Below are 107,838 nucleotides of genomic sequence, written 5' to 3'. Positions count from 1 at the left end.
TCTCTTATTTTAAATCAATGATCTGCAACCTGTCTTTTATCAGAAATTGATCACCAGGAGGCGCGAAATTCATTGTAACGAGCGTCTCCCTAATAGACGCCGCATTAGTCATTGAATCGTATGTCAACGGCGCCGCCATATTGGAAAGGTAAATGCTGCCTCAAAAGGCATAGAAGGACCAAAGGAGCTACGCTATTTATGTAGAAAATCCCAATTAACGTTTATTTTTCAACCAATGTTCGGTCTTTAGAAAATACTTGTGGCATAAGATAGTAAAAACGTACACTTGTCAAACATTTAAATAGTGATGTTACCTGTGAACGTTAAATGCATGTTAAGGACGCTATTGCCCTTACCAATATGGCGGCGCGGTTGACACACCGCCGCAACTGGTTCAAATAGCACAATGCGACGCTTATGCTCCCGAAGCTAATGACGACATAACTCTGAGACGATCGGGCGCTTAAACTGAACAGGACATGACTTTGTAAAGCTCGTTCTGAAATTATTTCCACTTTGATGAACTCCCTCGGCACCAAAATGTCCCTTCTTAAAGCCATCAGATATAACGTATGTTGCTTGTTTAGGAGATATTTGTGTTGATGTGAGATGGTTCACGCCTTGCGTGTTATGACAAGAGTTTGTGTAACGTTACCCAAACAGTGTACCGTGCGTGAAGTCACGGTTACGCGATCATTGTATCATCAAAATCCAGCCAATATGTTGTTGTAACACTTGCGACTGCTGTCATGTTCACATGTGTCTTCAGACGTACGTGTTGGGAAGGAATAGCATTGCGCGGTCCTCATCATCCAGTCACACGGCTGGAGAGACGCGCATTTCACAGATATTAAAAGAGAAGTTTCCGCAGGCTTCCTCGGTCAAGGTTGTGGATATATCCGGTGAGTTTGAGAAAAGAATTAAACTTAAAGCTGTGGCTCGTACTGTAGGTGTGCAGTTCTGTATTTGTTTTGTTTCAGGGGGCTGTGGTGCAATGTATGAAGTACACATCGAGTCTGATGAATTTAGAGGCAAGAGAACTGTGCAGCAGCACCAGATAGTAAACCAGGTGGGTCAAGGAGTAATAACGTGTCCCTTATACACCATTTCGGGCATTAATATATAATTATTCTAACCTTAAAATAATTAGAGATGGTTGAGTGTCATTGCATTATATAATAAAATATTACACCAAGTGACTTTTGTTTTCAAGACCAATAATAATGCATAGTGTCCAAGCTATAGTTTAATCACATAGACAAAATGTATCGTCACATACTATTTCATGTCATCAAAACAGTACTTGCTATAACATAATAATCTTTTAAATTGTTGTTCAACAGGCTCTCAAAGATGAGATTAAAGCCATGCACGGTCTACGCATATTCACTGATGTTCCTAGAAAGTAGAGTCTGCATGACATCATCACTTTATGTTTGTCTTTGCTGTCGTTTTCTTGATGATACATTTTTATTATAGTGCTGACTGGCAGGAGTATACACTTGATGTTTTTTTTGTAAATTAAATGACTTTAAAAAGTTTTGATTAAAGAATGAAAAATGTGGCACACTAATGCTGTAATGCGCACAATGATATTGGTTTTGTCTGTAAATAAAAGTGTGTGAGAAGAAAAAAATGTGGATAGTCTTAACCTCCTTATTTATATATATATATATATATATATATTTATTTATTTATATAAACGTCTTTGTGTTATGTCTGAATAGTGTTTCAATAGCTAGTTAAAGTTCATAAAGGTCAAAATCTAATAGTTCTCTACAACCATAATCTCGGGAAACGAGAACCAGTTTCTGTTTTCACCACCAGGTGTCATCATTGGGGTAACTCACAAACGTGCTACAGGTACCCACTAGTTGCATTTTTGGCATCTTTCCTGCTTAATGCAGGTGGGTTTTTTCTTATTTAATGTCCCATACTAAATTTTGACTTTTCTCATGTGTTCTAGTACCAGTTTTACGGTACTGTAACTGACGCTTGCTTTATGGGTCATGTAAGTTGTGTGATTTATTTCAATGAATTAGCTTGTTTGTTTCAACGAACCCTTTAAACCCTGATTATTTTTTCGTGTGCGTTGTTTTTTAAAGTCTCAAGTATTTGCAGAAAAACGAAAATACCATATCATGTTATGTTATCCCTAGATGCGTATGTCGCTTTCCTCAGCGATCAAATAGGTTCGAAAGAATCGTTTAAAAGAACCGATTCGTTTGTGGATCATCAGACATCACTGTAGGATGGACCTCTGAACAGACCGCAGTTAACAGGGGGTCTTTAGCAGATCTTTGGGCTCATGACATCGGCAACAGACATGGCACAAGATGGAACGGAGGTCGTGGAAGAAACTGAACAAATGATAGACAAAATGGAGCCGGAGAATCCCATTTCGGCCGTGGATTCGAAAGAAATGCGGGCTGTGGTTCTGACGGGCTTTGGTGGTCTAAACAAACTCAAAGTCACCAAGAAACCCATGCCAGAGCCTCAGGAAGGAGAAGTCAAAATTCGCGTGAAAACATGGTAAATATATTCGTGTTAAATTGTGTCATAGCATTGATGCGTGATGAATGATGAGATAGAGCAGCAACACGTTGCAGCAGGAGGATGCGAGATTAACAGGTGTCCTCACCTAATGTACACATTATTGGTTTTAAAAGACTGTATTACAGATAAATAGTGGATGCAAGGCCTGTCAAGCGTAATGTAAACAATAGGAAAAATATTTAGAAATATTGTCTGTGCGCACATGCGCAGGTTTCTCTGCGGATATCATGTATTGCAGAGATTTAAAAGCCGCAAAAGCTTGATTTTTACTCTGTGATGCTTGAAGTATTGTATTAAATATGATGTGAAGAATTTAAATGGAAAAGCAGTGAGCTTTAATCTTGTTGCTTTTTGATGAGATTCACTGTTTTTCGATTTATTTATTGAATAAATTATAAATAATAAATATTTTTAAAGATACATAATTTCGCCTAATAATAAGGATTACATTCAGTAATCTCAGTTAATGGTCTTTTATGTTAGGCTATATACTATCGTTTATGATAAATTATATACTATTGCTCATAATGTCAAATATAGCCTACTATTTTAGTAGAATATAGACACTAACAGACACCAGGATTAAAAAAAATATTGTTCATTTGAACTTCATGTTCATATTTTTTAATATATATTTTTTAATATAATCGGTATAAAAGACAGAGAGGTTTTTCACTATATGTAATGTACATAGACTGCTTGACATTTACTAAGATCTGGATGCTGGTTTTTAATTTAACAGCGGCCTGAACTTTCTTGATCTAATGGTGCGTCAAGGAAATATTGATAATCCTCCTAAAACCCCCCTTGTGCCGGGATTTGAGTGTTCTGGGATTGTGGAAGCAATGGGGGAAAACACCAAAGGGTTTGAGGTATGTTTATGAAGGTTTTTGATGCTATTTTGCAGATAGAAATAGAAGTTAATACAAAACTGTTCATCTACATTCACATCTACATTGTTGCATGCTTTAGGTAAAAAATGGCATTTTAACATTTTATTATTTGCAAGAAAAGATAAGATAAGAGGTTAGTAATTCATGTTAATGAATTGGGAAATTGGGAAAAATCCTAGTAGGATTTACAGTACAATACTATTCTGATACATCATCAGCGGTGTAATCCAGGACCATGTTTAGGATCCAATGGCACAGTGTGACACCAAATCGAATACACTGTGATAACTGGTAAAATACTGTTAACACAACCACATGTAAATTGATAAGTTCAGCGTATAAGGAAATTGTTTTATCTCGTTGCAGATAGGTGACAGAGTTATGGCCTTTGTGAACTACAATGCCTGGGCTGAGGTTGTGTGCACGCCATTGGATTTCGTGTATAAGATCCCAGACGACATGACGTTCCCAGAGGCTGCTGCTTTCTCCATGAACTTTGTGGCTGCGTACATGATGTTGTTTGAAGTGGCCAATCTCAGGGAGGGAATGTCTGTGTTAGTTCACTCAGCAGGAGGTGGGGTGGTAAGTCTGTGTTGCTTTCAGGGTCTTTAATACGTCTTATTAAAGTTTGTGTTTTTCATCGCAAAGTACTGAAAAAAGCTTAATCATAGGTATTTTGCACAGGCATTCGTCTGAATTTAATTTCAGGTTGTCAACAATTTGCTAATCAATCGTGTATTTTTACTCTTAGGGTCAGGCTGTGGCTCAGCTGTGTTCCACCCTCCCCAACGTCACTGTGTTTGGAACCGCCTCTCCCTTCAAACATGAAGCCATAAAGCACTCTGTGACGCATCTCTTTGACAGAAACATTGACTATGTTCCAGAAGTTAAAAAGTAAGGATCGAAAAGCATGCATGCTGGATTTGACATCAACTAGATGTAGGACCAGAAAAGACAGATGTGTCTGTGAGCAGGACTGCTCATGAGCATCTGTACTCATTAGAACGATGGAAATCAAAGAGTGAGTCATACCGGGAGGCCAGAGCAGGTCTGAGAAAGCAGACGTCACTAGATGCTTCCTCTAAAACCGTTTGGCTGTGGTCCCCATAGCAACACCCCGCAGATGGATAGAGAGTAGAGAGAGGGACCGGCTCTATTTGAGAGTTGATCAGCCAAAGACATAAACAAGTGAAGCAGCATGCCAGCTCAGAACAGTTACTCAAAGCGAATTAGAATTGGTACAAAGTGGTACTGAGAGTTTGTAACAATGTCTTACTTTATTTATTACTTTTTCATGTAACGTGAATTTAACATTTTGTTAATAGAAATTCATGTGGAGTATTGGAGAAGAGATTAAAATTCTTTATACTATGGTTCCACATTCCTCTCAGGATCAGCGGCAGAGCTAAATTAAATTGGTCTCAAGTTTGTCACTCAATAGACAGAATCCATGCATCACAAGAAGCTTGTAGGCAGTCCATGAGCATTGGCGTTCATGACATTCCTATCATTCCCTCTAGTTGTACTTGACAAGGCCAGTTTTAAATAGTAAAGCTATTGAATAAGTTTATAAACAGAAGTTGCCAGAACATTGGGTAAAAATTGTGATGACAACTTTTCTTTTCTCTTGTAGGATATCTCCAGAAGGAGTAGATATTGTATTAGACTGTTTGTGTGGAGAGAATACTGGAAAAGGTCTGGCTTTGCTCAAGCCAATGGGAACCTACATCCTGTATGGTTGGTAGTACGCTGATTATTTTATTATAATCAAAGTTATTAACTCTAAAATATCACCAAATCACATTAAGTGCCCCCAAAATTAAGATTCTTTCATCATTTACTCACCCTCATGTTATTCCAAACATGTAGGACTTCTTCAGAACACAAAATAAGATTGTTGATATAAGATGTTGGTAACCAAACAACATTGGCCTCTAATGATTACCATTGTATGGACACAAAGTCACCTGTGAAACATTTCTCTCACAATATCGTGAGTCATAATATACTTTAAGACAGAATCACATACAGGTTTGAATGGCAATCTGAACAAGAGCTTTTTATTACTCTTCTTAGAAAAGAAATAAACACATTATTAATGAAGCATATCAATTATTAAGCTTATTAACTTGTGCTCTACTCATAACAAATTTGTGTGTGTTTGGACATACCTCCAGGTTCATCAAACATGGTGACAGGAGAGACCAGAAGTTTCTTCAGCTTTGCCAAATCTGTAAGTGCTGTTGCATATCTTTTCTGTTCATAATTTACAAAGTTTCATAGTATAAATGTTTTTCCTTCAATGTGTTTGTTGTTGTTGTGTGGTTTGGGGCTCTGTTTTCTATAAAAACAATAACAAAGCAATATCTTTTTGCTCTTTGTGTCTCAGTGGTGGCAGGTCGAGAAGGTGAACCCTATCAAACTCTACGAGGAGAATAAGGTCATGGCTGGATTCTCTTTCCTGAACCTTCTATTCAAGCAGGGCGGATGGAGGCAGGTTAAGACAGCTGTAGAGAAACTTCTGTCCCTCTATGAACAGAAGAAGATTAAACCTATTGTAGATTCCTTATGGGCTCTTGAGGAGGTAAGAGGCAATGGCTTTGTATAGGTTTTCTTCTATATGATAATACTTGAAAATGTTTTCTTGGAAATATATAAAGATGCGTTAAAAAATGAGGAAAGCGAATACACAAAAAAGTTGTATAATAGAATTGATGCCTGTGTTAGGCACAATTTAAAAGTTTGGGGTCACTAAAATATTTCTTCAATCTTAACAATGTTATCATAATTGAATGTTCACAAAGATTTTTGTAGTTAATTAAAATAATTATTAAATAAATTTAAATTATTCAAATAAATAATTCAAATATAATTGTGCCAACATTCACTGTAAAACATTCCCTGTTAAATTACAGTAAACAACCGGCAGCTAGATTTGCCAGCACATAGTGTAATTTTACAACACACCGTAATCTGCAGCAACAGTTTATTACAGTAAAAGAGTAAACAAATGACAGTACTGTGCTGTAGAAAATATAATTTGCACAATATAATACTGTTGTTTGATATTATACTGCGATTTTAGTGTTCAAGTTTATTACTATAAAATGTTTATTTCTGTTAACTTTACTATGAACCTATGAACTAGATTGTGATCCTTACACTTTATCACTGCTAGAAACTGAGGATTTAAAAAAACACAGATAAAATCTGCTTGCAATAAATGGCTCGAACAAGATATGACTGGAAAAACATTACGATTTTATTAATGGTAATAACAGACCAAAAGGATTCATTAAATGACAGTTCACAGTATTTCAGCTTCATCGCTTTTATGTGCACAAGCTTCCATGTCTTCTCGGACACCTTTACCAGGCTGGCAAATTTGTTCCCCTCTCAGTGTTCACACTAGAGGGGTAGTTAATTAATCGCACTAAAAATAAGACAAAACCCATTGTACTCTATACCTTATCAGCATTATATTAATGTTGACAGCATTACATTTCTATTCTATGCCTATTCGTTTCACGTTGAGGCTGAAAACTGTGCATTCAGACAAACCACATTTAAAAGATGCATTAGGCAAAAAACTGTATGACATGCAAATGTGTTGTTGCAATGTGCTGATTTTCAAACTGCTTTTCAAACAGGCAAACAGCTGAAGAATTGGACAAAAGTAAAATACTGACAATCTTTAAGCTGCTCTTGAAAAAAATCTATAATGAGGCTGTCACAACACCACCTAAGTTTAGTGCAATAATTCCTAAACCAAATGATTAAATAGAGTCACATTCTTTGTTGACATTTTATAATAAATGAATGGATCACACATCTGTGACAGAGGACTCTGTCACCGGGTAGGAGGGCACTTATACTCCCACCTCTATTCAATTCTTTACATGTCTTTTCACACATTTACAGTTTTAGACGCTCTCTCAGGTGCACACAGGGATTTGAGCTATCGCTCTGGTTGTCATACATGCACACACAGCCGATGTTTTACATTTCTCCCAGACAAGCAACATATTCAATAAACACACGCAAGTACTAGATAAGTTTTAGGTACGCATCTTGATTTACTTAAATGATTACAAGTTTAGTTTTGTCATTGTGTTGTCAGCTATTTGTCATCTTTTCTGCCTGTTTGTGTTGCCGGTTGTTTTGTTGTGTCTTGTCTTCCGGGTCCAGCACTCTGTGGCTACAGCAAGCGGCTGGGCTAAACACAGGCGGAGTTTCGCAGGTCCTTAAATAGAGGTCCATTTGTGGGGTCGCTGGACTGTTTTGAGGCTAAATGTGTCTTGGGAAAGAAAGAGAAAAAGTACTTTATTGTTAGTATGTGAAACGCATAAAAAATAACGCAATTAAATATATTTGTTGTATGTGTTTAACGATATAACTTCTATTATATTAAAAATGTACTCATCTATACATACATGTTTGTAGCTGGTACAGATGTAAAAATCCCTGTTGGTTATCTGGTTTTTTTCAAGTGTGTGGAGCCTTTGCTTTATAAGGACGGTTCTCATTTTAAATGTGAAGGAGTTGTGTGCAACAGTGGAGCGAGAATTTTGTTGCAATACATTACCTTTTTATACTTGGAAAGGAAGGATTTGTCTTGGCCACGGTACTGTGTATATGGACTGAATATTGTTTTTTTTCCTGTTGCTTTTTGTAAATATTTTGGGTTCTTTTTAGGGACTCTTGGATACTGTAAATAGAAGTATTCCTTTGCAATAACGTGCTATGGTGGCTGCGCCATCATACATACAACAAGGCGTTGGAGATGTACATGGCCATGAAACGAGAGGGCTAACATCTATGAAGACCTGAAAAAGGCCCTGCTGGAGAGTTCAACATCTCCTATCATTTGGGTACTCTGGTATAGGAATTGTCTACAAAAGAATGGAAAATACCTTAAAACATTGTTCAGTTACAGGTAGACGATGAAACTTTTAAGCCCTTGTCTGCTTAAGTAAGTGGTGAAGAGGGAAAGGTTCTGTCACTTTGAGCGGAAGTCTATATTGTTTAAAATGCAGTCCTCTATGTTGTGTCTGATGGTGTTAAACGTCTTGTTGTACCTAAACTTTGTAGGTCTCTCATCTTACATCTTGCACATACTATACCCGGGGCAGGTCACCAAGCACACCAGAAAAATATCAACGAATCCGTTATCGGTTGTACTGGCCCCCTATGTTTTTTGATGTACTCACTTAGTGTTCCACATGCTCTGTCTGTCAAAAAATTGTGCTGTCTGCAGATCGGCCAGAGCTCCTCTGTATCCTCTACCGGTGATCTTCACTCCATTCAGAAGAATTATCATGGATGTAGTTGGAACGCTGGAATGGTGTAGTTCTGGGAATCAGTACATCTTGGTCTTCTGTGACTATGCCACCTGATATCCAGATGCTTTCCAGTTGAGCACAGTCACCACAGCCAAAGTAATCAGTTCTCTGATTCACCTCTTCTCCAGGGTTGGCATTGCTGTTGAAATCATTACAGCCAAGGCACTAATTTCACCTCTCACCACATGAAATTGCCCTATCGTCAGCTTGGTTTCAGCCACATTCAGACCACCCCATACCATCCACAGATGGACTTGTAGAACAGTTTAGCCAGACCCTTAAAAACATGTTGAGGAAATAAGTCAATGACACAAGGACTGGGACAAGTGGCTGCTGTTTCTACTCTTCACCTACCGTGAGGTGCCAGAAGCATCCATAGGTTACTCCCCCTTTGACCTGGTGTACAGTTGGTCTGTCCAGGGTCTGCTTGATCTCCTGAAAAGGAGCTGGGAATCGTCTGAATCCACCACTGAGAAAAAACTTAACATTTTTCAGTATGTGCTGCAGATGAGGGACGGACTTAAGGTATACCGGGAGCAGGCTGGTGAGAATCTTCAGAAAGCCCAGAAGCTGTGGTACGACCATGCGCCAGACATTGAGAATATCAGCCTGGACAGAGGGTGCTCCTGCTCTTATGAAGTGCAAACAAGCTACTGGCAAAAGTGGCACTTACATTGCTTTGTCCTATAAATTTTAGATAGGTATTTGCAATCCCCTGGGATCGAACCCACAACCTTGCGTTGTTAACACAATTCTCTTACCACTGAGCTTCAGGAAAGCAAAGTGGTATATCTCCACTTTGGACCTCTGTGAAGGCTACAGGCAGCTGCCACTGGAGGAGAAGTCCTAAGAATACACAGCATTCAGCGGCTGATGGACCATGAGCTCAGAGACTGCGAGGACTGTTGTGCTGCCTATCTGGATGATGTGGTCTTTTACAGCGACACCTGGGATAATCATCTAAGTCACCTGCACTGAGTCCTGAGGAAGACCACTGATGCTGGCTTAACATTGAATGTAGCAAAAAGCGACTGGGCAAAGCAAGAGACCCGTTACTTGGGTTTCCTGTTAGGAAACAGTAAAGTGTGCCCCCAATTGGATAAAGTTGAAGCGCCACGAAACTGCCCTAGACCATGTACTAAGAAGAAGGTTTATTTGCTCCTGGGGTTGGTAGGGTGGTACCTTATCCCACAATTCGCGAACATGGCAGAAGCTCTAAATAACCTAACCTCAAAGGTGGTGAAGAATCCTGTGCCCTGGATGGAAGACTGTGAACGGGCCTTCATACAGTTGGAAAAACATCTGTTTACATCTCCTGTGTTACAGTGCCCAGACTTCACTCAAAGGTTCCATTTACAATCTACAACAAAACACCAAGAAAAGAACAAAAATAACAGTATAGGTAATAGTATAGGCTCAAGAAAATTGACCTTCAGTTTAGATTTGAATAGCCTTACAGAGGACAAGGATCTCAAGTAGGGCGGCAGAGCATTCCATATTCTGGGCCCAACCACAGCAAAAGCCTGGTTGCCTCTAGATTTCAGGCGGGTCCTTGGCTGAGCCAGTGAGTAGTTGTCAGAAGACCTCAGACACCTGCCCGAGGTTTTCCAGTGCATTAGTACAGCCAGGTAAGAGGGAGCAAGACCATTAAGAGACTTAAAAATAAACAACAGTATCTTAAAATCAACTCTCAGACGAATCGGCAACCAGTTCATAGCCTTTAAAATAGGGTAATAGGATGAAATTTACGGCCTCCTGTTAAAAATCTGTCAGCTGCATTTTTCACCATTTGAAGCCTAGATAAAGAGGTCTGAGAGATACCAGCATATGAAGAATTACAGTAGTCCATCCCAGATTAAACAAAAGCAGGTGTGACTCTCCAAGTCTTTGGAGGACAGAAACGGTTTAACTCTTGCTAGCAGTTTCAGATGAAAGAAAATGGATTTATCTACTTTATTGGTATGTTTATCAAACTTTAATGCCGAATCCAGAGTAACTCTAAGACTTTTCACAGTAGGTTTAATAGATGAAAAAAGGTCACCCAGATTGCTAGCGCTTTTGACTTTACCCACCATGGGTCCAAACAACATGGCTACAGTTTTACTAGCATTAAGATGGAGGAAATTGTAGGCCATCCAAGACTGGCATGCAAAGAGTCCAAGCCCTTCTTATCCTTGTGCTTAAACAGTAGATACATTTGGTGTCATCCGCATAGAAATGGAAGGAAAATCCATGACTTAAAAAAATTGAAACCCAGGGGGAAAAGACGGAACATTGAGGCACCCCACAAGAAAGGGAGGCTGTAGAGGAAACAGCACTACCTATGCCAACTGAAAAGGTCCTGTCCGTCAAAAAAGATTTGAACCACTTGAGGGAATTACCACCAATGCCCACATAGTGCTCAAGACGAGACCATAAAATGGCATGATCAACTGTGTCAAATGCTGCACTTAGTTCCAGGAGCAGTAAAATAAGCAGTTGTGTGCTACATTAGAGCGAGTAATGTTGTTGCAATATATAACCTTTTTGTCTTGGAGAGAAAGGATATGTTTTATCTAACGTATCCGTTCTCATTTATTCATTTGCCATCTAATCGATCATGGAGTCAGCTTACAACCTGCTTCATCACAACATCAGACAATCGATTAGATTAGATTAGAAGAGAAAGGTTTGCAGTTTACTGTAAAAAGCTAATATACTGTATCTATGTTATTAGAGACGTAATTCGATAAATTGTACTAATAACAATGATTTTGATCAGTTTGCAGTTTTCTTGGTAATCAGACGAGTAGGAAGTCCTGTATGCAGCACGTGAATGAATTGTCTACTTTGAGTTGACATGGTCCCAGTCGGAGCAAATCCGTATACTTAAACCTTCTAATTAGTCCTTCTAACGTAATAAAATGAAATATCTTTAATGTTGAAACAATTGATGCTTCTTCGTGACTTTCCACAGAGTATTCCATTGAAAGTATCTAGAAAGGTACGTGTTCCTATATGTAATCATCTGCTGTGTGTGGGCTGTCAGTCTCTTTTCTTTGATTACAGCTGGTTATGTCGTTCTGTTCTTCCTACACTGCCAGAGACCCCCACCTCCATAAAAACACATCAGAGCGACACAGTCTGTGAGCAGCAATCAGCAGCGTTTTACACCGTTCACTTTCCATAGTCACAGTCTCATAACTGAGAGTTCACGTTAGCACATGAGAGTTCGTTGCATTGTTTAGGAAGTAACGGATGAATTTCTGTTTGATTAAACTGAGTAAAAAGTGGGAACCAAGCTTACGGTACAGTAGCTGCTGTAGGTGGTGGTTTCTATTTTTATTTATTTATTTTTTTAGCAAAATTTGCTTAAATTTTGTACAGTAAATGTGCTCTGTAAATATGTCTGACCGACTGGCTGTTTGATTGACTGCATTTTAAAAAGCTTTCATTATACAGTACAGATGGTATGATTACTATATGTTTTTGTCAAAGCTGGCTTTTTTCCATTTAATACTGTGATTCACTCCACCGCTTTCACACGTTTTTGATGTTTTCTTGCAGCTGTTTCTTGTGTTTATATCGCTGTTTATATAATCACTGATTGGTCGTGTCAGCTGTAAACGTTTTTGGGTTTATAATAAAAAATAATGTGGGTTATTTGGCTTTGGAGATTAGTTTGATGGCCTCCAGCATAAGTGCATATTGTTCACTGTTGCTAGTGTATGTATTAGCGCTGTTAACATGTAAAAGTGCCTGAGAAAGAGCATGGTTGTTTTGTTAAAGATGATCATAGGTTTTACTTTTTTTTTTAGAAATGTATTCTTTGATCTATTCTGTTTCACAACAAAAGTCTTTATTTTGGCTTTTTGATACTCTTTGTAAACGATTTTATTGAAGTCTCTGTTGGTGTGCATACAGTTTGGTGTCACTATGGCAGGTTTAATTCATTTGTTCTAAATTGTTTCATGTTCAAAAGAGTTTTTAAATACATGACCCTAATTGTGTGTTTTTGTAAACGCTAATTGAAAATAATTGCCAGCTTGTTATGCGACACACACCTGTAGTTCTGTTTGCCAGCTACAGAGCGCTGATCAAACACATGCGATAGAAGGATAGTATCGTTCTCCCTACTTGTCCTTACACGTGAGCAACCACATTGTGCTGCCTTTTGAGGCATCTAGTTTGATTTTGAAAAGGGGTTTTTTCTTTTATAGTTGAGCAGACCTGATTGAATTCTCAGCTGTGTTTTATTTAGGAGGAACATATGAGAAATGGATACGAATCGAACTTGAAAACTGGGTCATTCCAAAACTTAATGAACACTTTTTATTTATGTTGTATCTATATTATTTATATTACCATCTATTTATATTAGTCTCATGTAGCCAGACCTTTGGACTGAAGTCTGGAATCTCCATAGCAGCTTTCATTGGCCATATAATGTACTGCACAAGAGACCATCAGACTGACATGTAAAGTCACCAATCAAAGTTTGAAATTATAAGTCCCTACTAAATTGTTAATTAAATCTGTTAGATTACAGCTTCAAACTCTGATGTGTTTCCAATTTTGTGTGCCTTACGTATCAGACGTTCAGCCAGTGATTTGCGGGTGTGTTGTTTGAGACTGAGACTCATTTCATGTAGATTTGAGTTTATTGAATTAAAAACAAAAAAATCACTATATGATTTAAAGTAGCAATGAGGAGATTTTAGTGGCATCTAGTGATGAGGTTGTGAATTGCAACCAACCGCTCATTCCACCGCTCACCCCTCCCTTTCAAACTACTATGTCGGCTCTCACAGGACGAAAACGTTGCTGCGTTTTTCCTTCTTTGCAGAAGGAAATATCTCTACGAAACACGTTCTGTAGAACAGTTTGACCGTTTAGGGCTACTGTAGAAACAACAAGGCGAATTACATGTAAGGTGACCTGTGGTGTATGTAGATTAGAGATGCGCGGATCAGCTCAAATGTCACCTTATTCAGCTGCTTCAAACAAAACATCCACCCGCCACCCACACGCAGCTATAATTTTCTCTTATCTAGATATCTGCATCCAACCTTTACCCAATTATCACATAATTCAATATAATTCTTCGTTTTAAGCGTGATCAGTTTTTAATAGTAGCTAAATAATAAGTTTAACTAAGGCTGCTTTTAAATCAACTCTTTTATTTTTATAAAACAAAGTTTACCAGTTTTAAGTAGCACAGGAACATTTTAAGTAATCGCCAAAAATACATTGTAGGGTAAATATAACCGATTTTTCTTTTTACCCAAAATCATTAGGATAGTAAGTAAGCATCATGTTCCATGAAGATATTTGATATCTACCGTAATTGTATAAAAACATTCTTTTTGTGATTGGATGGCCTGCTACAGTGCCTCAGATTGACAACTTCAAAGGCGATTTTCTCAATGTTTTGCTTTTTTTGTCCCACCAGATAGTGTCTTATCCTTACAAACCAAATATCAATTGAAAGCTTATTTCTTCAGCTTTCAGATGATGTGAATTTTTTTTAAAAATTTACACTTATGACTGATTTTGTCATCCAGGGTCACATTTCTGCTTTAAGAATCCCTGTCCCATCCTCGCGACGCACTGAAAGTCTGCAAATTATTCTGCCTGATGGAATTGCATTTAAAACACGTTGATATTTTAGAGAATTTAGTTATTGTTTGCATAACTTACTCATCTTATCCACCCGCAATTAATCATAATGTACTTTTTTATTATCGCACCTGCCCGACCCGCGGACTATCCGTCACGACTGCAGATATGACCACAATCCGCTAACGAAGATAGAAGTAGCTCATTCTAAGATAATAAAAACATAACGCTTCATTATGTTAGGTCTTTATACACCTCTGAAGATTTAGTCATATATACTTAATTGCATTTCTGTCAATAGTTCCTCCAAAAAATAACACAGTGGACCAAAATATCACATTTTATGTCAGGATGGTGTAATGCAGTTTGATTCTTTATCGACTGTCAGGTGATTACAACCCACCCTTTGTTCTTAAAAACGTGTGTGTGGTCCCAACCACCTGACTGAGCTCACACTTCCCACAGAAAACAGTCACATTGTTAACAGGAGAAGAGGATTTAAAACGATTCAAAGAAAATGGCTGTAAGGGGTGGTCAAAATAAAAAAGGAGAGGAGAGGAAGATATAGAGGGATTTAAAGTATGAGCCAGGAATGTTTTTGTAATAAAAACAGGGGCGCCAAATGAGCGACCCGAGGACAGGCATCGGTAACATCTGCGCAGGGAGCTGCCGCGGGGAACAGAATCTCATTATTTGTTTACGGTTAAAGCTGCTGTCTCCCTGCTTTTCCTTTGCCATGATATGAAGATGACTTTCTTCATGTGAAATTGAGCAATTCCGAGCTCTCAGCAGGCTCATATTCATTTTGTTTTTAGTTTAGTATGAATGATGATAGCCTGCAGGGTGCTTTGCGGTGTATGTAATGCACATTCGGTTATCGCTTCTCTTATGATAAAGATTTCTATATGCGTATCTCACAAAACCTTTTAAAACATAATTATATTTGACCAAAAGTGACAATCAACCATGTTATTGAACTAATTGCATCATTCTTTTTTGACAACATTCATTTTTTGGGATCCTCTTTGATGGTAAAGAGCTCCATTCAATTTTCATGTGATCCGTCTAGTCTCACGTCATTGACCGCAACAAACCTCATTGGCCGCTCTCTGCTGCACCTGACAAAGGAACCACTGACATTTCTATCTCAATCACATGTGTGTGCATTGCGCTGTTGTCATGGTAACCAGGGGTCTGCACTGCTGCTGTTGTTGTTTGGTGACCTGTGAGAATTGTGACTTGGCAGATGCTTTGCTTCAGATACAAAGGCATGAAGATCAGCACTGACCTGAGACCTGTGGATAGTAGGCTCTGGCCAAATTGTCCCTCATATCGCATGGCTGAGTGCGATGTATTAAAAACACAGTGTCAAAGCCAATAATGCAAAATTAAGAAACTATTGTTTTCCAAAACAATCATGCAAGCATTCTTAAAACAAGATGGTTGTTTAAGCAAGAACTTTATTAACACTTTCTCTGCAATCAAGCCATAAATGCTTTTTTTTCTCAATTGAACATTATCTTGTTTTAATGATGTCAAAATTGGAAAACAAGAAAAAAACAGAGGAAGATTGTGATTCGTTTGAACATCCCTGCATGAGAAAAAAATGATGTACTCCTAAAGCACTTTTCACATTGCAATTGATAGAGCGACATGATTGTAAGTAATACTTATTCTATGAAGTATTCAAATGTAAAAGAGCCGATGTTTTGTGTTTCTTTAATTAAGTAATAAAAGAGAATGTAAAAGGAATACATATTTGTCCAAAAACAATAGCATTTTCATATTTAAAGGAACAAGCTGTGCCTAGTAGAACGATAACCTTAACAATCAGAACACAAAAAATAACTAAAATGACACGTATGCATATACAGTTGTGTTCAAAATTATTCAACCCCCAATGCTGTAAATGGTTTTAGGGAATTTAGTGTACATTTGTAATTGTATTCAGAATGAAATCCTACAAGGACTTCTTAAAGAACCATATGCAACTAAAATGACATCAATTTGTTTTGTAATACAGTAGTAAATGTTTCTTTTGTGAATTCTTCATTGACATAATTATTCAACCCCTTAAAGACTACCACTCTGAAGAACAGAGGTTCAATGAAGTGTTTTCAATCAGGTATTGAAAACACCTGTGGATATCAGGGAGCAGCAATAAAGCCTAATATGCACCAATTAGGCAGCTTTAAAATGACTGTGATACTCAGCTCCTTCTAGACATTTACTGGTGTGGTTACAAACATGGTGACGTCAAGAGAATGGTCCAGGAAGACAAGAGAACAGGTGATTACTCTTCACAGGAAGGGCAATGGCTGTAAGAAGATTGCAAAGATGTTAAACATACCAAGAGACACCATAGGAAGCATCATTCGCAAATTCAAGGCAAAGGGCACTGTTGAAACGCTACCTGGTCGTGGCAGAAAGAAGATGCTGACTTCAACTGCTGTGCGCTACCTGAAGCGTAGAGTGGAGAAAAGTCCCCGTGTGACTGCTGAGGAACTGAGAAAAGATTTGTCAGATGTGGGTACTGAAGTTTCTGCTCAGACAATATGGCGCACCCTTTGTAATGAAGGCCTCCATGCCAGAACTCCCAGGCGCACCCCCTTGCTGTCCCCAAAGAATAAGAAGAGTCGACTGCAGTATGCCAAAAGTCATGTGGACAAACCACAGAAGTTTTGGGATAGTGTTCTGTGGACTGATGAAACAAAATTAGAACTGTTTGGGCCCATGGATCAACGCTATATTTGGAGGAGGAAGAACAAGGCCTAATAAGAAAAGAACACCTTGCCTACTGTGAAGAATGGCGGGGGGTCAATCATGCTGTTTTGTTTCTGCAGGTACTGGAAAGCTTCAGCGTGTGCAAGGTACCATGAATTCTCTTCAGTACCAGGAGATATTGGATGACAATGTGATGCAGTCCGTCACAAACCTGAGGCTTGGAAGACGTTGGACCTTTCAACAGGACAATGATCCCAAGCATACCTCCAAGTCCACTAGAGCATGGTTGAAGATTAAAGGCTGGAACATTTTGAAGTGGCCATCGCAGTCACCAGACTTAAATCCGATTGAGAACCTCTGGTGGGACTTAAAGAAAGCAGTTGCAGTGCGCAAGTCTAAGAATGTGACTGAACTGGAGGCTTTTGCCCATGATGAATGGGGGAAGATACCCGTAGATCGCTGCAAGACACTTGTGTCAAGCTATGCTTCACGTTTAAAAGCTGTTATAACTGTAAAAGGATGTTGTACTAAGTACTAAGATTGAATGTCACTTGGGGGTTGAATAAAACTGATAATGATGTGAGCTCAGAAAAGACATTTGTGGTTATTTTATTATAAATGTTATGTTATATTTGTCTGACCTACACGTGCCTCTTTGATTTAATTGTAATGGATGACTGAATGATCATAATCAATGTCAAACCGACCAAAAAAATCAATTTCAGTGGGGGTTGAATAATTTTGAACACAACTGTAAATAAATAAGACGCCCAGACAGTTACATAATGTATGAATAAATAGATTCCCTTACTTTAAAATGATTCACATTTAAAGGCAGAGTAGATCATTTGGAAAATGCTAACGTTTGCCTGCTAGCATCGCAATCATACGATCCCTCCCTCCCGCAAATCACCATCCAAAGCCACGCCTCCTCCAAAACATACGAGCGCGTACATAGACCAGAAGCTGTTGGATCGGTTCCAGTGAAGTCATGTCACATTCACCGGTGAGAAAACATAACAGTACAAAGTGAGTTACATACATTACTACGATACCAAACATTGGGAACCTTCTCCCTCTCCGCCGTTGTCCCGCTGCCTGCACATCGCACAAGAGTGCGCTGATGATTTTTTGATCCTGTGCCTTTCACAGAAGATATATAATTATAAAAATACCAATGTTTCGCTTTAATTATTAATTGCTATCAGGATGTTAAGAGACTTCCAACAAGCATGACAAAAAACATTTCTGGACATGATTGCCCACTCAGCATTTAAGCATTAAATTATATGTCACTCTCATTATATACAATATAATATAAACTCTTTAGTGACAACAGACGACTGTAATTTGCTTTCAACTGACTAGTTTGCTGTTACATTACATTTTTGGCTGATCTATCCCTTTCACGATGTTGACTGTAGTAGATTGTTTATTTGTTGTTTCCTTACTTTCATGCTTAGTTAGGAAATGATTGATGCGACTGTTGTCTTCCTACTGGAGACTCTAAAGTTGTCACTATGCAGTTTGTAATTTAGTATTACACCCATCGCTGATATGTTTTTTCTTTACATTATTCAATCTATTTTCTCCCACACATACTGAGGTGTGTATGCCTGTTTTGAAGAGCTTTACCTTTCATTATGGCTTATGTTGTCTAGGAAGTGTAGTGTAAAGAATGAAGTGAGTTTGTGTGGATGAAGGACAGAGAATCTTTAGAGCTGAATTTTGAATATACTGTAGGTTTTTTATATTTGAAGATTTGTATATAACAACTTAAATTTATGTTGTGCTTTAAATCTTAATATTTAAAGGAGAAATACTACATGATTTAACGGTTGTTATTTTCCACAATATTTTGCCGTTAGATCTAATAATTATCCATATCAAGCCTCAAAACTAAAAAGCAAAGAGCTCAATTTCAAATGTTAAATTAAAGAACATTTTGTCAAAGAAATTTTTGTTGATCGATATGTTTTATTATAGCAAAGTGTCATTTTGAATAAAGGAGAAAATATTTAGCCTGTTCACCATTAGTAGCCCATCTCCTCTGAAAATACATAGGTACAATCTGGTGTATTTGATTCAGCCTCTGAATCAAAGATACAGTTTGAGTATTTATGTCCCTCAGTCGCTGCCTCGGCTCAAAACTTCCTTTTGTTAGCATGGGACAAAGACCTCACGGGACCTCACATCATTCTGCCCTTCATAAATGGATTAACAGCAGATCTCCAAGTCTCACGAGTCCGTACACACTTTCATTTGTTTCTAATCGCAGACTTCCAGAAAGCCCTTCAGATTCTTCTGTGCAGATCTCATGAGGACAGGCTGTACTGAGCAGTTGAAAGAAACGTTTGATTCTTTATAAAAAGATGTTTGCGGAGAACACTTTGATTCTCATTATTTGATAAACATGTAAAGCTCTCTGCTCTTATTTTCTCTTTATATGCTCTCCTTACGTTTGATCTTTGAGCGTCATAAGGGCTCTTATCACATATATGCAGATGATACCCAGTTTTTTTTGCCATTGGACTCTGGCAGTGATTCTGTTCCTTCATTGCTAGCCTGCTTAAAGGATATTAAAGACTGGATGGATGTAAATTTTCTCCAGCTGAATGAGAAAAAGTCAGAGGTGATCCTCTTAGGCTCAAAAGCACTGATCGATACTGTAATTACACTACTCTCCTGGGGCCCCTTCAGACAAATAACCACCCATATGTGACCCTGGACAACAAAACCAGTCTTATGAGTCAATTTTTCGAAACTGAGATTTTTACAACATCTGAAAGCTGAATAAATAAGATTTCTATTGATGTATGGGTTGTCAGGATCGGACAATATCTGGCCGACATACAACCGTTTAAAACTCTGGAATCTGAGAGTTCAAAAAAATCAAAATATTGAGAAAATTGCCTTTGAAGTTGTTAATCAGAGGCGCTGTAGCAGGCTGACCACTCATAAAAATTACGTTTTTATATATTTCGGGTAGGAAATTCACAAAATATCTTCATAGAACATGATCTTTACTTAATATCCTAATGATTTTTGGAATAAAAGAAAAATCGATAATTTTGACCCGTGCAATGTATTTCTGGCTTTTTCTTAAAATGTTCCCGTGCTACTTAAGGTTTTGTGGGTTATCTTTGTTTGCCTCTTGAAGTTTGATAAACAAGTAAACTAAACTGCGAAAGTTAAAATCGTTCTTTTCTTTCTGTGATTTGGAGACAGTTATTCATGCATTTATCACATCTCTTGATTACCGCAATGGCTTGTATGCTGGAATTAGTCAGTCATCACTCTCATGACTACAATTGGTACAAAACGGTGCAGCTCGATTTTTGACTGGGACAAAAAAGCAGGACCATATTTAGCCTATTCAGAGCCTCCCTCCACTGGTACCCAGTGAAGCAAAGAATTGATTTTAAGGTCTTAACAATTGTTTTTAAATCTTTACACGGACATCTCTTAGATCTTCAGACAAGCTATTGTTGAATGTCCCGAATTCTCGTTTGAGATCTATGCTTTAAACTCTGGAATACACCAATAACGTTCATAGCCTCTCCTACATTAACTACTATTATAACCTTTATTAAGACATTATTTTGTTCTCATGTTTATTTATTAGTAGGTTTTGATTTGGATTTTTTACTATACTAGGGGTTGTAGTTTGTGTTTTAGCATTTCTTTTTATGAAATATCTTGAAATGTATGTTGGATACTTGTTCTTACTTTAACTACTCATTTGACATGATTTGTTTTTATTAAGTATTTTGTAACTATTGCTATGTGAAGTTAACTTGACCTTGACCTATTTACTTTGATAAACCTAAATATTCGTGTAACAATTTGGCCTAATAACACTTCAATTTTTCAAGGCAAGGACTAAAAAAGTGAAGATTGAGTTACAGTATAAAAATAATTTGATGAAAATCTCGACCTCTGGATCTCTCTCTCTTCCCTCAATGCACACATTTTTGTCCTGAAACCGTTTCGTATCCCTTCAGGCAATCACATTAAGACTGTACCAACATCTACTAACATTGTAAACAGAAAGCGCACAACAACTGTTTTGTTTATGGCGTTTGAATGAGTGTGAGTAAATGATGACAATTTTTTTTTATTTCTTTATAGAATAATGTAGACTATTACAATCAAAACAATTAAAGCAGAACAACCAACCTGAGAAAGTCAGAGCCAGTTTGTGTTTATAAAATGAAAGGTACACTATCAAAATGAGAGATAAATTGTGCTCCAAATTTGTAACAGCACCAGACGCCACCTGGCACAGAATAGCCGGGCAGTTATCATCATAATATAGTATAATTTTAATTATAATGACAATGTCTGTATGCATTACAGTTCCAAGAATGCGTCTTTATTTAGGTTTTCCTTTGAATTAATTAATTTATCTACCTAAACTTTACTTTGGTTTAAAATGCTCAGACTGATCATATTATCAACTCTGCATTCTTAGTTTTAATTGTGTCTTTGCATCATTGTAACCAAAATTCCTTATTTTATTTGGTCAACCCTAACGTTTGCTGTATTTTTTATTAGATAAAAAAATCAAATCTTTCCTTGCTTTAGTTTTTTTGTGAGGCTTTGAGATGATATGTCTGCTGTATTCTGTGCCTCTGAAGGAGACCATTTCTTCACTGATGCTTTATATTGTCTCCATTCCTACATGACCACTGCTGTGGACTTATTCAAACACAATCAGGCCCTCCATACTTGCAATAGCTTTGAAATGAAACTGAATTTAAGGGATGTACTTGAGAAATGAACAGTGTTGTTTTCTGGGGATGAATGATGTTCTGAGGACATGCTGCTTGGTGAAAGAACAAGGAAGTTTAACTGATGTCTGTACCTAAAGCTATCACTCATACAATATGATGGAGAGAGCAGCAGATTTATATTAGAAACTAAACCCCAGTGTCCTTGCCATTAAATCAGTTTGTACTTTTTAAATAAAAATGTGGGTTGTGCACGATATGAGTGGTTGCCATGTCAGCACATATGGGACTGCTAAAGGTGTTTCGAGTGTTTTTTTTAGTATATTTCCTTGGCAGTGATGCTTACTGGTTCCTCCTTCAGTCTGAAAGTCTGGATTGTGTTTTCTGTACAGTTTATATTATGAGACTAACAGAATTATAGCACTTTTCTATGTAATAATCTGGCAAGATTTTTTATATCATTTATATTTTTAACCTCCGGACTGATGTATTTAAAGGATTGATAAAAACTTATTTACTGTGTCATGCTTTATGAATCCTATCCAGTTTGTTTTAACACTGTTAACAGTGGGCATGTTCCTATTCTCATGGTTTTACTAACAGCTGTTGTGTCATTTACTGATTCACACTGCTAAGGCAAGGCAAGGCAAGGCAATTTTATTTATATAGCACATTTCATACACAGTGGCAATTCAAAGTGCTTTACATAGAAGAAATTAAAATAATAAAAAGAAATAAGAGTAATTAAAACAGTTTATAAAAGTAAAATACAGTACAGTACAGACAGTCGGACGAACATTGGCAACAGTGCTCATTCATTAAATGCATAGCTAAACAGATGCGTTTTGAGTCTGGATTTGAAAGTGACTATTGTAGGAGCACATCTGATCTCCTCTGGAAGCTGGTTCCAGCTGCGGCTGGCATAATAGCTAAAAGCAGATTCGCCATGCTTTGAGTGAACCCTTGGTATTTCTAGCTGATATGATCCTAGTGATCTGAGTGATCTGTTGGGTTTATATTCATTGAGCATATCTGCAATGTATTGAGGTCCTAGGCCATTGAATGATTTATATACCAGTAATAATACTTTAAAATCAATCCTAAATTTAACTGGGAGCCAGTGTAAAGACCTGAGGACTGGTGTGATATGTTCATATTTTCTAGTTCTGCTCAGAATCCTGGCGGCAGCGTTCTGTATGAGCTGCAACTGTCTAATGGTCTTTTTGGGAAGGCCAGTGAGGAGTCCGTTACAGTAATCCACCCTGCTGGTGATGAAAGCATGAACAAGTTTCTCTAAGTCTTGTCTGGAAACAAAGCATCTAATTCTTGCAATATTTTTCAGATGGTAGTATGCTGATTTGGTTATTGCTTTGACATGACTACTGAAACTAAGGTCTGACTCTAGTGTCACACCAAGATTCCTGACTTGATTTTTAATTGTTTGACCCCTAGAGTGAAGGTATGCGTTCACCTTGAGAACTTCATCTTTGTTTCCAAATGCAATTGCTTCAGTTTTGTCTTTGTTTAATTGAAGAAAGTTTTGACACATCCAATTGTTGACTTCATCGATGCATTGGCACAGGGAGTCAATGGGGCTGTAATCGTTAGGCGATAGAGCTAAGTAGATCTGTGTGTCGTCTGCATAGCTGTGGTAAGCAATTTTGTTCTTTCTCATTATTTTGCTCATTGGGAGCATATACAGGTTGAACAGGATTGGCGCAAGAATTGAGCCTTGAGGGACTCCGCATGTCATGGATGTCCACTCAGACTTATGATCTCCTATACTCACATAATAACCTCTCCCATCTAAGTATGACCTGAACCATTTTAGGACTATCCCAGAAAGCCCCACCCAGTTTTCCAGCCTGTCAAGAAGTATGTTATGATCGACAGTGTCAAATGCAGCACTGAGGTCGAGTAGTATCAGCACTGATAATTTGCCTGAATCAGTATTTAAGCGAATATCGTTTATTATCTTTATGAGCGCTGTCTCTGTGCTGTGATGTGGTCGGAAACCAGATTGAAAATTGTCAAAGTATCCATTCGCGCATAAGAATTTATTCAGCTGATTGAAGACAACTTTTTCAATGATCTTGCCTATGAAAGGAAGATTTGAGATCGGTCTATAGCTGCTTAATATGGTCTTATCCAGATTGTTCTTTTTCAGGAGGGGCTTTACAACTGCAGTTTTCAGGGAGTTTGGAAAACTCCCAGAGAGAAGTGAGGCATTTACCACTTCTAGAAGATCTGCTTCTAAGCTGTTTAACACACTTTTGAAAAATGATGTGGGAAGGGTGTCAAGAGAACAGGTTGATGTTTTAAGGTGTTGTACGGTTTCTTCCAAAATTGTGCCATCAATTTCTTTGAAGTCAGACATAGTAACAACTTTCTCAGGTGGTTTGATTATCTGTCTAACCCCAGGGCAACTCAAGGATGTGCTGATCACCTTTCTGATATTATTGATTTTCTCACAGAAGAAAGAGGCAAACTCACTGCACTTGTTGTCTGAGAGCATTTCACTGGGAATCTGGTTTGGCGGGTTTGTCAGTCTCTCTACAGTAGCAAAAAGAGTGCGTGTGTTGTTTAAATTACTGTTTATAATATTTGAGAAGAAAGTCTGTCTAGCTTTGCCTAGTTCCATATTAAAAGCATGTAGGCTGTCTTTGTAGATGTTATAATGGACTACAAGTTTTGTCTTCCGCCATATGCGTTCTGCTTTTCTGCATTGTCTTTTCATATTTTGCACTGCTGTTGAGTTTCTCCAAGGTGCTTTTTGTCTGCCACTCTTCTTCCTGACTTTCACAGGAGCAATATCATCAATTACAGTTTTAACTTTTGAGTTAAAGGAATCAAGGAGAAAATCAACAGAGTCTGCAGATATGCTTGGTGTTAAGGATATAGCCTTCATAAATAGTACACTAGTGTTCTCATTTAAGCATCTCTTCTTGACAGACACAGACCTAGCTTCAGTGGCAGGAGAGATCAATATATCAAAGAAAATACAGAAATGATCAGACAGTGCTAAATCCTTGATAACAATCGATGAAATGTTTAGACCCTTACTGATAAGTAAATCTAGGGTGTGCCCACGATTGTGTGTGGGTGCATGTACATGCTGAGTAAGATCAAAAGTTTTTAAAACAGTATTGATTTCTTTTGCCATATTGGTTTCTGCATTATCTATGTGGATGTTAAAATCTCCAGCAATGGCAAAACAGTTAAACTCTGAGGTAATTGTCGATAACAGTTCTGTAAAGTCCTCAGCAAAGGCTGGAGAGTATTTTGGAGGCCTGTAAATAATGATAAGTAAAATGCGTGGAGCACCTTTTAACACAATACCCAGATATTCGAAAGACAAATAATTCCCAAATGATTTTTGCTTACATTGATAGATATCTTTAAAAAGAGCAGCTAGACCCCCACCTCTCTTAGCAGCTCTGCAAACACTCATAAAAGTAAAGTTAGGGGGGGCTGCTTCATTTAGGATTGTTGCACTGCAGCTGTCTTCTAGCCAGGTTTCATTCAGAAGCATAAAATCCAGATTGTTTGTGGTTATTAAGTCGTTGACTAGAAGTGATTTATTTTTAAGTGAGCGGATGTTAAGGAGTGCTAACTTAACAGTCTTACTTATCCCCACAGCAATATTAGTTCGACGTGTAATAGGCACCAGATTAGTTAGGTTTGCAGTACGGCTATTGAAGGCCTTAGACTTTCTAACCATTACTTCAAAAGACGTGGTCATGTACATCCCACACATAACCTGTAGAAACTCATAACACTGTCATATTGCACCATACGGTCCTGTTTACTTTTTCAGTTGTGTATGTAATGTGTAATGTGTAATGTGTACATATAACAGTAGTTTCATTGTCATGACAATAATGCAAATATAAAAATAGGACTAACATGCATTCATTCATTCAATTTATATAATATATTTTATCTTTGAATGTGTCAAGGTTTAGACAAACCACTGATTTCCACCTACTTTACAAACCACTAATTTCTACAGCTGCACTTTTCTTGGAAAAAGTGCCCATTTCCCTGAAATGTGGCTATAATTATTTATATTTATTTATATTTATATTATTTTTTTTATTAAAATAAAAGCAATCCTTTTTTTACTCCAAAAATGACAATGTACAGCATCTCAGTAAATCATCCAGCAGCAACATCAGTTCTTTTTGAACAGTATTATTATTCTCTCCGTGCGGCCCCCTTCAGTCCGTTATTGGTACTGCATCAACTCAAGACAAGGGTGTATGGAGCTGGCAAATCAATTGTGAGCGCAAGACCTGTATTTTGCTTAATGAGGTGAATGTTTTTCAATGCATGGGATGTGTTGATTCATGCTGTGTTAATTTGCAGGTGAAGGAGGCCATGCAGAGAATCCATGACAGAGGAAACATAGGGAAGCTCATTTTGGACGTGGAAAAGTCTCCCACGCCTTTGGTGAGTGAGTCACACCAAAACCTTTGCATTGAGACCTGTATTCTGTAAAACACTTCTACAACCAAAAATATTACATTGTGTGTGAAACAATGTTTATATCAACTATTGGTTTACGTATTGTACTCTAATTATTTGTGTTTCGTAATATCTTGTGTATTGATGACAACGCCCAAAAACTGACAGAGAGGAAATCTATATGAAGCACAAAAGCATGTTTGATTACTACTCCTTCCACCTATAGTAGGGACAAAATTACAGTAATTCAAGAATCAGATCAAATCATCACATCGGTTTCCATGGAGACGCATCCTAATGATGCTGTTCTCCAAGGAAACAATCTATGGAAATAATGGCCTTCGACAGCATTCCTTCATAAAATCTACATTAAATGTCTTCATTTGTTGAACTGCATATATTGAATATACATGACAGCATTGCATCGCTCAATGGTGTGGAGTTTTTATGCCTGGGGTCAGGCTTTCTGTTTGAAGACATTCATTATCTTCGCAATTAAATATATTAAATAGATTTGTCACTTACTTACGTGTGGATTCCATATTTTTTTTTCAGATGGCCAATGACAGCACAGAGACCAGTGAGGCAGGTGAGGAGGATGAAGAACATGAGGGAGATACAGATAACAAGGAGAGAATACCCTTCATTCAGTGAAGCTGATGTCCCAACCAGAGACTATCATGAACCCTGTGCTGTTGTAAAATGTGTGTTGCGTGATGTCTCTCTTTTTTGTCTGTATTTCAAATAGGTTGAAAACACTTACTGTGGTCCGTGTTTATTGTTCGACTGAAGTGCTATTCTTAGTGCAGTGTTAAAACGTTCCAGTGTTTTAGACCATAATGTTATTGTTAAATAGACTTTTTCTGGATGTTTTTGTGGCATCTCGGATGCTTATTCCGGCCTGTCAGTCAGTGAAGAGAAAAGCAACAGAATTAAAACTCACCAAGTGCCAAATGCAAGAGAAAATTGGCAAGCTCGTAAGTGGCCAGTAACTTTGTGATAATGCGAGAGCTGTTCGGCCGGTTTTGTTAATGTGCTGTTGTTAATGACGTGAGTATATTAAATCGAAACCAAGTTTATTCTTCAAGAATCAATGAGATACAAAATTAGTCTTTGTTTTTGTGTAAAATATGTTTACATTTATCCATTTCTTCATCAGAAAGTGTATCGCCTCCACACCCATAACCTTAGCACTATGCTTTACCTGGTACAGTACAGAGACACTGTGTAGTTTTTTATGAAAACAATGCAAAATAGGATTCATGACCGCTACATTTTCTTAGTCAATAGGCTCACAATTATCAAGTGTAGTTTTTATTAAACCCTGGTTGTAATTCTGGGTAAATATGGGTGTGAAATAACGTATGACCGTAAATGAGAGCATTAGTGCTAGCATTGTGTTTTTTGACTGAAAGATGAAAAGAAACTGGGAAAAGCTTTTTGTTGTAATTTGAGTGAATGCGCAGAGGAGGATTTTTCCCCCTGTTCTCTCTATTTTTGCGTCATGCTTCGTGTACCTCAAGTCATGACTCACAATACTTAAGCCTTTAAGATATTTAAATGACTCATAATCAGCTTGATGTCAAAGGCCCTCAAAATGTCTTATCTTAAAGGTCCAGTGTGGAATTGTGGTGAGGTTGCCAATTGCAACCAACTGCTCACTCCACTCCTCCACAGGTTTACAATGACATGAAAGTTAGTAAATATTGAACGATTGTTTTAGAGTCCTTCTTGAAGCACTTTGAAGTCAAGCACATCCTTATCCAACAACAACAACAATGCCTTTTGTTGCAACAGTGCCTTTGTTGCATACAGTATTTGCAGTGAAGGGGAGAAGATTTGTCAATATTTGTTTTACTTTATTAACATCAGACAATAATTTCAAGAGTAGCCATAATGATTTCAAATCCCTGTTTCAGGTCGAAATATACTCTAAAAAACAGCTCAAAATTAGCTGTTTTTGTGTGGTTCTGCATACATGTGGTAATATACTTTTCTGTTGGGTATTGTGGTGCTTGCACTGTTTTCTCAACAAATGTGTGACGTATTATCTACTCCAAACTCTGAGATAGATGCATTATATTACATTTTTTGTTGCTTTGGAAGAAATATATGGCGATTTGATGTTAAGCATAATGAAATTCATCTACACCCAAGAGGGATGAAAAAAAATGATTAAAATGGACCCCTACACATAAAAGTCTTGTTTTATTTGTTTGTGTACTCTCGCGCAATTATATGAAAATCACTATTATGTGAAGGCATATTTTCACGTTTCCTTGTTTGGTCTGGCATACAGTGTTTGACTTGCCTTTTAAGCACTTATGTCATCTCAGATCAAGAGACACTGAAGTGCATTGTTGCCATGTAGTTGTATTTAGTGGATGATCTATAGTGTTTTGTGGTAGATTACAAAACATGGAATTACAATAAAATGTTCTGCAAAGCATTTTTTTCGATTTGTGTGTGTTTTTTATGTGGTCTTTATCTTATTAAAATGCTAAAAAAACGAATAGTGAGTTAGAAATGGCACTGAGCATTGTTTTGCTCTTTTCAATTCACGTAAGGCACTCAGTGGCCTTTCCTAGGTTTTTTATTTAGCATATTGAAATATGACAGTGATAAAATTGACCTTCGTTCTAAATTAATAGTTAAAAATTACGGAGAATTTTTTAATTTTTTTATTGGACACTGGTTTTATTACCAATGTAGTTTTTGCTTTTCAGTAGGTAGCCGTTTAATGTTTTGAGTGCATGTGTGTTCTAAGGACAGTAAAGGATATTTCCCTTCTGATGTTGCTTTTCTGCAGTCGTCTCTCACAGCATCACACTCTAAAATTAGCTGAGAACACTGAGCTCTGACCTGGTCTTCCTATCTCAAAACAAGAGTATTGGCAAATTTACAGATATTATATATTTTTATATTATAACCTGCTTTTGAGTTTGTTATTGCTTCAGAACCAACTAAATACTTACTATTTTAAACTATATACTTAACCACTGTATATTTATGAAGTACAGAACATGAAACTGTCCTTCTGTTTATAGCAGGAAGTCTGTTTAATTCATGAGCACACGGAACAGTGTGACACTGAATTTTCTTGTTGGGTTGTGCAGGTCCTTCCCGGTAAATATTTACAAATGGACGAAAACAGAGGCAGGGTTGTTGTGACTTTTAGTTGAACACTGATGTTCAGCCAATAGAGCAAGAGCGCGGAAGGGAAGGGAAAGACCCAAAAGCTGTGTATTATCCATATTTCTCCCAGTGATATAATCAGTCCACCGCTTTTGAGGATTGTCAGCTGTGGCCATGGCCCAATCTTGGCTTCTCATTTTGGTGATGTCTTTCACCCTTCTCCAGTTTGGACGTAGTAGTGCCTCCCGCACCAAGAAAGCTGTTTCAGGACAGAGAGGTACTGTACTAGACTTTTTATGTCAGAGCTAGAATGTGTATGTTTGTCTCTGAAATGTCCTTTATTAACTTTATAAACAGCTAAGCCACCAGCACTATACTGTAAAATAACAGTTTATCTCTGTAAAAATACATGTCCACCCCCTTTTCTTGTAAATTTGCTATCTTTTTCTGTAATTTTAAGATGTTTTACAAATACGTGATTTGTTTACATTATGTGGAAAACTGCAAAAAACATTTCTTTAAAAATAAACTCTTAAAAATAAAGGTGCTTAAAAGGTTCTTCACATTGATGCCATAGAAGAACCATTTTTGATTCCTCAAAGAACCATATCTTTCTTACTTTTGTATAATCTGAGGAGCCTTTTTTCGCCACAAAGAACCTTTTGTGAAACAGAACGGTTCTTCAAATGTTAAAGGTTTTTATGGAACCAAAAGGTTCTTATGGCATCAAAGAACCTTTTTGAAGCACCTTCTTTTTTAAGGTGTAAATGTTTTTTATAGTGTTTATGCTTGATGCAAACCATTTATGCAACATTTACAAAATCATGTAATGAAAGATTTGCATCATGCTATGCGTTTTAATTTGATCTTCTCGGATGTTCAACTGTTACAGAAGATGATGACATCAGAACACAGATTGACAAACTTTGGCAGGAAATCAACTCCTTAAAAGAGATGCAGGCACTTCAAACGGGTAGATGAAAATATTATTGTATATGAATAAAAAGCTATACATTATTATTTTAGACATCTTCATTAAATGAGAAAATACTTCACGGATCACTGTTTTATGTGCACATGTTTTTGGAGACTCCACATTACATGTAGATATTAAAATAACTGGGCAGAAGTTGATTTAGGACATGCACATTTTTATAACACAAGATAACCAAAATTTGTTACCTCTCATATACTTTTTTACATTATGATTTTTGCTGTTAAATATCCTTAAAATGGTAAGCTACACAAGTGTACAGGAAATGACATTTGACTTAAAACAGTTAAGACGTTTCATCTTGTAATTGTAACAAAAGGAGATTCACAAGACCATAGGCAGCCCTTATGATGTTCTTAAAACTTTCTATAAAAGAAAACAACTATACGGAGTAAACTAATTATTGTTTGTACCTTTTCAGTTTGCCTGCGTGGGATCAAAGCCCACAGGAAGTGTTACCTGCTTTCTGAGCAGACCAAGCATTACCATGAGGCTAATGAGGACTGCATCGCACAGGGAGGAACCCTGGCCATTCCCCGAAACATCAACGAAAATGATGAACTGAGAGACTACGCCAAACGCAGTTCACCTGGGTCCAAAGATTTCTGGATAGGCATAACAGACATAGTTAAGGAAGGCCAGTATGTAGACATTAACAGCCAACCTATCACTTTCTTCCACTGGGATCGCTCTAAGAAAGAACCCACTGGGGGAAAGAGAGAGAGCTGTGTTGCACTCTCCTTGGCAGCCCATGGAAAATGGCACGATGAGGTTTGTCGCAGCCAAAAGAAATATATCTGTGAATACCTGATTCCATGATGAGCATGACATATGCCGTTAAGATGGTGCTTTAGGATGTCACTGAAGCCAGTCATTAAAATTTAAACAGTAGGAATATGTGTCTTCTTTATTCACTGGAATGACAAAAGAAACTATTTGTAATTGATCTTATGATGTTAAACATGTTTACAGAATGGAAATAACAAGGTATGCTTTTAATTATATAAATAATCGTTGGTGAATTCAGGTAATGTGGGACATTTTTTTAATATTGGTATTAGATCAACACATTAGACTTTTCTGAAATCCCTATGATGTTTTCTAACCACAGCAGGGGCCGGTTGTTCACAAGTAATCTGATTGGATCAAATCTTAAAAATGAGTTGTTCAAAAGAAAAAAATGGATTGAGAATTTGATTAGATCACAAAATCCAATCTAAGTTTTGATCTGGATCAAGTTGTCAGTTTGCACTCTAAAAAATGCTGGGTTATTTGTTTAACCCAACAGCTGGGTTGAGCCTGTTGGGTCATTTTGTTGGGTTATTTTCTTAGTGTTGGGTCATTTTTTGAATAACCCAAACGCTGGGTTAGCAGTCGGGTCCAATTGAGTAACAGTTGAGAGAGTAAACCCCTCCCACTCCTCGACGCATCAGACAAACTCTACCTTCGCGGGCATTTTGATTCACCTCATCTCGAAAAGTTGTTATTCGGAGAAGAAAAGGTATGTTTTACGAGTTTTTAATGTATAAAACTATTACTGTACAAAAAAAATGCAAAAGTATACAAAATTCGGCTGTTCGCATTAGGTTTGAAAGTAACGTTACAATCTAGCTTCGTTAGCTTTGTATAGCTAGTCTGTAACGTTATGCCCACGTTGTTCTTACAGCTTTTTAATCATTTAAACTTCATTTTTGGTGAACATTTCCCTTTGAAATTTCTGACTCGTATGAGTCATTTAGTTCAGTAACGCATCTTGATATTAGTTTAAGGTCGACACGAGAGAGCGTCGTGTAAAAAGCAAACATCCAGCAATTTTTTTATTTTAAATACCGCTAATGTTCGGTGAGGGAACTTAGTTTAAATAGTCTTTTAGACGAGAATGTAGTTGTTAAGATCACAAATACGTGATTTATATATAAACATAACGCCTCTTTGAGATTGTGTTAAGATGCTGTCGGAGGTGTGAGCTTCAGGCTGTCAGCGGTCGTGGCTCCGTGGAGAGCAGCTCTATCTCGGCCATTGCCTCGGGAGTAGCCGCTCTTATAACGTTAGTGGTTAACAATGCGATATAATTAATTTTGGGTATATGAGACGAACAATTGTTGCTCTTTTTAGACTTCTACTTATTCCCGAGTGTGTCGAATTAGTTAAGAGTTGTGTTAACGTTTATAATATTATTTTTTAAAGGTGAACTGTGTAAGTAACAGAGACCACTATTGGCGTAGTTTGAAATTGCAACCTAAAGCTCCGCCACCATCCTCTCCCTTCTATTAGAGTAGCTACGGTTGCCGTCACAGGACAAAAGGGTTCAATAAATGATAGCGGCCACTATCGGTGGTGTTGATAATTGCAATCGACATCTCACAGGCGAACAACACACTGAAGTTACGGACACAGGACAGAGATGTCGTCGTCTGAGACAGCAGAGAGTAACCTTTGCAAATCAAGTGACGAGGTTTATTTACAAAGAAAAACAAATTAATTAAATTGACTTAATTCATTATTTACTCTAATCGTTATAGTGAAAATTATTGTTACTTGGATAACATTGTATCAGTGATGTATTCGCTTATTTTGCATAGCATTTTTTGGCACGGTAACTTGGTTCGTAACATACAGCCTATTTAAACCGCTTGCTAATGCTAAAGTAAGGCATCACCCCAATTGATCAATTGTATCTTCTCAAATCTTCGTTGACACTGTATTACTGATAAACTATGCAACGTGGAAGTTTGGATTTTATCCTATCAATTATTAAATTACACATTTGTATGCACAGAAGCTAAGCAGTATTATAATATAGTTTACACCCGATGTATGCAAATTATGATTGTAAAAATGATTTCTAACTTGATTTGCACACGGCCATGCAAAAAGGAATTATAGTACAATAACAAAGTGCTAAAAACAAGAAAAACTCACTTGATGCTCATGCTCATCTATTAGCTAAAGCTATCAAACAAACACTTCACTTATATAGCGGAAATTAGACAAACTTACCGGTCCAGCAGAAAGCTTGCAACTTCGGCGTCGCTTAGCAAACCCTTTTCCTGCTTCAGTGCCCTCCATTTGGGAAAAGCCATTCCGATGTTTATTCGGGTTTTCTGCCGTTTTCTGTCTCGACTTCGCCTTGCTGCGTCGTATTTTCTCTTTTTTGAACGAACAGATTGACGCTCTAACGGCTCTTGTGCGGAGTATGTGTGGTCCGCCATTAGCGCACATTTTGCTTCTTACTGCAACAAAGAACCGTTTATATTTCTACAAAAAAACACGACAAGTAAATGCTGTTATTGTTCTTCCTCTTCTTCTGCTAATCCTTCTATGTAGTCGCTTTGAAGCTGCCCCAAAAAACAGCCGAAGAAGAAGAACATATTCTCGCGCATCCTTCGTTTTACGAAACGCGCTCAGTTTGTCCGTGTAGTGCTACTATAGAAACATGGCTGTGCACATTAATAAATTACATGTAAGGGTGTGCCCGCGGTGTATAAACATAAAATGGCTCATTGTAAGGTAATATAAACATTTCGTTTCATTTTGTAAGGTATTTCTTCACCACTCACAACATAGTTTTGTGTTATATATTACATTTAGGTGAATAAATCCTTCAAAATCCTACACATTGTACCTTTAACCCAGCCAGTTGGGTTAAATCTTTGACCCAACATGCTGGGTTGTTTTATTTAAATCAACTTTTGCTTAAAAATTACATTGCTGGTTTAAAACAAACCAGAAATGTTTCAAAATAATAATAACAAAATCACAGAGAAATACTCGAGGCATCAGTAAGAATCAAAAGTTTTATTAAGGATCAGAATGCAAGACAAAAGGAATTCATAAAAACATGCAATATGTTATGCTCAATGAACAATAAAATGGCATATAAAACACTTTGATGAAATGTATGTTTATACATATTTAAGGAAAATTTACTTCAATAAATTACATTAGTTTAGATTTTAACATATACATTTAACAAGGTTATTAAAGTGGCACAAGTAAAATGCTTTAGGGCAATTCCAGCGTTATGGATGCGACATAAAAACACTATAAAAAGTATTTTACTAAACCCTTGTTGATAGAACCGCATTTATATGATAAAATATCAGTCTATGCACAAGTTTTCTATAAAAAAAGAAATAAACAAGCGTTATGGATGTGAAAAAGGGACACCGTAACTTTCCTCTGCATATAAACTCACAAAACATTTTAAAGAGCGTTAGTTCTTTCGGTTTCAGCACTGCTTAACCTGACATATCCATGGAGCAGTCTTACTAAAGAGGATTCTTTTCCTGGGAGTTGTAGACAACAGTGTGGCGTGCACTTTTGGAAGTGGATGTTCAGCAGGAGGGTTTCTTTATCAATTTGTTCATCTATAAAGAGAAAAAGAGACAAGGGAAGAATGTAAGGAAACTGGCCTACCCAGAGCACAATGGATTATAACAAACATATAAAGAAGTACATTAACATTTTACCTAAATAATGTTTACCTTTAAGCCTGTTATGAAAATATCCAAGTTCCAGTTGACTTTCTCTTGAATAGAATGATCCATTAATATTAGCTGTTATTCTGCACGCTGTCAGTGGGGGGAAAAAAGAAGAGTGGGATATAGTACAGAAAGTGAAATACAGTCTTAAAGGTACAATGTGTAGGATTTTGAAGGATTTATTCACCTAAATGTAATATATAATACAAAACTATGTTGTGAGTGGTGAAGAAATACCTTACAAAATGAAACGAAATGTTTATATTACCTTACAATGAGCCATTTTATGTTTATACACCGCGGGCACACCCTTACATGTAATTTATTAATGTGCACAGCCATGTTTCTATAGTAGCACTACACGGACAAACTGAGCGCGTTTCGTAAAACGAAGGATGCGCGAGAATATGTTCTTCTTCTTCGGCTGTTTTTTGGGGCAGCTTCAAAGCGACTACATAGAAGGATTAGCAGAAGAAGAGGAAGAACAATAACAGCATTTACTTGTCGTGTTTTTTTGTAGAAATATAAACGGTTCTTTGTTGCAGTAAGAAGCAAAATGTGCGCTAATGGCGGACCACACATACTCCGCACAAGAGCCGTTAGAGCGTCAATCTGTTCGTTCAAAAAAGAGAAAATACGACGCAGCAAGGCGAAGTACAGAAAACGGCAGAAAACCCGAATAAACATCGGAATGGCTTTTCCCAAATGGAGGGCACTGAAGCAGGAAAAGGGTTTGCTAAGCGACGCCGAAGTTGCAAGCTTTCTGCTGGACCGGTAAGTTTGTCTAATTTCCGCTATATAAGTGAAGTGTTTGTTTGATAGCTTTAGCTAATAGATGAGCATGAGCATCAAGTGAGTTTTTCTTGTTTTTAGCACTTTGTTATTGTACTATAATTCCTTTTTGCATGGCCGTGTGCAAATCAAGTTAGAAATCATTTTTACAATCATAATTTGCATACATCGGGTGTAAACTATATTATAATACTGCTTAGCTTCTGTGCATACAAATGTGTAATTTAATAATTGATAGGATAAAATCCAAACTTCCACGTTGCATAGTTTATCAGTAATACAGTGTCAACGAAGATTTGAGAAGATACAATTGATCAATTGGGGTGATGCCTTACTTTAGCATTAGCAAGCGGTTTAAATAGGCTGTATGTTACGAACCAAGTTACCGTGCCAAAAAATGCTATGCAAAATAAGCGAATACATCACTGATACAATGTTATACAAGTAACAATAATTTTCACTATAACGATTAGAGTAAATAATGAATTAAGTCAATTGAATTAATTTGTTTTTCTTTGTAAATAAACCTCGTCACTTGATTTGCAAAGGTTACTCTCTGCTGTCTCAGACGACGACATCTCTGTCCTGTGTCCGTAACTTCAGTGTGTTGTTCGCCTGTGAGATGTCGATTGCAATTATCAACACCACCGATAGTGGCCGCTATCATTTATTGAACCCTTTTGTCCTGTGACGGCAACCGTAGCTACTCTAATAGAAGGGAGAGGATGGTGGCGGAGCTTTAGGTTGCAATTTCAAACTACGCCAATAGTGGTCTCTGTTACTTACACAGTTCACCTTTAAAATAACCCAACGCTGGGTTTGTCCATATTTGACCCAACGTTGGGTTACCAAAATAACCCAAATTGGGTTGTTTTAACCCAGCCTTTTTTTAGAGTGTGTATGTTCGCTTATAGAGCTTTTCTGCTGCATGCCCGACGCTATCATTTCTTACACGTGTTTTACTGAATACATTGTAATCGAAGGGTTCGGTACCCTGGTGCCCACCTGAGTTCGCGTGACAGCTTTAAATTAGCAGCTTTTCATGTAAACCGTTCTCCGTTCCGAACTAAACGGCAACCTAAGGGGGGCCTCACCAAAAGAGCACCCCAGGGGCCCCTGACTACCTTAATCCGCCCCTGGTCGCATTGGTCATGAGTATTTGTATATTGTGTTTAATCTGTCCAATATAAATATATATATATATATATATATATATATATAACAGTTCAAGAAAGTAACTTTAAGGGTTAAGTGACAAAGTGAGAAGCTATGTGTAATAACATTTTTTAACAAGGCAATCCCTAAGAAAATGTGGTTTTAGACGTAAAGAAAACATTCATTCAGCAGCTAAACACAATAGGAAACCTATACATATACACAATTATTAAACAATGCCCTCTACTGGTTAATGGGTGTAAACTGTAAATTAAAATGAAGCGACGTTTCAGATTATAAATCAAAATTAAAAAGTTAAAGCCAGTATATAGAGTTTAAGAGTACTTACTGAATTGTTAAATAACACTGTTAAAAGTGCTACACAATGAAATATAGCTGAACATTGTTTGGCTTTGTATAAACAGAGTGTAAAAATATAATTATTATATAATTATTAGAATGATTGACGTGATGATATCTAGTGGCCATCCGTTTATTAAAATAAAAACTCAAAAAGACATTATTTCGAGACAATTGAAGAAAGTGAGGATTTATTAAACAATTTCACATAACCCCCAAGTGACGCATTTTAGAAAGAGGATAAATGAGTATACTGTAGCTTCTAAACAGAACAGGAACATCCCTGGAAATAGTTTATTAATACTTTAGTTCACAGAGTTTGGTTAATGTAAACAGGATTAGAAATGTGTACTATTCTTTCACTTTTGTCCGTCAATAATTGCATTTTATATCTGCTGATTAGGTTTATTAAATCAGCTTAAGACACATATTTTCCAATTTGTAGCACAATGAAACAAAGATTTTCTTCTATCCTGATGAATCATTAAAGAAACAATTGTACAGTTAGAATTGTGGTAAAATAATCAATGTTGTTTTGGCAGAAAAATTGTGATTGTTTAACAAGCTTCATCACTTTCTTCTTGATTTTTATCCAGTATATGAGAATAATGGAATGCCCGTCACTCCTAAACCAGTAACCTGTGGTGAGAATAAAGGATATTATATGTCTCAGTCATGATGTCACCCCACAATGTCACCTTGTCAGTTATGTTACCTTAAATATTCAGTCATGATGTCCCTCCACGATGACGTAACCGCCTGGCTTTCGCACCACAGATCCTACATGTTTGATGTTTCTCTGTGAAAGTAAAAAGATACAATGCCATTTTCACAGGAGTTTTTATGTCATAAAACACTGACAAACTTTCTGATGCCTCAGGGCAGGTGGGTAACGACTAAGGTTCCATTGAGCAAGGCACCTTACCTCTTCTTGCTCCCCAGGTGCTGCAGTGATCGCTGCCCACTGCTCTGTGTGTATGTGTGTTCACAACTTGCTGTGCATGTGATCACTACTCACTGGATGGATTAAATGCAGAGATCACATTTCGGGCATGGGTCATCATATCTTAAAAAAAAGGTCACTTTTTCTCTCTCTTGAATTACAGTCCTTCATGTGCATTACGCTCTCAGGCGTCCTGTCAGTTGGTAATACCTAGAATTTCAAAATCAAGTGCAGGTGGTAGATCCTTTTCCTACCTAGCACCTAAACTTTGGAACGGTCTTCCCTGCACTGTCCTGGAGGCAGACACATTCTGTCAGTTAGGCGCATCTTTTTAATCTTCCATACACAACACTTCCATGATATAAATCCTTTGAGGGTTTAGACATTAGTTAGATCAACCGGAACCTGGAACGCTTCAAACAACAACTGGTCTACTTGTTACATCAAAGAGTTCAGAACAGAACTCTCTCTCAGATGTCATGCCTCATTGTTCCAAGGTTACCACATCGGGCAGTTCATGGCCGGACCTGGGGAGAATGGGAAGCCGGGACCTGAAAAGAGCTGAGATGATAGAGCTGGATAAAGAAAGACGCGGCGACTTGACACGTCTTCACTACAAAATGACAAATGCTTTTAGATTATTAATCCATCCATCCATTTTCTACCGCTTATCCGAACTACCTCGGGTCACGGGGAGCCTGCGCCTATCTCAGGAGTCATCGGGCATCAAGGCAGGATACACCCTGGATGGAGTGCCAACCCATCGCAGGGCACACACACTCACTCATTCACTCACGCACTCACACCCTACGGACAATTTTTCCAGAGATACCAATCAACCTACCATGCATGTCTTTGGACCAGGGGAGGAAACCGGAGTACCCGGAGGAAACCCCCGAGGCACGGGGAGAACATGCAAACTCCACACACACAAGTCGGAGGCGGGAATCGAACCCCCAACCCTGGAGGTGTGAGGCGAACGTGCTAACCACTAAACCACCGTGCCCCCCCTAGATTATTAATGATAATCTTAAATCTTTAATTTACCTTATTACAAATTGTATTTATTTTTATTTAGCCTTGTTGTGTTTTGCAGAGGCTGCTGCTTTTGCCAGAGGGGAACTGGAATCCCCTGGTTGGGCATGGGTTCTCCTGAGTTTTGCCACCGTTGTATACTGCTTTTGCACTATTTGCCTGGCAGGGTGGGCTGCTCTAGAATTTTTTAAGTTTTACTTAATTAATATTGCAAATAAGAATGTATAGTCTGTTTAATATTTGACATGTGTTTCTCTCTCCTTTATCTTAAATGTGTGCATTTCACTGCACATGTGTGTACGCGTGTGTCTGTGTGTGCATGCTTGTCTGTGTGTGCGCGTCCGTGTGTGCATTTGTATGTGTGTGTCTATGTCACAGTGTGATAGTACTAGTGCATATTGTTTGTGTGGAGTATTTTGTATGTGGGTGTGTCTGTCTTCTGTGTGTTCACCTTTTCTTGTTTTTACATGTATAACTAAATGTTTTTTTTGCTTATAGTCAATGTTTCTCATGTACAACTGCTACGTAACAAGAAAATGGTAAAAAGCGCTATAAAAAACTTGACCATGTCACTGACCTTGGGTGCAGGTCATGCAATACTCAGGGGAGCTTCTTGATTGACAAGTGCCCGCCCCTTTCTGTGGAATCACCACATAAAGTCTTCAAAAAGAACATAAAGAATGGCCATCTCATCTGCCGTAGTTCAACTCATGCGTCATCACAACCGGGTGTTCTCAGGGGAACGTGTCCAGGCGCTCAAGGGGGGCGTGTCCCGGCGTGTTCAAGTGGAAGAGTGACGTCAATGCGTAAAATATATATATAGGCCTAAATAAAAATAAGAGATGGAAAAAGTACTAAACAAAAATTATGACAGAAAGTATAAACATGTTATTGCTTTAAACTTTAAACAAATAAAACTAAAATGGAAACGAAATTGAAACTTTCTACATGTTTATCTACTTGGATGATCATTTGATCAATAAAAGTATTTTATCACAAACTACCAGATAAAGACCAGAGGAGAGTAGCCTTATTAAAAATACAATCACCCATTATCCAAAAAGTTATAACTTGACTGTGATATGATCAGATTGTACTAAAATATGTTCCATGCTCAGTCAGTGTTGTCGGAAGTGACGCAGATTGATGTGAAGTCTCGCGAAAGTGCGAAGCGGCCATTTTTCCTCCATTGATTGCTGTTTGTGCTTACAGTCCAAGCATACAGAAAGTAACACAGATTAAACTGGATTACAAGTTATTAAACCCCCAAATTTGGCTTTGAAATCGACTGGTTTTGCCTAACACCCTCAGAATGGTCCCTCAAAGCGAATCGCAGTGCTCCTGTTGACAGCGGATCGCGGCTGTAGGATCAGATGGAAATGGTGCCCAGCGAAGAAAAGCAGCTTGTGCCCAAAGAGGTGAGATTTAGACTGTTGATCCTCCAACAAGTTGAAGCTCGACAATCACTGCTTATAAAGCACCTCTGTAAAACTTAACTGACGTTTAAATGTCGGCAACGAGAGGCTGGGAAAGTGCGCGTCATGACTGAGCTTAGCCGCTAGCAGCGGAATGCTAGCAGTAGCTCGGCTAACTATCAGTCAACAAGTCCTTTACACAAATCTGATATGTGAATAAGTATCTGAATTATGGTTGTTTATATAAGGGTGAAAGCAGAAAGCCTGTTGTCATTTTGCAGTATGACTGTTGACAGTTTTTTAAAGCTTGTAAACTGTCACGCAGGAGGTGCTGAAGTGTGCTCCGTAGTTTGTGTTAGCACAGATCACAGGCTGATTCAGATGTAATCCACATCGGATCGTTCATGTTCTCGGATGTGATTCGATTTAGCCTTAATGAATCAGATTTTTCTGCATTGTTTAAATAGTGCACGTGATTCGGCACAGATGCGAGTCGAGTGATATTTTAATACTTTAGTGACGTAAACATACCGTGATATTATGGATTTGATATCATGTAAAATAAAGAGCTGTAGGAATTAATTGAACGGTAGGGATCCCATTTTAAATAATATGAAAAGGGTTGTGGTGTCCTTTAAAATAATATATATATTAAAGTTACTAATGTGGTACCATGGCATCAGGTTGTAATACTAACCCTTGTTCAAGATTCAGAGTAAACAGAATTCAGATTTAAAACAACAAAATCGTTCTTGATAAATCCTGATAATGATTTGCAGAACCTCACCAAGAGCAAAGATAAGAGTGTGTGGTTGTCCTTGTTTTGGCCTGATTTTTATATATCCTTGAATAAGTTTTAAATATAATGACTACACATTGATCATCAAAGCAGTTTAATATTTTTGATAGTTAACGCCATACAAGTTAAATGTTATCAGGATTGTATTTTGATCCGTTTTTATACTCTGAAAGACCCTGAATAAGAATACGGTTCAAAGTTAAAGCGTCACTACGTAGGATTGGCCTCTTTGTCAGCATCTCAGTTTGTAATTGCTACTGCAGATGATGTTCGGAGGTTTTTTCTGAGTGAGTTGTGATTCGGCACTGCTCAACTCCGTGGATGAGTCTGATGTTTTTAGTCGTGGCCTGTGAGGATCTTCACTGCACATCAGTAGTGCATAATAAACGCAGATGACATAACACTAATAAAATAAAAACATAAATAGACCCAAATAGCGCAAATGGAGGATATGTTGCGCTGGGTCATTTCCATACCTGCTGTTTTGGCCAGTAGTCTCCAGTTTTGTTATCTCTCATGGAAACTCCCGTAATGCGAACAGGACAGAAAATGCACACGTCTTAAATGCTGACAAGTACGGTCATAAATCATTGTACATCATACAACTATATATAGAATACTATAGGAATTGCCTTGCCATCATATCCGGGATATAAGTCTGTAAATTTGAGTAAAATCACAGGCTTCATTTACCCATGCTAATTCGCGCCACATGAAGCACAGATGGAGGTAATTTCTAAATCACACGAGGTCCCCTGATAATACTTATCCGCTGCGAATATGGCTTAAATTACATTTATCATAATGAACATAACGAGAGAAAGAACAACCGATGGAACTGTACCCATCTGTATTAACACAACAAGGGAGCTACGGTTTTTGAGTAAACTATTGAAATATTGAAATGTCTTACCTGTTCAGAAGAAATAGAGTCATGCGTGCGTCCGTTTTAATCCTTTCAGATCAGAGAGAATTCACGCCATGTTTGAAATTCTTTGCCAATATTAATTCTTGTTTTCGCACAAGTCCAATCACATTTACTTTTTCTTTGTAAACTGTAATCAGTTTGTACTTTCTTATTTTCTGATGAATCTGATTATTTTCTGATTATTTTCTGAAAACTGATGAATCCCCAGATGTCAACTCTTCTTGCTGTATAAAAGTAAAAGTACCAAACGACGTCATAAATAATACTAAAAGTTGTATAAAATACTACCCGACAGTTGTGAGTAGTAGTACACGCTACAAATCGCCTGTCGCTCACAGCATCAACGCACTGGCTAGCACACGGATTCTCTTCGTTCTGTGTACGAATGTGACGAAATAACACATAGATGAAAGGCACCAAATAAGGAGCTCTGGGAAAGACGACCCGACCGGGCAAATTACAAACCATTATTTTAAGCTTTCCTTGGTGAACGCCGCAAGGGGAAGTGACACAGTTTTAATCACCGTTCTTTCATGTATTTGCTCAATAATTGGTTTCATAATTGGCAAATTTTCACTCAAAATAATTTACGGACTGCAACTTTAAACCAACCTATCCAACAGGGATCATGGAACACTTTGACCTGCAACTATGATTCTTTATCAATATATTTTGGATATATTTATAGTTTTAGGGAAGGATTAATCCACCCCAACACATATTAACAAAAATCTTTTTTGAGTGTAGTCTGAAATGAATGCGTTTTATCCTATTTGATCTTATAAATGGACTGCAGGATCAAAATGGCCTTTGATGGCTCATGTCAGTTACCTCATGAATCAGTCTCTTTTAAAGTGCGATTATCATCATCATGTTAGGACATCTTATATAAATGTGCATCATTGACGTGGAAATCATTGATTTCTCAGCACATAAAGTTTATAGCCCTTTGCTTTCTCTGGTGCCATCAGATTACATCTGAAGTGAACAGGGCATTTGTTTTGCAGATAGTGCTTATGGCATCGTTGCTGTGCCAATGGTCAAAGATGTTGACTGTTATCGCACAGGTTCATGGGATCACAGTCCTATAACTACGGTACCCTTGAGCAGAACACAACCAGCCACATATAACTGCAAGAACACTATATCTGCAGTTTGAGTACTGTAAATCACATTACATCAGTTTGTGGCTGCTGAACTAATGATGGGCTTACTATGCTGAGTTCACTTTGTTTTATTCAGCTTTGGATAGGCTGTCAGTAACCAGAATGTATCAATGTTGCGATAGCAACATTATACATCTTCTACTTAAGAATCTCAGTTAGGGCTGCAACAACTAATCGCATCAAATTCAAGACTCTGCTCTTGGCCTACAAGACCACCACTGGTTCGGCACCGCCTTATCTCACTCGCTTATGCAGACGTATGTACCCGCCAGATCCAAAGATAAACTTTGTTTATTCATAGTTTTAGATTATCGGTTTGAATGACACTTTTTAATGAAGTGTTTTGTTGAAGGGCTACAGAGTACAGTAGATTCTTTCAGCAGCCCGTCATAGGCCTAATATAGGCTATTCAAGAAGGGAGATGGATTCCACCAAGAGTTTTCATTTTGTGCATCCCTAGAATGGGCCAGAAGAGCATCTACCGCTTTCCAGTGCTTGATAAAAAAAGAATTAGTTAGCATTCTGGGGAACAGGAAGTAGCAGTGTAAAGGCTGCTAAATTGTAGTGTTGTGCTTTCCATTGGTTAAAATCAGCTAATGTGGATCTTCTATTATGATGCGTGGTTGTGGGGTCTGCTGGCTGTTTCAAAGGACCACCTGCTAACTGTAATTGAGTAGTATGACAGAAGGCTTGATGTTTGAGTCATACCCAGTAGGGTGAGGGGTATTTCACATTTGCATTAGGTAGGGATGCACCAATACCATTTTTTAAATTTACTCTTCGATACCGATACCTATAACTGATGCCTGTATAATGTACAATTATGTTTATATACCAGTATCTTACTGGTACATTTTTTTTCTTTTGTTTTTAGGTCTACTTAAATTTAAGTACTATTTTTAAATGAAGTTGAATTTTTTTATGATTACAATTTTACTGGCACATTTACTTCAGTTTGCTAAAGTAAACAATATTCTCTGTGGTCGAATAATAAAAAAAATCAAGGGGGGTGGTGTGGTAAAATGTTAGTGTATTATATCTTGTTCAAGTCAGCCGGACCTTTATTTTGACCAGATGCCACGAAGAGTTTTTGTTTAAGTTAACCGGACTTTTATTCTGACAGATTACCGCAAATGGTGTTTGTTTATGTGTTCATGTCCTTTTGCAGTGAAACGCTGACTCAAGCTTCACAAGCACAATTCATTTAGGTTTAATACAAGTAACCGCACCACTCTTTCTTTTTACACTCTTTTAGCTGTTAGAGCTGTTAGGAAATAATATATTTGCCAGATTTCTTGCCATTCCGTGTTGTACAGCAAATTCTGTTTTAATGCCTGGATTTCTTGATTCCGTCCGCGTTTTCCGCATTGCGGAAATCATAGGGTTCTATGTATGTCAAGTGAGGTATCGGTCATTGGTATCGGTGTGTCATTATGAGTACGAGTACACAAGCTTGGTATCGGGCCGACACAAACTAATTCGCGTATTTGTGATATTATCAAGTAATGTTAGTACTTTCATGACGTCACAAATTTATTAGCATATCTGTGACGTCATCATGTCGCGTTAGTGTTAGCACTATTTTTGACAAGAAAAGGTTGACAAAAGCAATTTTTTGGTTAAAAAAAAGGCTCGCAGCGTTTGGTTACAATGGCAGCTGAACGCCATGACTTCGCTCACGAAGGAAGCCCAGAGAAACATAGGCAGCGTAACGGAAGCCTATTTGAATTATATAGAGAGACCGTCTTTGCAATAACTAACCACATATTTAAAAACTACAATACTAATTTCTCGATAGAAATGCAATCAGTTGTTGAAAGTGAAAATTAAACTTACATTTGTACAAAACTATCCTCCAACGGGCGTTCAAGTCTGAACATTGCTGTATTTTACAATGGTATGCCATCAAAAGTCACTTTAACCACTGCTAAATTTCTGATTTATAAACGCAACATCTTCGGACAAAATCACAATACATTACATCTACATTAATGAGCGACTATATGCTGTTTGCTCTTTCTCGACAATGTGTTGATGTATTACAAATGCTTCTTTGATTTTAAGTCAAAGTCAGGAACGAGAGAAGCCGCGTAAGCGCTGTTTATCCACTAGTTGTTCGATCACATATACTGTCATTAGTACGTATGGATTGAAAGAATGTGACGCAAAATATACTTGGGCGTCCATAAATAAATATACCTGGGCAGGCCACCCAAGTAAATACATTGTAGGGGAAACGCTGCCATCATAAAGTTTATTCAAAGGATTGCAGACTTTAGCCCTGGGAGGCGCAGATAGATGGTTTGTTTGGGTAATGTTGCTGTCACAGCTTTGTACTACACTACTTTCTAGAAGAAAAGCAAGCCTGGTGACTTTCCTTTTTGACTTGAGTCTTAAAAATAGTTCTATACGAACAATACTTTGAATTCCCCTGAATAGAACTTTGCTTTGGGCCTTTGATTCAGTGCCTCTGATTGTGTTCAAAGGGACTGGAAATGCTAAGCAGGATCTAACTTCCCTGCGGTTCTCTCTCCTCTCCCCCCGTCAGCTGGCGTCCGTGTGCCAGGTGGGAATCTCAGTTCTGTGTGCCTTTTGATGTCACTCGGTTCCATCAACCAGCTCTTCGTTTTTCATGCCCCACAGGACCAGCAGTACATGAGGAAAATTAAGAGGCAGGACTCTATCCAATCTGGCAACCTAAGCATACCGATGTGTTGATCAGTCTGATCGTTTTACTTCTGTTGTCTTATAATACATAAGTGGATTTTGGTGCAGGCCTGATCTAGCAAAGTCACATTTTGTATAGATGTATACATAAATATGTATTTAAAAATGTGCATTAGGATAATGCTACATAGGGACTTATTGGGAATATTTTGAACAAGTGTATGATGATTACAAGGATTAGAAAATATTTGATGTAGTCCTACAATGAAAAATACTTGTTGCTCTAGTAGAGTTCAATGCGAGCACCTGACAATATTATCCCTGGTAAAAATATCCTCTAATCTCATATTAACCCTTCTCGTGTGGACAGCCGTGTCTTAGACTTTTACACTGTTATCTCTGAAGCTTTTTTTTAAAAGATCTACAGCGTTCCCATGTGTATTAACCTGAGATATCAGACCTCAGAACTGGTGTTGATGGTCACCGTTGACTTGGTTTTCAACTGTGTTTTGTTGTTTTCTCATCAGGGTATTTTTTGGAGTTGCAGGAAGAGTATTTTTGATGAGATGCAGAGGAGGTTCACACAGGTAGCTGTGTGTCTATTGCACGTGTGTATTTGCAGCATGCTGCTTTGTTTGACACTAACAACCCAATGAGATTGTGTGAGATCATTGAGATCTCATCAACCAGTGAGATGACAAGAATTGGGACATGGGTATTTGAATCCATGATGTGAAAAAGAAAGTCTTGAAAAGATTCCTTTCCTTAAACGTGGTTAAGGTTGACATTTTACTTTGATAATGTGACACTTTTATTCATTAAAAGTCTTTACAAAGGTCTTCTGAAGTGAATCGATGCGTTTGATTAAGAGAAATATCCATATTGACAAAGCTATTAGCTATAATGTCTAACATCCGCTGCAGGCAAACGAGAGGCTTTTTTTTTCAGCAACTGAAGGCGTTTTGTAAGTTCCTTTGACGAACACAGCATTTTCCGTTTTCAGCCAATAGAAACACTCCCTTTCTGGGCGAGAGCATCCGTCAACATAATTTAGCGGAAAACCAAGCCTCTCGTTCGCCTGCAACTATAGCCGGTTCCATAGCTGGAAACCTGCACCTGAAGTTAACTTCCGGTCTGTGTTTAGTTATCAGTCTGGCTATTGGCTAGATTTTTGAAACAGTAAAAAAAAAAAGAGTAATCTCATTTTGGAGCCAAACTCTTCAAATAATGTTTGTGTTTTGGGCGGGTATAGCAGTCCGGATTTATGTCTGTTTAGCTAAGACACATTTATGTGGCAAAGTGCCTTCTTATTAATACTGCCTGGTGGAAAACAAATGAAACACTCTTCCAGAGGCGTTATCTCTGCATTCCCGGGACATCGGTGCCATCTGAAAGGGTGTTTTCTGCGGCGGTTCTAACTGTCCACAGGCTCCAAACCGTTCCCACAACATGTAAACATGTTAGTTACTTTGCCGGTTCTTCTGTGTTTTCGTTTTGTAATAATTTGTTATTATTTACTATGTTTATTTTATGCTTTGGAACTTGTTCACTAAAATTCACAATTATTCTTTAAACTGAATCTCTGTAGTTGTAGTTAGCCTCCTTGCTGTGAAGGGCCTTAACTTGTGTGTTGCATTTCTGTCATCATGCATGGAACTTTTCAACCTTACACACTTAAGCAGTGCTCAAATCGACAGTCTGATTCAGATCTTGTCAATAGAGCTAACTGTGAGTGTGTGTGCATTACAGATTGAAAGTGCTGCTGAGGAGCCGAGAGTGTTGTGTATCGTACAAGACACCACCAATGCCAAGACAGTCAATGAGAGGCTGACGCTCAACCTGCCCGCCTCCACCACCGTCAGCAAACTGTACGAGGATGTGGCTCAAAAAGCTGGATATGTGAATGGGACTTTTTGCATGGTTTGGGCCAGCGGCATCAATACGGTGAGAGTTTTCTGCATACTTGCAATGCCCTTTTCAATCTGTCTGTAATGTGTCCAGATATTTAATTTCTTAATCGAGGTCGGATTCTTATTAGATTATTGTTACTGTAATGCAACAACTGTATTTCATGGTTTAGTATGTAGTGGTCAGATTGTGGATGGTGTCATGTCAAGGTTTTACAGCATTGCTGTAGAGATGTGATTAGAGTTCTAGGGATGCACTGAAATGTAAATTTTGGCTGATAACGATAACTGATATATTGGCCGATATACAGTATCTAAATATTAATATAAAATTCCCCAAGACTGAAACAAAAGGCAAAAAGTGCTTTTATTTTAAAACATTGACTGCAGAAAAAAGATTAACCATTTGTTCTCTTTTTTTCCCCTGAATTCATGTACCAAGCCTACTTTACGATTCCTTAATCTTCAAACTTTTCTGGTATTTTTTATAAAAAACAAATTATAGATGTTCTTCCAGAGCAACCCAGAAAAATTTTCTTAATAGCCACATCTATCCACGTCTAACATCACATCCAACAATATGCTTTTGTTCCTATAATTTACACATTCATAAATAGTGTATCTACATACTCTACCTAAATCAACAATGTTTTGCTAATAACTGTTAAGTGAATGATCATGCCAGAAAGACAGTACTGTACTTCATCTGTGAGCAGCATGCTGCTGAAGAAGTTTAAACAGAGGAAATCATTTATGATTTATCGGCCGATTCGGCCATAACATATCGGCCTAAATTTATATAACATTAAAAATGACCATATATAGGCCGATACCGATATGGCCGATAATTTACCGTGCATCCCTAGTTCTATCATATATGTGGCTGTGTGTTAATCCCAGCGCTGACCCAGAGCACAGAGGATGTAACTCTGAGTAGGTCAGTGGATTAAAGCCTCCCACACCACTGCCTCCTCCGACAAAAATTGGCACGTCCCAACTTGTGTGTAAATTGGCTGGTACATGACGTCACAAAGGTATCACAGAATCCTCCTTTGATGTGTAGGTGATCTACAATACAACAGCTTTATTACTTTTTAAAATATATATATATTGTTTCGAAATCCTGTCCCTTATTCTGGTGTTCCCCATGGTTTCCTTCATTCCTCATTATATCTCTTGTATTGTTTTATCTCTTTTCCTGCACCCACAGGCACCTTTGGACCAGGCCGATGAGACATCCCTGGTTTTGTCTGGTTTTGAGGCAGGAAAGAGGAACTTCCTGCAGCTTACGGATAAGGATGGTGACCAGCCTCAGATAGCTTCAGTGAGTTAATATGAGATGTTTAATGGGTTAAAAGCACCAGTGAATCTCTTGCTCGTATTTTTTATTTGTTCTGTATGAGGTTTTTCTATTTTAATAAAGATAAGACGCACTAAAAGATACTGTTGTCTTTTGCAGGATGAATCAGGCACAGCAGACAGCAGTGGTCTTGATGACAGCTCTCAGGACCGCTTTATCGGACCCTTGCCGCGCGATGGTACTCTGGGCTGCAGCAGTGACTACAGCAGCCCCAGTTATTCATACTCATCCATACTCAACAAATCAGACACAGGTAGTGTACTTTCACATGTTTTTAGGGAAGTGCATAAAGGTTATTTTTGCCACCCGCTTCATTTCTCCTCTGTTCTCTTTTTTCCAGGTTATGTTGGTTTGGTCAACCAAGCGATGACCTGTTACCTAAACAGCCTTCTACAGACCTTGTTCATGACCCCTGAGTTCAGGAACACACTCTTTAAGTAAGCAATCTGCATCCTGTGTTTGATCGGCCTGTACTCTGTAGGTTTAATAATTAAGCAATATAACTTTCCCTCGAAATCAGAATGCCTTCGGTTACATTGATATCATTGTTGGGGCGTCCTTCCTGAATGCATGTGTCAGATTATGTGTAAAATGCATCTTGATGAAACACTGATTTACTGTAACACTGTTTTTGCACCAGATGGGAGTTTGAGGAATCTGAGGAGGATCCGGTCACCAGCATCCCATACCAACTCCAGAGGCTGTTTGTGCTCCTGCAAACCAGTAAGAAACGCGCCATTGAGACCACAGATGTAACGCGCAGCTTCGGCTGGGACAGCAGTGAGGGTATGACGACCTCACATATGTTTCACTTAAACCTGTAGTCAACCAAAAATAAACGTTTTAGATGAAAGAACTTTCTACTTAGCCCACATCCACATGACGCCAGAGCTTTCTCTATCTGATCTTTTTTTCCTTTTCATGGTGTCATAAAAAATATCTACGTACAGACGAAACCCCTGAAACCGACTCAAAACAACGTAGTTTACAATCCCAAATCAGTATGAGGCACTGTAATTCTGCCCCAGAGATACACATTAAAACGAAAATGTGGCGTTTTCAGATTTATCCACTCTTGCACACAGTAAAAAAAATGTGGTTTCAGGCTCCAAAACACCGGATCCTTCTGGACGAAGCGCTGATACGATACAAGATCTTTGCGTATAAAGCAAAAAGCGTCTCTTGGGGGATGACCTCTTAGGAATGAGAAGATTTGATGAATGTTCAACTTAAAGCACCCAAGAGTGTCTGTGAGAATGTGCTGCTCAAGGATCTTATTTCATTGCTCAGACAGGTTTATGCGATAAAACAAACTGATGTTTACGCTACATGCTGTTATCTTGCATAAACAGAAAAGGGTGTAGGTGCATGTTACAGGTAAAGATGTAGGTACACCACAATTGTACATAGGGAGTAGGGACGTTAGAATAAGGAAATATAATTTTAGGGTGATCTCTTCCTTTAATTTCCCTTTGGAAACCTGCATTAGTGCTGCATTAGATGGCTGGAGGTCCTTGATCACTCTGAAACTCTTTACCGTGTGTGTTTCAGCCTGGCAGCAACATGACGTTCAGGAGCTTTGCAGAGTCATGTTTGATGCGCTAGAGCAAAAGTGGAAAGAGACTGAGCAGGTATGTGATGCAAGCCCTTCGCCCTCAGCATGTTACACTAAACCACAGCTAATTGGTTTCTTGGACAAGGGGAAAAATAAGTATAAACTAAAAAAATGGAATGCATGTGCCATATATTTACATTTTCTCAAAACCTATGGTAAAAAGCTTTAAATACCAATCATCCTAACTGTATTTTTGATGATAGTTGCATTTTGTGCATGTGCACACGCAGCAGTGTTTTCATATGGTCTTGTTTGTTTTTCCAGGCTGACCTGATAAACCAGCTTTACCAGGGAAAGCTGAAGGACTATGTGCGCTGTTTGGAATGTGGGTATGAGAGCTGGAGAATCGACACGTACCTGGACATCCCACTGGTCATCAGGCCCTTCGGGGCCACCCAGGCTTTTGGAAGTGTGGTGCGTCCAGCGCTCATTATGACCTTTTTTAGCTATTTATTAAGACTGTACAAATTTGGCTATGCTGAAAGGTAAAATACTATGCAACATGGTCCAGTTGCAACCAAAAAATCTCTTTGTTTACTATATCTTTATGTGGAGCAGCCTTTTGGACCAATACGATTTACTGTGTGATGCTACCAAAATAAGCACTTTCTTCAAGGTCCATTGTGTTATTTTTGGGATGACCATTGACAGAAATGCAATATGATATACATAACTGTGTTCAGATGTGTATAAAGACCTTACATAAGAAAGCGTTATGTTTCTATTACCTTAGAATGAGCTATTTCTATCTACATACACCGCGGGTCCCCTTGCATGGAATTCACCATGTTGTTTCTACAGTAGCCCTAAACAGACAAACTGCTCTACAGAGCCTGTTTCGTAAATACGTTATTTCCTTCGGCAAAGAAGTGTAAACGTTACGACATCTTACTTCTGTGTCAACCCCCATAGTGCTTTGAAAGGGAGCGGTGGAGTTAGCCGTTGGTTGCAATCTGTGATCTCACCGCTAGATTTCATATAGTTGTCTTGAAATTATTGTCTCACACCTAGGAAAACAGCCCAATTTTGAAAACATCCTCACTGTTGAGTCTAGTCATGTGACCGTCAGCTACTTTCTCTGTAATTTAATTACTATTGTTTATCAAGAATCAAATCACATGTTAACATACATCACTCTTCAACACAAATCATTCTTTAGCGACCGAGCCTCATTGAACATTTATCAGACTTATATCTGTCCTCATTGTGTCAAACAGGAAGAGGCTTTGCAGGCCTTCATCCAGCCTGAGACTCTGGACGGGCCAAATCAGTACTTCTGTGAGAGATGCAAGAAGAAATGCGATGCCCGCAAGGTGAGAGAACTAGATCCAGAGGGGTGATCAGGAAGCTCCGTATCACATTTTTGTCGCTTATGCAATATTGTTTTGTCTCCAGGGCCTGAGATTCCTTCATTTTCCATACCTGCTGACTCTGCAGCTCAAACGCTTCGACTTCGATTACACCACTATGCACCGTATTAAACTCAACGACCGCATGACCTTCCCAGAGGAGCTGGACATGAGTCCCTTCATTGACGTAGAGGATGAGGTGAGAAACGGCTTCATGCTGGCTCATATCCACAATGAGCAGAACGATTGAAATTCGCAGCACATTACAAATATGTTTAGCGCACAGTGGATGGCAGCTTTAACCTTCACAAATATATGATGGTATGACCGAAGTGGTTAACTGTGTTCTTGACCGCGTTCAAAAATAGTTTCTTGATTGATGGAACTACTGAGCACATTGGACTCATTTTTTGTACAAGTTCTTCATACTGTCCAGTTGGTAATGGGTGAGCCGAGACAGATGGTAATACCAGGGTCTATCTTTCATTTTCTCTTTCCTCAGAAATCACCTCAGACAGAAAGCTGTACTGATAGTGGGGCAGAGAATGAAGGAAGCTGCCACAGTGACCAGATGAGCAATGATTTCTCCACAGATGATGCTGTCGATGAGGGCATTTGTCTGGATAACGCCAGCAGCACGGAGCGAGTGCTAAAACCAAAGGTTTCATCACATTCTGTCTAAAGTCTTGTATTGCAGTGATGACAAAGAAATTGAATGGATTTTTTTGTTTTATAATAGAGCTCATTGACCTTTGAACTCTTCTCGGTCATGGTGCATTCTGGGAGCGCTGCAGGTGGACACTACTATGCCTGCATCAAGTCTTTCAGCGACAGCCAGTGGTACAGCTTCAATGACCAGCACGTCAGCAAGGTCAGCTAGCTAGTTTATCTTAAAGGAACAGCACACAAAAATTCATCAGAGCTTTTTTGTTGAGAAACGCATAATAATAATATTAATAAACACCATACAGTCACTATTTCTTGTTTAAAGCCCAGTAAAGATATTTGAATAAAAGTTTTTTTAATTCTATTATTATAATACATTTTCACGCTCCTTTTTGGAACTAAAACAATTCAGTCTGTTGCATGTGTTTGAACGTGAGGTTTGATAGCGTTGTGTTTTGTGGCATTTCCATCATGTATGCTCCAGATCACCCAGGACGACATCCGGAAGACATACGGCGGGTCCTCAGGGAGCAGAGGCTATTACTCTAGTGCCTTTGCCAGGTGCGTGAAGCCTTCTAGTCTGGCAATTGTGACCTCTGTTACATTCTGATGTGAACCCTGTAATGAAGAGAATGTTTGTCAATGTTTTTAACAGCTCTACAAATGCATACATGCTCATGTACAGACTGAAAGATCCCTCCAGGAATGCAAGTAAGGGAATTGATGAAGTTTTAATGTTGTTGTTTAAATTAAACGTTTTAATTTCCTTTCCCATCTCTGTTATCAGTGTCTCATGCACTGCCTGTATTTCTGACATGTTTGAATTTTCAATGGTGTTTTGCAGAATTCCTGGATGTGGAGGACTTTCCGGAACACATAAAGAGACTAGTACATCGAGAGAAAGAATCTGAGGAGCAGGAGAAGAGACAGAGGGAGATCGATCGCAACACATGCAAGGTAAAGTGTCTGTCTGCTCGAGGGTTTATTACTGTAAATGCACAGAGTTCCAAATCCTGGTTAGCTGCCTAACTAGACAGCAGCATTGAGCATCCCCTAAAGGCTTTACTAAACAGTAGGTTAATTATTTAAAATTGGAGGCAGCCTAGGGAAATTTTACAATATTTCTCTTCTATTGAGTATCAAGGAAATGTATATATACTTGTCTGAATGATGTGTGTTAGTGAGCATTTCAAAGCACCTTACCAGTTCATGAGGTTTGGGACGCTTCATATGTAGATGGTGCAGCAATACTTGAATTCTCCATATTCTTACATCAGATCAAGCTCTTCTGCATGCATCCAGTGAAGATGATGATGATGGAGAACAAGCTAGAGGTTCACAAAGACAAAACTCTCAGAGAAGCAACAGACATGGCCTACAAGGTGAGTAGAGCCTGTGCTAAATTATACCTTATAACTCAATGACGGAGCATTGCATTAGCAGTGCAAAGGTCATAGGTCTCATTTAATAAATAGTTGCATAAATGTTAATTACTACATTTGACCTCAAAGTTTCAACCAAATGTAAATACTATATGCTGCATTTGCTTAAAGGCAGGGTTTCCGATTTCATTTCCGAATAACGCTTGTTTAGACAAAGTCGTGCCAAGTACCAAAACAACCTTGTAGCCAATCATTATTAAGGTGCATAGTGCACAGGATGCACATTAGTCGAGCCTAGCGCTGGCGAAAGATGGGGGTAGGGGTGTGTCTGTTTTGGTGATTTGAACACTAACAAGGGCTATGAGAAATCGCACACCCCGCCTTTAACAAAACGAAGAACCAGCATGACAGATGCACGATACATTATCTCCCTTAAAGTTAACCCACAAAAGAAAATTCTGACATTATTTACTCACTTTCTTGTCATTTCAACATTTCAATTTAGGTCTTTCATTCTTCCGCAAAACACAAAAGAAGATATTTTTAAGAAACTTTGTTACCGAACAACACTGGCCCCCATTCACTTCTATTGTATGGGCACAAAACCAATGCAAGTGAATAGGGCCCAGTTAACAACATTCTTCAAAAATGTCTTCTTTTGTGTTCTGCGGAAGAAAGTAAGTCATTAAGGTTTGAAATGACAAGAGGGTGGGTTTCTGGCGAACTATCACTTTAATATATCACTAATTCGATTAAACTGTATCACTAGTCTGTATCCTTGTGTTTGTCTGTGTGTAATATTCACATATATTTGTAGCTGATGGATGTTGAAGGAGTGGTTCTGCTGGACTGCTGTCGACTGGTAAAGTACGACGAGTTTCACGAGTATCTGGAACGTTCATATGAGGGCGAAGATGACATGGCCATGGGTCTGCTGCTCGGCGGGGTCAAATCTTCATACATGTTTGACCTGCTGCTGGAGATCCGCAGACCTGATCAAAAGTTTCAGACCTACAAACCTGGAGGTTACAAATTTACTAGTTGCACTTTCTTAGCTAACGTCCCTGATCTGGTTGGACTATTGTGTCAAACCGCTGTCTCTGTGTTGGTGTACATTACAGAAGTAATGGTGAAGGTTCACGTGGTGGATCTAAAGAGCGAGACCATTGCTGCCCCAGTCAGTGTGAGAGCTTATCTTAACCAGAGCATTACTGAGTTTAAACAACTCATCGCACAGGTGCAGATTCTTCCATCTCATTTCTCCTTAGTTTTTACCAGTCCATAGATGTTCCCTATCTGACATTTTCTTCTCATACTTGTGTGTTTTCTCAGGCCACGGGGCTTTGTGCAGAAACGATGCGTGTTGTCTTGGAACGCTGCTATAATGACCTTCGGCTTCTTTACGTGCCCAACAAGACTCTGAAAGCAGAGGGTTTCTTCAGAAGCAACAAGGTTAAACACAACACTCAGCACAATGCCCTTTTTCCCAAACCCTAGTAAACTGCATTGTGTTCTGTCTACATAGACAGCTAACTTCTAAGACAGCACATTTCTAAAATTTGAATTTTATTTCTCTTCATAGGCAGAAACTCTGTTAGCGGTCAGACAAATAACGTTCTTATCTTTAATCCCAATGATTATTAAAGGGATGCTTCACCCAATAATAAAAAATCTTTCATCATTTATTTACCCACATGTCATCCAAATACTGAATGACTTACTTTCTTCTGCAAAACACAAAAGAAGATATTTTGAAGTACGTTGGTAACCAAACAACATTGACCCCCATTGACTTTCATTGTATGGAGACAAAACCACTGACAAAATTCTCAACATATCTTCTTATTTGTTACACAAAAGGAGTAGTCATTTAGGGGTTTTGATCAATATATGAAAAGTTTTTGAAAAAAAATAAAACTGAGTAATCTTATTTTAGAACCAAACTCTTCATATTTTTTGGTGAACTTTCACTTTAAGGTTCTTCAGCGGCAATTATTTTATTCATTCTATTTCTGTTTAACGTCCTCAGGTATTCGTGGAGAGCTCCGACTCGACAGATCACCAGGCCGCTTTTACAGAATCTCTTTTGTGGAAGCTCCTGGATCGTCACGGAAACACAATCAGACTGTTTGTCTCCCTGCCTGAACAGTCCCCAGGCTCCTTGGCCAATAGAACTAGTTGCCCCAAGGCTAGCGCTGAAACTGAGGACTCGATTGATGGAGCTAAGGGCAGCCAGAAGCCAGTGGAGGCCATTCTTGAAGAAAGCACAGAGAAACTAAAGAACCTTTCATTGCAGCAGCAGACCTCCAGCCCCAGTGACAGCCAGAAGAGCTCAGAACACAGCGACTTTGAGCTCATCGACTCACCAGCACAAGAGTCGGAGGCCCCCTCGCAGCCCCCTCAGCTCGAGAACTGCGCACGGGGGGTTCCCGACTCCGAGAACCAGTTCCCCTCGGAGGAGCGCTCGGATTCGGACGTCAACAACGACCGCAGCACCAGCTCGGTGGACAGTGACATCCTGAGCTCCAGCCATAGCAGCGACACGCTGTGTAACGCAGACAGCGGCCCGTTGCCCCTGGCGAACGGTCTTGACTCGCACAGCATCACAAGCAGTCGCCGCTCAAAAGCACACGAGGGGAAAAAGGAAACGTGGGACACTGCCGAGGAGGATTCGGGAACGGACAGCGAGTACGACGAGAACGGCAAGAGCAAAGCTGAGGCGCAGTACATGTTCTTCAAAGCTGAGCCGTACTCGCAAGAGGAAGGTTCCGGAGACGGACAAAAATGTAAAGATTCGTTAAAATTCTATTTATTCATTTTAGTTTGTACACATTACTGTATGTATAACATATATAAAATGTACAAATGTTGATAGTAACTGTTGCTAATGTGCTGAATTGACTTGTGTTGCAGGTTTGCTTGTCCACGTCGATAAGAGAATCACATTGGCCGCGTTCAAACAGAATCTAGAGCCGTACGTCGGCGTCCCTTCCACTCAGTTTAAGGTCTTCCGGGTTTATGCCAACAACCAGGAGTTTGAGAGCGTGCGGCTGAACGAGACTCTCTCTACTTTCTCTGATGAAAACAAGGTGAGTTTCTTACTATCTTAGAACAGCACCATAATGGTTAAATTGATATTGTAAAAAATGTTGCTGGTTCAGATCACAATCCGACTAGGACGAGCACTGAAGAAAGGAGAATACAGGGTGAAGGTCTACCAGCTGCTAGTCAATGAACCAGAGGTGAGCTTGTGTGCACGTGTGGATAGTCCTTATTCTTCAGTTTGCCGTGTCATTCTTGTGTTTTAATGTTTTTGTTTGTTGTGTTGTTTTGACAGCCCTGTAAGTTTCTTCTGGACACTGTGTTTGCTAAGGGCATGACTGTTCGACAGTCTAAAGAGGAGTTACTGCCTCAACTCAAAGACCAGTGCAAACTGGAGCTCAGTATAGACCGGTGAGACACACTTACTCACACACGACCATTCTGCTTTACTTGAGGGAAACTGGCAGAACTTGTCAAGGCAATGTCTAGAAACAAATTCGCCTCAAAATCTAAAATAAAAAGTAAAGAGTGAATATTGCAATTGATATTGTTTGCATTGCGATATTGTTAAAAAATAAATTATATATTATAGTCATTTGTTGGTTCCAATATTTAACACCCGATTTTCGAACATGCAATCGGCAATGATGAAGTCTGATATAACAAACTGATAGTTTATTAACTAGGTTAAGACAGAGAAGCGTATCATGTTGGTTGCATAGTCAGTGTTTTCTGGGAAAAAAATATTAATAAATACAATACCAGTCAACATTTTTGGACACTTGAGTGAAATGTTCTCGTTGTATAAAAAACTTTTGATCTGAAATTGTATGCTTAAATGTTTAGCATTTAAATTTGTTTAGCAGACAAAAAAACAATTTTGCAAGCAAACTAACATTTTATAAAAAATATTTTTTGAAATGTTTGAATAGTGAAGAAAGAGCAGCCAATAAGAGCACAGAATATATGGGATACTGTTTAAAAAGCAACTAAGGGTGAGACCCTAAGAAGCTGCTTGATAAAATGACAAGAAAACATTTCTTCAAATTCTAGTCAAAATGTGACTACACTGAAGATGATAAAATAAAACACGTTTTAATTTATTTTTCAACTTAATTCCCACAGTTCCCCTTGTCAGACACAGTTCATTATTATTCTGAAATCTGGAAAAATATGTGACTCAAGAGAGTACGTGTCCAAAAACGTTTGACCGGCGGTGTATAGTTTGTTATTTATCGATATCCCGTTAAGTAGATCAAATCCAACTTCATCAAAAATAATTTGATATCATTATAAACTAGCTAATATACCTTTAATGCATCTGTTTTGATGACAAAATTAAAGGAGGTTGAGCAAGGAAAAGCAAAATCTGTATCAGTCTCAGACTCAATAAATCCTATCGGTGCATCCCTAGTTTTCATTATTCCAAGGTGAGAAAATACAATATAAAAACGTAAATTTTACAAGTAGATGAGGAGGTTATATATCATAGGTGTATTATTTTAAATACATTTAGCTTGTTTCATTTATACTGATTTGAGAAAAAGAATTTGGCATGCACCCTCTGTGTACGCTGCAGTCAAATCTCGGTTCTACATAACAGCAACTGCCCCTTAAAATACTTTGACCAACACATGATTAACACCTCTGAATACTAACAAGATATATGTTGCTTTATGTGTCACAGGTTTAGACTCAGGAAGAAGACTTGGAAGAACCCAGGCACAGTGTTCCTGGATTACCATGTGTACGAGGAGGACATCAACATCTCTAGTAACTGGGAGGTGTTCCTGGAAGTCCTCGAAGGTAAAAATTGTACTCGTACTGTTTTTTTATGTTGAAGGAATGTTCTGTGTTTAGATTTGGACAACTCTGGTGCATCTGCAGCTTTAGATTTATGGACAAGATTGGATGGTTGCCCATATCCAAGAGTTCATTGATTTCTTGCTGTTGTAGAACCCGAGCGGATGAAGTCCATGTCCCAACTGGCGGTTCTGACACGTCGCTGGTGTCCCTCCCAAATGAAACTCGAACCCTTTCGGGAGGTGGTGTTGGAGAGCAGCAGTGTGGATGAACTTAAAGAAAAGGTATTTGAACATCGACAGGGGGATAGAAGAGGTTTTTCTATACACTTGAGGGTTAATGACTTGTTCTTGCTCCTCAGCTAAGTGAATTGAGCGGAATCTGTCTTGAAAACCTGGAGTTCGCAAAGGTACGTCGTCTTTATAATGTTTGTTTAATCTGAAACACTGTTGTCCTTTGTTTGCCAGATCACCGTTTCTCATTTCTCTGACAGGGTAGAGGAACTTTTCCTTGTGACATATCAGTGCTGGAGATCCATCAGGATTTGGATTGGAATCCTAAAGTCTCAACCCTCAATGTCTGGCCTCTTTATATCTGTGACGATGGCGCTGTGATCTTCTACAGGTGCTTTGTCTTTCCAAACCTTTTGCATGTTTTAGAAAAACAATAAAGGAGATGTTGAGAGTGAGTTTAAGGGCCTTTAAACCCATATTTGGCAAGTCTATTGAATTCATTGATAGGCTTTGTTTGAGGAACAGATCGAAATTTAAAGGAATAGTGTACCCGAAAATTTAAATTCTGTCATCATTAATTCACCCTCTTGTCATTTCAAACCTGTATGAGTTTAGAACACAGAAGAAGATAGTTTAAAAAATTTTGATAACTGGCGCCCATTTACTTGCATTGGTTTCGTGTCCATACAATGGAAGTGAATGGGAACGCTGTTCAGTTACCAACTTTCTTAAAAATATCTTATTTTGTGTTCTGCTGAAGAAAATAAGTCACATAGGTTTGAAATGACAAGAGGGTGCGTAAATGATGACAAAATTTTTGGGTGAACTATTCCGAAGTCATCATTTCCTGAAAGAAATAAGACTTATATTCTGAGCATTTTTTCTTAAAGATCTACACTAAAAGACATACACTATGGACATAAACAAAACTTTTTTTACTGCCCCACAGGGACAACACAGAGGAGCTAATGGAGCTTTCCGAGGACGAGCGCAATGAATTAATGAAGAAGGAGAGCAGCCGCCTGCTAAAGACGGGCCATCGGGTCAGCTACTCCCCCCGCAAAGAAAAGGCCCTCAAAATCTACCTGGACGGAGGGCCTTCCAAAGACCCTGGACAGGACTGAGCGGGTGGAAAACACTCCTTCCCCATTTTCTATCTGCCCGCTGCAGTATAGCGCTGCCTCGCCAGGAACCCTGGCGGTTGGGCCCACGTTGAATCAACGTCACCAGTGCTGTCCGGCTGACGCGCTCTCTCTCTTTTTGAGCTCCAGAGCGCCTAACGTGGCTCAGAGTACAATTGTGCACCATAGTTTATCTTACTGTACAGTTTAAAGGGAAGTGCAAAAGCTATTTCAAATCTAATATCATTCAGAAGAATCAATTTAATAATATAAAGATGGGTGCATTTGTAGAGAAAACAGAGGGGGTGTTTTGGGAGATACTTTGTGATCCTCTCAGTCTTTCACCTGTTTTCGCCCTCAGTGCTCCATCTATGTTGATTTTCATCCCCTCGTTCTGCTGTCTCTACATGACTCACTTTTATCATTTTCAGATGTAATTGCGTCTGCAGAGTTCTCATGTTCTTCATCATCCAGATTCTACTGAGCGTTGTAATATACCCACCCACCTCCAAACGTCCCAAAGACCCTAGGGGTGACAGCACTGCTCATCTTCCATTTCGTAGAGCTCTTCGACCGACTCCAGTCGTAAATATGATACTATCACTTGAAGTATTTGGGTATGATGGTCTCACTTTAAAAGGATGGGATATCTCTCGTTTTGTTTATTTAACACATAGTTGTGAATTAAATGCTTTTCTGGCTGACGAGGTTCAATTCTTGCCGTTTTTGTTTGGGTATGGGTGTGGCTATCTAATTCACCAGCCCACTGACTGCTTAAGCCCCTCACGTTTCGTTTCCTTCACTAGACTTCCTGCTCGGGCTACTGACGTTGGTACATATAAATTTGCGAGCCTTTAAATGATGGGAAACGTGAATCAAGTAGAGCGCTGCATTCACCCGCTTTGTTTTTGCTGTTTTTCTTGTAAATTATTTCACTACATACTGATGTTGTGAGTGACTTTTAATGGCACGTGTTTTAATTTTTTTGACCTGTACTCGGCTTTCTTTTTCCATTTAGAAATGTCTCATCCTGTGTTTTATTTTGTTTTCTGTAAACACGGCCTGTTTGAGTTCAGATGTGGCATAGGTGTGTGCGCGTGCGCATGCATGTATGGGAATGCTTTTCGCTGCGGTTTTCACGTAGCTGGAAGGCAGAGGGTGTGAAAGCCCCACCGCAGGAGTTCCAGCTTCCCTCCCTGGTGCCGCAGAGCACAGGCTCCTGGGCTCCAATGATGCCACAAGCTGTTCACAGTAGACATGCCAATACTGATAAAAAGAGCAACAATCTCTGTCTTCCTATCTCCAGGTTGACATCACATATTTAGGGGGGGGGGGATGCTGTTTTCATTCATATTCATGGGTCATATCGGATTTATTTTGCTTTAGTGTTCAATTAAAACTCAAATGATTAAAGGCTTTGTAAAGTAGTTGTCATTGAAGCATGAAGAAATTATGATATATGGTATATTTAAAAACTATTTGTATTTAAGAATAAACTGACAAATTTGTGCTTAAAGGAGCAGTTTCCCAACGATGACACAATTTCTGTCATCATTTACTCAACCTCAAATTTTTCTAAGTCTGAATACATTTCATTGTTCTAATGAACATACATACAAATATTTGGAAGAATTTTAGTAACCAAACAGTTCATGGCCACTATTGACTACCATAAATAAAAATTGCTTACACATTTCTTTGTTCTGTTGAACACAAAAATATGATATTTTGAAGAACATCGAAAAGCTCTTTTTGACTACCATTGTAATTTTTCCTTCTAGTCAATGGATTGGCTGAACTGTTTGGTGATGAGCATTCTTCCAAATATCTCTCTCTGTTTTTATCCAAACAAAGATATTCATACAGATTTGGAACAACTCTAGGATAAGAGACTCAGTGGTTAGAGCATGGCGCTAGCAACCCCAAGGTCATGGGTTCGATCCCAGGGTATTGCACAGCGTCAGAAACAAATGTACAATGCAATGAAGTTGCTTTGGATAAAACATCTGCCAGATGCATAAAAATGTATATGTGAGTAAATGATGACAGATATTTTTTTACAAAAATATTTCTCAGGGTTGAGTGAATGGTCATGAAAAACAAATTCTGGCTGTTTTGGGGTATACTATCTTACCTAAGAGCGTCTCGGAATACAAATAAAATACTTGCAATTTGACTGCTTATAAATGACTTAAACTGAACAGTGCATAATGTAATATATAAAAAATAAGAATAACAACGTTTTTCACATTTTATTTTCTGGGGGGTTTGGGTTTAAATGCCCTGTAAGATTACATGACAGCTATATTCTTGCATATGTATATTGATTTAACTAAATGCATCCAAGATGAAGTGAATTCCATTATAATCCACTCGTACATTATGACCCGCCAAATATACAGTCCTTTGGCATTAGCAGTCTACTGTATTCTTCGTAAATGTTTATTTTCAATGCTCAGAATCCACAGCGGATTGCAACACTTAAGGCCTTCTGCTCTTCCTTCTGCAGCATTTCTTTATTTCGCTCAAAGCTGTATTGAGTCGGTTTGGATGATTATGGTAGAGCGTCCTGCAAAGCTTTTGAGAGCAATAATGAAGCATACATGTTTGTCAGAAGCTCTTTCATCTCAGGCTGATTCTCACTAGATAACATAGTCGACCTCAGAGTAAAGCATGTCGGTGAGATCCTCATCGCTGAAGTTCTGAGATTTCAGGCACAAAGCACCTCGCCTTAAAAAAGAGAGTTAAAGACCACAATCATTGAAGTGAGAATAACATCAGGCTGATTGACACATCAATTATATCGAGAATTCAGTCCGATTAAGGGTTGAATTCAAGTAGAGTAAACGCTGTATACCTACTACAATTTAAAGGTTTATGGTCACTTAATCCATGTTTTAGAATAATGGTCAACTTGTCAAAGCTATTGAATAACACAAATGTGATTGATATGTTATTAAGAAAATCAACATTCTAATATAGTTTTGCATTACTATTAGACACTTATTTAAAGTTATTTACAAAAGTGCTGAAATACAACATTTAAACAATTGTTATAGATATACATGCGGGAGGAGAGGTATAAAGAGCATCAAGTGTTCACAAAAAAGGATGTTCAAAGAAATATTGAAAGTGAGTAAATAGGGATGTTAGTTTGCTTTTAAGAGTGATTGTGGCATCCCCAAAGTTGTCACCCATCTAGTAGTTACATATTCTATGTTTATACAAGCTTCATGAGGGAGCCTATCACCCCGAGATGCTTTTTAAATAGTCTTTAAGGACTTCCCATTAACTCTGGGCTCTTTATGGCTGCTTTTTATTTTATTCCTCTTCCATATTTTATATAGGCCTAAAAGCACAATTATATCTTCTGAGCGTGTGCGGTGTGTGCACATATTTGGATGGGAACAAAAGTTTGCAGTACATGTACATATTATTGAAAGTGTACAGCCTGGTAGAGAGTCAGTTGTGAATGTACCCTTGATGTTGGCACTGCAGGTCTCCAGCACAAGGGCAGTGTTTTTGAGGACCATCCACCTCCATATCCTGTGACAGAAGATCCATCAGGTGATTGGCTGTAATGATGCAGCGCTCACGCGCTATTGGCTTAGAACTGCACACGGGGGATAGCAGGGCTAATATAAAATTGAGAATGAGTCAATTGTTAATTACAGGACAAGTTAGCAGTTCGCATTTTGCACCACAAAAATTCTCTATTTCCTAACTGAATTAAATTGGATTTATGTATTTTAAATGTGGTGGTACCCTTATGGACGGCACAGCAGAATTCCTCTTTACAGTCACTCTGATATTTACAGGCGGTGCCTGCCTCTCCCTTTGTGCTGTTTTGTGTGCACTGACCCCATACGCACAACTGTTCTGCACAACATTCTTCATCTTTGGAACATGTCTGAAGAGGATACAGTATATTCAGTGGCAATAACAGCTATTGTAAATATTTTACAGGTTTGTTAGTTCAACAAATTCAGCGTGTTTATGAATCAAATAAATCATTAATTCAAAGTTTTTCCTACAGTGAAACATCTACAGAGGATGCTGCTACCTGCATTTTGGGTAAGCTTTGCAAAAATGAAAGATTTTAGAGTAGGATCTAATATTAAGCGGTAAAATTAATGATCACATTAAGTACAGAGTCATCCTGTAATTTGAATGGTTGTTAGTGAGTTGCTATGTGGTTGCTAGAGTATTAACTACTGGCCATAAACTAGTCTCAGCATTAAGCTAAGCATAATGAAGCATAAAAGTAGAAAAATACGAAAAATAGGTCATGTGTGTTTAACGTGGTAAATAATATATTTGATTTATTTGATATTATTGACACATTGTTTTCTTATTTTTCACAGAAATACAGAAAGTTGTCTTTCTAAACATTGACTTCAATCTTTGACATGCCTTTGCTCAGTCAATATTTAAAGACATCAAGGTTATTCTCACAGAATGTTCTTAACGTTACATAAAGGTATTTAATTCTCCTCGCATGGAATTCACTGTGTAGTTTGTATAGTAGTCCTAAACAGACAAAATGCTCGACCGAGCGTGTTTCGTAAATACAGTATGTTACCCCCTTCAACAAAGAAGCGAAAACGTGATGATATCTAAGCGCCGTGTCCGCCGCCATAGTGCTTTGAAAGGGAGGGGTGGAGTGAGCCGTTGGTTGAAATATGCAACCTCACCACTAGATGCCGCTAAATTTCATACACTGGACTTTTAAGATTAGTTGTTTGTTCAAAGCCTTTGTTAGCATTAATGCACTGTTTTAGTGCACGAACATAGAGAAACGGATCTGTTACATGCCATTGTTTCAAACAAAACAGTATGTAGCAATCTGTGCACTTTATGAAGGTAAAATTGTTTGAGAGAATCACATTCCAAGTTCTGCAATGCAGTCAAAATGCAGGCTCGGTTGCATCATATTGTTGGCAAGCCACATGGTTTGGTGCTATATTTAGCACTGCGTTTAGAAGTAAACTGAATGGAAATATTGACTAGCCTGAATACTGCCATTGACATTTGGAGGTTAAGTGTACTGTACATGGTGGCATGCAGAGTCAGTGAAATTTGAAGCTTCTTACCGCATCAAGCTGTTTGCAGGGAAGACACTTTGACCTCTGCGTTTCATACAGACAGAACTGGCCATTCTCGCAGTCTTCCTCTATGCCACACTCCTGAAATAACAATTTCAACAAACCCCCAAGCTTTTCTCCACTACAAATATTTTTTTATTAAACAAGAAGCATGACTTGAGTCAAACCTGCTGCCACATTGTCAGGGGGTCGCTATGTGGTTGCTTAAGAGCTCTTGTTGGTTTTTAGAATGTTGCAGGTGTTTCCTTTCTTTTTCAAGTACAAAAAACATCTACAAGATGTTTATATATGTAATTAAAACCATTTTGTTTAGTTAAAAAATAAGCTACTCAAGCTACACTATGTGATTCGATGTACGAACAATTGGAAAGCAGCAGTATTAAAATGAACCTTCAACCAGAAAGATGTGGAGGAGATCAGATTTTATAAATTTTTACTTTACAAGGTAAAAACCTAATTTCACAGGAAAACATTTTACGAGGAGCCTCCAAATGCAATGCAAATTTCATACACAAATATAGTGGGATGTACGTTTCAAAAATATATAATGTTCCCAATAGGCCCCCCTCTCTCACTTGTGAGTTAAAACAACATTGAGATGATTTGGGGAGGTTTTAGGACTGTTTTATCGTCTCACAAGATATGTCTATACTAACAGTGGCAGTCAACCACGGCTCAATTTAAAATATAGGACAAAAAGCTTATTATCCTGTAATTCCAAAGCAAACATTACATGTTCTTCCTTCTTTCATCCCTACTGTATTTATTTAACATTACAATAGAATGTGTAAGAACGAGTCACAGGTACTGTAGATGATATATAAAAATGTTGTTGAAAGTCAAAGAGTGTGATACACTTGATGGGTTGCTTAGTTTACAGTGTAAAGAATGAAAGACAGGTAGCTTACATAATCAATGTTGTTTGTTTTATTGCTGTACAGTGTCCCTTTGGAAATGGTCATCTCATCAGTTGCGTTATCTTTCATCTGGAAGCACAAACACAGAAATGCATTGACCTCAGACTCTTATAGACCAATGATATTCACGTTATCCTGCAACTTAGATTTCATAGAAAACAAAAAAATTGGGAAAATATATTAATTTGGATATTAATAAATGATCTATTTTTGTGATTTGTGAGTGTATGTGATAACTAAAAAAATAAGGAAAATTTCTCTTGTGTATCATGACAAAATCACAATGGAATGATGGTCTCGGATCCGTCCCACCTTATTGGTCGTCTCAGCAGAATAAGAGGATTGATTTCCAGCAGAGATTTCTATACTACTTTCGTTTTGGAGGTTTGAGGAGATGTTATGTTGATAGCTTCCTGACTTTGCCGCCTCATTGTCCATCTGAGAAACAAAAAGAGAGAAATCAGCATCTCTTATTGTGAAACTCACAAACCTGCTCTGAAAAAACAGACAGTCAAAGTTATCTACTAAATCTGACCTATTTACTTTCATTATTGTGACCTATTTTTTCTATGGGGTTCTTACACCTTCGCCCAGTTAATTTTCAAGCAGTGGTTAAAATTTCTTTGAATGACATTTCAAAATAGATTAGCCAATAATTAATAATTATAAAAAAGCGCAATGATTTAGTTTTTATTGGAACAAATCATTTATTCACATGTTAAAATATATTGAGATTATTTGACTGTATTTAAAATCTGTATTAAGAGGCAAATAGATCATGTTTAGGTTTTATATGCTATGTTGCAAATTCAAATTAAGAAAATATTAAGCAATAACCTAGCCCAGACCTTATAATGAGGTGGTTTTATTAAAACCAAGCGCTATTAGTTAGAATAAAAGTTCCGAACAACAAGGCTTTAGTGGGTTATATAAAAACCAGAATACCTGATGCACTGCGTCCTCCAATTTCTGCTGCGTGTCCTCCATCACTTCTTCCACCTCTTTAAAGATATCGTTCTGCCTCATCTGTTCTCTGAACATATTTGTCTCCATATTCGTAATGATGTCCATTTCTGTTTTGGAGGTTTCGGGGATAATTCCGTTAACGTTTCCCAAACACAGACAAAACGCTAGCAGAAACATGTTTGTTGTGCTGCTGATGCTGGATGAAGGCGGGTGTATCATGTCAGTGCATCAGAAGAGCTCCAGCTGCGCCAGGGGAGGCGCCATTCATACAAAAATATAATTCTCCATCTGTTACGCGTTACAGTTTTCAGGATATGCAAAACACATATTGCAATTAATAATTAATTGATTAATAAGTTATACTTAAGCAATTTTGCTAAATAAACGTGCATTCTTTTATACTAACCGATATGTTTTTAGATGCGTGGTCTTCTGTGTGTCGTTTATTTGATGACTGCGATATATTCACATATTCAACACCCATTTTATTAATCAAAAGTGTTGATGCTTAAAGTTGTGCAGTTTTGTAAACTCAACACAATATTACAAAAAAAAATTTAATTGCTGTAGAAATCTATTGCGCCATGCCTACGGAAGCCCGTTTCCGCCAGGGTTGGGAATTATTTTTAGATTTATAAGTCATTATTATGACTTAGTAAACCATCTCAAAATAATGAGAAGTTTCGAAATTTACACTTAGTTTCTCATTATTATGAGATAGTATACTTGATATACATAATAATGACCTATAAATCTAAAAAAAATCCCAATCCTGGCGGAAACGGGCTTCCACATTATACAGTGCGGAACTGCTTAAATAAATAAATGCGAATTCTGTATTTTCAACAAACATAATCGTGAACTGCTGCGCTTTGTAGTAAACTGCATGGTAAAAAATCCTACAACTACACTTTAAAAAGATGTATTTAAGAAACACAAGTTCCCAAAATAATTAAAGCAAGTTCCACTTTGAGTAGCAATTCAGCACTAGTAAAGCTTTATAATAGTGAGTTGATATGACAGCCAATTTTGAACAGCAGTGGGCCTATTTTATTGTGTGGCTGACTCTGAGATTTTAGTGTAAAAGCAGACCCTCCACAAAACACCACACAAAAAAGCAAATTTAGCAGTTTTAACCAACTCTCGTAAAAATATCCAGGCGCAGACAACCGCTGTTTATTAGATTGAGTTGAACATTGCGTTTTAACTCCACAAGGTGGAGCCATTGTGACATAATAGCTATGATCTGTCAACCTGGAGCGAACCAAGAGGTTCTTGTGATATTATGTCAATTTCAATACTTAAAATCGAGAACAGTAAGTCAAATCAGACATGAAAATATACTAAAACACCAAAAAATTGATGAACGAACAATGATTGGGTGGGGCCCTTCAAATGCTGTGTACAACAAAGGTTGATATTCACTTCACAAGCTGGACTATGAGTCTACAAAATCTTACATTAAAGGGTACAGGGATCCTGATAGATTTACTCGGTTCATGGTTCAAACCCCCTGGCCATAATCTATCATGTCATGTATAAAAACAAATCACCTGTTGCATTGTCCTGCAAAATATAAACCTGTCAGCTACCTAAAGAGCATCATTCATCATAGCTGCAGTCTGTCATCAGATATTTTACACCCCTTTAGTGAGTGATTTTATACTGGGCTATAAAAACAGTCTATTTCATGTTGGTTCCTCCTCTAAAAACGCACAGCCAATGGAAAAGTCACATGGTCTTGGACGTCAATTATAGCTTCTAAAAATGAGCATCATGGTCAGAGGAGACGTTCACACACACTGTTGTCAGAAGGCAATAGACTGAGCAGAACTATCCCTCATGCTTTAGTACAGTCACTGACTGAAAGCGCGTGCGCGCGACTCCCTGACGTCTCCCGTACGCTTAGTCCTTTACGAACATACAGGTAAGCAACTTTTAACTTTTAAACTAGCAATTTGTAGCTGTGTTTGTATGTATTTGTGTAGATTGTGCTCTTTAAACAGTATCGTTTATTGAATCGCTCTTGGCGTTGCGCAAATGTCAAGTCTCGAGACAGGTTGTTTCGGTTTAAGTTACATCACCAACACTAAAACGCTCCAGTTTTATAATATTCTTATTGTAAAATGTATTTTACGATAATATGTTATAAATGAGTGCCCTAAACAACGTTTTCAGGATAATGAAGCTGGATTTAGGGACGTTTCGTTGAGTTATTTGACAGATGTGTTGTTAAAATATGTAAAGCAGTTTATTCGGTCGAGTTTAATAAAACTTTGCTTTTCGCATGTTGAATTTTATAATGGAAAGATCATGTAAAAGGCAACTTGAATCCTACCCTACAATCTTCAATTATGTTATGGTAATGTTGTATAATGAGGTCTTATTCATTAACGTTAATGCATTATGTAACATTAAATGACAATATGCAACGTATTTCAAAGCATTTTCTGATCTTTTTATGTGAATACAATTCAAGTTGATCTTTTGTTACTGTTAGGTCATGAAAAACCTAATGTAAGCAGATTTAATCTTTTGATTCAAAATGTATTAGCCTATAGTGAATGTTGAAATTACTGTAGCATAGGATGAATACATTCTTTTATTCGTTGTAGCTACATGTGAGTTTACATTAACCCAACTACATGCCGAAACCAGCGAGCTCTGTTATTCTTTCTGAGATCAGTGATTAACTGCCTTAATCTGATACATATTTCCAGTTTCTATTTGACATTTTAATGTATAGTAATAAAAGGTCTAATTAAAGCATTATAGTTGATACACAGATCAAAGAAGCGGAAATATTTGGTATATTTGGAACAGGCTTTTTCTATACAGAAGTGCAGTTACTAGAAGAGGAAGCTGGTACTTCTTTTCTATTATCTGTTTGTTTGTTTGTTTGACCCGTATTTAAATGACATTGTTAATCATCGTTTTGTATTCGACAATGTTGTTATTAAGGGTGCAGATATGTTATCACTACTTCACTTCTGGGATACAAAAACATGGATAAAGAGAAAGGTTGCATGTTTTAAAACAAATATCATTGCATTCATTATGACATTACATGCTGCAAGTTGAGCGAGATGAATGACCAGTTGTTCTCAGTGTGAGAAAGATAAAAGTTCCTTTAATGTTTCTTTAAGGAATTAGAGGCTTGTTCTTTAACCTGCACTTGAACTTGTGAGAAGTATAGTATGGGAGGACTGTGGTCTTGTCCCTCGGTGACGTGGGTCTTGGTGTGTTACTCCCACGGAAGGCAGAAACATTCGACACCTCTTAATTTTCATACATTTCATACATTACATTCATCTTTGTTGTAATCTCACAGACAATTATTGGAATATTATCCTGAAGGTGGAAATACAGCTTTATATGACACTTTTTCACCTTTTGGACTTTAAACGCAGCATTGTTTACACTGATTTTGAACTTTGCTTTTTTGGAACATGGTGATGTTCCAACCCCATAGAGTAAAACGCGTTATAAAGTGGTCAGCCACAACAAGGGAACTGCAATATATTATAACATAACTTTAGTTAAAAGTATTTATAATAAGATATAATGCGTGACATTATTTATTGTTAACAATATATACTTTTACAGTTAACAATATATATAAGCTTGCAGTAAAAGGTTGCAGGTTGCTTTATACTGCTTAAGATGTGATTCACCATTAGAGTGATATCTTCTTGTGAGGATGAGCAATAGTTCCTGTCTTCATCTCTTTCTTTCAAGCAGATGATTCACAGTTAGTTTTATTGCGTATTGAACAACAAGAAACTATTGAATCATCTCTGCAGCTGGTTTTTAGACACAATCCTAATTTGCCACCCGCATAAAAGTCAACACTGCGAAGCTTTGATAAACATTTATCACTTCATACAAAACAGCTTTCCGTGTGCTCGATTGGAATGTTCGGCTGCTCGGTGCCGTTGGCTGCTGGACACAGTAGCGTTGCAGCGCTCTGAGGATACAGTTTAGATCAGAGGCTGCTAAATGCAGTTTGCCAGTCTTGTGTTCTGCACGCTCGTACTCTTATACCCTCATTTGTCAAGGGTTACTCCATGTGTTACTGTTGTATGAAGAACTTTGCCTGAGCTCCTTGCCATGTTGATATAAGCACAGAGATTGTAATACAGAAATAAGAATGTCTTTTGGCAAGACATGAAAATTACTATGTTGGATGTAAATCTCAATATTGAGCATCTTTTGTAGTTGAACATTTGTTTTTAAATGCTGGCCAAAGACCTGCCTTTATTTGGTGTTCGCAGAAGTGTGGCAGTTGGTCAGTGTTGGGTTGAATTTTCTGCTGGTGTTGGCTGACATATTTGGGTCTCAAATCTGAAGTTTCCATTTGCTCTCCATTTAATCTCACTGATGTCTCGTAGAAATAATTGGGACATTAAAGAGATCTTATCTTTCTTATATGTACCACTCAACACCCCAGACTTTCAGAACAAAACAATTTAGTAATACATGTAAAAACTATGGTTGGGTTGCACCAACAAGGATTAGTCTTAAATCTAGATTAAATCAAAGTTTATTTTATGTTAATAATTCTGTTGCACCAAACTGTAAACCATGTTTATTAATAACAAGGTTTATATTTAAGATATCATTTTAATTTTACTGTAAATCCTGATATAATTTACTTCGGTTGCTCCATTATTTTAAACTCTAAATTGTGGTCCAGTCCCGAACAGTCGCACGACCGAGGACGACTCCCAGAAACGCAATCATCTACCGGGGCCGTTCACCTCGATGGCAGAGGTTCACCCGCCAGTGATTCCTGTACTGCGCAGTTCTCTCTTATGTCTGCTCCAGTTGCGAGCTGCAGGATAATGATGCGTCTGAACCGTCATATCTGTAGGCTGTCATATCCCTCAAGGCTTGTGAGATGTATTAACCACAATTATCCAGAGAGAATTTCACATGACAGTGCAACACTGTTATTGTAAATTATGCTACACCGGTAAAAACATCATGGCGGACACAATTAATCGTAAATGACGTTTAAATACAGGTTACAATTTAAATCCACAATTAGTTAATCTCTGTTTAAAATTAAGTGGCGCAACGCAATTTGAATTAAAATAAAACTAGGATCAACTAACCCTAGATTAGCTCTAAACTCTGTTTACTTTAATCCTTGTTGGTGGAACCCAACCTAAGTGTGGTTGAATTGAAGAAGCAGCCATGACAAACATGTCAAGTTTTTCAGCTCTTCTGACGTCAAGATCTTGTTTAATATTCAGTTGCAGAACCTCTCAATGTATGACTGAGTAACTAACTGGTAGCTCGCTCTCCGTTTGTAATTAGTGGTTTTCACCAGAGATAAATTTAATCGCAAGATTAGTGTTCAGAAACGGATACAGAGGAGCCTGAAGCCGGATTGTGCTAACCGTGGAGCCAGACGCACCAAATAATCCGTCATCCTTGAATCGAAGCAACTCAATGAGCTCATCATCAGTTAACACATCACACTCAACACAATATTTGGTCTCCATGACAACATGACCAATAGCATCTCAAGCTTTAGACTGTACGTAGCTGTGTTTTTCTTTTCTTTTGTGCATGAGACCTGGGAACTTTTCATTTCCCCTTTAAAGGCACTTTTCCATTAGTTCATTGCTTCCCGTGCATGAAGTTTGTAAAGGTGATAGGTGATATGTGCCCGTCTATTCAGATTTAAAAACATATGTGTGCAATGGTTTAAAAAGATGGAAATCAGAATTTCTTTGTTAACTTGTCTACTTTATTGGGCATCTTAGAAATTCATGATTCAACTTTATTGTCATTACACATATACAAGTACAGAACAGTGTAACGAAATGTAGTTTAGGTCTAACCAGAAGTGCAATTAGCAGGTGCAGGATATACAGTGTTAATAAATACAGAATGCAATATTAGGGAAATACTATACAAATGTTCTATAACAATATGAAAGTCGGTATGTACTATGGACAATATATACAGAAGGATATATACTGTGAACATTAATGTACAGGTGGATATGAACAGATAACAATTTCGACTATAAAATAGTGCAAGTGACTTAAGTGTGCATTAATTACAGACATTAGCTATTAAAGTTACAGTGCAGAAGATGAGTTAATGAAGTTATTAAGGTTACTGTGCAGTAGATGAGTTAATGCAGTTATTAAGGTTACAGTGCAGTAGATGAGTTAATGCAGTTATTGAAGTTATGGTGCAATAGATGAGTAGATGCCATTAATAGAGTTACAGTGCAGTAGATGAGTTCGTGCAGTTATTGATGTTACAAAAATACACGAGAATCCTTGATTCCACGGTTGTAATTCGACAGGCTATGACTACACATTCAAAGCGTTAAAGAGACGCATTTCACAGCCCTCGCTCTATCTTCCTCTCAGAATGCGTTGGCCGAGAATCGAACCCGGGTCAACTGCTTGGAAGGCAGCTATGCTCACCACTATTCCACCAACGCACACATCTATTGCTACAACGAAAAAAACATTAACGCTGTCAAATGAACGTTGTCTTCTGTCTAGAATCAGTGTTGTGTAGTTATGGGTTACAGGTCATCCGCATATCCATGTGCTTTTTGTTTTCTTCTGGAATATGAGACCTGTCTATTCTGAGCCTGTCCGTTCCGATATCAATTCTTCTGCACCACTATTTCTGCACTGCTGTAATGCAAGTTAATCCTCAGTGGCCATAACTGAGGGACAAATGTCTATAGCAACTCTCATTTTAATGTCCTGTCCTGAAAGTGGACATGCATTTGGTTCATACATTTATTAGATGCTACCCCACAAGCTATGTAGCTTCCATTATTAAAACATCATCCTAATGACCTCTTAGGTCACCGTGATGTCATTCTGAAATGTCATGAATATAATAACTGTAATGGTTAATAATTATAATATAGATGAACGTCTTGAAAAGTATGTCTATGCAGTAAACTTCCAGTCATTTTTGTTAAACTGTTCACTAAAATTTAACAGGTACCTCCATGAAAGAACCAGACTCATTAAAACGTTTATCACTTGTATAATCATCCCTGCAAATAGTTATTCTCCAGAGTGCTCCGCAAAACTTACACGAGTGTCCTAAGATAAATATCCCTCCTGTACAGGGTCAAACAGTCACTAGATGTGTCTGCAGCTGCACCGTCTCCCACTTTCACTTCTGTGTGAATTAATGATTTTCTCTTCACGAGACCAATGCCCTTCACTGAGGCCACTTAGATAACACATTGTTTGTACTTCTGTCCAAGACAGCTTCCTTTTGTTTTGGCAGTTGTTCATGAACCACATATCTGAGTGTATGAGACGCTGAATGTGTTCTAGCCGCGGCGGGGAAAGGTTAGGCCCGTGAGGGATTCTGGGAAACATTGTTTTCTGAGATTGCCGTCCAGCTATCAGGCATAATGACTACTTTTTTAGAATGGGGTTCCTTCCTGGTTTTCTTTGTCTGAGATGGTAATTAACGCTTCCAGCTTTCGCTGTGTTTTCTCTCCGACATCGGCTTCCTTTGTTTGGTCTGATAGCTGGAAGTTCTCTGCAGCAACAACAGCACGTTGCACGCTCCGTGCGTGGGATCTGTTTTTCTTGCGGCCAGACTGTGTTGATTTGGACTGTGTCCTCTAAGAACACATTAAAGGATCACATGCGAATGAAGGGGTGTGGACTTGAGTTTGAATTCAGCATACTGGGTTGATGGATTTACCATAGTTACCATAGTGTTTTGGTTTAGTTAAACCATAATAACCCTATCGACCATGATATTTGTATATAATCAGCGCTAATACAAATAGCAGCCAAAAACAATAGTGACCGCACTTAAATAATAATAAAACCGTGTGTCATTTTATCAGTATTATTCCATTATGAGTTATTTTCAGAAAGGCACATTTTAACAGATGAGAAATGATAAACCCCCCATTTTCCAGAAATAAATCACACCAGAGCTAGTTATTTCATCCATCTCCAGCCATTTACAGTATATGAGAAATAGGAATCAGATGGTATCTAAATGTACTGTGTTGGTTTGCCATCTGAGTCTAATGTAGTCTTCTTGACTATAGGCAGTGCTGTGTAGGATATTTGACATCCCTGGAAATCCCATCATGCTTTAAAAGTCACAGTGTTATTTTTATAACAGTACTGTCACAGTAATTCCCTGTAATTTATTTTTGCTGTGTGTGCAAGTGTGCACCGATTTTACTGGTGTTTTGTGGGTTCGACCCGTCTGCCCGCAGTGGCTCTTTCCATTCTGTCAGATGGTGAAGTCATGGTATGTAAGTCAGCAAAATGCAAAGAGTAAATGAAGTGGACAGTGCGCTGCCTCTCACTGCCCACGAGGAATGGTTCTGCGGACGGATCTAATAGCTGCTCTCCTCCATCTGTGACACTTAACGTGTCTCTTAGTTATAGTTATTGACACATTTTAATTTTAGCCTTTCAAGCAGACGTGCTTAAAGAACGCAAAGAGTTGTTTTGGGTTTAGATACAATAATTACTGTTATGGTGCAATAGTTGTGATGGTTCAACACAAGCACTTCTCTAAAAAAATAATTCAGATGAAAGTTTTTGTCCTTTTTGGGAATGCCATACTGTTCTTATTCTTTCTGCAGCATGTCCAATGTATGCAAATCATTTGCATGCATACAGATGACCTAGTACATTTTCCTGAACTTGCAGCAAACATCAAAAACAATAGTTGCAATGTTTACATTGCATGATGTTTATTCTTTCACAAACTGTGAATAGGCAGTGTGCAGTATAGTATTATATTCTAAACAGCTTCACTAAAATGGTCAGAAGGAAAGCATTGCGTCAATTGATATGCCTATAATCTGATGGCTTTGAAGAAACATTTATCAACTTAGATTCCTTTCATGGTTGCTTAAAAGGAAATGGAAGGATTTACAGAGTTTTTGTGCCAGTTTTGTTCAGTAGGCGTCCGGTGAGGTGTATGTGCAGAGCCGGTCTCACCGTTCATGTAAATAAGGGGTTTGGTGTAATGCAGAAGTATGTCAGGCGCCGGGCCGATGGAATGCAGTGCATGTGAATGTGTTGGCTGCTCTGACTCCAGAGGGAGTTCATCTAACACCCACATGACAAGAGCTGACACATCTCCTCTCTTAGGACACCACCAGCAAAACACTTCTCGAAAAACACCAGCAGCACTGGCCTGCATCCTAAATGTCTTCCCTCACTGTTCAAGTTCAACAGTTTTTTAGACCGAATTAATGATATGCACTAGGTCTGCGCTACTGTGTGTGGTGGAATGATCATAATCTTGCAGAATTGCCTCAATAACTAATTTTATTATTTCAAATAGTTATGTACAGTATAAAGTTTTAGGTGGATGCAGATGGCAGAGAGATTGTTCCGCCAAAGTGAATGCCTGTGTGTGTGCACCTGCTTTGACGTGTGCAAAATGATCAACGATCAGAAAGAATGTGAAACATGTATGTTGGTTTGGATATACAATATTACGTTTTTGAATATATTTTAATATAGTTCAACTTGACCTCATGAAGTGAAAGCATTTTTGTTTTTGAGCATGGGGGCGTATTACAGAAACTTGAAAATCTTATTCTATCTGTTTGGTAACCATGGAAATTTCAGATAGGACCTCATTTAGGACAAAAGATATTGAAGAACAACACTTCCTAAGTGCATAATCTTATTTTAACTACATGTAGGAAAGGGATATTAAAGAAGCGTCTTAATTTGACAAATAAACGGTCTTTAGGGTGACCCCACAGCTGTCCTAACTTCACAATTATTTGAAAACTAACAGTTAAACGCACACAATTGCTCTGACAACAATGGCATTACATTGATTAATAATCGAAAATGAAGAACGGAGAAGTTTCTATTTTAAATTAAAATCAAAAAAGCTTGACGGTTTTGTTTTTCCATTTTGTTTCCCATATCAGCAGCTCGCACAGTGTTGGTTGCTCAGTAACAGACCCGAAAGTGGATTGCCGAGCTGGATTGTACAATTTAAGATTCTTAACTAGAGACAAGCTACGATTTTGTAAGATAGGATAGGAATCCCTAATCAAGTTAAGATTTGCTTCTGTAATACAGATATGTGGAAAATCCTAATTTAACGTAAAGTTTATCCTTAAATAAAGACCTAAGATAAGAAAATATCTGTAATACGCCCCCTGGACCTCAAACAGTCTTAAATTGCACTTCTAGCAATAAACAATAATACATTGTATGGGTTGAATGATTTTTTTTTTCTTTTATGCCAAAAATCATTAGGATATTAAGAAAAGATTGTGTTCCATGAAGATGTTTTGAAGATATTTTTCCTATCAAAACTTAATTTTGTGAGTGGATGCTACAAATCGCAAACAAAAATGGCTGGAACCACCCACTCAAGATTGGTATCTGGGTGTGTCTCAGTCAGCTCCCTTGTTAAGTTGTTAGGGCACTGATCAGTGAGTCGGCCATTTTAAGGACTGTTTCATCGCACAATCCTTACAGGGCACTCTGATGTTTTTACCCTAAAAATTCCCAAAGTGCAACGCAAAAATCAGGGATCGTTGATGTTGACATTAACTTTTACTTGACAACATATTGAATTAGTGTTGTATAAGGCCTACTTTCCAAATCTGCTTAAGATTCCCTTTTGAACATTTTAAATATTATAAATATTGAAACACTGTGAATGTTATGAAATATTTTCAGACCAGATGATTTACACGATAACAACAAAAGCTTCTATGATAAAAACGCGAGCTTCTATGTGATGTTAGATTCATTTTATGAAAGTGTGTTTATACTGTTTGATGTCTCTTTAAAGCATGTTTGTTATTTTGAGGAATTGAAGGTGCTTTGAAATCTTATAGGGAAGTTCACTGACAACACACCAACTGCACTTGTTGCCAGGGTAGCGGTGTCCCCAAATGCCTGAAAAAATCCATCCTTGCCCTGTTTCACGGTCCAACATGGCTGAAAGCCGCATGACAAACAGTTTTTATTGCTTTTCTATTCGTGCATGATTTCTAAATATGCATGACTGGCAGCGTTGTTAAATCAGCTGCTATCTCTGGTAAAGAGCGAACACGCTGTAGAGGACTGAATGCATTTGACATAAAAACTGTTCATGCTTCATCTTTTATGACTTTGATTTTATTTTCTGTTTTAATGTGTTGTATATGTAGATGGACCTTTTAATGGATTTTATCACAAACATATGAAGGAACAGATTTGTGCCCTACTGCCTTAAGCAACAGTATTATACAATACGTCAGCCTATAAAATAGTCTTGTTTATTTTCAGCTCTATAAACTTAGTATTGTTTAGCTGAGATTTATTTGATGCCTGTTTCCCATTTTGTAAAGACATTAGATCATTGCATTCAACACATGACATCACATCATAATTAGCGGTGCTTGCTAAAGGCAACATAACTTTTCCTATTGCTCATAGTTAGCAATACAGATTTGGACAAGCCTCAAAGCCTTGGTATAAACTTTGGCAATTAATTTATCCTGCATGTAATTTTTTGTGCGGAGATGAATAATGCTTCAAATTATGCGGCATATTATGGAGAGTTGCGCTATTGCTTTTCTAAGCAATGTTTTCCTGACAGACAATAATATAACCGTCCCGTTTACGTATATTGAAGGGTACCGAAGCTATTTGCACGCCGATACAATAAAAAACAGCCATTAAAAATAAACATCCTAAACCGAAATCTGGCACAGGTGGTCTTTATGGATTGTGCCAGTAAGCAACCACATAACAATATGTTACAAACACTGAGAGCACTTTGGCAGTGTGATGACGAATTTTACACCACCCACACTTTCCTCAGAAAGATCTGGCAGAAATCTCTTGTTGTCTTTTCAGATTTGGCATGAGTGAGGAGACCAGATTGTAGATGTAGCTGTTCAGCGTCGTGGAGAAAAGGAGCAAGCTCGGATTCGGCAAAGCAGCCACTGGACAGACGATGGGTGACACAGAAGATGAGAAGAACCAGGCAGGACGGCTCTTTGAGAACTTTGTCCAGGCCTCTGACTGTAAAAGCACCCTTCAGTCCTTTAATGTTTTATGCGGTTACCTGGAGCTCGACCCTCAGGAGCACAGCACCTTCTACAGCAGTCTTAAGAGCACATTGACATGCTGGAAAGCCAAAGCCCTTTGGAGCAAACTAGACAAGAGAGCCAGCCACAAAGAATACAAAAAAGGCAAAGCCTGTGAGGGCACCAAGGTAAGCTTATCATAATCTGTACAAAATTAGATCTATATAAAGTAAACATTTAAACAGATCCTGTATTATTCACTGAAATGTTTGTTTTGATTCTTGGGTTATGATTGCAGTGTGGTATGACATCATTATGTATGACGTTAGTGGCAGATGTTGTTGGTTAGACCAGTTCTCTGGGATTTTAGGGGCAACTTGGTTTAGTTCTGTTTCGCTATATGAGCTCAGACCTTCATGTTAAGTTTTGTTTGTATTATATTTATGTATAGAACAGAACAGTTGTAACATCCAAGTTTTGTTGCTGTTTTTGTGAATTGTTTTATGGATTTTATAAATACACACGTGCACAGGGCACAAATAGTAATAAAACACACATAACGGAATAGTTTACATAAAAGTTCTCTCATATGTATGATTTCTTCTCTTAAGTTAAAAACATAAAAATAATGTAATATTAAAATGCCTTCATGTTGTCTTCATATATGGGACCAAACATGTTGAAGGCTCAAAAAGCAGCTGCAGTACATCCACCATTAAAGTAATCCAAGTGACTCTGGATTACTTCAACTTTTTTGGAGCTTTAACATGTTGGGTATAAAATGAATAATTATTTTTATAAATTAACATTTTTGGGGTATACATTTGTTTGTTCAACTAAAGAAAACACAATGCATATACATCTGGACATGAGGGAGAGTAAATTATGAGAGAATTGTCATTGTCTGGTAAACGGTTTGTTTTGAAATTGTATTAATTGTCAAAAAAATGTTTTTACTAACAGCACAGATATCAACATTTGGTGGTTCAAATACCATGTGAGGTCCCTCTTCAAGTTTTTAAAGCGTTTGTTTTCTTTCTAGTGGATGATTTTCCATAGTCTAGTAAGTGCCATTTTCAGGATTGTCACATCCGTAACGGGAAATATTCCTCATAAATGGGCACATGAAAATGAAAATAAAAATTTACAAAACTATTTTATGTTCTATGAAGATGACTCACTTCTCCATTTTTGGGTATAAATGCTTCAGGTTTGTACATTTTAATTCACAGAAATCCTACAAAGTTTGTTGTCTCCCAAAACAGGTCCTTTTCTTTCGTCACATCATAACGCATGTTTTTTCCCCGGTTTTAAAATAGAATATTTGTTTATAGACTGACAACTTTCTTATGTTAAGACTCTATCAAGAAGGGTTTAGAAAAATACAAACATATGGTTCAGTATATTGGTAACAAATACATTCCCTGGGCTTTTAAATGTCACATCCGTAACGCAAAATGTCACATCCATAATGCGGGAATTGCCCAAATGCTGTTCATATAGAAGAATAGCACATTTTTCAAGCAAACATTCCACGTCTTTCTGAGGTTGAATGTGCCAGTGTAATACGGACCATCAGAGCCCTAAAGCTCATCATAACATAAGAGACGTGATCACTCAGCAGATGTGATTGTTTCAGACTCCTGCCGTGCATGTTCATTAGGAAAAGATCCCCATCACACATGCTCGCATACTTTGAAGTCCAAATGGAATCAGGCCCAGCTTGTTGTTCGCATGTGTTTGAAATGTTTCAAAGTGAGCAGACTTTAACAAGTTCACATCATACTGGCAATAAACGCCCTAATAACTTTCTTGATGTGAAGAAGTGTAATTATGCTGCTTTTTAGGATATCATTTACAACTTGATAGCTGTACGCAGCAGGACTTTACTTCATATGTTAATCAAACCCAGCGCCGTGTTCTTTATTGTTTCATGCAAACAGATCAGGTATGTCGAAACTATACAAAGGATCATTATGAGTATTAAACAGAGAATGTAGAAAGTTTCCACTTTAGGGTTTGGATTTCATTGCAGGTTCACCATCCCCTCGTATTAGAATGACTTTACATGCCATATCGATTTCTATTGACGCGACGATCCTAACACCTACAGTGCCACGCATTTCATGAAACTGTGTGATTTCTGCAATAATAACTTAGATATGTCTGGCTCCCTCAGGAATGTTTGGGCCCCGCATAAGGCCAATGTACACAGCCCCGAGTCAAAAGTGCCCATCCCTTTTTGTTCTAGGTATGGTTTCGAAAGAGTGACATGATATCATTCCCCGCCACAATATATGTCTGCCAGATTCACAGTCTGTACAGGATATGAGCTCATTCTTTCTTTATCAACCAAAGCACGCCAGTACCTGTTTTATTGATTTATGCTGCCTTTATTAGCATAGCTGGGAAAAAATATTGTACGATTTAAGTCCATGAGCCATTTTTTGTTTATTTATTTTTATAGTTGGCATTTCTTGACAAATAAAATGTATGATAGCTTAAAAAGTGTACCTTAAAAATTTGAAAGTGTTCATTTTAGTCAATGCAGTTTTATGGGCAGTGTTTAAAGAATGTTGACACAGAGAGTGTATTTAAATTCTTCAGGGTTTGTGGTTACACTACCGGATTTTGTGGGTAAATTCTTGGAGCGTTTCTTCAGTCTGAACAGTAAAGCTTATGACCCAGACTGCACTTACGATTTTACCAGAGTGCAAATGTTCCTGTTTCCTCATTAGCGAGGTGAAGTTCTTCTCTTTGTCTCTGTGGATTGCACATGTTCCTGTATATGATCTGGTAAAGAATGGCTTTGTCATTGGTTTGAGAGAAAATATAAACTGATAGATTCAAATGTATTGTAATGCACTTTGAAAAAAGCATCTCCAAAATGCTTGAATGTAGATATGGGCGGGCATACAGCTGTGGCTTTGTGATTCAGGACCGACGCAATTCAATTGTGTGGTGTAGCATAGCCATCATACGGTGGCATTATATTGTATGAATATTTTCCACTCCGGGACAACTCTATTGTCCTGGATAGGCCTCATCTATGAAATTATTTTATTCCCATGCAGGCATGAATACTTGTGAGTCCAGGCTGGCTCTCCTGGTGGTCTTTTTCAGTTCATTGAGTAGCTTTCAATAGGGGTTGAATCTTTGGTTCGGCAAACTGCTCAAGCACACCGTGATGACATTTTATGTTAGAGCCAGTGTGTGGGTTAAAGTCTGTGTTCCACTGGCATTTGTGGAAAGTGACGATTGGTCCGACACTGTGACTTTCAGCAGGAAGCCTGATGTGGTGGGTCATGCAGTCAATTCCTGTTCTGCAGACTTTTATATGAGATAAGACAGGCTGAACGAGCAGTGTAATGGGATTTTGCAGCTTCCACTGGGCTTTACTATGATGAATACTTTACTATGATGAAAATAAAACACACCTATAGGATATTGTATGATAATTTATGAAAAGTGATAGTTCCCCCAAAAATAAAAATTCTGTCGTCATTTTCTCACCCTCTTGTTCAATTTCTCTCTTCTGCAGACAACAGAAGATATTTTGAAGAATGTTGTTTATCGAACAGCGACGGCACCCATTAACTTGCATTGGTTTTGTGTCCATACAATAGAAGTAAATGGCTGTCATCGCTGTTCTGTTATGAGTATTCTTCAAAATATCTTCTGTTTTCTGCAGAAAGAAAGAAAGAATGTAAGACAGGTTTGAAATGACAAGAGGGCGAGCAAATCATGTCAGAATTTTCACTTGTGGGTGAACTATCATGACATTAAATGTAGTGTATTTATTTAGTTAATTTGTTTAGATTTTTTCATAAGAGATACATTTAAGAAACACACGTCTTCATTTGCTCAACATTGATTCTCATACACACTCATTTTAAAGATATTCAACATAATAAAATGTCCTTAATTAAATGAAAAAAATTTGCTTCACATGGCCAGCGATGGACAGGAAACAGCACAAGCTGACTCAACAAAAAGCTCACCTTTGCACTAATATACTTTGTAGTTTCAGGGTGGGGATGACCAGAGACAATATTGTTGTGTTCATATCTGCTCTGACTGACAAAGCGTTTAATTAGTCTGTGGGGACTGTAAATCTACTCCCCAGTGCTTACGTGCCTCTCTGGCTGTCTGAATAGAAAGGCTTTGTTCATTCTCTGTTGTTTTTAGCACAGGTAAAGTCAAACAGAAACAGTGCACCTGGTCTGTCAGTTTCTGCTGGTGGTGACTGGCTCATCCAGTGGAATGAAAGAGCAGTTCGGGGATGGGCCTGTCAAGACGTTGTAGCAGCCGTCTGCGGGTGCCAACCTCATACCTGAAGCACTGATGAATGGCTCCTTACATCTTAATGCATATAATATTCACTTGTTTAATCTCTGTATTTACCCAACCAACCATAAACTTTTCCTTTAGACCCTGTTACTCACGAACAAACACAAATGCTTGCTATAAGTATTTTCAACCCCGTTACTCGCGAATGAACACAAACACTATCCAATTGATATTTACAACTGTTTCTAACAAAAAGCACTATCCTATTGATATTGTCAACCCTGTTATGCTCTTAAAATTGCTGGGTTATTTTATACTTAGATCTAGGAACAAACCCAGCTGATGAGTTATAAAGTAACCTATATGCCGGCTAGTTTCAACCCCAAAATGCTATCATTTTCTGTCCTAATTTAACCCAACAACTGGGATTGTCCCTTTTTGGCCAACAGGGGGTTGAAAATAAGTGTACAAATGCAAACAATTCATAGAAATAAAATATAGATATTTCAATCCTGGTACTTACTGTATGAATAAACACACACATTATACCATTGATATTTTCAACCCTGTTGTGATTTTTCAACCCTGTTGAAAAAATCACACACACATTCTACTGATCGTTCAGTTTTTTATTTTGTTTTGATACACTGTACCTGTAAAGCTAAAGCATTATTGAAGCTCTATAGATTTTGGAAAAGAGCAAAAGAAAACATTGAACTAAATGAATATTTTTGTTACTGGCCGCTGAAGGTCTTTTTATGGTGACATCTGGACTTCTGGTACTTTAGGTCACACTGCCACAACAGCCACCAAAGACACAGTGAACTGCATAAACATGATAAGATTCTGAATCAGTTGCGGATAAAGCCTGGGTGTATCACAACATTTATCCCAACGCAACGCTGAAGTCACACATTGTGAGAGGAAGCGCTACATTCCCTCACTATTGCTTTCTCATTTCGAGGTCTCATTTTTAAGGTCCAACTGTGTGATCGTGGGACATCATGGGAGGAGTAGGAAATATAAGGATCAAAATGGAAAAGGTTACATGGCACCATCTGGACTGAAACTGAGCTTAGAGTCCAAGCGCTGACTTTATTAAATGACTGAAGAATACATTTGTATGGAGATTATCTCTCCACATAAAAGAGGTCTTTCATCACTAAACCAGAGGGAATGAAATCATCCCCGCGGCAGGCATTTCCAGACCTGACGTCTTCATGCATCCCTGATGTGTGAATCATGGCTTTTCAATCACAGGCTGTAATTATGGTTTAATGCTGAGGAAATCACAGACGCCTCCAGTAATGTTTGTATAAACATTTGCATTTGATCTTTAGTATTTTTTTATCATTTGTCTGCTTTAAAGACACTTCCTGAAAGAGTGTGCAAGAGCTGTATGCTCGCAGCGAGTATAACTGACTCATTGAATTTAAAAAAAGGATGTGAAGTACGAAAGGCAGTCAAGTATCATACTTTTACTGTTTTATTTGAGAAAACTGTCCTCATATAATTCTCGCTTTAACTTTCAGTGCTTGATAATTGGAGGGGGTCCATGTGGCTTGCGGACTGCGATCGAGTTGGCTCTCCTCGGGGCCAAAGTGGTGGTGATAGAGAAGAGAGACACATTTTCCAGGAACAATGTCCTGCATCTCTGGCCCTTCACAATACATGACCTCAGAGGTTTGGGTGCCAAGAAGTTCTATGGCAAGTTCTGCGCTGGAGCGATAGATCACATCAGTGAGTTTCAAAACTTGTGCACATACTATAAACTTATACTCATTACATTCTTTTAAATGCATCATTACTGTTTTAGCTCTTTTTTATTTGTAATTGTTCATCTTGCCCAGTTCCATTTTTGGAACTTGAAAGCTCCAGTCCCTATCCACTTTCAGTGTATGGACAAGAGATGATAATAGACTTTCCATATTTGGGTGAATTATCCTAACAGTGTTTTTGTAATTGAAAATGGAATCCCTTTTCTCCTCATTTCTCCCCACTCGCAACATTCGTGTTGTCAAAACTGTTCGTTTTAATGGTTGCTGTGATTTTGAAGGAGTGTTCGCGTGACTATAGGGCTGATGATTTTTCTTCTGCCGGGTTTTGGCAGGCATTCGGCAGCTCCAGCAAATGCTTCTGAAGATCGCTCTGGTTCTCGGTGTGGAGTTTCACGTTAATGTGGAGTTTGTCAAGCTGGTGGAACCGACAGAGGACCAGGAGAATGAGGGTGAGGCGGGTGACCCTAGTTCCACACTTTCAGTCATACTGTACACCAGCTGTCAAATGTTTTGACACAGCTACTGTATATAATATTAATGAAGTTGGTTAACATAAATGGAAGTATGTGAATTTTTTAATAGATTTAAAACAGATCTTAAATATTATAGATTCCTCAAAGACAGAACCCCTAGCTGCATCACAGTGTGTAGGCTGCGTCCTCCAGAGGTCCCATTTGTCGACGTCAAAAAGGTTGTCTTATCACAAAATTAACATTTATTCCTCATAAGAACCTTGAAACGTAATTGTTGGAAACTTGAAATGTCAAACAGGCCCAATGTTGTTTGGCTTTCTTCATAATATCTTCTTTTGTGTTCGCCACAAGAAAGAAAGTCATACAGGTTTGACTAACATTAGGGTGAGTGAAGGATTTTCATTTTAACCAGCATCGTGAGGTTTATGAAAATATTATATTCTTTTCATAAACCCTTCAAATCAAAAGGTCTTTACTGTAATATTATGAGAAACATTAAATGAAATTCAGTCAGGTGTGTCCAAACATTTGTTTGGTATTTATTTGCTGAGCATAGAAGCCTGTTCATACCCTGAGTGTTTTATTCAGTATGAGCTAGTATGGTGGTTTTGTTTAGAGCGTAATTTTCTCTTATTGAACCTTATATCCCCATCATCATTTGAAGGTTCTCAGGGCCGTTCTCACACTAACAGTAGGATGTTGTGATGGACTGACAAAGTGCTTCCTGTCTCACTACAATAGCTGTTTCTATGCCAACCAAATAACACCTGCAATTATTTTCCTGTATTTTAAATGCCTACGGAAAATCAAAAACGTGTCACTGAATATCATGCACAGCTTATAATTCTCATACACAGCGAGGTCTTTTCTTCACACAATTTCTAAGGATCAAAGAGATGAAGAAATGACTTGTAGATCATAATAATTACAAACAGATCTCACGGGTCCAGAGGCTTTGTGATGGAACGTGTTTCCAGATGTGGCCACTCTGGTCATCTTTGTAAGAATAACATAAGCTTCTCTCTTCCCCAGGGCCTCGGGTGATTGGACCATAAGCAATTCATTTCTCTCTTCTACAGCAATGACAGCAGGCTGATAAAAACAAAAGAGCTTTCTATATTAAGAGCCAGTGGCTGTGACCTTGTACCACGGCCTTGAGACGATATGCATGTGCTCAGGGTTTAGCGCAGTTGAGATCACGTAAAACTTTTATTCTTCGGACAGCTTGATTTTACATCGCCTTAAATGGATTAGTTCGGCTTTAAACCGTTGAAAGAGATGTTGGCTTTTATTAACAATAGTTGTATGAATTACTGTGAGGTTATAATTTTGGAATGCGTTGTTTGCTAAGCAAGATGATGTAATCCATACCGGCATGTGATTAAGTTTCACTTGATACATGTTGCTGTTCAGAAAAATAAATTGTTTCATGATTTTCATGGAAAGCTACATATAGTACAGTTCAACTCGTGGTTATGACTTCTCCATCTAGCCCCTGTCCTCCCAAGAGGAACAATTTATAGCTTGTGAGACTTAATGGACTTCCCAGTTATGTTTAATTTTGAATCAACTTTGTCTCATTTGCCTGTTGTAAAACTGTCTAGGAGAAATACAAATAGAAACAATTGAGGCTGTTGTTGATACACAAAGCTAAAAAAATAATGTGGAAGTGAAAATGTTTAAGTTCATTCAATAATACTTTTAATAGCAAATTGACTACAAAATGAGTCATTGTTATGGTTCCTTCTTAAGCTCTAGAGGAGACAAGAGCGATAAAACTGGGGTCTTTTATGAAGGATTAAGATGTCAAAAGTAGGAAATGTATAAAAACTTTCATCCCTGTCTAGGAGAGTTTGTGAATTGCGATTAAACAGTTGAATGGATGTGTTTGTTTCTGCAGGGCCGGGCTGGAGGGCAGAGATCCGGCCCGCCGATCACCCTGTGGCTGATTTTGACTTTGATGTGGTTGTGGGGGCTGATGGGAGACGCAATTCTTTAGAAGGTATGAACCCCCAAACTTTTGATGCTGAGGATGTTGAACCATATTTATGCTCCATCACAAATTTGAAATAAAAGCCTATGCTTGCTTTCACTGCTTGGGTGAAATAAAGTTGAAGTTTCAAGTGGCGTACTAAATCACATATATTATGTGCACTAAAATAAACATGCGTGCTGTTTGCACAGTAACCAAGAGGCTAAAATGATCCTCACTCTATGATTACAGAATGTAAAAATAGCAAGTCAGATGGTCGTTCACCTGCATCTAAAATTGGGTCACTCTCTGAAACTCTCTTCACATGATAAACATCGAAAACTAATGTTTTAATATTTATATAGAAGAAATGTAAGGAGTGATTGTCCATCCAAAATTTATGTCACATTTCTTATGTATTTTGGGTGGTTGTTGCTATGTTGCTATGCATTAGCTATGCCTTTAATTTTTAGCAAGTCACGTTAGTAAGTTTTTTGCCTATTTTACCCACTTATTATTAAATATACAATAATTTAGAAATGGATTTCCACACCGTTTCTCAACAAGACACGCTATATGAAGTACCATTCAATTCTATACCACAAACTGTGTAGGATGAGTTATATGACAAAGTTTAAGGATTATGGGCTTTTCCAAATCCCTGACTATAAGCAATATTAATAGTGATGTTGCTTTGGCAAGCACCGCTAATAAAACTTCTTCAGACATAATCCAGGTCGCTCACCCTATCTGTAAAAACAACTTCAGCAACAGAAAAATTGCCCTGTGTTCTTGGCTGCAGTCCCTGGAATAGATTGTTTCCTCCAAAAAAGCTATAAAGCCATAAAATCCTGTGCCGCTGTGTAAAGCGATACAGCATGATGTCACCAGCCGCCCACCGCTTACATATGAGATCAGCCAATCAGCACGTGTCTTGTTTGTGAACGCATGTTAGCATTTAAGCATGCCTTGGACTGTTTTCTAGGCTTGTCATCTTTCCAGTTTTCCCTAACAAGATACATTTTCCAAAAAAGGCCATTTGTGGGCCTTTCCAAGCTATGTTACCTCATTGCCCAATTATGAGTTACTTCAGGGAGAGGCTTTTTTCGCTTGTTTTGGACATGAAGTCAGCTAGTTCAGGACGTCTGGGGAAAGTTAAATTTATCCCAGTTTGAGGCAGAGCAGCAGTCAGAGGAAAGAAGCTGCGTCCAGGGAAAGTAATGCAGACGATGAAAGAGTCATGACAGAAATAGGATGCTTCTGATCCATAATCATATGTGTCTGTTTCTTAGAAGCCCTGTGAGTCTCGTACATAATTTTGCATGATGAGAGACTAGAGGCAATTGTACTATCCCCCCTCTATCCCATCCTGTGAGGTAATGAGGAGCTCCTTCAAACACAGCGCATCGATCAATGTCAGCCGCTGAAGCTTGTAGCGTCACGTCTGGTTGAAACGCACTGTTACTTTCAGCAGACAGGAAGGACATGTTTGCTGTCACTCTTTAGTTGTGTAAGATAAAGACATTAAGTGCGTTTTCCTTCTTGAGTGAGCCTGAGTGAGCATCAGAGATCTAGTCTCAGATTTAAGTATTTACACGAGACTATCAGAGATCAAGCTGCTTTTAGCTTCAAATAACAGGTGTTTGATTTGGGAAAAGTGGCAGATTTCCTCTGGATTAATATACACTGGTGTATTTTACACTAGCTTCAGTCTTTTCATTGTCTTCTGCCATTCTCTCCTAGACAATTATTTGAATGCACTCTAAAGAGAGTTTGTAGCATTTGCCGTATCCAAAAATGTATTTGCTCAATTTGTACTGTGTGAACAAACCTGTTAATCTTTTTACCAACTGAAATGTCTTGAATTCTACAATGGTGGTTGGCTGATGGTTAGGTAGGTCAAATATCCTAGTAGGAATGAGCCATATCTAGAGATAAGAATATCATTTTTGGCAAAGGCTCTTTATGCTTGGCCCATAAAGCAACCACCCAGAAAACCCTAGTAACATCATGGCAACATGACACACCCTTTCCATTTTCTACAGGAAATTGTCTTTATTTTGGTTTCTTTCCTCTTGCAACCCCCCCACCTTCTCTGTCTCTCTCTCTCTCTTTCTCTCTCTCTCTCTCTTTCTCTCTCTCTCTCTCTCTCTCTCTCTCGCTCTCTCTCTTTTTCTCTATCAGGGTTCAGGAGAAAGGAATTCCGAGGCAAATTGGCCATTGCCATAACAGCAAACTTCAACAACAGAAACACCACAGCTGAGGCGAAGGTGGAGGAGATAAGTGGAGTCGCCTTCATCTTCAACCAGAAATTCTTTCTGGATCTCAGACAGGAAACTGGTAAGAAAAATACACCAGGATTTCCAGAAAAAAAAAAACGAGTCATCGTTTACTCACCCTGGAGTTAATCCAAATCGGTATACATTTCTTTGTTCTGATGAACACAGAGGAAGATGTTTGGAAGAATGCTTGTAACCAAACAGTTCATGGAATCCATTGACTCCCCTAGTTGGAAAAATGACAATTGTAGTCAAAGTGCCCTAGAACTCTTGCTTTCCTACATTCTTCAAAATCTCTTATTTTGTGTTCAACACAACAAGGAATTTATAAAGCATTTTTTTTCTACTATGGTACTCAATGGAGTCCAAGAGCTGTTTGGTTTAAAGCATTCTTCCAAATATCTTTCTCTGTGTTCATCTGAAGAAAGCAATGTATGCAGATTGTCCCTGAGTAATCTAACCCAACTATTCAACCCTCTACAAATCACAACTTTGTATTTAAAATTAAATTGTTCAACGAAAATAAAATCTACAGAATTTGCATATTTGTGGGACATTATGTTTTTAGAGCTCTGTTGTGCTAGCTGGGCATTTCCTTGTATTTCTCACAATGTTTTTCTTAACTGAAACAGTGTTATCTGGAGGTATGAACAGACATATTTCAGTTATCTTGCTCTAACCATGATTTGTCACTAAAATGTAAATGTTTATCCCTGAAGGGATTATGAACTTCCACCATTCAAAAGTACATTAGCTTTGTGTACCTGCCATGACTTCTATTCCTTTAAAGCTGAATTCTTGTTAAATCCTCACTTACTCAAGGTGACCTCAGGAGAACTGTGTCTTTCATTTTACGTAATGAATGAGATTTTCTGACTCTGACAGATCAGATCATGAGTTTGTCTTTTGTGCAGGCATCGATCTGGAGAACATTGTTTACTACAAAGACAAAACGCACTACTTCGTCATGACAGCGAAGAAGCAAAGCCTGCTGGACAAGGGTGTCATCATTCATGTGAGTTTGTTGGTTTCATGTGTGTCATGTGTTGATTGAACTCTTTGTCTTAACTTTTTGCAAGAAGGAGCGACTTTGACCAAAAGTCCAAAGACAAAACAATGAAACCCGAGACTCATAAACATCACAATATTTCACAAGCGTACAATCTGTGTTCTGTCTCTATCTGCCTAATAAACGCACACAGTCCCATAAACATGGAAACAAAAGCTCTCTAGTAGACTACTCTTGGTACTAAGGCCTCATCACTGACGTACATTTGAAATCGCACAGTCAGTACAGATTTGATTCATGGAGTGAGTCTTGAGTGCAAGAAATCGACTGCTTGGGTGACCGTTTAATGTTTTCAGGATTACATTGATACTGAAGCACTACTGAACAGTGAGAATGTCGACCAGGAGGCTTTGCTTGCGTACGCCCGAGAAGCTGCAGATTACGCCACCCACTACCAGCTGCCCACTCTGGACTACGCCACGAACCCCTGCGGTCAGCCAGACGTGGCCATGTTTGACTTCACCTGCATGTGTGCTTCAGAGAACGCTGCTCTGGTCAGGGAGCGGTTCGGGCGAAACGTACTGGTGGCACTTGTGGGAGACAGCCTTCTAGAGGTGAGGAGATTACACTATTGTGCAATTCTACTTATTGTCTGTGTATAATTAATATTGTAAGATTCTGATAACTGTGAACATGCGGCTGCGTCTTTCTGTAGCCTTTCTGGCCTATGGGGACTGGATGTGCCCGTGGCTTCCTGGCGGCCTTCGACACAGCTTGGATGGTAAAAAGTTGGGCACAGGGCAGAAGTCCCCTTGATGTGCTGGCAGAGAGGTCAGTGAAAGTGCAGAAACATCCAAACAATATTGCTCACAAACACAAAGTTAAACAGATGTTTTTCTACGCTAATTTCTGGAGATTGTATTTCACAATATCAAATTTGTTTACTCTATGTTTATATTTACAGGCATATAATAGAAGTTAATAGGCTTTTTTTGTTTGTTTTTTCAGGGAGAGTTTGTACCGTTTGCTACCTCAGACAACACCTGAGAACATTGCCAAAAACTTTGATTTGTACACCATAGATCCAGGAACACGCTATCCAAACCTCAACTCAACCTGTGTGAGGCCACACCAGGTGAGATGACGTCACACTTTGTGTAAATCACGTTGACATTACGGCAATAATACACAAAACTACACAAACTTCGATATTCATAATAATTCATTTTTATTAATAATCATAGAAAAAACTAAAATCGTGTGTTTTCGAGTTATGATTATGATTCAACAATGTGTGAATATAGACCAATTTGGAAAACGTACAGCGCTGCACCAACACCGAAACAGACTACAACCAACAGAGCATTTATAACCAAATCAAAATGTTAAATGAATATCTTTAAGATTTAATTATATATAAAAGTAAAATAAAAACATTCAACCGGATGTTCTTGTGATGCAGTTCTTACATCTTGCAAAGTGGTCTATATCTGCTTTGAGCACTACTCATCCAATCCGATTTCATAGCCGGAACTGGTTTTAGGTCACTGTCATGCGGATGAACTACTGTTATCTTTTCAATCGCAGGTCCGCAGCAACTACATCTGTGGAGAGATGAAGGTGTGCTCTCTGGAACGGGCCGCCACAATACGACGCCCTGTTAACCTGGCCAGACGAGGTGAGAAGAACCTTCCAATCAGTCTGACGCTTTACTCTTTCAATGTTAAGTGGACAGTCTGGTGTCTAAATCTGGTTGGTGTTTGCGGCTTGAGATTTGCATGTCAAAAGAAGCGTGTCACTCTAGTCAAAATCTGAACGTGTTTACAGCACGCCGATCTCTGGCAGATAACAGCCGGCTTCTGTTCTCAAAACTTTGAGAGTGTGCGCTGCTCCTGTGATGTGGCACGTTCAGGGAGAGGCAGAATTTATCTCAGCTGAGGGAGTTCAACCCAGTCTGAGATTTGTTATTAACAGCGGAGCCAAAGTTAGAAATGTAGTACCCTGAACTGATCCCCTACAGTTTTCAGTCTCTCTCCGGAGTAAGGAATGCTCTATGTACCCCTTCTTAAAGGGACAGTTCACCCCAAAAAAAAGATTTTCAGAATTTAGGGTCAAAAGTCATATGGCATGCTTTTACTGTCTGTTTTATGATATTATTGAAGCTTCACAATTAACTACCACCTTGGTTGTATTAAAAAGAGCGATTTTTAAGTGTACTGTCTCTTTAAGAGGGACTAGTTTGCCCATTCGACTCTGTGTCAGACAGACTTCAGTACTACTTGGCTTGACTAAATCTGCCTCTTAGGAGGAAATAGAAAAAGATGAACACACAGAGACAATTTAAGGGATGTAGTCATGCTGCTATTTCCCAACGTCATTATAAGTCATACCGTCACATGCTTCTCTATTGTGCGCCTGCACACGTGACTTTAGTGCGTTTTTGAACAGTTGTAAGCTGTCAGTCTGACACAGTTCCCACACCTTATAAATAGAAATACCATCACCTTGACTTTCATTTGTGTTTTTAACAGAGTCTGAGATCCGGCCCAGTCGATTATTGACGTGGTGTCAGAAGCAGACTGACGGCTACAGGGGTGTGAATGTAACTGACCTCACTTCCTGTTGGACGAGTGGCCTGGCTCTCTGTGCACTGATTCATCGCTTCAGACCGCAGCTTATGTGAGCTGATTCTTCACATTGCACATCGCATTATCCGGGGTTTAAATATAGTATTCATATTTTTGGGAGGAGGGTTTATTTAGTAATCACAACTTTACTATGGTCTCATCACAATAACCAAGTTTAACCGTGGTATTTGTAGTTAAATTGCGTTAATAAAATGGTAATCTAGAATAAAACCATAATTTATTTTCCGAAGGGTAGTCATGCACTATTGTATTAACTGTAAAACATTTTGAACATGTGTTTTGAACAAAAAAAAGATGCCTTAATGCCTTTATTTACCCTCATAAAAGGAAGCCTATGACAATTCCTAACAAACAGTATAGTTTACTGTAAGTGACAGTTTCACGATGTTCATTAAACACATGAAACATTAGCAATGGAATGAACTTGTAAACACATTCAACAAATATTTGGTCTGACGGCTGACGTTCCCACAAATCATGTTTTGTGTTGGCAACCGCTCCGGTCAACACTAAATATGTTTATTAGCTTTTGCCTTTACATTTAGTTACAGTGTAATCTTAAACTTGATCAGCACATGTGAACAGCACTTTGACCTCTGGGGAATTCATTTTTATGTTAAAGCTCTTTTTTCTTTCTAGCCCACAGTACTTTGTCATTTCAATATGGTTCAATAACCATATGCAACCTTTCACACGCTTCATCGAGAGCCGTTTGTCATGTCTGTCAGGCTATGGACTGTCAGAAGTAGCTTTAAAAACAGGGAACGCTCATAACTTAAGATCACCCTTAGTTACTGAGATGTCACGTTCTCTCTTATCTCCTGATTTCCTGCAGCGATTTCGACACTCTGAAACATCAAGACTGCGCCAAAAACCTTCAGCTGGCCTTTGACGTGTCCGAGAGGGAATTTGGCATAAAGCCGTTTATCACTGGGAAAGACCTGGTCTCAAGTCAGGATCCAGACAAGACCAGCATGAGCGCCTACCTCTCAAAGTTTTACGAGTTGTTTCGTGGTACACCTTTACCTCCTACAGGTAAACCCTTAATTCTTTCATCACAGTGCTAATAGGATCAATGGCCCCTCCCCCTTTTAAAACAGCCAATAGCATTTGATTTTCCTTAGTTTTGGTGAAAAGCTGAATGATGTCATAATAATAGTTGATCCCTATTGGTGGGAAGTGTTATAATCTTCAAAATATGAATTTTGTCAATGTTTCGGAACACACTAGTTTAAACATAAGCTATACTAAAAGTCATAAAAATATTTTAAGAATTTTGATCTGCTAAATGCACCATTAGGGCCTTTATAATGTGTAGGGAGCCTCACCTTATGCCCACTCGAGGTGTTAAAACATTACCAGCATTTTACCTCTTATCTGCTTTAAGCACGTTTTTCACCTGCTTGAGTTGGCATAAGGTGTGTCTACTATAGAAGCACACAATGTTTTAAAAGAAAGCCACAAAAAAGAAACATCTTTCTGGCCTCCTGAACTAAAACACATCAGTGTTATTCAAGTCTTTCATGCAGCCTTGCGCTCAGTCATGCTAGGAATGCACGTCTGCCCTGAAGCAGGTTACCGCCCTGCAAATCCATGCTTTAGGCAGTAAATGTAGTACATAACACATTGTCTGGCCCAGAAGTAAAATGGCGTAACGCATCAACAGAACACCTGTGCCAAGCCTGCCTTCAGCTCAATTACATCATTTGTATGGCATCATTAGGCAACACGTTTTCCACTACAGCTTTGTAAATAAATGTAAATGAATTCTTAAATGTTATTACATAGGCTACCATTTCATAATAATAATTTAAGTGTTGTATTTTAAAGGTATTTACTAGATGCTCATTTTATGTTGTTGTTTTTTTTGAAAAGCCATGCAAATGTTTCTGTCGTGTGCTTTTTTTTGTAGATTCAAAGCATGAGGAAGATGCAAATAATGTGAAATGTTCCTCAAGTTCTCCCAGACCCGTTTACAAGTCACTGCAGCCTCGAAAACGCATACCGAAGGTAAACCTTATTTATAGAGATCCTGAAAACTGTTGCCTTCAGGATTACTTTGTTCATGTTGACCTGATTTTTCTCTGTATTTGCTAAAGCATGATTTATTTCTAAAATCAATTTGACTTTTGTCTTAGAATGATGAAAAGGTGGAAGTGAACAGTGATGCTGTATTTAAAAGAAGACGGAAGTTTGATTGCTTAGAAGAGGTCAGATACACCTGAAAAGCCACCAATGCACATAAAAGCATATTAAATCAGAAACAAGTTCTGATTGGGCTGTTTCACTGCCAGGTCTCTGCCACAACCAAGTCCTCTAATCAGAGGTCTTTCCTAGCCAGTGAGGGGCTGGAGCTGAAGGAAAACAGGGTCAAGTTTATGGCCACTCAACTACTGGCGAAGTTTGACAACAACACAGGCGGTTGCTCTCTTCGCAGGCAGGTAAAGACTACACCATCATTTTGTTTGACCTCTGAGGATTTACATGATGTTTTCCTATAACAACTGATTTACCGTGAGTTAAACCCCTGGACAACCCTACTTTTTAGAGTCATTCCTCCTGCCTCCCATTTATTCCTTCCAATTTTTCTCGCACCAATAATCTCTTCTTTTCTTCCACCTGTCACGCTGACACTGGCAACACATCATATCTGTGAAACTGCTCCGGATTTAATGATAATAGACTGAGTCTAATGTTGAAAGCCCTCCGAGACCTCCATCCTCAAATATGACTGACAGCCCTCTCTTTAACATTATCAAGAACAAAGTTCCCCCACCCCCTAAAGATCAGGTACAACCCCCAAAATAAATCTATAGTAACTAAAACAAACATCACATTTAGTAAAGTACCGTGGTAACAGCTTCAACTACACTACTGTAGTATTTGTAATGGCATACTGTATTTCCTTTTAATGACCTATATTAGTATTTAAGATCAGTTAAATCATTTAATGATTAAAGTCACTTACCAAAGAATACCATGAAATAACATGGTTTTTGACATAATGTTAAGAAGTAATGTTTTGAACGTGTAATACTTTGGTATTCTTTTTGGTAAAGTAATTTTTTCCTTAAGTTTTATTGTAGCTTTATTAATATTTAGACTCTCATTTTTATGTTTTTATTTTTACATAATTTTTGTTTCATTTTCATCAATTTAGTTATGTGATTTTGTCTTTTAATGATAATTTTTTATTAATGTTGCCTATCCCTTATACCATTTTTTTTTTATTATTTATTTGGTTATTTCATTGCCTCAGTTTAATCTGAAGTTTTTATTTTAACTAACTATAATTCCGTCCCATGGCATGATAATGCTCGATTTCAAAGTATACATCAAAGTATTACTGTCTGTACCACTACAGTACTTTAAACATTCTTAGCAGGCTTAACAGTAAATCCTTTAAATCTCAAGCCCAAGAGGTTTTATCTGTGAGACTGCGTTATCAGTGAGCGCTGCCCACATGTGCTGTGTGTTCACAGTTTCCATCCGTTTCCCGTGTTAGTCAGGAGCAATCTGCTCCTCTCTTCCCCTCACTTCATTCCAGTCCTCTGAATCCACGGAGGAAACCGACCCACACACACTCACACGCTCAGTCAGAGGCAGAAACCACTGCCAGCTCGGGGTCTGGATATGCCGACACTCGCCGTTCAACAGTGCTGGCCATGAAAGAAATGCTCCAGCGCCTCCAGAAGGTGGAAGATAAGATCAGTCAGGTGAAAAGTCACCTATCTTCCATCTCTTAGCCATTTTCTTTCTTTTCCTTTTTTTCTGTTTCTTCTCTTTTTTATGTCATATTTAGGGAAAATTATTATGCCTATAATAATTATATAGATGTGTTGCTGGATAGGAAACATCAGACAGTACAGTGAAGGCACATTCTTTATTCTTTGCCTTTTCTTTCCTGCTGTTGTCTTTCCCCACATTCACGCTCAGAGGAAAGCCCAGACTGAAAACGCCAGAGAGTTTCATGCGAAAAACATAAAGGAGAAAGGTGTCCATCTGAGCGCGCTGTTCTCCAGTGAGACTGCTTCTCAGCATCAGGTGACTACAGCTGTGCTGCTTGCCTTGCGACTGACCATCATTTCATGCACCTGCAGTCTTTGCAGATATCATCACGTACTGAGTAATTAACTTCCCGCACCCCCCCACCACTCCTCCATACAGTGGTTCATATTCCCTGTAGCAGAACAGATGTAGGTCAAATCGGGACGTTATACACCCTGAATCCTGTATAACTCACGAAGGCATCACTTCCAGTAAAAACGCGCTAGAAGGAATAATAAGGAATACATGTTTTCATTAAGGACTTCCACACGGCTCTCCAGGTTCTTTAAAGATGCTCAGGCTGCTTAGTGCTCATGTAAGCATTTGAATAAATGTGTGGGAAGAACGTTACTTTTATTACTTTTTTTATTACTGCACGCATTAGGAATAGCCAACAGTCCAGATGTCCACCGATGAATCCAACGCTCTCTCTGCATTTATTATATTTCCTAGCAGTAATATGCAGTTTTGTTATAATGTACAGTGGCTCCAAGTTCTTGAGCCAAATGTAGTTGTAGTAAAAGTTGATTCAAACCAGCTGAAAGCATCGGTGCTGGAACTGTTTTTCAGAACTAATTTCACTTTCTGGGACATTCTGCAACTACGTCTTACCATCTGCTCCCAAAAGCATTATTGATATCTGTATAAAGTCAGTTCCCATCAGATGTCCTAACAAATACAGGTGTAGTTCAACCATCAACTACTGTATGGATATGTTTCACCAATGTTTGCTTTATAATTCAAAGCAAACTTCTTTTGAGAAGTATTTTACTTGATATATTTCTTTAAAGTTAATTTGAATCTGTTCGATGTGTTGTTATCTAATGCAATGACTGTCAGACGTATTTAAGCGTGACTGAAATGCCTAAATGTGTTTTGCAGTTTTGTGTCTTATGTATTATGAGAGTCACACGTATGCATGTGAAGATGGCTCAGATTGCATGCATTCCTTTGGTTTCATGCAGGCTTTGGGTTTTGTCATCATCTGTCATCATAGCGTGGGCATGTTGCAGCGCCTTGTAATTTCTTGGAAACCTTAAAGCACATTTAGCTTTTGAAAACATTTCAGCCTGTCAATGCCTCTAAATGCGGCTACATTGTGGTGTTAATATTTTTTACGCTCACATATTTCACAGGTTTCTTGATTTTACACAAGATATCTTAGAATTTTTATGCTACGTTCACACCAAGCGCTAACAATCGCATTCCACAGCAAACTTGAATAAACGATTTGCGTAAATTATATACATATTCCGCAAAGACGCGGACTCGCGGCAGGTGATGCGAATGACACGAATGGGGTGCCGCGATTAGGCGTCAATATCTTCTTCCGCAAAGGTGGATAATATTTGTCAGTTCGCGTCACTAAAATGACAAATAACAAAGAGCATGGAACGAGATTGTTCGCGTTTGGTGTGAACACAGCATTATTCGTTATTTTTGTGTGATTGACGCAAAAAACATCACGCGATGGGGAGTGTCTAATAGTGGGTGTAAATGAGCTCTTTGCTCAAATTTCTTGCTCAAGTTGTCATTTTTCATTTTGCCTGAAAGACGCGGTTTACGTGCGTTCACAGCGCCTGCCGCTATTCACGTCTTTGTATTGACTTTGAATGTAATTTACGCAAATCGCTTATCCACGTTTGGTGCGAACCCAGCATTACAGTATATCTCAGACTTAAGATATGGTATCCATGAAGATTAATTTCAAAGTCACACTAACTGTATGTCTACAGTTGTCTTGTGTGTCTATTTTATTTCATCTGCAGAACACAGAACAAACCTGAGAACTCAATGCAAGTCAGCAGACTCTGATAAATGTAGAATAGGAAATACTTACAAGTAATCCGTAACATGAAATCTTTACGGATGTTCATCATTTAACACAATATCATCTAATTCTGCGTGTCTGTTCAACCTGATCTCACATGAATTTGTAACTTTTTTACGAGATTGCTTATTCGTATGAATCCATTCATTTTAAATCGTACAAAAACATACGATTACTAAAAAAAAACTTATGTTACTGATGCGATAGCAAATCGTACAAAAATTAACGAATGAGATCGTACGAATCATATGAATTGGGCAAAATTAGTCACATCGTATAATAGCTTTTTTTGCTCTGAGGTTGTGTTGATCTGTTTATCAGCTTTATTGCATCATTTTCATTTCCTGCTCTTTTCTATCCCTCTTGCATGCGACTCTTAACAAGACTAACAGATTCTTGCACTTAGAAACCCATCTTTGTGGACAGGAGATAAAGATTCAAGCAAATAGCTTGCAGATGGTGAGAGCTTTGTTTGCATCAATTGCAACAATTGCTTCTGAGACTCGTTCATCATCTCATATTCGCACAGGATAATTTCAACATGATAACATGTTGAGATCACTTCTCTAATATGGAATGCACGTTTTGATTTGTGAGTTTAGTTGAGTCAAAACAGGTCTTATTTTTCTGTGCAAAAGGAAAACAAAGCAGCTCTGCCAAAGGAAACCAAACTCTTGAAAACTCAGGAGAAGGTATCTGATGATTCTGATCACCATCTTAAAGCACATAATACAGTAAGACTATGCTTCAACAATACGCATTTTTTTAAATCTCTATCACCATGGCAGTGATCAACATGTTATAATCGTATCAGTAGAAAAGGTAGATAAACGTGTAAATATGCACATAATATAAATATTAATAGTTTACCCAAATATGGAAATTCTGTCGTCGAGCACAAGAGCGAATGAAAAAGTAACTCATAAGACAGACTTTCGTTTTTCAGTGTACCTTTAAGAGTTTATTTGGTCAGCCATTCATTCTGCTACTAATTCATATAGTTTTTTCACTCCAAGACTTTTTCACAGCCTGAGTCCTCTGCTCTTCATTCTCACATCATTTATTCAGTCACCCCCTCGCACCCTCTCCCACAATGCACCGCTACTTCCTGTCCTCCTCTCATTTCCTCCCATCCCTCTTCTTTGCTGAAGCAGGTAGGGACACCTGAAATGACTAAACACCCTTACAACCACTACTGAACTAATTTCAGTGTTTTCTTTCTTCTCTTTCTTTTCTATTCAATCTGTGTTATTAAGATACCTAGACCCAAACCGTTACAAGAGCAACGTTTTAAACAAGAGACACAGAGTGAAACTGTGAAAACATCTCTTCTGGTGAGTGTTAAGAAATATAATTGCAGTCTTGTGTGCAACGATAAACCACCTGTGTTTAGATATGTGGCTTACTAAATATTTAATCTTTTGTTCTATATGGAACCATACAGTTTGACATAGAGCCTTTAAGGAGCCTTACTTTTAACAAATGTATTGTAATATAATTAGTTTAACCAATTAGAAATCAAATTTGTTACAAAGATCCACCACCTGATATTTATAAAATAATGTTGATAAGTTATTATATTACTATATTATATACATGTTTATGTCTAAAGTTTACTTAACAGAAATTGTAGATTTACAAAAAAAAATTTTTAAATTATATCAGACCAATTTGGGGAAAATGTATATTAAGACTGCTTGCTCTCACCTTTCCTTGGAACTTTATGAACAAGTTTTTACTTTGTGCTTGCAGTTAAATAGTGGCACAGCATCTCATTTTAGACTTCAGAACGAAACTGAGTTTCCTAAGTCAAATGACAAAGCATCAGAGCAACATCTTAAAGGGATAGTTCAACTCCCCCTTCATCATTTGTTCCCCCACATGTCATTCCAAACCTGTATGACTTTCTTTTGCAGAACAGATATTTTGAAGAACATTGATAACCCCAAAAAACATTGGCTGCCATCAACTTCACTGTATAGTCATAAAACCACAGAGACATTTCTCAAAATATCTTCTTCTGTGTTTCACCGAGTTGAGTACAGGTTGTAAACAACATGAGGGTAAATAAATGTTAATTATATATTTTGGTGTGACCTCTGTCTTTACAAATAAAGCATGTTTGTGTTTTGTAGCTTTATTATTTTATGGTGCATTGAGTTTTACCATCAAATAAACAATTGGCAACAATTGCTAAGTATTCATTAACAAACTCCGGCTCTCATATCTTGCAAACCCATCATGTTTTCTGTTGTTTAATCTGTTTCTCTCCATCTATGCTCTGAACAGACAACTCGTGCCCTCCGACCTCTTCATTCTAACTCCATAATATTTCACCCCATCCCAGAATGCACTGCTGCTCACTACCTTTCTTTTACTTTCTCATCCACTTCTTTATTAAGGTAATAAAGCCTTTCACCGTCTCTGCTCATCCTTAATGTCCTGATTTTGTTCTTGTAGAATCGTTTCTTATTAACATGCTTTTATGAATGTTTCATTTCACTCCTCTGTCCTCATGTTTCTTTAAAGCTGTAAATCAAAGCCAGACACACGACTTAATGGCATAGACATACACGGAGAAGCAAATAGTAACTCACAAATGGTGAGTGTTTATATTCCTCAGCCTGATATAAAGGCATAGTTCACACACAAACTACTAAAAAAGATAAAAATCCTGGTTTTGAATACACATGACAGTGTCAATGAAGTGATGTTTGTCTCCGGCATGGATGATGAGTTTTTAGATCTGTAAGATTGCTGCTGTGATCATTGCGGCATCTTTCTTTGATGTCTTTGTCTCTTATTGACTGTCTCTATGCACACGGTTGGTTTTGTAAAGACAATGTGCCAGTAAAACACATGGTTGGCTGTAAACGTCCATACATCTCCAATGACCACAGAGAGAGAGAGAGCAGGCGTCCTCTCTTCTGTTGCCAGATGTTTGACCTGAAACATTTGCTCCACCCATCAAACAGTTCCAAGTTGCCATTAACTGTTAGAAAAACCTCTCATAATTGCTAACAACCCTCTTATTTCTAAATAAAAGACGTGTGGGCTCTGTTTCAAAACTTAGTGAGCTGTCTGTGTTTGGAGCATTGTGAGACATCTCAGGCATGTATCTGATGTCTTTGATAAGATCTGGAATGTGCTGTATCTTAATAATCACATTTGCGGTCTGATTACGTTGTTCTGTCTTCTTGAATGTTCTTCCAGCATGATCTTGCTTTCTATCACTTTATCCGTCTGTTTTATTTTCTTTTCTCCCCTTTCTTTTTCTGCTCCTATATTGATAGCGCACAGTAGAAAAAGTGTCTCTGGTTGTGGGTGCCAGGGCAGATAGCCCGGTCGATCTGTATGCAAATGATCATAGACCCAAGAAAAGTGACTCAGACACTCCGGTAAGCCATCACACAACTGTATGGTGATTTGATTCATCTGGACTGAAAGCAAATATATCAGAATTAATCTAGAAGGAAGTTCATTTATCTATGTGGTCTTTTTTTTGCATTTACTGTATTTGTTTATTTAAAGGTAAATGGAACGGTTATATCATGTTTCTTCTCACATTTACTTATATATATATAATGGATAGATATAATGTTTCTTTTGTGCAAATGCAGTCATAATTTAGTTATTCATGATTATTTAAAATAACCATAAAAGATTATTCATAATTTTGTTATTCAACCTTTTTCAGAAATAAATGTTTTTTTAAGATTTTAATGGGATAGTTCACCTCAAAATTAAAATTCTGTTATCATTAATTTAACCTCTTGTCATTGCGAACGTGTATGATTTTCCATCTTCTGCTGAACACAGAAGATGACATTTTATAGAAAGTTGATAACTAAACAACGTTGTACGATATTGACTTCCACTGTATGGACACAAAACCACCGAGACATTTCTCAAAATATCTTCTTTTGTTATCCACTGACAAAAGAGACGTATACAGGTTTTTAATAACATGTGGATAAATAAATGATAAAATTATGTTTTATTGTTTTAAATAGGTGATTGATTATGGAAGGAAGATACCATTGTGCATTTTGTTGAGAGATCTAAAAGGATCTGCATTTGACATTCACTTTATGTTATTACTGTTTGTTTCTATGTGACACAATCTTAGCATGGCCACCTCTGTAGTGACCCTGTCAACGTGGATATTTTTCTCAGGGTTTGGCTTGCTTATATTAACAGTCCCAGTAAACTGCACCCACAGTTTTCCTTCTACACTCCCACATCAGCATGCCTCGGTTAACACAATCTTACCCAAGACTTCTCTCTTTTTTTTCCCCAGCCATCCTTCAGAAGGGAGCTTCCTCAGAGTCTGGGTGACGTCTGTCACGTGTGCAGAAAACGGGTGTTTGCAGTAGAGAGACTGAGTGCGGAGGGATTCCACTTTCACAGAGAATGCTTCCGCTGTGATACCTGCAGAGCTCCACTGTGCCAGGGAAGACACTCCTTCGACTCACAAGAAGGTACTTCAAAAATACCTGTAACACTGTGCCAATAAAGTATTCAATTAAAATAAAAACGATGTAATTTGTCGCTTTTTGGGTTAAAAATAATAAAAAATCAGTTATTAAGCAAGTTTATACAGTACCAGTGTGCAAACTGTATCATTACCAATATTCACGACAGTATGCTTATGATATTGATTTGTAAATTGAGCTGATGGGTACATGGCATGTAAAGTAACCTGCACTGTTTCAAACAGAGATGGTGATAGAGAGGCAAAAGTTACAGATTAAAACCAGTTTTTTTCTATGGAATACATAAATAGATGTCACCACATTATTACTGTAGCAGTATTAAAGTGTTACACTGCTTTTTACCATACAATGAAAGTGGATGAAAAAAACTTGAAAGGTAACTCCTGTGACTTTTCTACCTTAAGTCTTGTAAAGACCACACACTAGTATTTGATGTGGAACAGTGAGGAACATACCACAACTTACACTCTTTCTTGACTCATGTTAACACTCCTTTCAAATCCCAAGCTATACTGTCACTATATTATCAAATGTGGTCAACTCTTACAGTAAAAGGTTGTCACGTGTTGCTTTTATTTTTTCTCATGTAGAAAAGTTGTATTGCAAACTCCACTTTGGTCAACGGAAATCCTTGGTTAAGAACGGAGGGACGCAAAACCTACATACAGTAATAACGCCTCATCCTTACAGTCCTTTGTCTCCTCTTTTTTGCCACATTTTCTTACAGTACATTCCCTCTCATTTTTTTCCCCCAGACGATTGATGACAGAGTTCACGACAACTCTAGCTGGAGTCCAGTAGGAGATGAGAATCATCTCATGAGCGAGCCTCCAGGTACCCTGTCCTCGTTGCTGAAGAAAGGTGTGCGCTGGCCGCTGCACGTGAGCCAGACTGTGTGTTCTGCACCCCGTCGTGTGTTTAACTGGCTGCATGGGAAAATGTGTGCGGCAGGGGAGCACATGAGGGACAATGCGGAGGATTACGTCTTCCTCTACGAGCTGCTCACTGTGAGCCTGCCTCTGCTCGGGGTTCTGCATGAACTGGTGCTCCAAACGTACGGAGAGGCCGAACCTCTCAATCTTCAGCCTATACAGCACTGGCTGGAGCAGCACTTGGGTCAGTGGGTCTTAATGTAAGACAAACGTATTGGGTTAGCATGGAAACAGCAGTGCCCTTGGCTTTCAAGTATATGTGTCCTGAAACAAACTGTAAGCATTTGCGGAAGTAAAAGACCTTAACATTTAAGGAAAAAGTAGCAGAACTCTTTACTTTTTAGGAACTTAAAAGTTTGAACTTTTGTAAAGGAGAGTGCAAGTTTAGCAGCTTGTTTTAGAGGGTGTACAAAAGGACCGAAGCCTTTCTCAGGTTGCAAAGGTTTCAGTTTGGTTAAAAGAAAATGCACTTTAATGCGTGAGCTGCCTTCATATGCACACGATGACGTTCAGCTTTTAATAATTTATGAATGTTCTGTGTTTATGCAAATTTACGAAACCGTGACTGATCAAGCTGCAAAAGCGCCTCGTCCGCTTTGTTAATCTTTCACGTCGATGGATGCCACTTTCTCCTTCAATGTTTACACTTCTTATGATTTGGATTGTACAGTTGTTAAGGCAACAAAACAAGATTCATCTCTCAGTTTGTGAAAAACTAAAATAGCATTTACGGCATTGTACTTACAGCTGTAGGCATCTTGGCGTGTTTATAATCAGAAAGCTATAGCTTGCATTTTTATTCACGTACACATCTTTCATGAAAAAGTCTTCTTCTTTTTTTTAATCTGTCCTATTTGTAAACATGTGCTTTTGATTTTTGGTTTTGTTGTAAGTTCATTACTGTAAATGCAATTACACAAACTAAGGGACATGTACTGGTGCAATCTGATGATGAAAACTCTTATTGTCGCCTAGATCACATTCAGACATCCACCTATACACTTCTTGTTCAGATTTGCATCAGATTATATTGAAGTATCTGTGGAAAACAAGCCATAAGGAAACTTTTGTTTCAAAACAAGAATGTGCAAATGACAGAAATACTTATTTCATATGCGTTCCTTTTCAATAGATTCACTGGACTATTACTGCGGTGATATTTGCTACCTATAACATGTTGCCCGCAGGCAGCATAAATACTGTACTTTTACAATTTACAGTAATACATTTACAGTAACGAAGTGCAAAATAATTGCACAGATTTTTCCAGGATTTACTGAAAAGTATTAATAATGTAGTTTTATGGTAAACATGCTTTTTATTGACACTGGAAGGTTTCTTGTTAATATTTTGGATTCTGGTGGTATGAGTGATATTAATCCTGTAATGCCATTAAAACAAAACATTCACTGCATGCTTTTTCATGCATTATTTCACAACACTTTTTGTCCAGGCTGCATTTGAGATCTCTATACATTTACGTTTCTCTTTTCTGATTCACTTTTAGTTCTTTTTGACCTCGCCACTGTGTCTTCTGATTCTGATTCGTGCTAAACGTAAGGTGATCAACCACAAGTTCACGTGCACGTTGTTTAGCATTTCACTCTCTTTAGTGCCTTGTAAATCCACGTGTGAACCTGAAGTGTTAACTGCTGTGGAAATGCACGCTGCACGAAACTGAACGCCTGCCGCTGATTCTTGTATCTTTTTGTCATTTAATTTTTCTGTATGTCTTCAAGCCCTGCAAATGATTTGCTCATTCGATCTCTGCTTAATTTCTTTCTGTTTCAGCGGTGGCTTTCAAAATCCAACACAAAGGGGCTTTTATGAAAAAAAAACAGGGGTCATTTGTACCGTGATGACCTTAAGTTAAAGTAGCACCTTTTATTAGATGTGCTATAAAATAGTTTGAAGACTTTTATGCTGTATTTTTTCAATTTAAAAGGTGTTTGTGTTTTATTTATATTAAGCCATACTAGTACAATAAACAAATGTAAACTTTGCAGTTCTTATCGTTCTCTCAGATGTGCAAACCTGTATAGCTGATATCTGTTTTTATAAATACAATACGACACTGAAGACTTTATACATGAATACTGTTTTTAAATTTAAAAGCCATTGTCAAAACACTATTTGTATGATAAAACAAACTCCGTAAAGCATCCTGTAATCTTAAATCTAGCTCAGTGTTCTGGTGAATCTCATCGGACAAACTCTTTAGCATTCTTTCCAATACCAAATTCAAGTGGATGAGAAAAAAATTCTTTCAAGATCCTTTAAGTGCTGATAAGTGTTCAGGGTAACCCTGAATGAGACCCTTTTTCTAGCTGGACACGAGGAAGATAAGAAGATTTGTTGGTGAGGTCAGACACTACATGATAAATTATACAAACT

At 38.1% G+C, this 107,838-nt stretch overlaps 6 protein-coding genes, 1 long non-coding RNA gene and 1 other non-coding gene across 22 annotated transcripts; 5 read left to right on the top strand and 3 right to left on the bottom strand.

Annotated features, from left to right (window-relative positions):
• Positions 1-433: 433 nt before the first annotated feature.
• Positions 434-1,630, top strand: bola3 (bolA family member 3). The gene is made up of 4 exons (XM_056753690.1): positions 434-570; positions 770-902; positions 981-1,069; positions 1,344-1,630. Exons 1-4 carry the CDS (start codon positions 520-522, stop codon positions 1,407-1,409), a joined length of 339 nt encoding a protein of 112 aa, XP_056609668.1. The 5' UTR covers positions 434-519; the 3' UTR covers positions 1,410-1,630.
• Positions 1,631-1,872: 242 nt separating this feature from the next.
• Positions 1,873-28,255, top strand: vat1l (vesicle amine transport 1-like). Of its 2 annotated transcripts, XM_056757059.1 has the most exons (10): positions 1,879-1,907; positions 2,160-2,532; positions 3,299-3,428; positions 3,816-4,031; positions 4,201-4,343; positions 5,083-5,186; positions 5,627-5,682; positions 5,839-6,033; positions 26,215-26,298; positions 26,869-28,255. In XM_056757059.1, the coding sequence occupies exons 2-10, from the start codon at positions 2,309-2,311 to the stop codon at positions 26,965-26,967; spliced, it is 1,251 nt and encodes a 416-aa protein (XP_056613037.1). In that variant the 5' UTR covers positions 1,879-1,907; positions 2,160-2,308; the 3' UTR covers positions 26,968-28,255. The 2 variants fall into 2 exon arrangements, with proteins under 2 accessions (XP_056613046.1, XP_056613037.1); XM_056757068.1 differs by lacking the exons at positions 26,215-26,298; positions 26,869-28,255 and adding an exon at positions 11,840-12,210 and having other exon boundaries at positions 1,873-1,907.
• Positions 28,256-29,504: 1,249 nt separating this feature from the next.
• clec3a (C-type lectin domain family 3, member A) lies at positions 29,505-31,483 on the top strand. 2 transcript variants are annotated; one of them, XM_056757086.1, is made up of 3 exons: positions 29,505-29,725; positions 30,344-30,421; positions 30,864-31,483. In XM_056757086.1, the coding sequence occupies exons 1-3, from the start codon at positions 29,623-29,625 to the stop codon at positions 31,259-31,261; spliced, it is 579 nt and encodes a 192-aa protein (XP_056613064.1). In that variant the 5' UTR covers positions 29,505-29,622; the 3' UTR covers positions 31,262-31,483. The 2 variants fall into 2 exon arrangements, with proteins under 2 accessions (XP_056613064.1, XP_056613057.1); XM_056757079.1 differs by having other exon boundaries at positions 30,341-30,421.
• A 6,028-nt stretch (positions 31,484-37,511) lies between these two features.
• Positions 37,512-40,036, bottom strand: LOC130425531 (uncharacterized). The gene is made up of 3 exons (XR_008907078.1): positions 38,159-40,036; positions 37,949-38,032; positions 37,512-37,872 (listed from the first exon to the last, which is right to left on the bottom strand). It is a non-coding gene; the product is annotated as an uncharacterized LOC130425531 (long non-coding RNA).
• A 321-nt stretch (positions 40,037-40,357) lies between these two features.
• usp47 (ubiquitin specific peptidase 47) lies at positions 40,358-62,077 on the top strand. The gene is made up of 28 exons (XM_056745923.1): positions 40,358-40,629; positions 47,936-48,130; positions 49,304-49,417; positions 49,553-49,706; positions 49,794-49,890; positions 50,094-50,239; positions 51,005-51,084; positions 51,333-51,482; positions 52,286-52,381; positions 52,464-52,616; positions 52,920-53,078; positions 53,157-53,288; positions 53,568-53,644; positions 53,739-53,794; positions 53,928-54,040; positions 54,361-54,465; positions 55,283-55,490; positions 55,587-55,702; positions 55,798-55,917; positions 56,495-57,251; positions 57,379-57,554; positions 57,627-57,707; positions 57,803-57,918; positions 59,195-59,313; positions 59,464-59,594; positions 59,672-59,719; positions 59,804-59,934; positions 60,493-62,077. Exons 1-28 carry the CDS (start codon positions 40,585-40,587, stop codon positions 60,665-60,667), a joined length of 4,050 nt encoding a protein of 1,349 aa, XP_056601901.1. The 5' UTR covers positions 40,358-40,584; the 3' UTR covers positions 60,668-62,077.
• Positions 62,078-62,901: 824 nt separating this feature from the next.
• Positions 62,902-67,862, bottom strand: dkk3a (dickkopf WNT signaling pathway inhibitor 3a). Its single transcript, XM_056745936.1, has 7 exons — positions 67,632-67,862; positions 66,999-67,124; positions 66,678-66,755; positions 65,758-65,850; positions 64,430-64,574; positions 64,143-64,299; positions 62,902-63,394 (listed from the first exon to the last, which is right to left on the bottom strand). The coding sequence occupies exons 1-7, from the start codon at positions 67,827-67,829 to the stop codon at positions 63,307-63,309; spliced, it is 885 nt and encodes a 294-aa protein (XP_056601914.1). The 5' UTR covers positions 67,830-67,862; the 3' UTR covers positions 62,902-63,306.
• Positions 67,863-69,443: 1,581 nt separating this feature from the next.
• On the top strand, positions 69,444-107,449 carry mical2a (microtubule associated monooxygenase, calponin and LIM domain containing 2a). Of its 13 annotated transcripts, XM_056744745.1 has the most exons (30): positions 69,444-69,579; positions 79,517-79,877; positions 85,512-85,719; positions 86,090-86,206; positions 88,131-88,232; positions 90,387-90,542; positions 91,396-91,496; positions 91,847-92,104; positions 92,206-92,321; positions 92,499-92,625; positions 93,078-93,168; positions 94,022-94,169; positions 94,974-95,173; positions 96,051-96,148; positions 96,277-96,348; positions 96,433-96,579; positions 96,821-96,928; positions 97,621-97,854; positions 98,075-98,182; positions 100,655-100,750; positions 101,033-101,170; positions 101,273-101,350; positions 102,306-102,418; positions 102,546-102,618; positions 103,310-103,414; positions 104,317-104,497; positions 105,103-105,179; positions 105,268-105,628; positions 106,952-107,000; positions 107,236-107,449. In XM_056744745.1, exons 2-29 carry the CDS (start codon positions 79,617-79,619, stop codon positions 106,996-106,998), a joined length of 3,921 nt encoding a protein of 1,306 aa, XP_056600723.1. In that variant the 5' UTR covers positions 69,444-69,579; positions 79,517-79,616; the 3' UTR covers positions 106,999-107,000; positions 107,236-107,449. The 13 variants fall into 13 exon arrangements, with proteins under 13 accessions (XP_056600723.1, XP_056600735.1, XP_056600713.1 ...); XM_056744757.1 differs by having other exon boundaries at positions 105,268-105,346; positions 106,952-107,449; XM_056744735.1 differs by having other exon boundaries at positions 106,952-107,449.
• trnag-ucc (transfer RNA glycine (anticodon UCC)) lies at positions 74,050-74,121 on the bottom strand. Its single transcript has one exon. It is a non-coding gene; the product is annotated as a tRNA-Gly (tRNA).
• Positions 107,450-107,838: the final 389 nt, after the last annotated feature.

This window comes from Triplophysa dalaica, chromosome 1, assembly GCF_015846415.1.
Source record: "Triplophysa dalaica isolate WHDGS20190420 chromosome 1, ASM1584641v1, whole genome shotgun sequence".
NCBI lineage: Eukaryota > Metazoa > Chordata > Actinopteri > Cypriniformes > Nemacheilidae > Triplophysa > Triplophysa dalaica.
This window is presented reverse-complemented; position numbering and strand designations above follow the sequence as displayed.

Bases quoted from the DNA above. Each gene is read 5' to 3' on its own strand.
- vat1l (XM_056757059.1), top strand. From the start codon at position 2,309: ATGACATCGGCAACAGACATGGCACAAGATGGAACGGAGGTCGTGGAA. The intron at 4,344-5,082 runs GTAAGGATCGAA...TTTCTCTTGTAG, and splicing joins TATGTTCCAGAAGTTAAAAA to GATATCTCCAGAAGGAGTAG. The intron at 5,683-5,838 runs GTAAGTGCTGTT...TTTGTGTCTCAG, and splicing joins TCTTCAGCTTTGCCAAATCT to TGGTGGCAGGTCGAGAAGGT.
- dkk3a (XM_056745936.1), bottom strand. From the start codon at position 67,829: ATGTTTCTGCTAGCGTTTTGTCTGTGTTTGGGAAACGTTAACGGAATT. The intron at 66,756-66,998 runs GTGGGACGGATC...TTGTGCTTCCAG, and splicing joins CTGCTGAGACGACCAATAAG to ATGAAAGATAACGCAACTGA. The intron at 64,300-64,429 runs GTACCACCACAT...ATTTTATATTAG, and splicing joins CTGCTGTGCCGTCCATAAGG to CCCTGCTATCCCCCGTGTGC.
- clec3a (XM_056757079.1), top strand. From the start codon at position 29,623: ATGGCCCAATCTTGGCTTCTCATTTTGGTGATGTCTTTCACCCTTCTC. The intron at 29,726-30,340 runs GTACTGTACTAG...CAACTGTTACAG, and splicing joins AGCTGTTTCAGGACAGAGAG to AAGATGATGACATCAGAACA. The intron at 30,422-30,863 runs GTAGATGAAAAT...GTACCTTTTCAG, and splicing joins GATGCAGGCACTTCAAACGG to TTTGCCTGCGTGGGATCAAA.
- usp47 (XM_056745923.1), top strand. From the start codon at position 40,585: ATGGAAATGGTGCCCAGCGAAGAAAAGCAGCTTGTGCCCAAAGAG. The intron at 49,707-49,793 runs GTAGTGTACTTT...TCTTTTTTCCAG, and splicing joins ACTCAACAAATCAGACACAG to GTTATGTTGGTTTGGTCAAC. The intron at 49,891-50,093 runs GTAAGCAATCTG...TTTTTGCACCAG, and splicing joins TTCAGGAACACACTCTTTAA to ATGGGAGTTTGAGGAATCTG.
- mical2a (XM_056744745.1), top strand. From the start codon at position 79,617: ATGGGTGACACAGAAGATGAGAAGAACCAGGCAGGACGGCTCTTTGAG. The intron at 86,207-88,130 runs GTGAGGCGGGTG...TTGTTTCTGCAG, and splicing joins AGAGGACCAGGAGAATGAGG to GGCCGGGCTGGAGGGCAGAG. The intron at 105,180-105,267 runs GTAATAACGCCT...TTTTTCCCCCAG, and splicing joins GGACGCAAAACCTACATACA to ACGATTGATGACAGAGTTCA.
- bola3 (XM_056753690.1), top strand. From the start codon at position 520: ATGAACTCCCTCGGCACCAAAATGTCCCTTCTTAAAGCCATCAGATAT. The intron at 571-769 runs GTATGTTGCTTG...ATGTGTCTTCAG, and splicing joins TTAAAGCCATCAGATATAAC to ACGTACGTGTTGGGAAGGAA. The intron at 903-980 runs GTGAGTTTGAGA...GTTTTGTTTCAG, and splicing joins CAAGGTTGTGGATATATCCG to GGGGCTGTGGTGCAATGTAT.